The sequence below is a fragment of the Megalobrama amblycephala genome, linkage group LG2, assembly GCF_018812025.1.
Source record: "Megalobrama amblycephala isolate DHTTF-2021 linkage group LG2, ASM1881202v1, whole genome shotgun sequence".
NCBI classification, from domain to species: Eukaryota; Metazoa; Chordata; class Actinopteri; order Cypriniformes; family Xenocyprididae; genus Megalobrama; species Megalobrama amblycephala.
The window spans coordinates 2,531,438-2,664,807 of NC_063045.1; the positions used below are offsets into that span (position 1 = coordinate 2,531,438).

At 36.5% G+C, this 133,370-nt stretch overlaps 5 protein-coding genes across 6 annotated transcripts; 3 read left to right on the forward strand and 2 right to left on the reverse strand.

The window, feature by feature from the left end:
* The first annotated feature begins 5,001 nt into the window (after positions 1-5,001).
* LOC125263448 lies at positions 5,002-16,563 on the forward strand. The gene is made up of 4 exons (XM_048182434.1): positions 5,002-5,217; positions 7,403-7,673; positions 7,841-7,902; positions 15,965-16,563. The coding sequence occupies exons 1-4, from the start codon at positions 5,002-5,004 to the stop codon at positions 16,016-16,018; spliced, it is 603 nt and encodes a 200-aa protein (XP_048038391.1). The 3' UTR covers positions 16,019-16,563.
* An 8,186-nt stretch (positions 16,564-24,749) lies between these two features.
* On the reverse strand, positions 24,750-96,087 carry LOC125263165. The gene is made up of 7 exons (XM_048182083.1): positions 95,864-96,087; positions 92,033-92,206; positions 91,776-91,952; positions 91,025-91,144; positions 89,490-89,612; positions 47,925-48,248; positions 24,750-25,097 (listed from the first exon to the last, which is right to left on the reverse strand). Exons 1-7 carry the CDS (start codon positions 96,081-96,083, stop codon positions 24,769-24,771), a joined length of 1,467 nt encoding a protein of 488 aa, XP_048038040.1. The 5' UTR covers positions 96,084-96,087; the 3' UTR covers positions 24,750-24,768.
* Positions 58,274-62,362, reverse strand: LOC125263167. The gene is made up of 3 exons (XM_048182088.1): positions 62,068-62,362; positions 61,283-61,564; positions 58,274-58,680 (listed from the first exon to the last, which is right to left on the reverse strand). The coding sequence occupies exons 1-3, from the start codon at positions 62,333-62,335 to the stop codon at positions 58,532-58,534; spliced, it is 699 nt and encodes a 232-aa protein (XP_048038045.1). The 5' UTR covers positions 62,336-62,362; the 3' UTR covers positions 58,274-58,531.
* Positions 64,690-80,555, forward strand: LOC125263163. Of its 2 annotated transcripts, XM_048182081.1 has the most exons (8): positions 64,690-65,088; positions 66,712-67,020; positions 67,375-67,710; positions 69,422-69,754; positions 70,001-70,114; positions 74,265-74,579; positions 74,995-75,306; positions 79,705-80,554. In XM_048182081.1, exons 1-8 carry the CDS (start codon positions 65,043-65,045, stop codon positions 79,797-79,799), a joined length of 1,860 nt encoding a protein of 619 aa, XP_048038038.1. In that variant the 5' UTR covers positions 64,690-65,042; the 3' UTR covers positions 79,800-80,554. The 2 variants fall into 2 exon arrangements, with proteins under 2 accessions (XP_048038038.1, XP_048038039.1); XM_048182082.1 differs by lacking the exon at positions 70,001-70,114 and having other exon boundaries at positions 79,705-80,555.
* A 27,434-nt stretch (positions 96,088-123,521) lies between the features above and the next one.
* LOC125263491 (Fc receptor-like protein 5) lies at positions 123,522-129,255 on the forward strand. The gene is made up of 10 exons (XM_048182487.1): positions 123,522-123,540; positions 123,623-123,679; positions 124,136-124,459; positions 126,012-126,272; positions 126,472-126,606; positions 126,856-127,026; positions 127,119-127,400; positions 127,658-127,900; positions 127,994-128,107; positions 128,442-129,255. Exons 1-10 carry the CDS (start codon positions 123,522-123,524, stop codon positions 128,474-128,476), a joined length of 1,641 nt encoding a protein of 546 aa, XP_048038444.1. The 3' UTR covers positions 128,477-129,255.
* Positions 129,256-133,370: the final 4,115 nt, after the last annotated feature.

The window sequence follows — 133,370 nt, forward strand, 5'->3', positions numbered from 1 at the left end:
TATCGCCATAGGATTGAAGCCACAGCCTCGACACTGAAGCCACAGCCTCGTGGCACAGCATGTAACGCAGTACTCATTCCATATCTCAAGGAACCGAGGTTACATTAGTAACGAGTACGTTCCCTTTCGATACTTCACTCGTACTGCATATGGGGAACAAATTCAACCGCGCCGTGCCACGGCAGGGAATGACTGGACTTCCGACACAGCAAAAGGACTCCGTGGCGGATCCACCACGGAGGTATCACGCAGAGGTGGAAAGTCCAGGGCTCAGAAAGTAAAAGTCCTGACATATTTTTTTTCCACCCACTGAAGCGGTGTTAAAGTTAATGAGATAATTAAGTGATTCATTGAGTGATGATTGAGCATTATTGAAGACACCTGATGATAAGAAGCAGAATCACCAAAGGAGAAAATCACAATTTTTAAGCCACCATCACAGAGGTCAGGGTTTGTTTTAGTTGGGCTCTTGACCCTTGACTTTTTAACATTAGAATTTACTTGGGCAGTTTTAACTGCATAAAAACTAACCAGACAAGCAAAGTTAAAACATGATCAGGTGGTGTTGGTTATGTTTTCACATAATCATTATTTGATCTGAATCACTGAGCTCATCTAGAGCCCAATCTCTGAGTTAGATTTACATTATTGATTACAGCAGCACTGTGATTCTACAGCACAAGATCCAGTTTTTTTTTTTTCAAAATAATTCAAAGGTTTCATCAAAAGTTATTAGGAAAAAAAGCCCTCATTTAGACACACAGAGATCAAGAATCATCCTGTGAATCTCAACAGTGGTGGCCATCATAAAGCATGTTGCAGTGCATTCTGGGTGCCACCAATCAAAACTCATCCACGGCTCCCATCATGCATTGCTGCATGAATAAATTATGAGCTTAATTGTTTTAGTAATTTTCTTTATTCTCACTATTTTGTTTTTTGCTGTTTTTATGGGACTTTTTAGTAGCTTGTTTTCTAATGTTCAGAGTTGATCTGTTGATCAGAATATGTTGCTTGTCAACGTTGTTGAGATTCACAGGCTGATGTCTGTGTGTGCCTTAAAGAAACTTTCTTTTGTTTTATTCAGAACAACTTTTGTGAAACCCTTTGGATTATACTGATAAAGCTGATTTTGTGCTGTAATCAATAATGTAAATCTAACTCAGAGATTGGGCTCTAAATGAGTTCAGTGATTCAGATCAAATAATGATTATGTGAAAACATAACCAACGTTACCTGACCAGCTTTTCTCTTTGTTTGTCTGGCTGTTATAATTCAGTTAAAACTGCCCAAACAAATTCTAATATTAAAAAGTGAAAGGTCAAAAGCCCAACTAAAGCAAACCATGACCACTGTGATGGTGTCTTAAAAATTGTGATTTTCTCCTTTGGTGATTCTGCTTGTTATCATCAGGTGTCTTCAATAATGCTCAATCATCACTCAATTAATCACTTATTTATCTCATTAATGCTTCAGTGGGTGGAAAAAAAAAATATGGCAGGACTTTTACTTTCTGACCCCTGGACTTTCAACCTCTGCCGCGAACGGACCCGTATCGGAGTCCACTTGCTCGCAGTGACGGATCCGCAACGAGGGCGGATCACGGACCCGCCTTGGCTCCACGCTGCATCCGCTCCGCATCCGCGATTAAAACCTTACCTCCGCAAATTGATACAACCGTTACAGTAAAGGCACGTGTGCGTCCGCGGATCCGACATGGGTCCGCTCAGGATCCGCTGATTGACAGTAGAATTTATGGTGCCGCCCGGATGCGGACCTGATCCTCTGGGCGGCGTCAAAACGGATGTGACAGTCACGCGGGTTTGGCGACTTGAATGCGGATCCGCCTAGGAGTCCCTTGCTGTGTGGGTTGTCTTGGACACCGTAAGGGAACCAGCGGACAAGTGAGAAGGCCGGAGCCGTCAAACCCATATGTTACACTTGCAAAAGGGGAACGAACTCCCAGAGTGGCATGAGGCGGAGCTCAATAGAGGCCGCTGTATCATACCGAGAGGACCCGAGCTTGTAAGGTCGGGATATCCAAACTATTAAATCTGACAAAGGTGGAAGGCGAGGACCAGCCGGCTGCCTCACAGATGTCTTTAATAGAAACTCCACTGGACCAGGCCCAACAGGAAGCCATTCCTCTAGTAGAGTGGGCTCTAACTCCTATGGGGCAGTTCTGGCCCATAGAGGAGTAACAAAGAGTAATAGCGTCGACTATCCAACACGAGAGACGTTGCTTAGAGACCGAAGACCCTTTGGTGCGGCCGCCAAAGCAGATAAAGCGCTGATCGGATTGCCGGAAAGGCTGTGATTGCTCAACATAGGTCCTCAAGGCCCTGACAGGGCAGAGTAATTCCAGCTCTCGCTCGTCCGACGAGGGAGGGAAATGACCTGTGGTCTGAATGGAGTCGAGAGCACCTTAGGGACATAGCCATGCTTAGGTTTCAAGACGACTTTGGAGTCGTTGGGCCCGAACTCAAGGCATGCAGGGCTCACAGAGAGGGCCTGCAAGTCGCCAACATGTTTGACAGATGCTAGTGCAAGTAGCAGAGCGGTTTTAAGCGTCAGGGACCTAAGGTCAGCTGAACGCAGTGGTTCAAAGGGTGGCCCTTTGAGAGCTCTGAGGACCAAAGAGAAGTTCCATGTGGGAATGGTGAGAGGACGAGGTGGATTCAATCGCCTAGAACCTCTCAAGAAATCCACTACAAGGCTGTTTAGTCCCACTGACTGGCCAGCGATTGGAGCGTGAAATGCTGCGATGGCTGCTACGTAAACTTTGAGCGTTGAAGGGGAGCGAACCATATCTAAATGCTCTTGGAGGAAAGACAGTATCGGTGATACATCACACTCTACTGGGTCTATGTTGCGTGCAGAGCACCAGTCAACAAAGACCGACCATTTCTGGGCATAGAGACGTCTCGTGGACGGGGCTCTCGCCTGAGAGATGGTATTTAGCACATCCCCTGGGAGGTTTGCTCTTCCCATGAGAGAGGAGGTCCCGTCTCAGGGGGATCGGCCACGGGGCTTCCATGGAAAGCCTGAACAGCTCTGAGGACCAGACTTGGCTCCTTCAGAGCGGGGCCACTAGGAGGACTCTGTGCTTGTCTTCCCTGATTTGTCTGATGACCTGAGGGATCAGAGCGATCAGGGGAAATGCATAAAGGAGGGTGCTGGGCCAGGCGTGGGCCAGCGCATCTTCCTCCCTCGAAAAATAAATTGGGCAGTCAGAGTTGTCTTCTGAGGCGAAGAGGTCTACCTCTGCCCTCCTGAAGATTGTGAGAACTGTCTGGGGGTTGAGCATCCACTTGTCTGAGGGGACGTTACTCCGAGATAGCATATCTGCTCCCAAGTTCGTTCTCCCGGATATGTGAGTCGCTTTGAGCGACTGGAACCTTGGGAATGCCCACTCCAGAAGACGCTTCGCCAGAGCGCATAAGCGGCTGGACGAAAGACGACCCTGGTGATTTATATATGACACCACTGTCATGCTGTCCGACTGGACTAAGACGTGGCGTCCCGTCAGGTGTGCCTGAAACGCGTGAAGGGCTCGAATCACTGCCAGCATCTCGAGGCAGTTGATGTGCAGATGGCTTTCCTCGTAGGACCACGAGCCGAAGGCAGGTCTGCCCTCGCAAAGAGCACCCCAATCTGTGTTGGATGCATCTGTCGAGAGTACCGGCCTTCTGAACACCGCCTTTAGGGGTACTCCTTGACTGAACCATACAGGTTTCGTCCAGGGTTTCAGACCTGTCAAACAGGCCCGATTGACCCTGAGACGCAGATGGCCGTGCCGCCAGGCGTGAGGAGGGACCCGAAACTTCAAACAGTATTGCAGAGGCGGCATCCAAAGAAGCCCGAGTTGCAGAACCGGGAAGGCGGAAGCCATCAGCCCTAACATCCTCTGGAAAAGCTTCCGAGGGAGATAGGCTCTGTTCCTGACTAAGGCCGCGAGCTGCTGAATGGCCAGAGCGTGCTCTGGCGAGACTACAGCCATCATGCTGGCTGAGTCGAGAACTGCACCCAGGAATGTTATACGCTGGCTGGGGAGCAGTGAGCTCTTGGCAAAATTGACCCTGAGTCCCAGGCACTTCATGTGGCTGAGTATCAAAAGTGCAAGGAGCTAGGGACACGAATGCGAATCTCAAGAATCGCCTGTGATGGGGGGATATGAAAGTATGCATCTTTCAGGTCCAGCAAGCAAAACCAGTCCCCGGGGCAAACCTGCGCGAGGGTCTGCTTCAGCGTTAACATCTTGAACTTCCATCTCATGAGGGAGAGGTTAAAGAGTCTGAGATCTAAGATGGGTCTGAGACCGCCATCTTTCTTGGGGACCGGGAAATAATGGCTGTAGAACCCCGACTCACTCTCTGAGGGGGAGACAATTTCTATAGCTCCCTTCCCCAGCAGAGTCGCTTTGGCAGGAATTGTTGCATGGCTTGGGACGACTTCTGTGCTGCAGTGAAGCGTATGAGACGAGGTCGCTCGCTTCTGCAGAGGGATGCAGCTCAGGGCGGGAGAACAGGACAGGGGACTGCTCTCTAGTGGGAGAGGGCGTGTGGGGGCTGAGCAGGCTCGCAGGAGGAAGAAGACGGGAGGGCGTGAGCGGCGGGAACGCCTTCACTGAAGAAGGCGATCCGCGAGCACAGAGAGACAAGACTCATGTTCTCGCAGTGAGAACATGAGGTCCCGGTGAGCGCAGCCTCTGCATGGGGCTTGCCCAGGCAGCTGACGCGCTCACTGTGCCCGTCGTCATGCAGAGGGGCTCTGCATGTGCCACAAGAGTGGCACAGCATTTGCAACAATGCTGCCATGAAAATGCCGTTTGAGGGCCGAGGAAGCTCTTTTAGAGCGGTATGAACCGCTAGGAAAAGCTCTTTTAGAGCGGTGATAAACCGCGGGAAAGATGCTCTTTTAGGCGCACCGGATGGCGGCAGAAGATGAGCTGGTAGGCGGCCGGAAGCGGGAAACTCGAGACGGCGCTCAAGGAGGCAGTCGATGAGGGCATCGGCGCTTTCTTCGCCCGGCGAGCTCAACAGTCCGCTGCGGGAGCCTCTTCAACGGCGGCGAGAGCTTCTTCCAGGCAAGCTTCTTCCAGGTGGCGAAGGCTTCAGCCGGAGATCAGCGAAGAGCGATGTGAAGTCGTTGCTGAAGGAGAGAGAACTGAAATCCTATGGCAATATAATCCCCGCCCATTTCGTGCGCTTTGTCGCCGTAGGCCGCACAGCTATGCCGCGCCGTCATTGGTTCAACAACTTGTCTATGAGTGAACCATAGACGATGCAGTTACACTGCGTTACACTGCGTAAAAAGGCTTCAGTAACGGGGAAAAGCAGACCTTTCCCCATACACAGTACGAGTGAAGTATCGAAAGGGAACTTAAGTTTAGACGGAAATATTTTTTGAGTAATATAATAATAGAGAGAAGTTTAGAAAATGTGTATTTTACCTGCTTATTTTTCGCTTCACGTCCACGAACAGCAGCAATCCTAACGGTCGAGTGATTCCAGTCAGCTCCGCTGCTCCACCGTGTGCTTTGAAGAGACTGTATCCTTGCGCCGGGTGGGAATTCCTTCATTTCGATATTTAAACTCTACATTGTTGAAATGTCTGCGTATTTCAACAAAGAATGTATGATTATATTATATTACGAGCTGATATTATGAAAAGAAATTCGTTACGAAACGAAACACTGAACGCAGCAGAACTACTTTGACAAGCGGAACAGTCAGAGTAGTGATTAAGTCCAATAAAAAAACGGAAATGTTATGTTATTTCACAGTTACATGTTTTTCCACATTATTTTACAGCGGATATTTAAATTTACATTATATTTCTGTGATTTTACAGAATATTCAAAATACAGAAAAAATCTATAAAATATTAATCAACATTTTATGTAAAATTACACATTATTCTGTAAAAATACAGAACATTTCTTTAAAAAAACAGAAATTTAATGTAATACTAAAATACATGCAATTCCCTGTAAATTTTATAGTGGAAAATAAATTACAGCAAATATCAGTAAAACAACAGGCATTTAAAAAAATGCAGACCATTACCTGTAAATTTACATTTATTTTTAACAGTATACATTATAGAAGTGTACTTTTTTCACCTGGGTAGTTGTTACTTTTAAGAGACAATAACTTTCAGATTTAAAACTTTGTTAGCGCTGTTACACACTACATGAAAGGTCATTTTCAAAAATCCATAATAGGGGCACCTTAAAACATCAAGAGTCAAACTGCCCAACTAAAGCAAATACTGATCACCATAATGTGACATCAAACCAAACTATTATTTTCAATTAATCATCAACATCTAAACCTCTGTTAATCTCAATACGAGCTTTTGTACACATTTGACAGAAATAAAGTCGATTGAGTTTGTAATAGGTGAAGCTGGTAATGCTGTTTGTGGAGTTGTTTAATAACGCTGAAGCCTGACATCAAACAAATGTTTAGACGTCAACCCAAATTTAATTATCAACCAAAATTTGACATCTGAGCGATGTTGGAGTCTACTTCCAGTAAAATGTCTAGCTTGGGTGATTTCACAGTGTGGCAATAGTATATGAGCACACAGTGAGTGTGCTGTGAGGTTACACTTTCAGTCAGATCATGACCTTACATTGTGACTGACCACATGCAGGGTGAGATCACTGTGAGACAAAGTGTTGACTATGATAATACTTACAAGATTGCCATCTTGAACGGTTTAGACACATCTCATTTCAGCGAGTTGTGTCATATACGGCAGTATTCAACAGGCTTCTACTATTCATGTTTACTTATTCATGTAAGACTTAAGAACCGGGGCCAAAAGCAAACTTTTTATTCAGGTGGTCAGAGTAAGGGTGGAAAATGTATTATGAAATTATTCATGAAATAATTATGAGTTCATTCTCACAAAAAAGACTGACATCGCAATACACTTTTATATAATTGTAACCCTTATTTTCTGCTGTGAACACTCCAGTCTCTTCGGCGTGGTTAACATAAATAAAACACGGGTTACAACGATGATAGTTCACGTTTCTTTCTTTAATCAGAATAAGAAGTATCGGCATAACAGCATGAACAGCTGCCTAACTCTTCGTACAACTTGCTTCCTCCCTTCTCTTCCCAAGTGCGCTCCCTTAAAGGGGCCGAGGCACAAAATAACTTCCCAACTAATATATAAATATAATTCTGCAGAAGACACTTGAAAATAAATGAAAACATTACTAAATCAATTATTAGTGTCTTCACAACCACATCAAAATTTATTTTTCTTTATTTTCCCTTTTTTAAATAAAACCATGAATTAACAAACTAAAATAAATAATGAATTAAACTGAAACTAAAATAAAATAATGAATTTAAGGTTACATAATTGTGTTCATGTTTTATAGTGTTTTGTTAAAGAGCTACTACTTTCTCCTGCTCACACTAATAACTGTCCCTCTTCAGCTGCTACTCCAACAACAACAACAACAACAACAACAACAACAACAAAACTGCCCTCTGCTTCAAATTCTTCTTCAGATCCTACTTCATCTGATCCAGGTTCTTCAGACTCTCACATAGTGCCGATCTCAGCTGCTTCTGCTGGATTTCTGTTGATTGTGGCTGCACTTGTGATCTTCTTCATCTACAGGAAACACAGAAAAACAGACCAGCAGGGCAAGTGTTACTTACTGTTGACACATCTGTAAAAATATATTAAGTATTATAATAAATGAGTTTATACTTTAATAATACACCTCAAATAAAAAGATTTTATATAATGAAAATGAATTTAGTTATTTCATGCTATTGATTTATCTCATCTGTTATTATTGTTGAAACAGTTGAGGCCCGTGAGGAAGAGGTAACCTACGCTGACACGACATTCGTCAAAAGAAAGGCACCGGTAAGATCGTGTCACATTTTTTGTCACAATTAGGACTAAAAAGACATGGACCGAGTTGTTTTTTTGGTATGAGTGTAAATGGATATGATTCCCTATAAAACTATTAGATTTAATTATTTGGGGTTACTAAAAAAAAACAGGTGACACAAACACTATTTCTACACCAGGCACAAATGTTGTCACATCATGCCACACCACAACAGCACGAGACTGAAAACGTTTCTCAATATGCATTATTGTGTTCTTGTGAAACGTCATCAGTCGCTGTCCACGTACTGTTCAAATTCAAAGTTCACATCTGTCATGTATGTTGATTGGTTAAAGAGTATTGGACATGCGCAGGGGGATAAGTCGGGAGGGGATGCTGAAGTTCAGTTGAGTAAAGGACGTGCAAGATAAAAACAAGTGTGTGTGGAACCCCTTTATTTTCATGACATGGTGTCAGAAGCTGGTCAATAAAGTGCAGCGTGAACCTTGCCGACAAAATGGCAAAGTTTAATCCTCCGGAGCGGTTTTCTTTCGAAAATCCCTCAGAATGGCCTGAATGGAAACAGCGATTTTGTCGCTTCAGAACCGCAACAAAACTTAACAAAGACGACGGCTCGGTACAGGTCAGTTCTCTAGTCTATGCAATGGGAAGCGAGGCAGAGAAGATATTGGCTTCCTTTAGCTTTGAAAATGAGGAGGATAAAGAGAAATTCGATGTTGTACTGGCGAAATTTGAGGAGTACTTCATCCAGAAACGCAATATAATACATGAGCGCGCATGTTTTTATCAGAGAAACCAGCTACCGGGGGAGAAAGCGGAGACGTACATTCGCTCACTGTATGAACTGGCCGCGAATTGCGAGTTCAGTGACAAAAGAGATGAGCACATTCCGTGACCGGCTGGTGGTTGGTATAAGGGACAAAAGACTTTCCCAAAAATTACAACTGATGCCTACATTGACGCTGTCAGAAGCAATACAACATGTAAGGCAGTCAGAAGATATTGCTGTGCAAGTTGGTTTGCAAACACGTGAAATGAGCAGCGAGCTCGTCCAACAAGTAACACACAGAATGCCCACTAGAGGGAGGGGGAGATACACACACAGACCACGGGGTGCAGCAGCAGCACAGAGCAGCACAGCCTGCTATGGGAATGCAAGGAATTGCAGTAGATGTGGTAAGAAACCCCCACGCAAAAGACGAAATATGCCCTGCAACAAAAAGTACATGTAATAAATGTAATAAGAAAGGACATTGGCAGAGGATGTGTAAAACAAAGACAGTGAGAGAAATTACGGAAGAAATGGAAAATGCATTGTTCCTGGGTGCTGTTAATGAGGAAACAAATGAAGAACATTGGACGGTTCAAGTGAAGATTGGTCAGACACCACTTAACTTCAAAATTGACACAGGAGCTGGATGCATGTGTGATAAGTGAGGAAACATTTGAACAGCTTGTGCCAAAGAAAGAACTGTACCCAGCAGTAATTTCACTCAGCACCCCAGGGGGCAAACTCAAATGCCTAGGTCAATTTCATGCAAAAATGACATATAAAGGCAAGTGTTACTCGTATCCAGTGTATGTACTTCCAGGAAGGGAAGCAAATAACCTGCTGAGCCGAGTGGCAGCCACAGAAATGGGGCTTGTAAAGCGAGTGAATGAAATAAAAGATGTGTTTCAGCAGAGTGGGAAAGCTGAAAACAGATCCAGTGAAGATAGTCTTAAAAGAAGGAGCTGAACCCTATGCAGTGAATGTATCACGCCGTGTACCTCTTCCTCTCCTACCCAAGGTGAAAGCTGAACTGAGCCGTATGGAGAAAGAAGGCATCATTGAGAAAGTAACTGAGCCAACCGAGTGGTGCGCTGCTATGGTTCCTGTCCTCAAGCCCAATGGAGATGTTCGGATCTGCGTCGACTTGAGGAAGCTAAATAATGCAGTGAAGAGAGAGAAGTTTGTTCTTCCTACAACAGAGGAAGTCATCTCTAAACTCACAGGTGCCAAGATATTTAGCTCACTGGACGCAGCCAGTGGATTTTACCAAATCCCTCTTGAGGAAAAGAGTAGCAGACTGACTACTTTTATCACCCCTTTTGACAGATACGCCTTCAAACGTCTTCCGTTTGGGATCACAAGCGCCCCAGAAATTTTTCAAAGAAAAATGACAAATAGAAGAGACATTGCAGGGGCTTGAGGGGGTGGCAATTTATATGGATGATGTTCTGGTTTTCGGAAAAACAGAGAAAGAACATGATGAGCAACTTGGAAAAGTCATGGAATCAGCTGGACTAAAATTGAACAAACAAAAATGCAGGTTCAGACAGAATCAGATTCGTTTCTTGGGTCACATCATTGATGCACAAGGGGTGAGGCCGGACCCTGGAAAAGTCGACATCATTGCTAACTTTCCGGTACCCCAAAATGTACATGAACTCAAGCGGTTCCTAGGAATGGTGAACTACTTAGGGAAATACATCCCTAATTTAGCCACTGTCGGGCAACCTATGTATGACCTCCTGAAAACCAAAGTGGTGTGGAACTGGGGTCCAAGTCAGGAGGCAGCCTTTCAGAAAGTGAAAAATGCCTTGATGTGCGCACCTGTTCTCACTTTCTTTGATGCCAGCAGACCCACTGCAGATGCAAGCAGCTACGGGGTGGGAGGCGTCCTCCTTCAAAAAGATGATGGTGAGTGGAGGCCAGTAGCATACTGTTCAAGGCGCCTAAGTGATGCTGAAACGAGGTATGCACAAATAGAGAAGGAGTGTTTGGCGGGGGTCTGGGCCTGTGAACGCTTTGAGAAATACCTGTACGGGCTAGACAGCTTCAGATTAATCACAGACCAGAAACCCCTCGTCCCACTCATCAACAGTAAAGACCTTGATAATGTTCCTCTCAGGTGCCAGAGGCTCTTAATGAGATTAATGCGGTACAGTTGCGTTGCAGAATATGCTCCTGGGAAGACACTGGCCGTAGCTGACGCACTATCAAGGGGCCCAGACCACACAGTGGAGAGCATGGACAGCCATAATGAGATAACTGCATATATTGCTTCTGTTGTCAATAACCTCCCTGCAACCTCACAGAAAATGGAGCGGATCAGAATGAACACAGAATCGGACAGCCAGCTGCAGTCAGTCCTGTGGTTCATTAGGAATGGCTGGCCAGAGTATATGGCAAACACACCTGAGGCCATCCAAGAGTATTTTCAGGTGAGAGGGGAGCTGTCTGAGTTTCAGGGCTTAGTCGTGAGAGGCAAACGTATAGTTATTCCTACCTGTATGAGGAAGGAAATCCTGGATAGAATCCATGATGGTCATCAAGGCCTACACAGGTGCCGTGAAAGAGCTTTCCAGGCTGTATGGTGGCCTAACATCTCACAGGACATTAAACAGCACGTGCAGGAGTGCTCATACTGCGTCGAGATGAGGGCAGCACAACGAAAGGAACCGTTGATTCCAAGTGAATTACCCAGTAGGCCCTGGGAGAAAATAGCCGTGGACCTGTGTGAATACAATAAATGTCATTATCTGGTTATATCAGATTATTACTCCAGATACATGGAGATCCTGTCACTTCCGGCTCCCTCTACCAGCCAAGTGATTGGAAAACTCAAAGCCACCTTTGCCCGTTTTGGGATTGCACGTGAGGTGAGAAGTGACAATGGCCCACAGTTTTCTAGTAAAGAATTCAGAGACTTCAGCTCTGAATTTGACTTCATTCATGTTACTTCAAGCCCACACTTCCCACAAAGCAATGGCCATGCAGAGAGGGCTGTACAAGCAGCCAAAAATATCTTGAGACAGAAAGACCCTCTGTTGGCTCTCATGTCTTATAGGGCCACCCCATCAGCATCCACTGGGTTCAGCCCAGCAGAACTACTAATGGGGAGGAGGATTAGAACCACACTCCCAACACTGGAAGAGAACCTGAAACCTGCCTGGCCAGAAGATGAAAAAGTCAGAAGTGCTGATTCCTTGGCAAAAGGAAAACAAACATTCTTCTACAATCGCCGAAATGGAGTGAGGAACTTGCCTGTACTAAGTCAAGGAGATGCTGTTCGTGTCAGAGTGGACGGACAAAAGGACTGGACCAACCAAGGGACCATTCAAGGTTCCTTTTCCATGCCAAGGTCGTATGTAGTGGAAACATCGGAAGGAAAACTCATTAGAAGAAACCGTCGTCACCTTCAGAAGGAGCACACTCCTTCTGCAATACCTGAATACACAGTGGACCCTGAAGGCATGGATCTTATGGATTCCAATGGAATAAGTACACATACCCAGACACAGGACATACCCACCTTGACACAAAATACACCTACACAGAGACATACTGATCTTACAGATACCACCTCATCAGAGCAGGTACAGCAGTCACAGTCAGCCACAGTAACCCGCTCAGGCAGAGTGTGTAAGCCTGTGCAGAGACTGAATTTGTAAACGGATTGTTGCTCTTCATAGCATAAATGGGACTGTAAAATCTTGAAAAAAAAAAAGTGGTCCAAAGTGAAAGTTCAAGTTCAGTATGTACATTGTTATGTATGTCTTGAAGAGAAATGCATGTTTATGCAAGCAATTTTATTATGTATTACCTTAAAGTGTCCTATTGAGAAAGTTACGTTATAGATGTGTTTTGCAATTATTATTATTTCTCTTAGTGGAAAAGCGCAGGAAAAGTTCAGTAAAGTTTCTTTATTGTAAAAAAAAAAAAAGGGGGAGATGTCATGTATATTGATTGGTTAAAGAGTATTGGACATGCGCAGGGGGATAAGTCGGGAGGGGATGCTGAAGTTCAGTTGAGTAAAGGATGTGCAAGATAAAAACAAGTGTGTGTGGACCCCCTTTATTTTCATTAAAACATCTAGCCAAGTACAGTTCAAATCCCCGGATGTGTTCTTGATCCGCCCCTTTTATCGAGGATGCATCTAGAGGTGACATGAGACAGCCAGATATCCCAGAACGCATCGTGGACCAACCAGTGAATATCAATAGCTGAGGAGAAAGCCTGTGTAATTTAAAAATGCTGCTGGTTTTCTGTCAGGTGTGAATGTAGTTGTTTAAAGCTCAAATCTGTGGTTTATTGATAAAGATAGTGCCTCTTTGAAAATCTGATCTGACATTTTCGGAGTTGCAAGATCCGGGCGATCACCAGACGCTCAGTGCTAATGTACCCTGCTAAGGACAGCCTTACCTTGACTAATCCTTCTGATGTTTGCCACTGGCTCAGATCCCAGATAGCAAGCAATGATCAAAATAATGTTAAATCAATGTCAATGTGTCAAAGTTAAAGGGATAGTTCACCCAAAAAAGAAAATTTGATGTTTATCTGCTTACCCCCAGCGCATCCAAGATGTAGGTGACTTTGTTTCTTCAGTCGAACACAAATTATGATTTTTAACTCCAACCGCTGCCGTCTGTCAGTCGTATAATAGCAGTAGATGGGAACTTCATCTATAAGAGTAAATAAAGCTTGCTTAGACAAATCCAAATTAAACCCTGCGGCTCGCGACGACACATTGATGTCCTAAGACACGAAACGATCGGTTTGTGTGAGAAACTGAACAGTATTTATATCATTTTTTACTTCTAATACACCACTATGTCCAACTCCGTTCATGACTCCTTTAGTGATGTCTGATCGCGCTCTGACAGCGGCAGTGATGTCTGACACTCATTGAAGTATATGCGCAAGACATCACTGCCGTTGTCAGAGCGCGATCAGACATCACTAAAGGAGTCATGAACGGAGTTGGACATAGTGGTGTATTAGAAGTAAAAAATGATATAAATACTGTTCAGTTTCTCACACAAACCGATCGTTTCGTGTCTTAGGACATCAATGTGTCGTCGCGAGCCGCAGGGTTTAATTTGGATTTGTCTAAGCAAGCTTTATTTACTCTTATAGATGAAGTTCCCATCTACTGCTATTATACGACTGACAGACGGCAGCGGTTGGAGTTAAAAATCATAATTTGTGTTCGACTGAAGAAACAAAGTCACCTACATCTTGGATGCGCTGGGGGGTAAGCAGATAAACATCAAATTTTCATTTTTGGGTGAACTATCCCTTTAACCTCACTGAATCAATATCACTTTTGCACCCGCAATTAATGTTGAATAAATATTGAAATTTCAAGAAAAAATCAATGGAAATGGCATTGAATCAATGTTACTCTGTTACAAAGAGCACAAACTCACACAAAAAGCCGAGAGTCAAACTGCCCAACTAAAGGAAACACTGATCACCAAAATGATGAACATTTTCAATAAAACATCAACATCTAAACCTGTTAATTCTCAAAAAGAGCTTCTGCTGAGATCTTGAGAGATTTATTGTCTTCTTTTATCTTCAGTTGATTTCAGGCTGTGTGGCTTTAAGTCAGTTGTAGTTTCATTTTCAGAGAGTTCAAGCATGATGTTGAACCAGCATCACATTCAATGACATTACCATTGATTTTTTGATGAAATTTCAACATTTTTTCAACATTAATTGCAGGTGCAAAACTGATATTGATTCAGTGTGGTTAACATTGACACATTAACATTGATTTAACATTATTTCGATCATTGCTTGCTATCTGGGATGTTTCTATAATGGTTAAATATAATTCATCTTGTGTATATCTAAAAAGTTATATTTTGGTCTCAAAAATCTATTATTTGTTCTAATGCAAATCGTTTTGGCTGAGGACAACAAATTGAACAAAAAACTTTTCAACAAATTGTTTGCTTGTTATTATTGCTTAATGCACACTATAAGCTTCTTATACATTAAAGGGTTAGTTCACCCAAAAATGAAAATGTTTTTCCACACCCGTAAGACCTTCGTTCATCTTCAGAACACAAATTAAAATGTCTTAGTGAGGCCTCCATTGACAGAAAGTTAATTTACATTTTCAATACCCAGAAAAGACATATTTAAAACAGATCATTTAAATTCATTGGTTCAACCTTAATATTATGAAGTGATGAGAATACTTTTTGTGCTACAAAAATAAATAAATAACGACTTTATTCAACAATATCTAGTGATGGCCGATTTCAAAACGCTACTTCATGAAGCTCTACGAATCTTTTGTTTCGAATCAGTGGTTCGTAGTGTGTATCAAACTGCCAAAGTCATGTGATTCCAGTAAACAAGGCTTTGTTACATCATAAGTATTTTGAAATTTCAATGGTTCACCACTGGGGGAGTGACTTTGGCAGTTTGATGTGTTTGAAGCTGCCTTTGCACCATTTCCGATATTCGCATGTTTGTCACATTTTGCTCTAGTGGCAATCCCAGCAGTGTCTTTGATGATACGTGTGTGCCTCAAGACTGTAAACCTTAGCAAACGTGCTTATAGGTTCGTGATTCAGTTGTGGTTAGTCATGATGATCTATGACATAAAACACACCAGTTTTTTTAAACCTTTATTGTGTCTTAAAAAAGGCGGTTGCTAATAAATAAAGGGACTACTTACTTTGGTGGGGACTTTAGACGTCATCATCACAAACAGGACATTTGGACAGCATTTCTCATGAAAAAGTGGATAAGTATTTATACACAGCACAGATCATAATCAGTGAGCATGTTTTTAAATAAAGTTTGTCAACACATTTTCAAAGATGGTTTTTATGAAGCAAGTATAACGCACAATATGGTGGAATAAGTCCCGCCTTCTGAATAAAAGAGCTGATGGCAAGTTGGTAGCCAACGATTCACTGTAGCTGCTGTTAGAAGTTCGGGTAACCATAGAAACAGTCTGCGTTCTGAGACGCACACTTAGAACTGCACATGCGCATTGGCTGGTTTAGCCTGTGACATGATATCATTGATATGCCTTGCAAATGAGTGACAGAAATCCGATAGCGCAAATTACTGTACCAAATTATTCCGCCACTAATTAGCTTATCTATATCCATAAACAAGGACATTACCTACTTACTATTAAAAAAAACAAAACATTTTTCTCTTCTTTTCTACATTTAACCACAAGCTTCTTTTTTTTTCTTTTTTTTTTTTACTAAACCTGCCAATGCTTGCTATCAGTATTGTTGGCTTAATGGCAACTTCTCTTTTGTGTTTTCTTTCAGAGTGTTAAACAGGAGGAAGATGTTGTGTACGCAGGTATCGTTACCAGAAGATAATCAAATTCTGTGCTAAGTTTCCTCATTAATGATCTTCTGTTCATAGTTAACAGGTTTACATGCACACTAGAAAGCCACTAGAAGACATGACTAGTAACAATAGTTTGAAGGTTTGGCAACCATTTCAAGAACATAACACAAAACTGCAAAAACCCTATACCAATTTCTTAAGTGCATGTAAACTCTGAACAACATTTTTACCTGTTCATTTTTTTTGTATATATGTGTGTTGTGTTAGATTATTTTTGTTGAGTCATTTTTTAATGATAATGATTGCTTAATGAGTTTTTCAGTTATACTAAATGTCAAAAGGTCAAACATAATCACATGCAGAAAAAGTTTAGCATCATGGGGCACTAAAAGTAAATTGAGCTCCTGTACATCATTTGAATTCTGGCCAAAAGCGCAATGTTTCATAAGCTATGTTTCCATTTAAAGTTGTGAATTTAACTTGTGTGTAAAATTAGAATATTTCATAAAACATTTGTAAATAAATCACTGTTTCCATACCATGTGTTTAAGAGAATAAAATCCTTCCTGGGAAACTTGCGCAAAGTATCAGCTTTTGCAACTGGGGAAGCCCGTAGCTTTTTCTTACATAATAAATGACTGACTTGCACCTCAGAGCATGCAGATGAAATGCAAACAAACGCTGTCATGTGATCTTGCGTTAAGATTCCTGATGGGAACTTGGGTAAAGTTGGTTTTATATTCGCACATTCGGACATCCGTATTCAATAGCCTTGTTAATCACACTACATTGGACATTCAGTGGACATTCACAAGTAAATATGCCATTAAAACAATACTTGCCTATTTTGATCGACTGTGAAAAATGTTGTAAGTTGACATTGTTGGTTGTCAATATCATGTCGCTGCTTAAAATTCGCAAACATTAATTTATTGCACATTTATTGGAAAGTCTGAATTTATCAGAAGTCTGAATGTGTGAATATAAAACCAACTTTACCCAAGTCTGATGGAGCACAATCGTGTGAGACAGTTATGGGAGGTGACGATACCAAATCATTTTGATAATGGACATTTCAAATGATTAAAATAACATTTTAGATAGTGTGCAATGAGATCGCTACACTGGTTAGTCCAATTAAACCAATCACGTGATCTGTTGAGCAGTGTCGCTGCTAGCCATTTTGGTGCCCTAAGCATAATTCCTTTATGATGCCCCTCACCCCGACCCCGAGAAAAAAGTTTGTTTTTGCCAGTTTAACTTTTTATTACCAAACATAACTCAATACCAATAACACACAATAGCAGCATCACAGTATAAAACTTAAGAATACTAAAAAGAGAATTTTTTATTGCAATTTAGCTTGCACCGAAGTTGTAAGTTATAATAACATAGTTTGCTAATGCTAACATTAACGTCAGCAAGTTCGAGGCGCATTACGATTAGCAGCAGCACGCACATGCAGCACATTTCCCGTATTTATGAATGATTAAACATGGACTTACCTGAAAGTGATCATCTCGCAGTTTCTTCTTCTTTCGTTTCTCAGCACCCGACTCCTGCTGTCTTTTCGGAGCCATGCTCAAATCTGTCAAACTGCGTCAGGCAGGCGCCCGCGCGAACAACCGGAACGGACCATCCGGCACGGGGGCAGGGGGGTACTTTCTAGACTAGACTAGAGCAATTATTAAATATCTTTCTTGTTCCCCCTTTTTTGTTACATATACATGGCTAACATGTGCGTAATATTTCTATAGGCTAATGAAATAATACCGGCATTTAAAAAAAAAAAATTCATTAGGCTATTTTTGGTGCCCCCTCATGCGCGTGGTGGGAGCGGCGGCGCTGCTGTTGAGGCAAAGTCACATGACTTTTTTTTGACGCGCATCAAGGAATTTATTGGGTAATGGTTTTTCCATCAAAGTTTATTTGCATGACTTGAATTTAAATATATGTCCCGTTCAACTAAGCGCATACAAGTTTTTTATGCACATTTTTAGAATTTATGTGCATCTTGATGTTTCCATCCAGTGTTTTTTATGCAATTTTCCAGAATTCTAATACAAATATAGTGGTGGATACCCACACAGCAAAAGGACTCCGTATCGGATCCACCACGGAGGTATCGCGCAGAGGTGGAAAGTCCAGGGCTCAGAAAGTAAAAGTCCTGACATATTTTTTTTCCACCCACTGAAGCGCTGTTAAAGTTAATGAGATAATTAAGTGATTAATTGAGTGATGATTGAGCATTATTGAAGACACCTGATGATAACAAGCAGAATCACCAAAGGAGAAAATCACAATTTTTAAGACACCATCACAGAGGTCAGGGTTTGTTTTAGTTGGGCTCTTGACCCTTGACTTTTTAACATTAGAATTTACTTGGGCAGTTTTAACTGCATTAAAACTAACCAGACAAGCAAAGTTAAAACATGATCAGGTGGTGTTGGTTATGTTTTCACATAATCATTATTTGATCTGAATCACTGATCTCATCTAGAGCCCAATCTCTGAGTTAGATTTACATTATTGATTACAGCAACACTGTGATTCTACAGCACAAGATCCAGTTGTTGTTTTTTTTTTCCAAAATAATTCAAAGGTTTCATCAAAAGTTCTTAGGAAAAAAAAACCCCTTCTTTAGACACACAGAGATCAAGAATCATCCTGTGAATCTCAACAGTGGTGGCCATCATAAAGCATGTTGCAATGCATTCTGGGTGCCACCAATCAAAACTCATCCACGGCTCCCATCATGCATTGCTGCATGAATAAATTATGAGCTTAATTGTTTTAGTAATTTTCTTTATTCTCACTATTTTATTTTTTGCTGTTTTTATGGGACTTTTTAGTAGCTTGTTTTCTAATGTTCAGAGTTGATCTGTTTATCAGAATATGTTGCTTGTCACCGTCGTTGAGATTCACAGGCTGATACTTGATGTCTGTGTGTGCCTTAAAAAAAAATTTCTTTTGTTTTATTCAGAACAACTTTTGTGAAACCCTTTAGATTATACTGATAAAGCGGATTTTGTGCTGTAATCAATAATGTAAATCTAACTCAGAGATTGGGCTCTAAATGAGTTCAGTGATTCAGATCAAATAATGATTATGTGAAAACATAACCAACGTTACCTGACCAGCTTTTCTCTTTGCTTGTCTGGCTGTTATAATTCAGTTAAAACTGCCCAAACAAATTCTAATATTAAAAAGTGAAGGGTCAAAAGCCCAACTAAAGCAAACCATGACCACTGTGATGGTGTCTTAAAAATTGTGATTTTCTCCTTTGGTGATTCTGCTTGTTATCATCAGGTGTCTTAAATAATGCTCAATCATCACTCAATTAATCGCTTATTTATCTCATTAATGCTTCAGTGGGTGGAAAAAAAAATATGGCAGGACTTTTACTTTCTGAGCCCTGGACTTTCCACCTCTGCCGCGAACGGACCCGTATCGCAGTCCACTTGCTCGCAGTGACGGATCCGCAACGAAGGCGGATCACGGACCCGCCTTGGCTCCGCGCTGCATCCGCTCCGCATCCGCGATTAAAACCTTACCTCCGCGGCGGGTCCGTTTGGGACCCGCAAATTGATACAACCGTTACAGTAAAGGCGCGTGCGCGTCCGCTGATCCGACATGGGTCCGCTCAGGATCCGCTGATTGACAGTAGAATTTATGGTGCCGCCCGGATGCGGATCTGATCCTCTGGGCGGCGTCAAAAACGGATGTGACAGTCACGCGGGTTTGGCGACTTGAATGCGGATCCGCCTAGGAGTCCCTTGCTGTGTGGGTAGATAGCTATAGAATACATACATATATATAGTAGATATATATGTTTTACTCTCTGTTTGTTCAGGAAAACCCAGCAGACTTTAAACAGCCACTTCATTTGTTTGAGAAAATTATTCTCCTCAGTTCATTCAGATAAAATGTTATTAGTTAAAAAGGTGATGGCCATTCTCAGGGTTAAATTAAAACTTCATTATGCCCCTTTCACAAGATGTAATATAAGTCTCTGGTGTCTCCAGAATGTGTCTGTGAAGTTTCAGCTCAAAATCCCCCACAGATCATTAATTATAGCTTGTCAAATTTGCCCCTATTTGGGTGTGAGCAAAAACACAAAGTTTTTGTGTGTCCCTTTAAATGCAAATGAGCTGCTGCTCCCGGCCCCCTTTCCAGAAGAGGGCGGAGCTTTAACAGCTCAACAACAACAAAGCTGGAGAATCTCACGCAGCCAAAATGAGGATTGTCAGTAACGGTGTTCAGCCTTACATTGTTCAAACCGGAGTCGACACTGATGGAGAGACTCAGGAAGAAGTTACAACTTTTAGAATGAAACTGGACGTTTCTGAATGGTTAGTAGAATTAAAGCGTTCACCGTGCTCTCCCAGCTAATAAGGTGCAATGACCTATATTTCAAATTAAGGATACAAAGAAGGTCTGCACTCCAAAAAGACTTTAATTGAAGTAACAGGAGAAAAGTAAATAAACGTTTCAGCTCTTCGCCTTCGTCAGTGTAAAAATTTCATTCACTCTCAATAATAATATAGAAAATGCACTCTAAATCCAGTGGTTAGTGGATAAATCACACACTTCAAAGACATTTGGGACATTAATTGTTTTCAATACAAGAATCAGGCATAGAGCCCATAGAAATGGCATCTATTCCACCAATTCATTGCCAAATTTACTTAAATGAATGAACATGCATTTCCCCAGTACATTTTGTGTATTATTATTGTTTTTTGAATATTGTATAGTGTTATGCATGCCAATCACAGAACTATTAGATAACGTAGCCCAACTAGGTGGTGTTTAATATCAAAATACTCCTTTTTAATGACTCAGACTTTGGTGGACATCACCATCTCATAGAATGCACTGTTATATTTATCAGAGTATAAATGGACACAAACTGCCAGCTTACTTCCCTTATGCAAATTAGTTCAATTTCAAACAAAGGAACTTTCTCATTTTCGCTTTCTCATTCACAAAACAGTCTGGAATAAAACGATTTGCACAGACATAAATACATTTAGGTAGATTTTGGGGTGCATTGAGTCGCTCAGACTGACGCATAACCTGATATTGCTGAGTTCAACATGTTCCTGAGTCAACATTTTTGCTGATCCTGGAACAACATTCAAATCAACCAATCAGATTTGAGGGACAAGTTTACAGATTATGTCAAGTTTAGGCTTAAAATCATGAATTGGTGCTTCTACATCAGTGTTATTCATCTATCATTTCCCTCTGATTTTTGGGATAACTTATGGGTAGTGTTAGGTTTAGGGGTAGGAATAGGGTTAAGACTACATTTTCAGACTAGAATGTTGTTCCAGGATCAACAAAATATGTTGACCCAGGAACGCATCTAACTCAGCAATATCAGGACGTGCCAGACTGACAGAGAAGAAACTAGGTCACGGACTAAACCAAAAACACAATGAATGGGGGAGACACCGACCGAACATGTGACAGATACATCTTAGCAGCAGACAGATTATATTGGTGCCTGTATACAGTATTGCAAATAGAATCATACCACAGAAGGCCTCATTTTATCTGGAAAGAAATGATGTGTCATGTGTTGGGTAGAGAGATTGTGCATGAGAATACAGTCCGTGTAACGCTTCACAATTAAATTTTCAGACCAAACAATGCAAATGCAAAAATGAAAAATTGAAACCAGACATTCATTTTTCTTGTTTTCGGTTACATCATCAATGGATATTTTACAATTATCCAATTTTGGCATAAACAAGTTCACCTGCGTCAAATCATCCAATTAGCATTTTAAGTCCATCTCTCTATAGCACCGCTTTGATGAACTAATAACATATATTTTCATATCTGTCATATTTCAAATTCATCCCATGTCCAAAACTCAGGGTGTTGTCTACAACAAAAGTTATGACTGCTGCATATTTACATTGGCTATTGCACTTTTTTAATTCAATGTTCGCTGCCCAGTGCGTTGAGCAGCTTCGCTAGATTTTTATAGTTGGTCACTTCAATAAAACAGGCATTGTGCCAACGTTGTAAAATGGGGGTAATCGTGTGCAGCTGCAAAGTAAATTAATATTTCGTGAGAAAGACATAAAATGTAGAATAAACGCGTTAAGAATCCGTAGAGCTGTAGAGCGAGGGACTTTTATTCTGTTGAGCTGAACCGACGAACCACTGATGACGACATGGTTTGACATCTGGTTGACCAATCAGCGGAAAGAGGCGTTTCATTCCCGCCCACATGTAGAGATCGAATATTCAGACTGCTTATTTGTTTCCTACCCCAGAACGAAAAAAGAAAAATCAAGCCAGTTTTTTCTTTTTTCGTTTTCATTTTAAAAATGAAAAACGAAAAAAAGTGTGGTTTTCTCATTTCTCATTTTTTTTATTTAAAAGTCCCTCGCTCTACAGCTGTACTGATTCTTAACGCGTTTATTATACATTTAATCTCTTTCTCATGATGAAATATTAATTTACTTTGCAGCTGCACACAATTACTCCCATTCTACAACGTTGGCACAATGCCTGTTTTATTGAAGTGACCAACTATAAAAATCTAGCGAAGATGCTCAACGCACTGGGCAGCGAATTAAAAAGTGCAAATCATAGCTTATCGATGTAAATATGCAGCAGTCATAACTTTTGTTGTAGACAACACCCTGAGTTTTGGACACTGGATGAATTTGAAATAAGACAAATATGAAAATATTTTACATGTTATTAGTTCATCAAAGCGGTGCTATAGAGAGATGGACTTAAAATGTGAATTGGATGATTTGATGATGGAGGTGAACTTGTTTATGCCAATTTGAAATAGGCTATCACACATTTAAAAAAGTAAAATAAATAAATAAAGGGAAAAATGTTAAAACAGTGTTAAAAATAACAATTATAGTGCTCTCTTAAGAAGATATCAATTATATTTTATCAATATTAGGCTATATATCAAAACCCTGTAATAACACTAACAATACTGAGATAAAGAATGTTTTTATAGCCTATTTATTGTCATCTGTCTGTGTCAGAAATTAACTGTAGAAATCAACTAATTGATTTAATTGATTAATTGATTTCTAGGGGATTTTAGGATTTTTTTCCTAATCTTATTAAATATGTAGCCTATGCTTTTTAATGTTAAATTCTTTGTCATTTAAATTACAATAGTATGACGCTATAGGTTGTTACCAGTTAAATCAGTATCAACCAAAGGCTTGCAGAGGTGTCAATGAAGCACCACCTGAAGTTGCTTTTAGATTTATGAGTTGTTAGATTGCTCAGAGAGGGCAGTATATGTGTAGGAATTACAATTGAATACAGAAAATTTTAAATTACAAAATGAAACGATAACTGGATCATGAAATTAATGTCGCCAGTAGGTGTCAGCAAGTCATTAATGATTATTTAATGATGATTTATTTAAGCGATTCCTTCAAAACGCTGATTCATTCAAGAATATATAAACAGAGGTGGGTAATCCAGGGGTCAAAGAGTAAAAGTCCTACCATATTTTTATCTCATCCACTGAAGCATTAATGAGATAAATAAGTGATTAATTGAGTGATGATTGAGCATTATTGAAGACACCTGATGATAACAAGCAGAATCACCAAAGGAGAAAATCACAATTTTTAAGTTACCATCATCGAGGTCAGGGTTTGTTTTAGTTGAGCTCTTGACCCTTGACTTTTTAATATTAGATTTTGTTTGGGCAGTTTTAACTGCATTAAAACCAACCAGAAAAGCAAAGTTAAAAGATGATTTGAGGTGTTGGTTATGTTTTTACATAATCATTATTTGATCTGAATCACTGAACTCATCTAGAGCCCAATCTCTGAGTTAGATTTACATTATTGATTACAGCAGCACTGTGATTCTACAGCACAAGATCAGCTTTATCAATACAATTTTTTTTTTTTTTTTAGAGTTCTGATTTTAAAAAAAAGCGCTCATTTAAACACACAGACATCAAGAATCATCCTGTGAATCTCAACAGTGGCGGCCATCATAAAGCATGTTGCAGTGCATTCTGGGAGCCACCAATCAAAATTCATCCATGCCTCCCATCATGCATTGCTGCATGAATAAATTATGAGCTGAATTGTCTTGGTAATTTTCTTTATTCTCACTATTAAAATTTTGCTGTTTTTCTGTGACTTTTTAGTAGCTTGTTTTTTAATGTTCAGAGTTGATCCGTTGATCAGAATATGTTGCATGTCACCGTTGTTGAGATTCACAGGCTGATACTTGATGTCTGTGTTTGCCTAAAATACATATATTTTTTGTGATAAGGACAACTTTTTAAAAAAAAAAAGAATTATGTATTGATAAAGTTGATCTTTTGCTGTAATCAATAATGTAAATCTAACTCAGAGATTGGGCTCTAAATGAGTTCAGTGATTCAGATCAAATAATGATTATGTGAAAACATAACCAACATCACCTGGCCATCTTTTAACTTTGCTTGTCTGGTTGATTTTAATGCAGTTAAAACTACCCAAAGAAAATTTTATATTAAAAAGTCAAGGGTCAAGAGCTCAACTAAAACAAACCCTGACCTCGATGATGGTAACTTAAAAATTGTGATTTTCTCCTTTAGTGATTCTGCTTGTTATCATCAGGTGTCTTCAATAATGCTCAATCATCACTCAATTAATCACTTATTTATCTCATTAATGCTTCAGTGGGTGGAATAAAAATATGGCAGGACTTTTACTTTCTGACCCCTGGATTACCCACCTCTGATTATTAGTCTTGTTAAAATCAACAAATTAATTCAGTGAATGAATGTAAATAATATCATCACTGCTGTACCTGCACATGTGTGACAGAGGTGAGTGATGTCCAGATGTTGAGTCTGGTTGCTGATGGGATTGTTCAGCACACAGCTGTAGGTGTTTTTATCCTGATATTCCACCTCCAGAGGTAGAGAGAGACTGATGCTGAGATCAGACACACTGATGCTGGACAATAAACTGTTTCCTTTGTACCAGGAGAGAGTCACATGACTCACATTCACAGCTGAACACACCAATGAACATGATGATGATGATGATGAAGAACATTGTGAAGAGTTACTGCTGATGACAGGAACAGGCAGACGAGCTGAAAAACATGAAAAAAGATCAGAAAGTGTTTATTGCAGCATCAGTCAGTGATCTTCACTCCACTCTAGACATTTTTAAATATTATTGTTTACACACATGGACAAATATCAGAGAGAAAAATGATTCATCATGATTCATTCATTCATGAAACTCTTGATCAGTCTCTTTCTCACACTGTTGGTCAGTAGTTGATAAACTCCAGCATGTTTCATTGTGATGTTTGTGATGGTCAGAGATCCAGTTTGATGATCTGCATTCAGTGTTTCTGAATCTCCCATCATATAAAATGATTGACATTGATTTAATCTATTAAAGTGTTTTCAGCTCCAAACCTCTACTAAACATCATCCTTCATTTCAGTAAGATCAGAGTTTAGAGTGACTGAATCTCCCTCCATCACTGACACTGACTTCAGTTCATCATCAGCAAACACTCCTGAAGAACAGCCCATCCAGACTCTGAGCCGGATCCGTTTACAAACCGCCAAATCCGCGTTACTGTCACATCCATTTCACTGATCTAATACAGATCTAATCCAGGCCCGGAGATTCAGTGGGCGGGAACAACAGTCACAAACACAGATTTACTTTCCGTATTCTTCAAAAAGCTTACGCTGTGAATTTCGTTTTTTTCCATAAGTAGAATAGGGAAGGTGTAGGACATACAGCGTAAGCTTTTTGAAGAATACGGAAAGCAGAAGCACGTGCAAGGCGATCATTTGTGTATTTAAAGCATACACAGTTGTCTTTTTGTAGAAAATGACCTAAAACAAAATATTAATACTTTTAGTTTGAAACTCCCCCAAATGAATGAAACGTGTTTATCTGCAAGGTCAAAGTATTAATATGCAAATTATGCATAAAGAGATGCATATGCAGATGAGCATCAATATTATATTTCACATACACATAGTATAATATGATATACAGTATATTGATATTTCACATTCACATAGATCTCACAGAGATTTTTTTCCTGTCAAACATTAGCGTTCACTAATTCTGCACTTTATTTCACAGTAAAGCTGTTTCTCATAAAGAGTAAGTTGAACTATGGGCGTTCTTTCACCCACACACTATTCGTGGCTCAAGACATACAAACACAAACTCACATTAACCACAAACGTCCAGTTTTAAAACACTTTCTCATGCACATGTTCTCTACCCAACAGATGAAAACTACATTCACATTATATATCTGAAGATGAAGCCTTCTGTAGATTGAGCCTATAGAAACAATACTGTAAAAATACAGTAAAAACATTACAAAATTAAACATTCTTGCTAACAAGGACAGTAAATCTCTAGCATCAGTCACATGTGTGTCTCTTGAGGTCAGGGCAGTGAGGTTTACACACTCAGATCTTATAGCTTGTCTCCGTTACACGTTAAACCTGCAGCTAAATGAATACATTCTGTCTAGTGAGTTTGTAGTGAGATTAGCACATTATTGATCTGATTGACTGTGAGCTCATACAGCTTTTCTGGGGGATTGTATTGACTAGATCCTGAGCTCAATAAGGGGAACAGACACACAAGAACAGCCACTGAGTCTCAAGAGCTTCTGGAAGATGTTTGTCTTCAGCTTCTTCATTAAATCTCAGCAGATCAGGTGAAGATGGGAACTAAATATTCCTTTCACACTCATTTAAAGTTTAAAGACACGTGCTGCACCATCTTTTCTCACAACTAACTTCACTTTTCCTTCGTTATAAATCAAAGAACGACTTTAAATCTTAGATTTCAAACCCTGGAGCTCTTCATCCGACTGGTCGTGTCAAATTAGTTATATTCCTCTCACAGCAAGAACTGTCAGATCTGTCTCAGTTCATGAAACTCTTGTGTGGAGATGGTTTAGGCACTTCGGTATGTTTGAATGACATTCATTTAGTGTGAGCTTTATGAGTTTGACATAAAAATTATTACAGAATGAAAAAGTAGCGTGAATTTTCAGAGGAATTACAGCAGAAATAAGAGGCCTGTTTCATTGTCAGGCATTTGACATGAAATTACAGTGTCAGTGAGAGATGTGTCAAAGAGGTTGAAAAAAATTCCCATAACTCTTTTTTTTAATGAAGAATTATGTCAATAAATATGCAGAATCTGTAATGTAATATAATAGTGTAGTTGTGTACTCACCATAGACAGTAACATTGAATCTGTATTTATACGATGAGCTCCTGCTGCTGATCTCAGCTTCATAATCTCCAGCATGTTCAGGTCTGATGTTTGTGATGGTCAGAGATCCAGTTTTAATGTCCAGCTTCAGTCTGTCTCTGAATCTCTCAATAAAATCATCAGGGATGATGCTGGTCAATACAGTGATTCTAGCTATTAGAATCCTGTTAGTTCCGAACATCCACCTTATCTCATCACCTGTCTGTATTTCAGTATCAGTCTGTAGAGTGACTGAATCTCCCTCCATCACTGACACTGACTTCAGTTCATCAGCAAACACTCCTGAAGAACAGTTTCTCAGTGAAGAAGTAAATATATTTTTATTGATTAATGGTGGAAGTTGAAGTTCATTAGAGCGTCACTCAAATAACATGCAACTGTTAAAGCAACATAAACTTGTCCATAACTTACCAACCAGACAGAGACAGCAAAAAAATGTGTGAAACATTTTCTTCATCAATTCAGTGGTCTGAAATAGTTTCAGAAATCCTGTGAGTGTCTGCAGTAAAGATGTGTGGAGAACAAGCTGCTGACAGTGTTAACTATTTACTAACTTCCTCCAGACCAGTGGTTCTCAACCGGTGGGGCGCGAGTGGCTACTGGATGGGAGGAAAAAAACCTGAAAAAAAAATTTGCAAAATTTTTTTATCACTTAACTACTGTCATAAAAAGTTATAGTTTTGTATATACATAACTCCTGAATAAAAATTAAAATGTGTTTGGACTGATTAAAAAAAAAAAAGTTTTGAACAAATTTGATTGGTTTGTCGATAGTGAGCGCAAATGCAGGTGATAAGCGGTTTTATTAAGCGAGTCATTGAGTCGTTCATTCGCGATTCGTTCAAACGGCCGATTCATCAAGAATGAGACAGATGTTTGTGAATGGGTCATTGAATCTTTGACTCAAACGATTTGTTCAAAACACTGAATCATTCAAAACACGATTGAGTGTTGCTGTGAAATGCGCTATGTTTGTTTGGATTCATCGGATCTATTTTCGCTGCTAAAATAGACCAAAACAGTCATTATTTCGTCTAAAATGTAAGTGACTTAATATATTAACTTGTTTGTTGAACTGTCATATCAGTGTCACATTTTCAATCGTGAGGTGATGGTAAATTAAGTGATGGTCATTTGTCAGCTCTCTTGATCGTCAGGTCGTGTGATGTATGTTGCTGAACTGTATTCAAATGTTATAAATATAAAAACACCACATTTTGAAATTTAACTGCCGTATGTCAGTTTAGTTTATTTGTGTGCTGCGGATCCAGATCTTGGAAAACGGCGCTCATTTGTTTGATTTCTCCTGCGCAAGCCTCAAAAGTTTACCCACACAGCAAGGGACTCCTAGGCGGATCCGCATTCAAGTCGCCAAACCCGCTTGACTGTCACATCCGTTTTGACGCCGCCCAGAGGATCAGATCCGCATCCGGGCGGCACCATAAATTGTACTGTCAATCAGCGGATCCTGAGCGGACCCATGTCGGATCCGCGGACGCGCACGCGCCTTTACTGTAACGGTTGTATCAATTTGCGGGTCCCAAACGGACCCGCCGCGGAGGTAAGGTTTTAATCGCGGATGCGGAGCGGATGCAGCGCGGAGCCAAGGCGGGTCCGTGATCCGCCTTCGTTGCGGATCCGTCACTGCGAGCAAGTGGACTCCGATACGGGTCCGTTCGCGGCAGAGGTGGAAAGTCCAGGGCTCAGAAAGTAAAAGTCCTGCCATATTTTTTTTTCCACCCACTGAAGCATTAATGAGATAAATAAGTGATTAATTGAGTGATGATTGAGCATTATTGAAGACACCTGATGATAACAAGCAGAATCACCAAAGGAGAAAATCACAATTTTTAAGACACCATCACAGAGGTCATGGTTTGCTTTAGTTGGGCTCTTGACCCTTCACTTTTTAATATTAGAATTTGTTTGGGCAGTTTTAACTGAATTATAACAGCCAAACAAGCAAAGAGAAAAGCTGGTCAGGTAACGTTGGTTATGTTTTCACATAATCATTATTTGATCTGAATCACTGAACTCATTTAGAGCCCAATCTCTGAGTTAGATTTACATGATTGATTACAGCACAAAATCAGCTTTATCAGTATAATCCAAAGGGTTTCACAAAAGTTGTTCTGAATAAAACAAAAGAAAATTTCTTTCAGGCACACACAGACATCAAGTATCAGCCTGTGAATCTCAACAACGGTGACAAGCAACATATTCTGATAAACAGATCAACTCTGAACATTAGAAAACAAGCTACTAAAAAGTCCCATAAAAACAGCAAAAAACAAAATAGTGAGAATAAAGAAAATTACTAAAAGAATTAAGCTCATAATTTATTCATGCAGCAATGCATGATGGGAGCCGTGGATGAATTTTGATTGGTGGCACCCAGAATGCACTGCAACATGCTTTATGATGGCCACCACTGTTGAGATTCACAGGATGATTCTTGATCTCTGTGTGTCTAAATGAGGGCTTTTTTCCTAAGAACTTTTGATGAAACCTTTGAATTATTTTGAAAAAAAAAAAAAAAAAAATGGATCTTGTGCTGTAGAATCACAGTGCTGCTGTAATCAATAACGTAAATCTAACTCAGAGATTGGGCTCTAGATGAGTTCAGTGATTCAGATCAAATAATGATTATGTGAAAACATAACCAACACCTGATCATGTTTTAACTTTGCTTGTCTGGTTAGTTTTAATGCAGTTAAAACTGCCCAAGTAAATTCTAATGTTAAAAAGTCAAGGGTCAAGAGCTCAACTAAAGCAAACCATGACCTCTGTGATGGTGTCTTAAAAATTGTGATTTTCTCCTTTGGTGATTCTGCTTGTTATCATCAGGTGTCTTCAATAATGCTCAATCATCACTCAATTAATCACTTAATTATCTCATTAACTTTAACACTGCTTCAGTGGGTGGAAAAAAAATATGTCAGGACTTTTACTTTCTGAGCCCTGGACTTTCACTTTCTGAGCCCTGGACTTTCCACCTCTGCGCGATACCTCCGTGGTGGATCCGATACGGAGTCCTTTTGCTGTGTGGGTAAGGTCCTTGCACCTGACTGAGTCCGAAACTGTCGTATTCGTTTTTTCATATTCGTCATTTTGTGGATCAATTGTCAAAAACCCCTCAAAATATTTGCTACGGATGCGAAAAATGCCGAAAATCGGACCAAACGTATAAAACGTGAGGTCGTATTTACCCAGCAGGCACCGGACGTCAATATAACGTCAGATTGACGTTGGACCACTACGTCGGATAGACGTTGCATTTTGGTTGAAAATGAAAATCTGGTTGACGTCATAACCAAACGTCAGACTGACATCAATCTCCAACGTTGGTATTACATTGTCGGTGCGTTCCAAACGGGATATATCGCCCTCCGAAGGGCACTTCGGAGTGAAAATAATCATGGCCGCCATGTTGAAGCGTCGTTCCAAACCGAAGTGCTCAAAACTGGCCACTTCAAAGGGCCCTTCGGAATGAAGGATTTCGAAGGGTACAACTGATGGACACTTCGGGCCCCCATGATCCTTTGCACAGGGAAGTTGTTTGACGTCACAGAATGGGTACAGGAGGTTAGGAGTTAGATTTTGAGTATAAATATATTTTTCTATACTACTGTAATATTTAGACTTATATTTGGTACATTATTATGGTCAAAACGACATTGTACTTCAACAAAAATACTTTACAGCTCCCTTTTTCAGTCCATTCAAATGTTTAAAATACATACAATATAGGCTACATGGTGCGATAAACCTAAAATAAATAAATAAATAAACTAACATTAAACAAAGGGTGCAGCTTGCACAATCTACTCCTCTTTGATTGTCTCGTTATGATGACGCAGAAGTGCGTTCCAAAAGAAGAGTTTTGTTGACCCCTACACCCTTCATCCCTTCGAAGCTCTCACTCCGGAGGGTAAACCCTCTGAAGGGATTAGGGCATAGGGATGAGCCCTTCCGAATGGAACGCAGGGTGTATTTTGGTTGAAAATGAAAATCTGGTTGACGTCATAACCAAACGTCAGACTGACGCCAATCTCCAACGTTGGTCAGACGTTGCATTTTGGTTGAAAATTTAAATCGGGTTGATGTCAGAACCAAACGTCAGACTAACATCAATCTCCTACATCGGAGACATTGCGCTTTGATGGAAAATAAAATCAAAATTGGTATCTGTCAAAAACCAACAACAAATTGTCAAGCTGTCAAATTCCAACTTTAAAGAAAGATATGGTTAGTATGGATTTTGTTGGCATGACATTAAACCTTCAATTTTGTTGTAAAATAAAAATCAACATTCAGAGAGAAAAAAACAACAACAAAAACATACCAAGAAACTCTAACAATAAGATCAGAGAGAGATCAAGATCCAATGTGAGACTACACCAAATTATTAAATTTTAAGACATTAGCAAAAAGAATAGTTTAATTTAATTTGAAAATGGAATTTACAAATGTTTGGTGGTTTTATCAGAAAAATGACAAAGAGATAAACTGGATTATAACAAATATGATTTATTTATTTGTTTTATTATTAACATTATTGGAACAGAACATTTTCAAAATAATTTAATTTTAACACCAACCTTATTGGAAATGAATATTTTTCAAAACATTAACATCAGTTTTATTCACAGCTTTTTTTCCTGCCACCTCCACCCACCTTGTCTGGGGCATATTTTAAACAAAAGGCGATGGCCGCTGCAATATTTGCCTCCGTCTCTTTTGATGTTTTCTGGACACTCTCTGTAAGAAACAGAGGTGGACATTCCAGGGGTCAGAAAGTAAAAGTCCTGCCATATTTTATTCCACCCACTGAAGCATTAATGAGATAAATAAGTGATTAATTGAGTGATGATTGAGCATTATTGAAGACACCTGATGATAACAAGCAGAATCACCAAAGGAGAAAATCACAATTTTAAAGTTACCATCATCGAGGTCAGGGTTTGTTTTAGTTGAGCTCTTGACCCTTGCCTTTTTAGTATTAGATTTTGTTTAGGCAGTTTTAACTGCATTAAAACTAACCAGACAAGCAAAGTTAAAAGATGATCAAGTGTTGTTGGTTATGTTTTCACATAATTATTATTTGATCTGAATCACCGAACTCATTTAGAGCTCAATCTCTGAGTTAGATTTACATTATTGATTACAGCAGCACTGTGATTCTGCAGAAGATCAGCTTATACAATACAGAATTTTTTTTTTTTTTTTAAAGTTGTCCTTATCACAAAAAAAAAAAGTTCTTTTAGGCACACACAGACATCAAGTATCAGCCTGTGAATCTCAACAACGGTGACAAGCAACATATTCTGATCAACAGATCAACTCTGAACATTAGAAAACAAGCTACTAAAAAGTCACAGAAAAACAGCAAAATTTTAATAGTGAGAATAAATGAAATTACTAAGACAATTTAGCTCATAATTTATTCATACAGCAATGCATGATGGGAGCCATGGATGAATTTTGATTGGTGGCTCCCAGAATGCACTGCAACATGCTTTATGATGGCCACCACTGTTGAGATTCACAGGATGATTCTTGATGTTTGTGTGTTTAAAAAAAAAAAAAAAAAAAAAAAAGAAAGAAAAAATTGTATTGTAAAAGCTGATCTTGTGCTGTAGAATCACAGTGCTGCTAATCAATAATGTAGTGATTCAGATCAAATAATGTTTATGTAACCAACACCTGATCATCTTTTAACTTTGCTTGTCTGGTTGGTTTTAATGCAGTTAAAACTGCCCAAACAAAATCTAATACTAAAAAGTCAAGGGTCAAGAGCTCAACTAAAACAAACCCTGACCTTGATGATGGTAACTTAAAAATTGTGATTTTCTCCTTTGGTGATTCTGCTTTTTATCATCAGGTGTCTTCAATAATGCTCAATCATCACTCAATTTATCACTTAATTATCTCATTAATGCTTCAGTGGATGAGATAAAAATATGGCAGGACTTTTACTTTCTGACCCCTGGATTACCCACCTCTGATGGCAACACAGACATTTTCTCGATTTACCAAAAACTAATTTCATAAAAACTTTTTTGAGTGGTAAATATGTCATCATACCTTACCTGAGATGATGTTAACATTTTTTTTGTGGATTTGACATGGGCGGGTCCTTGTTTGTTACTGACGTTTTAGTTTGCTTTCAGCAACTACCGACAAGAGACGGCAGTGGTCAGATATCGCGTCACAGAAAAAAAATTGCATGTCATGTGACTTAACCAAAGCACATCATTGGCTAAACTAAGGTTTTCTCTTACCAACAAAAAAAAAACTAGAATGTTCTCTTAAAGAGACGGTGGCAAGGAAATGAACAAAGAGTATGTTGCCATATGGCAACACTATGCGGTAGAGGGTTAAAATGACTGTATGTGTTTAAATATTTGGATAACACAGCTCTTTATGTCCAGCCATCTAATATTGCACAGGGCAACATTAGCACTATAGACCAGACAATGTGAGAGAGATACATTTACTACCATTAAACTATGCAAATATTGATTTTCTTGAAGAAAAAAAAAAAAATTAAATTGTGGATAATGTTGCATCATGGGATTGTAGTTCATTCCATCATTATTTTTATGACAAATATATTTACCTTTTTATTTGCAGCATTTAATTGCTGCATACAGTTATGAAACAAAATAGAATAGCAGAAATAGAGACGGTTGAGGTCTGATCTTGCCTCACTGCTAGTGTTTGCAACAAAGGCTGTTACTGGAAAAGAGTCACTGTTTAAAAAAAAATGTTACGCTAAAGGAAAATATTATTACTTTTAGTTTGAAACTCCCCAAAATGGATAAAATGTGCTTATCTGGAAGGTCACAGTATTAATATGCAAATCATGGATAAAGAGATTCATATGCAGCTGAGAATCAGTATTATATTTCACATACACACAGATCTCACAGAGATTTTTTTCTTGTCAAACATTAGCGCTCACTAATTCTGTACTTTATTTCACAGTAAAGCTGTTTCTCATAAAGAGGAAGTTATGGCTCTTCATGGCTCAAGACATACAAACACAAACTCACATTAACCACAAACATCCAGTTTTAAAACACTTTCTCATGCACATGTTCTCTACCCAACAGATGAAACTACATTCACATTATATATCTGAAGATGAAGCCTTCTGTAGATTGAGACTATAGAAACAATACTGTAAAAATACAGTAAAAACATCACAAAATTAAACATTCTTGCTAACAAGGACAGTAAATCTCTAGCATCAGTCACATGTGTGTCTCTTGAGGTCAGGGCAGTGAGGTTTACACACTCAGATCTTATAGCTTGTCTCCGTTACACGTTAAACCTGCAGCTAAATGAATACATTCTGTCTAGTGAGTTTGTAGTGAGATTAGCACATTATTGATCTGATTGACTGTGAGCTCATACAGCTTTTCTGGGATTGTATTGACTAGATCCTGAGCTCAATAAGGGGAACAGACACACAAGAACAGCCACTGAGTCTCAAGAGCTTCTGGAAGATGTTTGTCTTCAGCTTCTTCATTAAATCTCAGCAGATCAGGTGAAGATGGGAACTAAATATTCCTTTCACACTCATTTAAAGTTTAAAGACACGTGCTGCACCATCTTTTCTCAGAACTAACTTCACTTTTCCTTCGTTACAAATCAAAGAGTGACTTTAAATCTTAGATTTCAAACCCTGGAGCTCTTCATCTGACTGGTCGTGTCAAATTAGTTATATTCCTCTCACAGCAAGAACTGTCAGATCTGTGTCAGTTCATGAAACTCTTGTGTGGAGATGGTTTAGACACTTCAGTATGCTTGAATGACATTCATTTAGAGTGAGCTTTATGAGTTTGATATAAAAATTATAACAGAATGAAAAAGTAGCATGAATTTTCAGAGGAATTACATTAGAAATAAGAGGCCTGTTTCACTGTCAGGCATTTGACATGAAATTACAGTGTCAGTGAGAGATGTGTCAAAGAGGTTGAAAAAAATTCCCATAACTCTTTTTTTAATGAAGAATTATGTCAATAAATATCAGAATCTGTAATGTAATATAATAGTTGTGTACTCACCATAGACAGTAACATTGAATCTGCATTTATACGATGAGCTCTTACGGCTGATCTCAACTTCATAATCTCCAGCATGTTCAGTTGTGATGTTTGTGATGGTCAGAGATCCAGTCTTCTTGTCCAGCTTCAGTCTGTCTCTGAATCTCTCATCAGGTTCATCATGGATGATGCTGGTCAATACAGTGATTTTAGCTATTAGACTCCTCTTAGTTCCGAACATCCACTTTATCAGATCTTCTGTCTGTATTTCAGTATTAGTCTGTAGAGTGACTGAATCTCCCTCCATCACTGACACTGACTTCAGTTCATCAGCAAACACTCCTGAAGAACAAACAGTTTCTCAGTGAACAAGTAAATATATTTTTATTGATTAATGGTGGAAGTTGAAGTTCATTAGAGCGTCACTCAAATAACATGCAACTGTTAAAACAACATAAACTTGTCCATAACTTACCAACCAGACAGAGACAGCAAAAAATAAATGTGTGAAACATTTTCTTCAGCAGTTCAGTGATCTGAAATAGTTTCAGTGTGAAATCCTGTGAGTGTCTGCAGTAGAGATGTGTGGAGAACAAGCTGCTGACAGTGTTAACTATTTACTAACTTCCTCCAGACTGAATTAGACCACGCCCCCGTCTCCAACCACACCCTCTCTCCAAAACCCCGCCCACAATGTTGTGTTTTGTGCATCACAGGTGGAGTTTATGAAAAACTTGTTTTGCGTAATGTCAGATCTTTTAAAATTATTTTTAGCAGTTGCTTTATTATTGTGAAAGATCTATCTATAAAGAGTTTAATTTGCCTAAATAATACTCAAATAAAATCTTCATATTCCTGAAGTGTCTGAATTCACTCGTTTTCATTTCCTCTTTCAAGTGAACTATATTAGGGCAGTAATGTCGAGAATTACAAATTCAGGGTTTTCAAACAAAGCAACTTTCTTACCAGTTTACAAGACAGAAATAAAAAAATAAACAAATAAAAAAAATTAATTGCTTTTATGCAGTCATTTGCCTGTTATTAAAACAAACATGTTAATCTGCTTTATCAATACAGAAATATTTCTGAAAACACCTGCGATTGCTGATAAAGAAGCAGCTCTATACTCAGGGTCAAGAACTACATCAAACACCAACCTCCATGATGGTGACCTCAAACTAAACATCTAAACTTCTGTACATTTCCTACAATATTGAATTTTAGATCAAAATTAAGTTGAAAGAACGTTTGAGGAACATCATACCTTATAAAAACGTTCCTCTAACATCAAGAAAACTATGTTCTTAATGTTCCCAGAACAACACTGAATATTTAGAGAATGGTCTTATAACAAAATTAGCTGGGAGAGATGACTATTTTGCAATTATTTCGTTATTTTAATAATCAAGGATAAAAACAATCAAATGTTGAGATAGAACTACTTTAAAGCTTTACTAAATAAAACAGGTGAAAACAATATAACTCACCATAGACAGTGAGAGTGAAACTCACACTGTTGGTCAGTAGTTCATAATCTCCAGTATGTTCAGTTCTGATGTTTGTGATGGTCAGAGATCCAGTTTGATCGTCCAGCTTCAGTCTGTTTTCAGTGTTTTCAGTTCCAAACCTCCACAGAATCAGATCATCATCCATCATTTCAGTAAGATCAGAGTTTAGTGTGACTGAATCTCCCTCCATCACTGACACTGACTTCAGTTCATCATCACCAAACACTCCTGGAAAACATAAAAGACTAAATACCTGGTTTGTTCACAAACAGGTGAACCATTTTCAGATAAGAGCGCTTGAAATATGTGAACACTTCAGTGACTGACAGATCATGAACTAACAGGACAGTGTTAAACTGATTTTAAGATGCATCTGAAACCTCCACCATCGGAAACAGCAGATTTCACTTTGACTCAAACTGAGCTGCTCAAGTAATGATTCACATTCATGTTTCACTCTGAAAGCACTTTGGTATTATAGTTAAAGATGAATTTAAACTACTTGCTCTGAAATTACTGTTTTTAAGATCACGCATTATTTATTAAGACCATTAAATCCACAGCCAGTGAAGGATGAAAACCTTGTTTTGTCATTTCTCTTCTGCGTTAAAAGAAACAAAATACATCATATTTACAGAAAGATCCACAGTCTTTACACACACTTTATTTTATTTATTTATTTTACTGCTTAATTCGGCTTAATGTAGAGTTTACTGTGATTCATGGAGACAGGAGAGATTGTGAATCTTTATGGAGAAAATGATCAAGACAAATATTCCCAAAACAGAAATGACTGTTTACACCGAATATCATATTTATTCTTCTGCATGAGAAAAACTGTTATAATAAAAAAAGACTTTAGATTTCCTGTGGCATGCTGTTGCTGGTGTTTATTTGTTTGTTTTACTGAATTGTGTTTAGTGTATTTCTATTTAATTCAACTATTAAAATTCATGGATCTATAATGTAATAATATTTGTACATTTAAAGCATCTTCATTCATCCTCATAACCATCAGACCAACTTATCAGTATCATTCCATCTGAATTTATATTTATTGTTATACAACCTTCAATTAAAAATATAGGCTTATGATTTATTGATGTATATCAGTTGGTCCTGCTCAGTTCTCATTTTACATTTGATGGTGTTTTATTGGCAAATATTTTTCTTCATTTGTGTTTCTGAAGCATTTGCAGTAAATTAAATGAAATATTGATGAATATTCTAGATTTTGGCCACCAGATGGACCCAAAGTACACAATCACTTCTGAGAAAAAAACATCTGAAAATGCATGAATGTAAATCATATTATAGATTAAAACTATATTATAACAACTATAACAATATTCATGATATCTGATCTGTTTTTTATTCAATGCCACAAGAAAACATAATCACATTATTTACATTACTGTCAGAAAGAGAAAACATTACATAAAGCACATCAAACACACATTTCTATCATTCTATCTAAATCTTTCCAAAATATTCTTGAACAGATACAGTGATAAACATACACAATAGTTCAGATTTCACAGGTTATTAAATGATGACTTTAAATCTTTCTAAAACATGCTAAACTGTATTATGTCAGTTCAGTAGGTAATATTTAGTTCAATTCTACAGTGATTTATTGATGTGACAAATATTTTTACATTTGTATTTGTGGCGTTGCTGCATACAATTATGAAACAAAATTAAAAAGGTAAAATAACAAATTAAGAAAAAATGAAAACTGTAATTAACAATGAAATGTAAAACAGATTGCATTAAAGAATAAAATGAATTGTTTTGGCCACCAGATGGCCTCAATACACCAATTCTGAAGAAAGAAAAGGTAAACACAACTTCGTTTTGCATCACTAAACAATTAAAGCACACATATTTTCATCTTTACGATTAAAACTCTTATATATGTCACAATATTTATGACATCAGTTCTGTTTCCTCCATTTAACTTCTCGTAGATCTGACGTCATTGACCAGAAGAACAGCAGCAGCCGCAGCAGCCACGCCCATCAGAGCAGTGACGACCAATCGGAGCACAGCTTCAGCAGAATCACAACAATGGGCGTGTGCTTCTGAAAAACAAAGATAAAACAGAACTGAGATTTTCAACAAGCTGATTTTAGTCTCTGTCAGGAACTCAGATATCTGCAAAACTCAAATCTGTTTAAAATGACATGAGTGAAATAAAGCTGTGAGCAGCGATACGGAAGAGCAAAAACTGACAATCTCTGGATCAGGTGCTTCTCACTCATCTTGTTGCGCCTCTGGGAAGACGTGTTCACACAGATTTCAAAGTTAAAGTGATAATTATCAAAAAAAATAACGTTCATTGTGTAAGGTCTTTATACACAAATTATATTACATTTCTTCAATAGATCCTCCTAAAATGTACACATTGCACCTTTAAAAAAAAAAAAAAGCCACTTCTGTCAGGACCACTATCGTCAAATATGATTGATAATGCATAGAGTTTGTATTGGGGTATGGTTCTGTTCTGGGCAAGAACTCCCTGCGCATCCATGTAGCCTAGCATGGATAAGAGCGGGGAGAGCAGCAATAAACCCTCTACAGTAAACAGAACAAAACATTTGCAGATATCATTAATATCAATAATTTAACATACACATATTTCAAGAATTAGTCTGATTCAGGAGAATAATAAGGCCAATCCTGACTGAAGAGAGGAGGAGCTGGGGATGGAGGAGGGTAATTTGCTCCTGAGAAATGCGATAGCTGCTGATAATACTGAGGAGCTTATATATAGATGCTGTGATAGGCGTCGTATTCCTATAGGTAGATGTGAGTCACCTGGGAGTCAGCTGACGCGAGCTTGACTGACGTGACCTGCCAGAACTGACGCTAACGCTGGATTATTACAACTGAGATATCTGCACATGCCTGACAGAGGTCAGTGATGTTAACATGTTCACCTTTTGACAATCCTGATGATGATGATGATGATGATGGTGAAAATGATGTTGAGTCTAGGCTGGTGACAGGAAGAGTTGTAGTTGGAGCAGCTGAAAAACATGAGAAAAAATGTTTAATGCAATGTCAGTAACAGTCATTCAATGCTGACAGTCCTGATCTTCTTGGAGCCATTGTCTAAATGTTAAAGTGTATTTTGGGATTTCACAATGGGACACTGAGTGTGTGGAAAGACATTTATTCACTCACATAGCCTATAGTCTACTTATTACAGGTGACTTTGGGCTTGTCTTTTTAAGAGGTCAGTTAGAAATTTGGGCAGTTTTGTTATGGAGAATCAATTAGCAGTGTGAAACTTTGAATCTATTGAACCAATTGATTCAGTGTTTCCAAGCGCTTGAAGAATGTGAAGAATGGCTGTGTCCTCAATTCAAGCTTAATGGAGCTGTATGTATATAAGTTGTTTTTGACCGTCCTAAAGCCAGCGGTGGATGAATCACACAAATCAAGTACTGGAGTTGCTGAACTGATAAAAAAAACATCACATTGTTAAATGCATAATATTTTAAAATGAACACTATGCAAACATACTAATTTGATATCATTTGAAATGGCGGGGAAGAATGCAAGTGCAATAATCTGCTATTTTAATGTTGTGTTTGTTTTTTACTTAAAATCACCATTGAGATGTTCATATGGAAAAGCACCACAGCTTACACTTATTGAGCAGATTTAGACTTAAAGTCGTGACCTAAATATGATTTTCATTTACAATAATCTATCCTAAAATTCATCATTTGTTTTTGAGAATTCAACTTCATGAAATGCTTTACAGACGTGGGTTCAGGTTCAGGAAGTGACTTTTCATACATGTTTAAATATTTGGATAACACAACTCTTTATGTCCAGCCATCTAATATTGCGCAGGACAATATTAGCACTATAGTCCAGACAATGTGGGAGAGATACATTTACTACCATATACAAATATTGATTTTCTTAAAAAAAAGAGAAAAAAAAGAAAAAAAAAAATCTAATTGTGGCTAATGTTGCATCATGGGATTGTAGTTAATTCCATCATTAATATTTATGCCAGATATATTTACCTTTTTATTTGCAGCATTTAAAGGTGCCCTTGATTCAAAAATTGAATTTACCTCGGCATAGTTAAATAACAAGAGTTCAGTACATGGAAATGACATACAGTGAGTCTCAAACTCCATTGTTTCCTCCTTCTTTTATAAATCTCATTTGTTTAAAAGACTTCCGGAAAACACTCGGATTTCAACATAACATCGACTGTTACGTAACAGTCGGGGGCTCCACCCCAATATTTGCATAATGCCAGTGTTCAAATGCATTACACAAGGACAGCCAGTAATGTCTGGATCTGCACAGATGAATCATCAGACTAGGTAAGCAAGAACAACAGCGAAAAATGACAGATGGAGCAATAATAACTGACATGATCCATGATATCATGATATTTTTAGTTATATTTGTAAATTGACTTTCTAAATGTTTCGTTAGCATGTTGCTAATGTAGGCTACTGTTGGTTAAAGTTACACCGTTTATTACTGTATTCACGGAGACAAGAGCGTCGCTATTTTCATTTTTAAACACTTGCAGTCTGTATAATTCATAAACACAACTTCATTCTTTATAAATCTCTCCAACAGTGTAGCATTAGCCGTTAGCCACGGAGGACAGCCTCAAACTCACTCAAAATAAAACGTTGACATCCAAATATATACTTTACTCACATAATTCGAAGCATGCATGCAGCATGCATGACGAACATCTTGTAAAGATCCATTTGAGGGTTATATTAGTTGTGTGAACTTTGTAAATGCGCTGTAATATAGTCAACAACTCATGTGGCAGGGAACACGCTCGCTCTTAAAGGGGCGGCGTCAGTGTAAATCAGTGCATAGTTAATGATGCCCCAAAATAGGCAGTTAAAAAAATTATAAAAAAAAAAACTATGGGGTATTTTGAGCTGAAACTTCACAGACACATTCAGGAGACACCTTAGACTTATATTACATCTTTTAAAAACATGTTTAATTTAATTGCCGCATACAGTTATGAAACAAAATAGAAAAGCAACATCACATAAATCAGTTTAAAAAATGAAAGCATAATTAACAAAGAAATGTAAAATGGAATAATAAAATTATACAATAAAGGGATAGTTCACCCAAAAATGAAAATTCTGTATATCATTTACTCAATCTCAAGTTGTTCAAAATCTGTATAATTTTCTTTGTTCTGTTGAACACAAAGGAAGATATTTTGAAGAATGTGTTAAACCAGGGGTCTCAAACTCAAATTGGCGGGGGGCCATTTCTGTGATTGACACCTCATAGGAGGGCCATATTAACATTCAAGCGCAAGAAAGCGCAACATTTCAGAAAATTTACTTTCCTTTGCATTATTTCTCATTTACTTTCATTAGGCCAACTAAAATGTTTTTATACCTATACTATAAATATTTTATTTACCATACTAAATGTAAACAGCAGTGTCTCTCTCATTGTTACAGAGTGTAATATAATTATATAATACTATTACTAATATAATACTACTAATATAGCCTACTAATATAATATTATTAATTGCAATAGTCTGGTGCAACTTCTCACATCCAACAAGGTGCATGGAATAAAAAAATGTGTAATTTAGGAACAAAACCAGCAAAACTTGTGGCGTGGAGGGGTCAGAAATAAAAAAAAAAACTGGAGCTATATATATATATCAACTTTATTTTGCCAAAAAATAAAAAGCTCTCATACATACATTATTAGATTTTAACATCTAGTGGAAGTATTTTCCCTTACTTTATGTTAGCTTAAATAACATTAAAATCTTGCACTGAACAACACTGTACTGAACAAATACAATCCCTGAATGCATTTGCACACGCTTCTGTTTCTTGACAGACACCTGCAGCGCTTCTGCTCACACAGCTGAGACACATTTGTCCAAGATGCCGTTTGAACATCGTAACGTTTAATGGTTGCATCGGACGCGTTTCGGTGGTTTTAAATCGACGCTCGTGACTTAAAGTCAAGAGCTTTTACTGTGATTTAGGCAAGCGCGCTCATAATAGAAGCGACGCGGTTGAGAGCGCGGCTCATGGTTGCATAGCAACGACAGACGCCACTGGAGCAAAAGCGCATTGGAAAGAAGAAGAATGAGAATGTAATTTGTTTTTTGAAAGAATACAACAGTTTATTCCCTATATTGATAGTGAATTTAAAAAAGTGTGTGATGAAGATTTGCAGATAGAGGAATTAGATTTAGCTGTGAAAAATCTCAAATTAAATAAATCACCTGGTCCTGATGGGCTAACTTCAAACTTTTATAGATGTTTTTGGAAGGATTTAAAAGAATTATTGTTTAAAGCTTTTCTACAATCTATTGAAGAAGGTACATTAAGCTCTACACAGAGACAAGGGCTGATTACGTTACTACCCAAACCCGATAAAGACTCTGTGTCCGATAACCTTGTTAAATACCGATTATAAAATTTTTGCACACATCTTTGCCAACAGACTTAAAAAAGGTATAAATAAGGTTATTAATGAATCTCAATCAGGTTTCTTGGAGGGTCGCTCCATTCATAATAATATAAGATTCATTATGGATTTGTTGGAATATAGTGAATGGATAGAAGATGATGGTTTTATTTTATTTTTAGACTTCAAAAAAGCATTTGATATGTTAGAGCACTCCTTTTTATTTCAGGCTCTCCAGTCTTTTGGTTTTGGAGACAGATTTGTAAACATTATAAAGATGATTTACAAGGATATAAACAGTTCAATATCTCTTCCGTTTGGTACATCTAAAAGATTTACGATTGGCCGTGGTGTAAGACAGGGGTGCCCCCTCTCCCCTCTTTTGTTTATTATTGCAACAGATCTGTTGGCTCGTTTATTTAATCATGATTCAAGTGTTAAAAAGTTGAAGGTGTTTAACATGGCTGTTGGTATTAGCCAGTTAGCGGATGATACCACTCTTTTTTTACAGGACGCAGATCAAATTTCTCTCTTTATTTCCTTAGTTGATTTTTTTTTCTAAAGCATCTGGTCTCCATTTAAATATGTCCAAATGTGAGCTTATGCCCATTCATAATTGTGATCACACATCATTATATAACATTCCTGTTAAAAATTCCACTAAGTATCTAGGTATTATCATTACGAGAAATTCTGAGAGATGCATGGAATTTAATTATTTAGAAAAATTAAAAAAGGCCAAAATAATTTTAAATAGTTGGTTACAAAGAGACCTTTCTATTTTTGGTAGAGTATTGTTGTCTAAAGCAGAGTTTCTGTCAAGGATCATCTACCCCACAATTGCTTTAGCCCCTTCTTCATATGTTTCTAAACTAATTAATCGCTCATTGTATAATTTTATCTGGAAGAATAAGACTCATTTCATTAAGAGAAATGATATAGTCAAACCCTATGACCTGGGTGGTTTAAACATAATTGATTTTGAACAGATGAATGGCATGTTGAAGTTAAAATGGTTACAAGCTTTTTTATACAATTCTGAGAGCTTTTGGTTTAAAATTCCTGCATCATTACTTAAGAAATTTGGTGGCATTGAATTCTTACTTAAATGTGATTTCGATATTTCTAAACTTCCGATTAAATTATCCGCATTTAATCAACAAATTTTGCAATATTGGAAACTAGCACACACCCATAACTTTACACCACATAATTCATTGATATGGAATAATAAGTATATTCTACATAGAAAGAAATCACTCTTTTATGAAGTTTGGTTTGGTAGAAATATTTGGTTTATAAAGGATCTCTTTGACGATGATGGAGAAGTGCTAGATTACAATGCTTTTACTATTAAACATGGGTTCGCATGCCATCCAAATGCTTAAACATATTAGAACCTCCTATTTAAAATTTCCAGTTCACCCCAAAATTAAAGAAACTCACTTTAAAATCTTATATGATATTTATCCCTCTGGAGTGTTTCTAAAGATTAGATTTAACATTGAAATGATATTATGTAAATTTTGTAATTCTTCTCCAGATAATACAGAACATATTTTTTTTGCTTGCAAATATTCTAGGGTCTTCCGGGGAAAAGTGCAATTGTGGTTAAAAAAGGGTAATGTGGTTGATTTGAACTTGTCCTTTATAGATATTAAATATGGAAACTATGAAGAAGATGGTAAAAAAGGTTTTTTGATTAATACCTTACTTTTATTAGCAAAAAATTTTATTCACAAATGTGAGACAATTTTGATAGATTTATTGGAAAAATATAATTTGTCATGATGTTATTATTTTATCCCTTGTATTTAATTTTTATATATTAATATAGATGGACTTAATTGGAAGTGAATATTTTTTATTTTTTTTTGCCTTTATATATTAGGTTGTCTAAGCCCCTCTTAACATTGATACTTTGAATGTAAACTGTATGCCACTTTGTTTTGTAAATTTGTAATTTTTGTTAATATTTCAATAAAAAAAAAAAAAAAAAAAAAAGAAGAAGAATGCGGCGCGGGCGCTTATGTGACGCGATATGTGAATGCCCCCATAGAACGGCGACTTTTTCTTTGCATATCAGTCATAATGTCCCGCGGGCCGGCAGTTTGAGACCACTGCCATAAGTGATAACAAAATAAAACAAAAGTTTTAGAATAACTCGCGGGCCGCACTAACACTAAACTTTGATGTCAGGTGGGGGGCCACAAAATATCATCCCGCGGGCCGCGAGTTTGAGACCCCTGTGTTAAACTGAACAGTTCTGGGGCACCACTGACTTCCATAGTATTTATTTTTTTACTATATGGAAGTGATGCCCCAAAGCAGCCTGGTTACAAACTTTCATCAAAATATCTTCCTTTGTGTTAAACAGAACAAAGAAAATTATACAGATTTTGAACAACTTGAGGGAGAGTAAATGACAGAATTTTCATTCTTCCCTTTAAAGAATATTTATGGTTTTCGCCACCAGATGGCCCCAAAACACCAGATGAATCTAATGAACCTTTTCTGATCCAGTTCAAAGGAGAGCATTGGTAAGCAAAGCTTTGTTTCAACATCACTATTTTTATATTACATTTATGCATTCAGCAGATGCTTCTGTCCAAAGTTACATTCATCAAAGAGCCAATAATTGTTGTAGTACACAATCCCAGTGGATTAGACAACTACTGGAGATAAGAGAAGAGAAGACTGGACAAGGCTGTGTCCTGTGCTCTTTTTGATCTTTCTCCAGGAGCTCCTCACTGCAGAACACTGGAGATCCAGGGGGCGGAGTCGGGTAGGTTTAGGGATATATAAAGTGGGAGGAGTTTAATTTTGTGTCCTGCAGTGAGGGCCATCTCTCTTTTTCAGTGTTTTATTTCAGGGTGTTTGATCTCATGTTCTGTCTTAGCAGGAAAACCAGTCTTACATTAACATACTCATATTTTCATTGTTTAATCGAATCTAAAGTGTAATTAAAAGGAAATATATTTTGCAAACATCTCCTCACTTTTGGTCAATATACTGTATCAGTCACTGACTCAAAGAATCGTCCTAATCTGGACAGCAGCCTTAAAAAAAACTGTAATTTTACTATTTTGCAAAAAGCATCTCTTTCCATTAAGGACAATGCAAAAGTAGTAAAGTCTGTGGAGGCTTTTAATAGTGTACGATAAACATGTTTTTCACTGTTTGCTGAAAGGAGTGTTAATGCTGAGCATCAGTCACATGACACGAGGGAGGTTGAGGTCTGATCTCGCCTCACTGATAGTGTTTGTTACTGGAAAAGAGTCAATGTTTAAAAAAACGTTAGTCTAAAAGAAAATATTAATACTTTTAGTTTGAAACTCCCCAAAATGGATGAAATGTGCTGATCTGAAGGTCACAGTATTAATATGCAAATCATGGATATATAAAGAGATTCATATGCAGCTGAGCATCAGTATTATATTTCACATACACATAATATGATATACAGTATGTTAATATTTCACATTCACACAGATTTTACAGAGATTTTTTTCTTGTCAAACATTAGCGTTCACTAATTCTGCACTTTATTTCACAGTAAAACTGTTTCTCATAAAGAGTAAGTTAAACTATGGGCGTTCTTTCACCCACACACTATTCACAGCTCAAAACATACAAACACAAACTCACATTAACCACAAACGTCCAGAGATAAACACATTCTCGTGCACATGTTCTCTACCCAACAGATGAAACTACATTCACATTATATATCTGAAGATGAAGCCTTCTGTAGATTGAGCCTATAGAAACAATACTGTAAAAATACAGTAAAAACATCACAAAATTAAACATTCTTGCTAACAAGGACAGTAAATCTCTAGCATCAGTCACATGTGTGTCTCTTGAGGTCAGGGCAGTGAGGTTTACACACTCAGATCTTATAGCTTGTCTCCGTTACACGTTAAACCTGCAGCTAAATGAATACATTCTGTCTAGTGAGTTTGTAGTGAGATTAGCACATTATTGATCTGATTGACTGTGAGCTCATACAGCTTTTCTGGGATTGTATTGACTAGATCCTGAGCTCAATAAGGGGAACAGACACACAAGAACAGCCACTGAGTCTCAAGAGCTTCTGGAAGACGTTTGTCTTCAGCTTCTTCATTAAATCTCAGCAGATCAGGTGAAGATGGGAACTAAATATTCCTTTCACACTCATTTAAAGTTTAAAGACACGTGCTGCACCATCTTTTCTCACAACTAACTTCACTTTTCCTTCGTTACAAATCAAAGAACGACTTTAAATCTCAGATTTCAAACCCTGGAGCTCTTCATCCGACTGGTCGTGTCAAATTAGTTATATTCCTCTCACAGCAAGAACTGTCAGATCTGTCTCAGTTCATGAAACTCTTGTGTGGAGATGGTTTAGGCACTTCGGTATGTTTGAATGACATTCATTTAGAGTGAGCTTTATGAGTTTGACATAAAAATTATAACAGAATGAAAAAGTAGTGTGAATTTTCAGAGGAATTACACCAGAAATAAGAGGCCTGTTTCACTGTTTGAAAGAGGTTGAAAAAAACTCTTAATTTTGCAGTATTAAGAAGAATTATGTCAATAAATATGCAGAATCTGTAATGTAATATAATAGTTGTGTACTCACCATAGACAGTAACATTGAATCTGTATTTAGGTGATAAGCTCCTGAGGCTGATCTCAACTTCATAATCTCCAGTATGTTCAGTTGTGATGTTTGTGATGGTCAGAGATCCAGTCTTCTTGTCCAGCTTCAGTCTGTCTCTGAATCTCTCATCAAGATGATCAAAAATATTAATGGTCACTCCATCAGTTTCAGCTAAAAGATTCCTGTTAGTTCCAAATGTCCATGTTATCTCATCACCTGTCTGTATTTCAGTAAGATCAGTCTGTAGAGTGACTGAATCTCCCTCCATCACTGACACTGACTTCAGTTCATCAGCAAACACTCCTGAAGAACAAACACACACAGTCTCTCAGTCACACATATTAATAGTTTTAAAATGATTACAAACTCTGGGCAAAATCCTCAGTGTTAAATTAACACTGAATCAGTGTTGAAGTTAAGTAGATAATTAAGTAATTAATTAAGTGCTGATTAGTCATTATTCTGCTGTTCACAAGCAGAATCACTGAAGGACAGAGGAACACAAGAACTACAAATGACTTCAGTCACAGGCTTAAAGCCGGGAGCACACTGTGTGATTTATAATAGCATATTTATAACTGCAGTCAAGCCCTTTACGGGTTCACTTAGTGCTGCCAGCGCAGGACCTCTGAGAATTTGCTCACTGTAAAAACGTTGGTCCTTTAACACTGGCTCTGCATGTGCAGCCCTCACTTATCCTCCAGGAAGCCTTAGCGCTGTTTTATTGAAAATAATAAAGTTTGAAGTCACCGTTATGGAGGTAATCACTTGCTTTAGTAGGTCTTGACCCTTGACCTCTGAACTTTAATGTTTCTCTGGCTGCTGTAACTGTGTTTTTCTGAAGTACATTTGTTATAGCAAAAGTTGTGAGAAAAAAAACTGATCAAATAGTGATGATTATTGATGTTTCACTGCATTTCACTCAGAATCATCATATATATATATATAATTAATAATAACCAGCAACCAGAAGCTGTTCTGTTTGAGTCTGAGGCTGTTTTCACATCTGGCTCATTTGAAGCGTTTGTTTCAGAATCAGGAGTGTTTTCTCTGTTAATTCAGTTCATTTAGGCACATATGAACACTGAAATCACGCTCGGATCCTCACTAACATCACTCTGAGATCATCTAGTCTTGGCCTGTGGTCTCCGTCCGCTTAAACAAACTCTGGAGCGATTCACTTGTGTTGAGAAAGCAATCCAAAATAACAGACCAATGAATCAGGCTTCATCACAATGAATGATGGGTAATTACACACACAGTGTTTGTTTTGCTAATGCTTCTCAAAATGAATGGGTTTATCTGGAGCAAAGATAAAGAGAAATGACTAACTGAAATTTGGTCAAAGATTTTTCAGAACAACTGTGCAAAACACACACACAGCAGCACGCTGACCAATGAGAAGACAGTTTACTCGCACGTGACTCGTATGAATTTTGGTTCATAATGTGAAAGTGAAATGAACCAAGAAGAAACTGCAACATTGTAAAATTGTGACATTGTAATTTTAATCCCTGTTTCAGAACAAATGATCCACAGGAGTGAAAATGCCTTCAGTCATTGTAAGTGATGCTTCAGTATAGAAAACTTTTATGTGGAGATGATTCATCTTATTTTTGCACTTGGCTTTATGTGTTTTGAGATATAATGTTACATATAATTTTACAGTATTATGAATAATTATGACAATAAATGACTTACCAACCAGACAGCAACAGCAAAAAATAAATGCGTGAAACATTTTCTTCATCAATTCAGTGATCTGAAATAGTTTCAGTCTGAAATCCTGCGAGTGTCTGCAGTAAAGATGTGTGGAGAACAAGCTGCTGACAGTGTTAACTATTTACTAACTTCCTCCAGACTGAATTAGACCACGCCCCCGTCTCCAACCACACCCTCTCTCCAAAACCCCGCCCCCAATTGTGTTTGTATGTTTGTGCATCACAGGTGGAGTTTATGAAAAAAAAGTGATGTCAGATCTTTTAAAGATGATTTTTAGCAGTTGCTTTATTATTGTGAAAGATTGATCTTCTGAGAGTTGAATTTGAAATAATTCGTCTTGCTTATGCTTAAATAATACTCAAATAAAATCTTCATATTTATGCTATAGTTGGACTAACTTAAAATCAACCAACTAGCTTATTTTATATTCTAGTTTGTAATGGAAATTTTGTACTTCCCACTTCTGAAGTCGTTATTCAAGATTTCAAGTCATCTCACTCAAGTTTAGACTTGAGGGGGCGTTCATGTGCAATTTTTACCTAGGAGACTGGTATTTGACTGCTTTCTTCGTTCAGTAAGATATTTGTTGTTCTGTACACTGTAATCTGTGCCTTAAAGTACAATTAAAATTGCTTATTTTGATATTTTAAAGCAATGTAAGATCATATGTTGTTATATATAACTTATTGATCATATAATTTTTTATAGAGTACAATTAAAACAAAGTAAAGTGAAAATGTGCAAAGCAATGAAACATAAATTCAGAAACTGTGTAACTGGCAAAGAAATATAAAATGGATGCTGATGAAATTAAATATTAATGAATATTCTAGATTTTGGCCACCAGATGGACCCAAAGTACACAGAAAAAGCATCTGAAAATGCTTTAATGTAAATCACTAGATTAAAACTCACAATATTTATGATATCTGATCTGTTTTTTATTTTATTATTATTTTTTATTCAATGCCACAAGATAACATAATCACATTATTTACATTAGTTGTCAGAAAGAGAAAAATACACACATTTCTTTCATAAACCCAAGTTTTCTAATTTCTAAATCTTTCCAAAACAGTCTTGAGCAGATACAGTGAAAAACAGATACACAATAGTTCAGATTTCACAGGTATATTAAATGTTGACTTTCTAAAACATGCTTCACTGATAAATTCAGTGTTTTCTGCTCTGATTCTGTTATTCAGAAGAACAGCAGCTGGTTATCGCTCTGTTTCAGGATGTAGATGTGATTTTGCAGGACAATGTGCATGTGATATATTTGCTACTATTATACTATATAAATATTAACTTTCTTGAAGACAAATATCAAAGCATCATGGCAAATGTTGCATCATGGGATTGTAGTTCATTCCAACATAAAAGATGTCAGCAGTCTTAAACCGGGATTTTTCCCCCTTGTTTTCATAAACAAATTTTTTTTTCTTGAGATCAAACTTTGTACTGCTGTGTGATTATTATTTGAGATATTATTGAAATCCTTATGGAAAAAAATAGTAAAAATACATCCAAACAACCCATTCAATTAAAATATAGGCATATGAATCATAGATGTATATCAGTTTATAAAGGTAATATTCAGTTCAATTCTACAGTGATTTATTGGTGACAATTTTTTTTACATTTACTATATTTGTGGGGTTACTGCATACAATTATGAAACAAAATGAAAATAGCAACATAACATAAATTAAGAAAAAAGTGGAAACAGTGTGATTAAAGAAATGTGAAATGTACTGCATTAAAGAATAATATGAAATATTTTAAAAATATGCATAGTTTTGACCAGCAGCTTTATTAAACAATTAAAGCACACATATTTTCATCTTTACGATTAAAACTCTTATATATGTCACAATATTTATGACATCTGTTCTGTTTCCTCCTTTTTCCCTCTTGTCGATCTGACGTCATTGACCAGAAGAACAGCAGCAGCTGCAGCAGCCACGCCCATCAGAGCAGTGACGACCAATCAGAGCACAGCTTCAACAGAATCACAATAATGCACGTGGACTTCTGAAAAAACAAAGATAAAACAGAATTGAGATTTTCAACAAACTGACTTTAATCTGCCATGACCTCAAAAAGATCACCTGTTGTGCTCCACACAAGAAAAAAACATGAGTATGAGTATGATGAGGATGACAGAAGCTCATTCATCATTTCAGGCATCTTAAGTTATCAGTCTCATTAAAATCAACAAATGAATTCAGTGAATATTATCAGCACTGCTGTACCTGCACATGTGTGACAGAGGTGAGTGATGTCCAGATGTTGAGTCTGGTTGCTGATGGGATTGTTCAGCACACAGCTGTAGGTGTTTTTATCCTGATATTCCACCTCCAGAGGTAGAGAGAGACTGATGCTGAGATCAGACACACTGATGCTGGACAATAAACTGTTTCCTTTGTACCAGGAGAGAGTCACATGACTCACATTCACAGCTGAACACACCAATGAACAATTTGATGATGATGATGATGATGATGAAGATGATGAAGAACATTGTGAACAGTCTCTGCTGATGACAGGAACAGGCAGACGAGCTGAAATACATGAAATAAAGATATAAAGTGTTTATTGCAGCATCAGTGAGTTAGTGAGTGTCTCGTCTCATTCTGACAGTCCTGATCTTCACTTCTGTCTCTACATTTACAAAAGAATCATATTTATCATGAACTTGTCATTTATACGAGTAGCAGAGACAACTGTTGCAATGATTTAGTCATTTTAATAATCAAGGATCAAATTAATCAAAATGTTGAGATAGATCTACTTTAAAGCTTTACTAAATAAAACAGGTGAAACCAATATATAACTCACCATAGACAGTGAGAGTGAAACTCTGTTGTGATGTTCATGATGGTCAGAGATCCAGTTTGATGATCCAGTTTCAGTCTGTCTCTGAATCTCCCATCAAGAACATCATCATATACAGTCATGCTGTCGGCCAGTACACTGATTTCATCTATTAAAGTGTTTTTAAACCTCCACAGCATCAGATATTCATCATCTGTTTCAGTAAGATCAGAGTTTAGAGTGACTGAATCTCCCTCCATCACTGACACTGACTTCACTTCATCTGTATCAGCAAACACTCCTGGAAAACATAAAAGACTAAATACCTTGTTTGTAGCTGTAAAGGTGAACTGAAGAAGAAACAGAACAGCAGCAGACACAAAGGAAGATGAGGACAGACACGAATGGACAGAGACGTTCATTTACACTTGAGCAGACTCATTTGAAGAGACGCCACAAGCAGAACAAAACAAACAGGTGAATCATTTTCAAAAATAAAGCGCTTGAAATATGTGAACACTTCAGTGACCAACAGATCATGAACTAACAGGACAGTGTTAAACTGTGATTTTAAGTTACATCTGAAACCTCCACCACCGAAAACAGCAGATTTCGTTTTGACTCAAACTGAGCTGCTCAAGTAATGACTCACTCTCTAAGGCGCCTTGTCTGGTTTTCCTCATATTTATGATATACATTTAGATGTTAGTTAAAGATTTAAACTACTTGCTCTGAAACTTACTGTTTTTAACCTCATTTATTAAGACCATTTCCCAGATAGCAAGCAATGATCGAAACAATGTTAAAGGTGCCCTAGAACTTTTTAAAAAAAGATGTAATATAAGTCTAAGGTGTCCCCTGAATGTGTCTGTGAAGTTTCAGCTCAAAATACCCCATAGATTTTTTTTAATAATTTTTTTAACTGCCTATTTTGGGCCATCATTATAAATGAGCCGATTCAGGGCTACTGGCCCTTTAAATTCTCTTGCTCCACGCCCACCGAGCTCGCGCTTGCCTTAAACGGTGCCTAAACAAAGTTTACACAGCTAATATAACCCTCAAAATGGATCTTTACAAAGTGTTCGTCATGCATACTGCATGCATGCGTCGGATTATGTGAGTATTGTATACTGTTATATTGTTTACTTCTGATTTTGAATGAGTTTGATAGTGCTCCGTGGCTAACGGCTAATGCTACACTGTTGGAGAGATTTATGAAGAATGAAGTTGTGTTTATGCATTATACAGACTGCAAGTGTTTAAAAATGAAAATAGCGACGGCTCTTGTCTCCGTGAATACAGTAAGAGACGATGGCAACTTTAACCACATTTAACAGTACATTAGCAACATGCTAACGAAACTTTTAGAAAGACAGTTTACAAATATCACTACAAATATCATGATATCATGGATCATGTCAGTTATTATTGCTCCATCTGCCATTTTTCGCTATTGTTCTTGCTTGCTTACCTAGTCTGATGATTCAGCTGTGCACAGATCCAGACGTTAATACTGGCTGCCCTTGTCTAATGCCTTTCATAATGTTTGGAAACGTGGGCTGGCATATGCAAATATTGGGGGCGTACACCCCGACTGTTACGTAACAGTCAGTGTTATGTTGAGATTCGCCTGTTCTTCGGAGGTCTTTTAAACAAATGAGATTTATATAAGAAGGAGGAAACAATGGAGTTTGAGACTCACTGTATGTCATTTCCATGTACTGAACTCTTGTTATTTAACTATGCCAAGATAAATTCAATTTTTAATTCTAGGGCACCTTTAAATCAATGTTAATGTGTCAGCGTTAACTGCATTGAATCAGTATTACTTTTGCACCCTCAATTAATGTTGGTTTGGGCCACTGCACCTTAAAACGTCTGTGCACGGCCCTGTTCAACATCATGCTTGAACTCTCCGAAAATAAAACACAACTACAACTGACTTAAAGGCAGTAACTGTGTAGCATATTTTGCCATAATTTTAGTTTTTGGGCAGATGCTTCTGCCAGTCATTGACTGTTAATGGTAAATGTTTGGCACTCTGTTCTGCCATGCATTTCACTGTTTTTTTTTTTGTTTGTTTTTTTACAGTGTTGTTTTTTAATAATTTCTCCAACTAAACTAAGAGACTAAGAAAGACTTAGAGAACCTATAAAGAACTATACAAAGGTTTAATCTTTCTTTCTTAATCTTTTCTTCATGGCAGTGGTGTTATAAAGCACCTCAACCACCCCAAAGAACATTTTTTTGTGTGTGTTTAAGTGCAAGTGGTTGGACTTTTATTTTGGACAATAGATGGCGCTCAATGCTGTGGTGTGCACTGTTTGTCTGAAGAAATGCTGAACTGCATGAAATAAAGGTTTGTCTGGTTAACATGACTAGTTAGTTCCTGCTGTTGAATGTTGTAACTGAACCATTATGTGAACAAAAGCAAGGTGTTCACCCAGTAACAGATTTTTGGAGGCTCTTAAATTTTTTTACTTTGTATGCTGGAAGAAGTTTCAATATGGAGTGATCAGTCACATGACATTATAACTAATATACCCACAACAAAACTCATCAATAACAAAACATCAGTCTTTACACCTTTATTAAATGTGTAGTGACTGCATTTAGCCTTTGGATGGCAGCACTACACTGAAGAAAATAGTTTGCTAACAGCTTTGCTACTGTCACCATTATGTTATGTTCAGTTCATTCTTTTCATGGACTTTTAGTTTCCTTTGTTTCCTTTCTTCTATTTTTCCACCAGCCGTTTGTCACCATGGACATCAACAATACACCTGCCTGTAATCAGTTCATCACCTTGTCTATTTAAGTTCCTCTTTAGTTCTCGTTCATTTGTCTGGTGTTCATAGAAACTGTTTTGTGGTGTTTGTGCGTTCTTGGGATCATTTGAGTTCTTTAATAAACCTTGTTTTATTTGATCCTTTTGGTATATACTGTCTGTAACTCCCCAAAACTGATGGAAACAAAATAAATGAACAAGCATCAGAAATCTGCATGATACCTTTACAAAAGTAAATTACAGTCTAATGAACCTTAAAGCTACTCCCAGATGTTGACTGACCAAAACAGGGTATGTGCTTCAAAAATAACAGCACAGGATGTGGGGACTAAGTGTGAAAATCAAGAACGTCTCCTCTTACTGACTCAGTATTTCCTGCAGAATCACAGCATGATTATATCCACTCATAGATATAATGAGCTGCGTATCTATTAATCAATTAATATTTCACAGACACAAAGTATATGGTGTTTTCATATTTCTCATTCACACGGTATGATCTCACAATTTGATTTGAGATAATTTTTATTTTTGTCAAACATCAATATTGGATTCAATACTTTATTTTACAGAACTGTTAGGTGTAAAGAGGAATTCAAACTCTGAGAATAATATTAGCAGGACATAAAAACAAACACATTGTTACACATCAAGACATGCACTTACTGACACACCTGAACAAACGTCCAGACAAATATTCATGCACAAGCTGTTTGTCCACCAACAGATCAAACCACATTTCTTTCCAGAACTAAAGACACGAGACCACAGCAGGTTTCAGTTTGACTCTCAAACAGAGCAGTTTGACATTCAATTCACTGCAAATAACCTCAGTACATTTAGTGTCCGACGACAATGTTGTTAAAACAATCCCTGTTCACCCATTTTTAAAAAATGATACAGTTATCGTCTCTTTGTAATGCCTGCTGCGATTTTGGCAATCCTGTAAGATCATTAAGTATAGAAGAATTAAACGTCATCAGCGTGCGCTAGTGGTAAATGAATAAAGCAAGATGAATCACACTTTGGTAAGTGTGGTTTTTATGTGCACTGATAAAAAGAGGATGAACGAAAGACACATAGCAACAAAAACAATGTCAGATGATCATGCTAAATTTCTGATGCTGTCAGAAAATGATCACAGGCTATCTTTGGTCGCAAGACCATGACAACAGCCATCTTTGAACCTGTACATCTTTGAACCATCACTGTACAAAGTAGGACAACCGTTTAGGAGCCATGACCACAGAATTCGCCACAATTGGTCATCTTTTGTCTGGAACAGCATAAAATCGTACAGTATGTACAGGGAATATACTACAAAGAAACATGAATTTGTGAAAACGGTGACATCATGCACATGTGTATTGGCATGTGTATTATGTGTGTGTTGGGGGTAACGCATTACTGATGGTTATTGTAGTAAAAACAGTGAAATGCAATCTCAGAATACTAACAATACTAATATATAGAAGGAGCACACAGTGTCATTCACACACACACTAAACACCATCATGGTAACATGCACGAAATTTTAAAAATGCAATAAACATTAATTTAACAACATTAGATGTAACATAAAACCCTAATGTACATAACTGATTAGAAAAAAATGAGAAAAACTAAGAAGAAACAGTTATTTCAACAAAAATATATCAAATGTGAAGTGTCACGCAGGGAATTGTGGGAATGTCAATTTACGGTTTTTCACTGTAAATTTTACAATGAATTGTTATTTTTCACTTTCAAAAACTGTGAATTTAACGGTATTTTACCGTAAAATTACATTAAATGTACCGTTAGATCTATTACAGTTATTCACCGTATATAGTACGGAAACTTTCTGTAAACCAATTAACAGTTTTTCACCGCAGCATTTTTACAGTCTTTTACTGTTAAAATCACGGTAATTTTTTACAGTGTACTTCACGTATTTAATCTCACTTTATTACCCAATGTCTTTGCTGCTGACCTTCAATGATCCAATTCAATAATACTAAGCAAAAAACATCACATGTTGAGATCAGCCTGAAGCTTATTCATTTCACTTTTGATGTGAAATGGCCTTTAAATTAGCCAAAATTATATAATTTTTTTTGTTGATGTTATTAAAAAAACAAACAAGCAAGCTCAGCCCAGGTGAGAAAAACGCAAAAGTAATGTAACACATTACTTTTCATTAAAAGTAACCAAGTAATGCAACACAATATCGCAATGCATTACTTTTAAAAGTAACTTTCCTCAACACTGATTACGTGTTCAGTCTATAGGTGCGTAGTGTAGTGACAATCGCCATCTACTGGCCTGGCAGTTTACACTGTTTTTAGTCGTTTTCACAGATCTGTGTGATCATTTTGACCAAAGCCACTAGAAAGCAAGCATGGAAACTTAGCCGAAAAAAATGTCATGTCTGCTAAAGCTGGGGTTATAGGGAAGGAGACGAGATGATTTTTCTTTTTTTAATGGATGTCAATGGAGGAGAGGCTTCACTATGCAGAATAAACCACTTTTGTGAGGAAATAGCTTATCATTTAATGAATCAACAGGACATTGGCTAATCTTCAGCTAATTTTAAAGTCATATTAGATTGGTTTACACAATCAAAAAAATACAAAAATAAAAATAATAATAATTTTTTTTAGTACATTGTTGTTGTGTAAATGTACCCTGAGTTGTCTGTGGGTGCTTTTATGGTGGATCTGGAGATCATTTGGGGTGTTCATACATATTATATCAGCCCAAGACCAAGGAACTAGGTGCAAATTCATACTCCACCTCATCTTATTCTTTAAATTTCTGAAAGAGAACACAAACACACATCACACAAGATACAAGGACAAAATTTTAATGAAAAAAGTAATAGATATGCTCCACTGGCTATGATTCAAAGTGACAATTTTCAAAGTGTTTTTTTTTTTTTTTTACTGATCACCTCTGTTGCAATAATTATATTATTGCAATGCAATATATATGTTTCCATATTCAAATGTAATTTAATGCATATCATGAGAAGCAAACATCATAGCAACATGTGTGAATGCAACCATATTAATGACTCAAAACAGGATTGATTAGCTAACAAAGTCATTTCAAGCTCCAGACCAATGTTTCATGTGTTAACTTGTATAATAAATATTGGAGTCCCTGTCACTCTGTCTAGATTTAATTTGTGATAATGTCTGGCTGACTGTATATTATCCCTTACTCATTGACATATTATTTTGTTAATATCACCCTGGTGTCTGGCATGAGAATATGGTTAATCAGTGTGAGGGTTTGATCTTCTCTGCTGTTCATCTTTTCTGGGTCTGATGTCATAAACCAGCACAGCAACAGCAGCCACGCCCACCAGAGCAGAGAGAGCCAATCGGATCACAGCTTCAGTAGAACCACAACAATGGATACATTCTGAAGGAAGGTAAGAACAACACAGAGATGGAATTTTACATTTTAATAAACACTCAAACATACTTTGTCACTGTCAACAACAGATGTGAGCGGCGCAACTCAACTCGACTAAAGACAACAGATCCCATTATAATCATGCCATCTACAACTGCATTCACACTGCAAGCGACATCCAGCAACAAAGCAACACAATTCATTTTCATTAATTACCAATGGAGAGCTGGTGATTTCTGGAGACAGTAACCATTGGTGACAGGTAGTTGTGTCCAGCTACACAATAAAGTTGAAAAGCGTCTCAGTCTGCGGTGGACATCCTAAACTGACAAACATCCAAGTGTGATGTCAGAAACTATGCCCATGTCCAAATACGTCAAACCAGTTCAGCGGAAACTCCCAGGAGGCTGGTCCCAGTATAGGTCATAAACTCACATGTAATCTAATGGGACGTGAGACACACTAAGTAATCAAATAAACTGCACTAACCGATTCTGAGGGAGTGTGGGTGGGACCTTGATACCACGGCTCCATTTCACGCTTGATGGCTTCACTTTTGGAAGAGAGTGAAGTGCGTCGACCATCTTTTTTTACAGTCTGTTTTTTAGCAGTAAGAAAACTAGGCCCACTAGTGACCTCACCATCAGCCACTGGTGACATGCAGAGACAAAGTCCCTGGCAGTGTGAACGCAGCATACACAGGATGAGGCGCGATCTGATGTGACACGACAGACATCAGTAAACTGATGGCTCGTTCTATTTCTGACATACTCCAAGCGTTCACAGTGTTTCTGACACAAAGGACAAATGCATATGCAACAGTTGCATCCAGTGCAGACAGCCTCAGTCCGCCTTTCCACAGCACATGACTTTTGGACATGAGTGTCGGTATTTGCCCACTAGTGCGAGTCATACAGAACTTTCATTATGATCGTGGGAGAGAAGCTAATTCTCTCTGTCTCGGTGTACCTTAAGCCAGGCATACACTGTGCGATTATTAGCAATGTTTTTGTTAAATACCAACTCTCACTGTGCATCCATGTATACTGCATGCGATGTAAAGCCAAAGCTCATGATTTTTGTGCTCACACACTATACGGCCTGGTCATTGAGCTGCGACTTGACTGCTCACACTATATGTGTGAAATAAACAGTGGATTACATCACATCTGGTCAGTGCATCGCACACGGTGAGGTCGCTCAAGTTAAAAACAATTTTTTTAATGCATCCAAAAATTCCCCATCCGTAGGATCAGTAGCATACCTGCCAATAATTTGAGAGAAAATACAGTGCCAGACAACATAAAAAATATAAATATTAATTTAATAATTGATTACTTATCAATAACCATGTATTTTAAAAAGTTTTTAAATGTATCAAGTGTTTCTGATGAAGTTAAACAAAAAGTATTCATTGGCACACTGATCTGAAAGAAATAGGCCTACATTGGATTACATCACATCTGGTCAGCGTCGACAGCGTGCCGCAAATATAGGCCCTTGTTTATATTTTTACATGTTTTAATTAGACATTAGTATAATTAAAAGGAATAATAGTTAACAGTCTATTATTGGCCTGTTTTGGCCTGGAACAAACAAAACAAGCCCAGAAAATTGATAAAAAGAACACATCATAGACACTTGATATTTAATATTATTAGATGATTAGTTAATTGCATTTGATATTTTCAATAAATCATCTGAAATGTGTTTGTAAAAGGTGTTTTTATGCATGTTTTTTTTGTATTTACACTGTTCTGACCAACAGGGGTCACCAGCGTGTGGAGAATTGAACGCTTTGAAACAGTAAATAATTTTTCAAAGCAATTTGTTAACTTTTTAACTTCACTTTGAAAAGCTTACTTTCTCTCATCACTACCTAACTTTCCGCATAGCAAATAAATGACTTCCGGTCCAATGGCTGTCATTTGGCCCTGTCCCAAATGGCACCCTAAACACTCACGGCCTTCCTAGTCCGCACTTTCATGATGTAACGTCGCTTTGACTGTCGGGAAGAAGTCTGCCGCGGAGTTCGCACCAGTGCGGGCTCTGCAAAAGTGCGCATATCGGCCGCAAAGGGGTGCTCACGAGCACCCTCCTGAAGCCTAAAGTTGACAAATGGGACACCCTACGGTCTCGTGGACTTAACAGACATGCGCACATGGCAGCCATTGTAAGTCCACAAGACCGAAAGTGCATAGAAATGTGCCATTTGGGACTGGGCCTTTGTCATGTGCAGTGGAAAGGCGGCTATGAATGAATGACTTCCGGTCCAATGGCCATAGTCATGTGCAGTAGTAGAAAGGCGGTTTCAAATTGTTGCAGCGCGACATGACAAATGGTACTCACTGCAGAGTCAAATGACGTCTAATGGGGTGGAAGAATAGAGTTGTAGGGTTAAGGTGTGTTTGGATATTCTGGCTCCACCGATTAGGCCCAAATTACATTTGCTCCTCCTCACTGGATGTCTAGCGAGGAGGACCTAGACGTAAGCTCCACCCATTTGCTCTGCAGTGAGAACAAATGTACATAACGTAGCTGAAGATGATCAACAAAGCGCAGCTCAATCAATGATTACAATAATCAATCAACTTCTGATGTAGCCTACCTGAGCATGGCTGACAGAAATCAGTGTTGTTGAGATGTGTAGTCAAGTTGGTGAATGAATAAGCCACCACACAGCTGTACGAATCATCCAGACACTCAATCTCCAGAGGTAGAGAGAGACTGATGCTGAGATCAGACTCACTGATGCTGGACAATAAACTGTTTCCTTTGTACCAGGAGAGAGTCACATGACTCACATTCACAGCTGAACACACCAATGAACATGATGATGATGATGATGATGATGAAGAGTTATTGCTGATGACAGGGACAGGTAGACGAGCTGAAAAACACAAGAGAATAACAATAATAAATGATAACCTGCAAATGTTATCTTAAAGAGCCTTCCTGATGTGACCCATAAAATGAGTTTTGGTGGTATAAATCAATGTAATCAGGTAGAATCAGTGTTGTTAAATAGTATTTTAGATATTAATAAAACATTTTTTTTCAGTGTATGAGGTCATTATACTGAAAATTTCACCTGCTGTAGGTGAGTCTAATAGTAGTTAAAAGTTTAATAGTAAAACAAACTTGGCTTGCTGTCCGCAGAGGAAGCTTGAACCCGAAGCTTGGCTCGAGCTCCGAGTAAAAAATAAATCACACTTATGTAGCACAAAACAGGCCTAAGAAGACCTAAACTTAAAAGCTGACTTTAACAATCCACTGATGCACATATTCAAATGAATGCAAATATAAAGCAAAGACGCATAAAATTATTTTGCAGTATTACTGTAAAACTATTTTGACAAATAATGTGCCAAAAACACTAATATTAATACTAACCATAGACAGCAACACTGAATCTGTATATGATCTTTGCCCTGATTTGATATTCTCCAGAGTCTGTGTTTCTGATGTTCATGATGGTCAGAGATCCAGTCTGATGATCCAGCTTCAGTCTGTCTCTGAATCTCTCATCTTGTGTGGAGAAGATTCCAGTCCCTCTGTTGATTGTAGCTATAAGAGAGTTTTTGGATCCAAACCGCCATTGTATCACATCATCTGTCTGTAGTTCAGTATCAGAGTTTAGAGTGACTGAATCTCCCTCCATCACTGACACTGACTTCACTGGATCACCAAACACTCCTGAAGAACAGAGTCCGTTTCTCAGTCACACACTGAAGTTCTTAATGAAGAAAAGTTTAAAATTCAAAACCGATCACACTTGATTAAATCGTCATGCTTTTGAGCTTGAGCTCAACTTGTAACGGTTGCAACGGTTTACACACTCTTAGAAGAAAAGGTTCTATATAGAACCAAAAAAGGTTCTAGGCGCTTCATATATGGAACCCCTAAAAGGTTCTATATAGAACCCCAAAGAACCTTTTTTTCTAAGAGTGCATTCAGCAGCATATTCTGCATATTCATACAGCTTGAGTAAGTAGAACATCATATTCATACTACAGTGAGTGTTTAATCTGAGATCACAAACCTGAATCCAGACTAGATTTCACAGTGATATAAATTTGCTAATTAAAACCATAAAAACATGTTCTAACTTACCAGCCAAACACCAAAAGCAAAAACAGCAAAAAACAAATGAGTGAAACATTTCCTGCAATTAAGATGTCTCACTCAAGATGTTTGCAAAGATTATCTGAAAATGTTGTAATTTGAAGGAAAATCTTGTAGAGATACACAGGAGTAATACTATTTCAGAATAGACCGAGTGCGAGTCTGAGAGTGTGTGTGTTTGCGTGTGTGTGAAAGAGCGAGAGAGAGAGAGAAGGGTGGGGTTCTCAAAGAGTCTGTGTGGATAATGATGTTGTAGACATAAAATTTTGGACTGGATTGCAGAAGGGGAGAGAGAAGGGGGGGTTCTCAAAGAGTCTGTGTGGATAATGATGTTGTAGACATAAAATTTTGGACTGGATTGCATAATATTGAGTATAGTAACATATGGTGCTGCTAAAATCTGATTTATTAACATATTTCAAACATATTTAACAGTAACACTGGGACATTTCAGTCATGTGACTTCTAGTCATATCTACCTTTTTCATTTAATACACTTATTTTCACCATCTAATCTGCATCCAAAACTGACCACCCTAATCCAAACACTTCATTGAAATTACCGCATCTACAGCTGTTACATACAGTAAAACATGGTGAAAGCTGGTAAAAACAATACACAAATATAGGCCTACTATAGATTTAGTATATTCATACTCTGGATAGTCTATTATCATTGTGTTTTTAATAGTTTCATATCATGGTTTAGGAAGTCTATCTGCACGCATGCCACATCCATCAAATAACAGCTCAAACCACATCTCTGCACAGATGTCAATGACGGAGACCACAGCAGATTTCACAAACTGAGCTGGTCACAGTAACAGTCATTCTGCTCTCTGCAGGAGAAAAGCTGTGATGACATGCTGAATTTAACATTTTTTTATGTTCACTTTCAAATAGGCAATCATTCATCTGTTATTAAAACAGACATGTTGATCTGCTTTATCAAAAATGTTTTCTGAAAACACCTGCAGTTGCTGATAAAGAAGCAACTCTACAATAGTCAAGGGACAAGATATCAACTAAAGGAACATTTTCAATAAGACATCAACATCTAAACCTCTGTTAATTCTCAGTAAGATCTTCTGTAGACGTGTGACAGAAATAAAGTCAGTCTGGTTAGTAATAAGTGAAGCTGGTAATGCTGTTTGTGGAGTTGTTTAATCAGATCTTCAGCGATTTAATGTCTTTTATCTTCAGTTCATCTAAGGCTGTGGCTGAAGAAAGTTGTAGTTTGTGTTCTTATTTCTCTTTCTTTCAGTGTTTGTTCACAGCAGGTGTTTGAATGATTGAAAGAAAGTTTCAGGAACATCAAACTAACCTTAAAATAACATTCTACTAACATTAAGGAAACTGGACAATTTTTATGCTCTTGGAATGTTACAAATCAACGTTCCTACAATGTGGATTTTTTAGATCAAAATTAAGTTGAAAGAACATTTGAGGAACATTAACTGTAACGTCAAGAAAACTTAGGCTAATGTTTTTTTTATGTTCCCAGAACCAACACTGAATATTTAGAGGGCGTTGTGTGATTGTGTGTTTCTCCTGCAGTAGAAATCGCGTTCCGGGGGGGAGAAATGAGAACGCGAGAGCACCGCGATGCGACCGCAAAGGGCACTTTCACTTTCGAGATCAAAGGGGCAGGCTCAAGCCCCCCAGCTCCCCCTGTGCAACGCCACTGGCTGGGGGTTATGTCATTAAAGTGCGGACTGCGGAGTCGGACTCGTAAAAAGAACTCGAGTGTTTAGCGTGCCATTTGAGACAGAGCCTTTCTATCATTTTTGCCTATGAATGACGACTGAGCAAGCCAGAGTAGGCATGGGGCGGAGTGACAGGTGTAGCCCCGCCCAGTTATGCAGGCTGCAGACAGGTGTACTTGCCCTGACTGGCCCTCGCATGTCACGTGTTGTTTTTATGATAGTTTCAATGATACTTGGGATTGGGAATATCCACTGGCACTGATCCTGGAGCCGCCCCTGACTGTACCTATAAATCGAGTGTCACGGAGAATTCGGCCCTTTTTTGCTTTTAATGACAGATAACAGATATTGGCTAATCAAATAAATTCATCAACAGTCGGCATTGAGTTTTCTGTCGATCTTCAGTCGAGTTTTCAGTGATTTGTCTATCAATCACCTCGGGAATAACTGACAACGACACAGCGGCGCAGATTACAAATAATAGCCTATCATCTTCATGTGTTCGTATATTGATATTTTACTGACATCCACAGCAATATGAAGAAGATGTTATTGTTCTTTGTGTTCTATATTGTCTTTGACGGTAAGATTATGTTTATTTACTTAACAGTTTAGTATTAACTTACTTTGTAAAATCCCAGTTTATTTTCATATTGTTATTCACACAGTTTCCTAATAAATGAACTATATTTTAGTAGCATTTAAGGCACGAACAGTTTCCTGACCTTGATAGCTACATTTACTCCCCATTTAAAGGGCACGATGTTAATGTTTGTTAAGATGGGGTCAAAGTTTATTTCTTAAGTGTTTTAGTAAAAGTAGGGAAGATTGTGGATGGTTGTTTGAAACACATTTGTGGTAATGTCTGTGTATTTTGAGAATGGTAAAACTTTACAAAAAGGTTTCATTTGTAACATAAATTAACTACTTTAGTTGTTGTTGTACATGAACTAATTAATGCACAATACTTCTACAGCATTCATTAATCTTAGTTAATGTTAATTAATCATTTACCAATACATTATTCAAATCAAAAGTTGTATTAACATTTGTTAATGCACTGTGAACATGAACAAACTATTGAATTACTGTATTTTTATTAACTAACATAATTGTTCATTGTGAGTTTGTTAGTTAATACATGATATATTGTTTCCCTATATGTCTGACAGAAAACTTAATTCGATCTACTCATGGAAATACTTATCAGAAACTGTCAATTAATGCCATGAACAAAGAGTAAATGTAAATAGGGAAAGTAATGCAACAACCCTTGTCATCTGCTAACATTTATTTTTCCTTATATTTAATATTTCATGTTTTTTGAAAGATTCTGCACCATGTGCAGATTGACAAGCTTTTATTACAACAAATACATGTTACTTTGTCCTGCTGTGCTGACACAGTTATGGTATTCATGAGTTCTGTATTTTTTGAGACTTCGGTAAAGCTGGTTTTATATTCGCACATTCGGACTTCTGATAAATTCAGACTTTCCAATAAATGTGCAATAAATTAATGTTTGCGAATTTTAAGCAGCGACATGATATTGACAACCAACGATTGTCAACTTACAACATTTTTCACAGTCGATCAAAATAGGCAAGTATTGTTTTAATGGCATATTTACTTGTGAATGTCCACTGAATGTCCAATGTAGTGTGATTAACAAGGCTATTGAATACGGATGTCCGAATGTGCGAATATAAAACCAACTCTTACCCGTTTTGTTAACCTATTATTAAATTAAATCTATAATTTGTATTTCAATTTAATGTAAACTATGAAATTAGTTTTTTAGGCAAGACTAATTTACATCAAGTCTGTATGCTGACAGATTACATTTAATTATTTAGCAGATGCTTTTATCCAAATGACGAGAACAATAGAAGCAATCAAACCAAAAATAACCAGTCCCAGTCCCAGTTAGTCTAGCACAGTACATGTTGCAAACATTTTTAAATTAAAAATAGCATAGAAATAGAATAGTAAGTGTTAGTATTAATAGGTCAAGTGTTGACGAAAAAGCTCGATTTGAGTTGGTCAGGTCATTCTACCAGCAGGAAACAGTCAAAGGCCCGTAAAAGTGATTTTGTGCCTCTTTGGGATGATGACACCACAAGAACACAAGCTTCTGGATTGCACATAAGTCTGTTTATAATTGGATCTATTTTTGTCTGCCTAATTGTTCATTTTTTATCTGCAGGTGTGTTTGGTGAGCCAGTGTCAGTGGTGGAGGGAGATTCGGTCACTTTACACACGGATCTCACTGAAATAGAGAAAGATGATGTGTTAGAGTGGAGGTTTGGAGCTAGAGGCGCCCTCATAGCTCAGATCAACAGAGGAGCCGATAAGAGCTATATATATGATGAAGCTCTTAATCAAAGATTCAGAGGCCGGCTGAAACTGGACAATCAAACTGGAGATCTCACTATCAGAAACATCAGAACTGAACACTCTGGACCTTATGAAGCAACCAGCGGACATACTCTAAACAAGATATTCAATGTCAGTGGTGAGTATCAGTTTGTAAATGTTGTAATTAGTGCCTGCTCTAGTTCTCATATGCCTGGAAATGGACATACATATAGCAGATGTGATTATTTAGTCATAGAATCATAACTTCGCTAACCAACTTCGCCTCATTGACAAGCGCAAGTCATACAAGAGTGAGGAATTATTTTATGAACACATTTGCTTTTAGAAGTTTTTTGTTTTTGCTTTCCATCCATCAGTTCTCCAGATTACTTATCCTCTGGATGGTCAAAAGTGTTGCTGCTTTATCCAGGAGATCTTCAAGAGCTGAAATGTGCTTTTGGACCAGTGATGATCTGAACAGTTGCAGTAACTATTTCTGTTTCTTTTCCAGCTCTGCCTGTTGATCCAGTGAAGTCAGTGTCAGTAATGGTGGGAGATCCAGTCACTCTAAACACCGATCTTACTGAAATACAGACAGATGATGTGATACGGTGGAGGTTTGAACATCAACACCCTCCTGTAGCTGAAATCAATAGAAAGGCTAGAAAAGTCTCTAAACATGATGGTGCTGATGGGAGATTCAGAGACAGACTGCATCTGGACTATTTGACTGGATCTCTGACCATCAGGAACATCAGAACCGAACACTCTGGATTTTATGAAGTCGACATCAGTACCGGCAGCAGCAATCACACCATACACAAGTCATTCAATGTGACTGTCAGCGGTGAGTAGCTTGTGTCTTTTAGTCCCGGTTTCACAGACAGGGCTTAGATTAAGTTTAAGGTTAAGCCTTAGTTTAATTAGGGCATTGACTTTGTTTCTTCAGTAGAACACAAATGTTGATTTTTAACAGGGCGGGGCTTGATTTTGTCTGTGGGGAATTGATTGGATGCTTGTGGTTTGCTATTGGTGGATCTCATGTGAGTGACAGGTTGCACCGCCTTCATCATCAGAGAATAGAAGAGATTCAGTTCACATTTATACTGTATGTATAGCGCTTTTCACAATACATATAGTTTCAAAGCAGCTTTACAGAAAATGCATGTCAACATTAAGAGATGTCACTGCAAGAGGGAAGGGAAGATATTCTGATTCAAGATTAGAGGCACATGAATTTAAAACAAATGATGTGGACGGATAAATAATTTAGAATAGATATAGCAATATTCCATTAAAAAAACAAAACAAGAATTGTCAGTTTTGATTTCCTAATGACTTTAATTTTGAGGCCACGCCTCCCTCTGTCAAAGAAAGTCTTCCTGTTCAAGAGATATGTTGATGTGTGCGTGTGGAAACACGTATTGTTACAGTTTGTTTCATCACTTTACCAGAGACTGGTTGTAAATTTTATTTTTCCCCTTCATTTTCATAGTGTAAAAATATCAATCATGCATAAAAATTGAAAAATTTACGTGAGAAGTAAAACTTTAAAAAATGTGAATAAAATATTCAAATTGTTTTCAGAAAATACATTATGAATATATGTTTTGGCTATTCTCATGCCAGTAAACAAAAAAAGTTAATGGTGCATATTAATTTTTATTCCAATAAATGTGCTTTTTTAAAATTGAAAGACAATTTTGCTGTCAAGGATGGAAATGATATGGGAAAAGACTTCATAATCTGATCTGTTAGCAGTCTTACTCTACCAGTCAAAAGTTTGGAAACATTACTATTTTTAATGTTTTTGAACGAAGTCTCTTATGCTCATTAAGGCTGCATTTATTTCATAATAAATACAGAAAAAACAATAATAAAGGATCACGTGACCCTGAAGACGGGAGTAATGATGCTGACAATTCAGCTTTGCATCACAGAAATAAATTATATTTTAAAGTATATTAAACTAGAAAACCATAATTTTAAATTGTAATATTTCACAATATTGTTTTTTCTGTATTTATTATGAAATAAATGCAGCCTTAATTAGCATAAGAGACTTTGTTCAAAAACATTAAAAATAGTAGTTTCTAAATTTTTGACTGGTAATGTATATCGTTAATATTATGTGTTAATATGAATCAGTCTGGATTTCGGATCTGAATTTTTAACTTCATACATGAAGATGAGATTTTTCAATTTTAAATTTAATGATTTTTTATTATTATTATTAAATGAAAAATGGAGTATTGAATCAAACTGTTCTGTTCATTTCTTGGCCAGTGAATTCACAAATTCACACATTTCATTATAGGATTCCATGTAGAATTCTGCATGTATTTACACCAAGTTTGTTTTTATTTAATCCTAATTAGGTTTGTGGGATATGAAGTATGCCCCTTCAGTGCCCATTTTGTGTCAACATAACATTTATACATCAGACCACACAGTCACTTGATCTTATGATGAAATCTCTTTTCGTTTTTAACTGCAATATTTGTTTAATCTTCCTGTATGCATTTAATTCTTTTTTCTTTATGTGCTTGTTGTTACAGGTGAAATGAGGACGGAGTCCGTGATGGAGGGAGATTCTGTCATTCTACAGACTGGTCTTACTGAAATACAGACAGATGATGAGATAATGTGGATGTTTGGAGACACTATCCTAGCTGGAATCTATAAAAACCAGTCCTCACTGGCCCAACAGTTCTATGATGTTGATGATGAAAGATTCAGAGACAGACTGCAGCTTAATAACCAGACTGGATCTCTGACCATCACCAAATGCAAAACCTCAGACTCTGGACTCTATGAACTGCAGATCAACAGCAACAGACACCTGAGAGTCAATGTTACTGTCAGTAGTAAGTCGATCAAGTCGGTGAAAGGTAATCAGAGCTCTATAAACAATCCTAAAGTTAAATGAACAATTTAACATGTCAGAGCCCATGACATCTGAGTAAAAGCTTTAATACCGCTGACATGTTTCAAAATATTAGATGTTAATTATTCATCTTAAACAGAATCAGATTCATATTTACCTTGTTATAGCCAAATGCAATTTTTCCAAAGTGTTTTAGTCAGACTCATTCACTCACACTAATGACTGTCTCTCTTTATCATTACACTACCAGGTCTGTCTTCAGATGAAATAGCAGGGATTGTTGTTGTTGTTGTTGTTGTTGGTGTCCTGCTGGCGATTGTAGCTGTTGGGTTTTGCTATCACCACAAGATCCCTAAACTGAAACGTAAAGTACACCATATTATGGTTAATACATACTATAAGGGAAAAACAATTAGCTTTGTTAGACTACATTAGAGTTTGTTCAAATTCAGGTGGCCAGTTGCATAAACTGCTTGAATTAGTCTTAAAGTTAGTCATCTCATTTTTTTTCTTTAAGACTGGTCATAACTTTTCTAAGTTAGTTACATAAAAAAGGCTGATCAGTCTAATTTGAATCCAAAAAACGAACTAGTTGGTCAAACTAGTTTTCAGGACAGTCTTAACTTGGCAGCTAATGCAACTGGGTCGGGTTGCACCAGTAAGTTCTTACTTAAATTGGAAAGTAAAGTCCACACTAGAGGACTAGACTACTAGCTAGTTTGTAACGAACTCTGTACTTTATTTGGTTGTACCATTGGTCCTTAAGGCAGAACAGAGCTAGTAGGTCATAAGCTTTTCTTAGAGTAATATAATACGAATGTTGTTTACCTTCAATCAGGGTTCCTTAAAAAGTCTTAAATTAGATTTTTAAAATTTAAGGCCATAAAAAGTTATTTTTTTTTTTACTTATGAGAGGTCTTAAATTTTAGATGACACTTTGACTTCGACACATCTAAATCATGCAGTTATATGCCCTCAAAATTCAAGATACACAGGCATTTTTGCCCTGATGAGTTTTATTAAATCATATGATATGATGTAGTTTATATTACTATATCACACGAGCAAGAGTGCCGTTTTCCCAAAATTAGCATTATTGCAAATGTGATATTTATTTTAATGTATTTTAGACACAATATTGTCTGTTTTTTCTTTATTTTGCCAACGAAAATTCCAAAATGAACATCAGAACAGAGTCTCCGTACAACAGACAGAAATGATTTTTTATACTGAATGAATCAGTCGTTTGAACAAATCGGTTAAATGAATGACTTACTTGTTAAGACAGTGACTTGCTGCCACCTACTGGCAGTTTAGTTTCATATTCAAAGTACATTTTAATTAAAAAGTTAAAATTAGAAATAATTTCAAATTAAAAATTGAATTAAATTTATATAGACAATTGTAAAAGCTGTGTAAATATATTAATGCCACTTCTCATGCCGCTTTTGTGTCACCTCTGCATTACAAATATGGATTATGTTGATAATGATTTCATTTGATTGGTAACAGCCCTTTACTGTGCTATTACTCTAATTGAATTTGATTTGAATGTTAGAATTTGACATAAAAGGTGATGCATACATCTAATAAGTTCAGAAAAATGCCCATATGTAGGTAAAATACCCCTGGAAATAAATTTAAGGTGGCAAATATTGCCCCTTAAAAAAAATGTTAATTTCTGTTACTGCTGTGCACTGACCACCGCATAATATGAATACTATGAATGTCTTCGTGAGTCAGCTGTCCACAACAGGCCTAATTATTGTTATCACCAACTTTGAAACTTTTAAAACAAATTTTAAAATATTGAGATAAAAATTTTGTCAATATTGCGGACCCCTAATGTATAGTATTCATTTTTATTTCTTCAGGTCTTAAAAAGCCTTAAATTTGACTTTAAAAAATGTGCAACAACCCTGTCAATAATCCAATATCAGCCTTGAAATACGTGAGCAGAAGTTGAAATGCTATGAGTTTCAGTTTATTCTAATTTCTTTCCCTCACATAACTAACGGTAAAAATGATACTACTTAATCATGAATAACATATCATTCATGTAAATATCATTCATAAACTGTATTTGAAACAAAATTAATAAGGATCAGTAAACAAATACTGATACAAAAAATAAGAAATTACTTTTATTGATTATGACTGAATTTATTTGATATGCACAGCATGGACTGTTGCACACAGAGGATGTTAGGACGGGTTTGTGTTAAAGAGACACTAACAAATTTATTTATTTTTTATATATATATCTCTCTCTTAAAATGTAAGTGAGTGTAAATGTCAGTTTTATAAAGATTGAAGTCTGTCAGGTAAAAAAAAAAAAAGAGCTTGCTGGTACAGTTCATTCAGTTTGCACTTTTATTCCAAACATTACTCTTGATTGGAAGCTTCTGTAAATATTTTGTTTAAATATCTACAAACCTGATTCCAAAAAAAGTTGGGACACTGTACAAATTGTGAATAAAAAAGGAATGCAATAATTTACAAATCTCATAAACTTATATTTTATTCACAATAGAATATAGATAACATATCAAATGTTGAAAGTGAGACATTTTTGAAATGTCATGCCAAATATTGGCTCATTTTGGATTTCATGAGAGCTACACATTCCAAAAAAGTTGGGACAGGTAGCAATAAGAGGCTGGAAAAGTTAAATGTACAAATAAGGAACAGCTGGAGGACCAATTTGCAACTTATTAGGTCAATTGGCAACATGATTGGGTATAAAAAGAGCCTCTCAGAGTGGCAGTGTCTCTCAGAAGTCAAGATGGGCAGAGGATCACCAATTCCCCCAATGCTGCGGCGGAAAATAGTGGAGCAATATCAGAAAAGAGTTTCTCAGAGAAAAAATTGCAAAGAGTTTGAAGTTATCATTATCTACAGTGCATAATATCATTCAGAGAATCTGGAACAATCTCTGTGCGTACGGGTCAAGGCCAGAAAACCATACTGGATGCTCGTGATCTTCGGGCCCTTAGACGGCACTGCATCACATACAGGAATGCTACTGTAATGGAAATCACAACATGGGCTCAGGAATACTTCCAGAAAACATTGTCGGTGAACACAATCCACCGTGCCATTCGCTGTTGCCGGCTAAAACTCTATAGGTCAAAAAAGAAGCCATATCTAAACATGATCCAGAAGCGCAGGCGTTTTCTCTGGGCCAAGGCTCATTTAAAATGGACTGTGGCAAAGTGGAAAACTGTTCTGTGGTCAGACGAATCAATATTTGAAGTTCTTTTTGGAAAACTGGGACGCCATGTCATCTGGACTAAAGAGGACAAGGACAACCCAAGTTGTTATCAGCGCTCAGTTCAGAAGCTTGCATCTCTGATGGTATGGCGTTGCATGAGTGTGTGTGGCATGGGCAGCTTACACATCTGGAAAGGCACCATCAATGCTGAAAGGTATATCCAAGTTCTAGAACAACATATGCTCCCATCCAGACGTCGTCTCTTTCAGGGAAGACCTTGCATTTTCCAACATGACAATGCCAGACCACATACTGCATCAATTACAACATCATGGCTGCGCAGAAGAAGGATCCGGGTACTGAAATGGCCAGCCTGCAGTCCAGATCTTTCACCCATAGAAAACATTTGGCGCATCATAAAGAGGAAGATGCGACAAAGAAGACCTAAGACAGCTGACCAACTAGAAGCCTGTATGAGACAAGAATGGGACAACATTCCTATTCCTAAACTTGAGCAACTTGTCTCCTCAGTCCCCAGACGTGCCACACAGTGGTAAACATGGCCTTGTCCCAACTTTTTTGGGATGTGTTGATGCTATGATGTTGATGAACTTATTTTTCCCTTAAAATTATAAATTTTCTCAGTTTAAACATTTGATATGTCATCTATGTTGTATTCTGAATAAAATATTGAAATTTGAAACTTCCACATCATTGCATTCTGTTTTTATTCACAATTTGTACAGTGTCCCAACTTTTTTGGAATCGGTTTGTACATTTTAACTAAGATTAATGGTGCAACTCAAAAATATTTAGTAGTGTGCAAGTCATAACTTGGTGCCTCTTTACGTCAAAATTATGCTAAGTAGTAACTTGCACACAGCTTGTGCAACCGATCCCTGGCCCCACGTTTCAAATCGTTTTATCAAACTGTGTGTGTGTTTGTACTGTATGACTGTCATAGTCTTCTGGGGCACAATAGTTTTCCTGGCCTGTTGAAGCTGGTAACATGGTCTTAGCTGGTCTCCCAGCCTGGTCTGTGGGCTGGTTTTAGAGACATTTTGGGCTGCTCAGGCTAGAAGACCAGCTTTAACAAGCTTAGGCCATCTTAAAGCAGCTCAGGCTGGTTTCTCTTGTGGTGTGAGTATGAGTGGGGTTTAACTGTTTAGACGGTTTAATGATCAGGCACTGAGTAGGTGAGAGATTTGGAGCGAAATGACCAGTGCTGATTTCATTCATTTCTGCTGTTTTTGGTTTTCTTGTTCTAATTTCTGTGTTTCTCTGTTTCTGTGTGCTGCAGATACAGATGCAGTGACGCCACTATCATTGACTAAAGGAGAGGATGTCACCCTAAACACTGATGCTGAACTACAGACAGATGATCAGATTCTGTGGATGTTTGAAGATGAAAACTCTCCTATAGCTGAAATCAAAAGAGGAGATAACTTTATATATGATGTTCCTGATGGGAGATTCAGAGAAAGACTGATGCTGGACAAGAAGACTGGATCTCTGACCATCACAAACATCACAACTGAACATGCTGGAGTTTATGAACTAAAGATCAGAAGAAGTGGAAAAACCTCATCTAAGAGATTCATTGTTTCTGTCTTTGGTGAGTAACTCCAATCTTTAAAATATAAAGTCTACAGTTGATCAAAATTAGACCTGTAGACTGGTACAAACGAAAGTCAAATGTAGAACAAATGACAGCAATGTAAATTCAATAAAAAAAATATTTATCTGATCATAAGTTAGACGTTTACAATCTGGTTTAGTGGTTTAGTGAATTAATGCACCATATGTTACAGTAACTAATCATACATGAATCAGATACAATGATGGTCCAAAACACAGATCACAACAAACATGGGAATTGAGCCATTTGACCTGTAAAATAGAATTATAGCTACATTTACAGTTATAAAATGAGAGAATGAGTTCATGTTGCTTTAGCTGCTTTTTACTATGGTTTGTTTTCTTGTTCTAAATTATCTACTATATTTTCTGTTTCTGTGCTGCTGTGACAGATGAGGTAAAACTAGTGATGGAGGGAGAACCCGTCACACTCAACACTGATACTAGACTACAGACAGATGATGTGATCCTGTGGATGTTTGGAGACAAAGACACTGTCATAGCTAAAACCAAAGGAGGGACCAAAAGGACGACTACAGATCATGGTCCTGATGGGAGATTCAGAGGCAGACTGAAGCTGGATCATCAGACTGGATCTCTGACCATCACAAACACCAGAACCACAGACTCTGGAGAATATCAACTACAGAACAACAGAAGTGGAGAAACCTCATTCAAGTTATTCAATGTTTCTGTCTCTGGTGGTGAGTAACTCAAATATTCCAGTGTAATAATGACCATATTTTAGATCAAGATGGTCAGTCATTTAGGGCCTGTTTACACCTGGCCACTTCATGCATTTTCTCGGATGGGATAGCTATCCGATCGTGAAAAGACCAGGTGTAAATGCCCTCCGAAACGCATTCGAGACAAAAAAAATCAGATTAAATTCCGATCGCTCAAACCACTTCAGGAGGTGGTCTGGGACGCTAAATGAAGTCTGAATGCATCTGGTTGTTAAAACCACATATGTAAATTTAACTTCTCCCAAAAATGCTAAAAAATAAACGTGTGAGAGCGTGCTAGGCTAAATAACATGTTATATCCAGATATGACAGTGCAAACTGCTGCATATGAAACTGAAAGCAAGTCACAGACGCTCAACACACAATCATCTTCATTAAAAGTAATGAGACTAAATGATCCTGTTGCCACGCTCTCTCCTATAGAGGGTATGCACGTGACGTCGCCGTCGACCGTTATGACTGCGGTTACGCCCACTAAGTGGCACAAAGACTGAGCGGCAGCATTGGGTTTCAGTGTGAATGCGGTGAAAAACGCACAAAACACATCTAAAACAGGAAAGAGCTTTGTGACTGACTGTACAAATAGCTTTGACACAAAACCTGAGGTATATATTTAAAGACTGCCGAAAGCTACAGAAAAAAGAAGTAAATGGATCACTGCAATTCACAGAAACAGCTTGACTCCAGGCAGAGAAACGTTTTACAGTTATCATTTTGTGTCAAATTGTTGGATTTTGAGGTAAAATCATACCGTATATATATTATATTGTTATATATTGTGTTGACAACTGATCAATTAAATATTTACCATCTTATATTCTGCATAATTGGGTGTTTTTAAATAAACACTGACAAAAACTATACAAGTTTTAGGGCTGGAGAATATGACTATATATTTAACATCGATATAAGTGATTACTCGGATTTAAACCTACTAGGGGTGTGAGGAGACAGGTATCTCACGAGACGAGACGAGACTCGAGATTGAGTTCACGAGACGAGACAAGATGGCGAAATACTTGACTAGCAAAAATATTCTGCAGGTGTATTTGAAATGTTTTAACTAATCATCTTGTAATCAATGTCATTTCAGTTCTACTTTCTGAGTATGAATTATCATATGCTGTAAAAGACAACAATACTCAAGTACTGTAAAAGGTTTTTGCCACAAACTGACTGACTTCTCTTCTGTATGATTTCAGTCTCTTCAGACCTTACTGTACATGATGGTAACATTTTACAATAAGGTCTCATTTATTAGCATTAATGTATTAACCAACATCAACTTACAATAAGCAATATATTTGCTACAGTATTTATTAATCTTTGTTTATGTTAGTTAATAAAATAATCATTCATTGTTAGTTTGTGATAGTTCACAGTGCATAAACTAATGTTAACAAATGAAACCTTATTGTTTGAGCTTAATAAGATTAAGAGAAAACTCTTATTCATTTTCATGGTGACACTTTACATTAAGTGCAACCATAATCGCACTCTCTCAATATTCAAAGATCAAATAAGACCAAATTTTTCTTTGATACAGAGCTAAGAGATGGTTACAACTACACTGCCCAGCCTAAAATAGCTTTCATATTGAGAGATATCTGTATTCATCAGGGAGCCGCTTTCAAATGCGGGGTATTGAAATCACGTTTGAATGCGCGCGCGCGTTTACTTTCACTTTCACGATCGCGCGTAACTCTGTAAATATGGAGCGGCAGCGACCGTTATCCAACTGAATTAAAAGTTTTTTATTTAAATACAAAGGAAAACGACAGTGGAGGCGTAATGTAAACGTAGTGGTGGCATATTCTTTCCTAATCATCCTAACACTCTGTCTGTCATGGCAACATCACGAGACTACTTTTCGCCTCGACGAGAAATCTCGTCACAGTTTAGTCTCGCGAGATCTTGTGACACGAGCTCCCGTCACACCCCTAAAACCTACCTATATTGTAGTTATATAAAATATTCACAGGCAGATTTGCTTTATGTATTTATCCGGTGTCAAAATCAAGCACATATAAATGTCAGGAAACACAACTCCTGGCTGCATGTCAATATCAATGGATTAGGTTTATTTGACAAGTTATAAGGAACACTTTCAAGTCCAACCTTTAGTATGAAGCACAGACTGAAGCTCAGGCTCTACTCTCCAGCACAATGGTGACCCACAAAACTCAGCAGAAACCCTTTAAATCACAACAGGACATTAAACATTAACAGATCTCTCATGATCAATAATCAACATATGAATCTCAACAATGGTGACAATCAAAAAGCTTTTTTGTGACTTTAGTAGCTGGTTTTGTGATGTTCAGAGTTTGATTGTCACCATTGTTGAGATTCATACGCTGATTCTTGATGTCTGTGTGAGTCTACTCAAACCTGTAAAAATGTTTTCTGCGTAAGGACTTTATATATAGATATATATATATATATATTTTTTTTTTTTTTTTTTTTTTTTTAGAGTATTACAACACTATTGGAATTTGAGAAATTAACAATTAACATTAAACAGTTTAATCAGAGACTCTGGTATCAGTGAATCAGGCCACTAAACATCTAAACCTGTTAATTCTCAACAAGATCTTTAGTATGATCTTTAGTGTGAAAGAAATGTAGTGTGTAGTTAATTCAGTATATAATGTAAAATAACATTGTTTTTTCTGTAAAAAGAGTAATGAATATTTCTGTTCACACTTTTTAAAAATAGGGTGCTATCATTTAAAATTTTTGTTTGGCAGCTGTAGCTGAGAGTCATTGAGAGGTTTTTTTTTTTTTTTATGTTTGTTTTTTTCCCTACGGTGTGGATAAGGCTCAGGTGTGGCTCAGTTTTAGAGTTTCTGGTTTACTTGAGGCTGGGAATCGGTACCAACACAAACCTATTCAGGTCCAGTGCAGGGCCAGTTGTGTTCAGAGGTGGGTAATCCAGGGGTCAGAAAGTAAAAGTCCTGCCATATTTTTCATTCCATCCACTGAAGCATTAATGAGATAAATAAGTGATTAATTGAGTGATGATTGAGCATTATTGAAGACACCTGATGATAACAAGCAGAATCACCAAAGGAGAAAATCACAATTTTTAAGTTACCATCGTGGAGGTCAGGGTTTGTTTTAGTTGAGCTCTTGACCCTTGACTTTTTAATATTTTAGATTTTTTTGGTTGCTATAGTTGAGTTATAACATCCAGACAAACAAAGAGAAAAGATGATCAGGTGGTGTTGGTTATGTTTTCACATAATCATTATTTGATCTGAATCACTGAACTCATTTAGAGCCCAATCTCTGAATTAGGGTGTACTTACACTAGGCACAGTTGCCTTGAACTGAGCCTGAGCGCGATTGTCCCCCTCCCTACTACGTTCCGGGCCGTAGCACGCTTACGTCATATACGATGCAACTTTTTGAATGGAAGAAAATAGGAAGAACGCACTTTTGCTAAGATACTGCCTAACATATATTATCATTTATGCCATGCATTGATTTTCCCTTGCACGTATCAGAGGGTTATTACAAAGGCAGCTGCTGACGTTAATGAAGGAATTTGCAGTTTTACTCACTTGAGAAGCAGACCCGTTATAAACCCAAATACACTCAAATTAATTACATGAATTGATAAGCGTACTATCAGAATAGTAATAAAGATGTTTGCCGTCATAATGATGACAGTAGCGCACACAACAGTAGTAGCTGTTCTGTGCTCTGCCAAGGTTAGTGCTCACACTACATGCGAACCGTGCTCTGGCCCACCTCTTCCTTTTTTATGTCATTATTTTCCTCATATTCTTCATTGTTGCAGCTCCTCTCTCCCCAGTTTGTCAGTAACACTCTGTTTAGTTCCTGTCTCTATGAAGCTCCTCCTTCTGAAAAGCAAAATGTGCTCTGATTGGTCAAGCGCTTTAGGCGTGTTTGGGAAATGTCCTGCCCCTTACCATAACCACTAGCTTCAACACACTACTAACAAACTCAACCAGGCCTCGCTTCTTTATTCTGTGTATGAATTATTTAACTGAGGAATATTGTGACGTGTTCGTTCCTGGAAGAAAACTCAAGACTATAATGGAGGCATTTCAGGGAGTTCAGAAACTGACACTGATATAGAGAAGAACTCCCTCTGGAGGGATTTTGTGCTTTGGAACTTTGCAGAAGTTTTTTTTCAGACAGCATCATTACACACTAAAGACAAATGAGGATGCAAAAATGCAGAATACGTTTTCTTTAAACGCATTGACTTCAGATGGTTTAGATATTATATTAATTATATATTTGTGCTACACATTTCATTGGTCAGCCTCCATACAAAAGCAAAGATTTGCATTAATATCATCTGTCTCATGTGTTTTCTTTCAGATTCCACTGCACTCGGAAGTATGTCAGAGGAAAGTCCTTTTTTGCATCCCAGGCTTTGCCGTCAAAGATCTATCAGCAACGAAAGCTACAGTTAAAACTTCGGTCTTAGTGTAATATTGTCATTAGTTCCAGTGTTTTGGATAAACCTGAGGATGGTGTTAACTGAGGATATGTTATGGATAACTTCACCTGACTTTCCAGCAGATGTTAGGCTGGGACATATTCGGAGTGTTCAATATTCTACTGAGCATGGATTTAAAAACTAATGTCTCATTATTTTGGTATGAATATTAAACATGACATGGCAGTTTCTATTCCTGCATATTTGATGGCATTTAAAGAAAGTTTATCATGTCGCGCTCACAAACATGTTAACATGAGACATTTGTTTTAATTGATGTTTAAACTTGTCAGCACATTTAAGTACATTTTTAAGTATTTTTGCAACACTAGTGTATCATTGAAAGGCTGTAGTGTACTGTCATGTGACAACATATTTTGGTTTATTTGTCAGAAAGCAAGCATGGATTGTAAAGTCTTTTTGACTTTTTTATGAGCAAGTCTTGTTAATTGACATGTTACTGTATATTGTTTGTAATAAAGTTAAGTTTTCTGTGAATTTCATCATTTTTTTACATTTAACTTTTTTTTTTTTAAATTTTGTTCATTTTAAACATAGGGATATGTTGGTTTGAGTCTATTCATAAGTGATATTACTCTGATTTTTAAAAAATTACTGCATACCCTGTTCATTTCTTCAATAAATTTACTTTGAGTTCTTTCCATCATCCATTGTCTGAGTCTGTTACAGTCAGCTGAACCCCTAAAATATTTACTTGGATCCCCCCTGAAAGTTTTGGGGTTATATTTTAATAAACACAATTGCATTTTCATGGTACACTGATGTTGATTAATGGTCATGTGATGTGCAAGATTTATTTATTTTTTTCCAAATTTGATTTTTTTTCAATTGGCCTTATTGAATTTCGCTTAATTTAATTTTATTTTTGTCTTATAACATTGGCTCAATCAGAAATTATATGGTGAGCCAATGGGAAAAAAATTAGTTTTACCAAGTCCTCTTGTCTGTCCAATTATTTGTTAGAAGAAATGTTAAGTTGTTGTAGCAATTTTTTATTTCTCACTGTCCCAAAAGAAAAATAAATGATAATAATGGTAAAACATTAAACAAAATACAGAAAACAGACAAACAGTTCATTTGACATTTTATTTACAAATCAACCCCAACATTTGGTGAAAATATGCCATCTTACCCCCTTTTAATATTTGACATTTTGTGCTATAACAACTAAATGAGCAAATGTTTCTATTTATTTCCTATAATAACACATTGGCTGATCATCATCCAGCACATGCTAAACTTATATTTAAATATTTTAGTTTAAAAGTAAACCCAGATTGTTCTTAAGGGGGGCATCCCAGCTAACAGAATTGTGTTATAAGAATGTTCTCTAAATATTCAGTGTTGATTCTGGGAACATTAAAAACATCCAGTTTTTCTTGACGTTAGAGGAACGTTTTTATAAGGTATAATGTTCCTCAAACGTTCTTTCAACTTAATTTTGATTTAAAATTCAACATTGTAGGAACGTTGATTTGTAACATTCCAAGAACATAAATGGTTCAGTTTCCTTAATGTTAGTAGAATGTTATTTAAAGGTTAGTTTGATGTTCCTGAAACATTCTTTCAATCATTCAAACACCTGCTGTGAACAAACACTGAAAGAAAGAGAAATAAGAACGCAAACTACAACTTTCTTCAGCCACAGCCTTAGATGAACTGAAGATAAAAGACATTAAATATCTGAAGATCTGATTCAACATCTCTACAAACAGCATTACCAGCTTCACTTATTACTAACCAGACTGACTTTATTTCTGTTAGACGTCTACAGAAGATCTTATTGAGAATTAACAGAGGTTTAGATGATGAAGTGTTATTGAAAATGTTTAGTTTGAGGTCACCATCATGTAGATCAGTGTTTGCTTTAGTTGAGCTCTTGACCCTTGACTATTGTTGAGTTGCTTCTTTATCAGCAATTGTAGGTGTTTTTTTTCAAAAATATTTCTGCATTGATAAAGCAGATCAACATGTCTGTTTTAATTACAGAATATGATTGCAAGTGGCTTAAACAACTGCTTTTTTGTTGATTTGCTTATTTTTGGAATTGAAATAAGAATGTTCTTAAAACAAAATTCTGTTATCTGGGATGTTCCCCCATGCTATATTATTATTTATACTGGATGAAGGAGAATCTTGGAAAGATAAATTCCTGTGTTGAACACTACATGGCGCTCAAGTAGTGTGCATACTGCTTCCTCTAGTGATCAAATGCTATAGCTATTTTAACTTGCAAAGACCACCTTCCAACCAAAGGGGGTTCATTGCCACATACTATGCATAGCAAATATAGCAAATCGCAGTGGATAAACTTATGCTTGCACTTCACTGAAACCTCAGACTGCCTTGGCAGGTTACAGTTACAGGTGCAGATCTTCACCAGTTCCTCAGAAATCTGTGTCTGGAGTTTGACACCATCAGGATCCCTCAAGGGATTCTTTATACAGCTCACTCTGACAACTTTTAGGTTTCAGCTGTCTTTAGCTGTTCAACTGCTGACCAGAAATGCTGATTGTTTGATGGCATAATGAAAATATTTTTCATTTGACATTCTGAATTAATTGAGTTGAATAATAATGTGAATGTTTTATATTTGTATCTTTCATATGGAAAAAAATACTATGGAAGTCAATGGGACTCATCAACAGTTTGGTTACTGACATTCTTCAAAATATCTTCTACTGTGTTCAGCACAAGAAAGAAATTCATACAAGTATGAAACAACTTGAGGATGAGTAAATGATGACAGAATTTTCATTTTTAGAACTGAATATATTCAGAACACTACCATACACTGAATTTAAGGTATCTAATCAAACTTTAAATTTTTTCATAAAGTTAGATTTAAATGTGGAAGTTCAGTGGTGTGTCATTTAATTTAACCCTTATTTACCCTTATATGGATGGCTGGATGATTCAGCTGCAGGCGCCTTCTTCTGGTCAGAAACGGGAATTAATCTGGTTTGTGCAACTCTTACAGTGCATTATGGGTATTTTCTCTCTGTTGAGTGCATATTTTGGACACTTAAGTCTAATGTGAGTGTGGCTTAAAAGTATAAACACATGATATTATCCACAAATAACAGGTGATCACTTCATCAGACACATACTCAAAAACGTGAAAAATAATTCAAATCATTTGACAATTAGGGTGTTCAGGATGTGCACACCACATCCACAATTAGCATGACCTTGTTATCCATGATACTGTAATTATACAATTGTTTCAGGTAAAAAGCATGTCTTTTAATTGACATCCATTCAAAATTAATTAAGTTTTCTGGTGGCTCTTAAAACATTTTTCTTGCTGGAAGAAGTTATATAATAATTTAAGCATAATATAGAAAAATTGTAATGTGTAATATGTAATATAGAGGGATCAGTCACATGACATTTTGACTCGGGTGGTTGACGGCTGTCATGCATGTTTCTGAACTAGAGTTGATACTCCTAATGAACTTCTGCTAATTCATGCTAGTGCTGAAAATAACTACTGAAACTAACACAGTTTATCTGCAGGATCACTGCATATGTATGTGTATTAATATTCAAGTACACGTGTTATGTTCATATTTTACAGTAATATTTACAGTAATATCACGTGATGATGCTCAATTTAAAAGATAATGATTCCTATTAAAGTGACAAAATTGATTCAGTCCAGATTATTGAGTGATTTTTGTTTACTTTTGTTGTTTGATTAACATGAAAGGGATATGGAAGCCCATTTCTGCCACATTAAAAATAAAAAATGCTTTAGTAAATCATAATTGTGACATACTAAGTTGTAATTATGAGATGAAAAGTCAAAATGATGACATAATTATGACATAATTAAGTCATAATGTTATAATTTTCAGATGAAAAATTGAAACTATGACAAAAAGTCAAAATTATGACATACTAAGTCGGCATAAGTCAAAATGATGACATTATTTCGACTTAGTATGTCATAATTTTGAATTTTTACATCATTTTTTCTTTTAAATCATAATTTTTGACTTTTTAATTAACAAATTAGTCAATTTAAGTCCTAATTCTGACTTATGTCAGTGTCATCATTTTCTCTTTTTTGTCATGATAATCATTTGCTAAAACATAAAAATGTTTGTTTAAGAACCAGCCTGCATCTCAATGTGTATACTTTACATCCTAAATAGTATGTGACAATAGTAATATTCAGTACTATTTAGGGCAGATATAGTATGTAGATTGGGATGCAGGGCTAGTCATCAGCTGCTGTCACACTATTGCACAGATCCGATATATTTATTTATATGCATTTGGTTTTCTCCCATTTTTTACTCAAAAATAACCAACTGTGTTATGTTAATACTCACCATGACAGGTATTTTGACATATTTTGTCTCCATCTCATTGCACAAGTGGAATAAACCTCAAAAGAGAAGTAAATTTGATACTTGCACGTAAACTCTATAGCCTACTTTCTACACTGTAAAAAAAAGAGAAAACTTAAAAGTTTAAAGGGATAGTTCACCCAAAAATGAAAATTTGATGTTTATCTGCTTACTCCCAGCGCATCCAAGATGTAGGTGACTTTGTTTCTTCAGTAGAACACAAATGATGATTTTTAACTCCAACCGTTGCCGTCTGTCAGTCTTATAATGCGTGTCAAAGGGAACACAATCTATAAGAGTAAAAGAAAAACATGCACAGACAAATCCAAATTAAACCCTGCGGCTCGTGACGACACATTGATGTTCTAAGATCGGTTTGTGTGAGAAATATCATTTAAAGCCCTTTGAAGCTGCACTGAAACTGTAATTTTGACCTTCAACCATCTGGAGGCCATTGAAGTCCATTATAAGGAGAATAATCCTGGAATGTTTTCATCAAAAATTAATTTCTTTACGACCGAAGAAAGAAAGACTTGAACATCTTGGATGACATGGGGGTGAGTAAATTATCAGGGAAATTTTATTTGAAAGTGAACTAATTCTTTAAACTAGCCAGAGCGTGTACACACCTCACACACCGGATACTCAAAGCAGTTGGACATAGTGGTGTATTAGAGGTAAAAAATGATATAAATACTGTTCAGTTTCTCACACAAACCGATCGTTTCGTGTCTTAGAACATCAATGTGTCGTCATGAGCCGCAGGGTTTAATTTGGATTTGTCTGTGCATGTTTTTCTTTTACTCTTATAGATTGTGTTCCCTTTGACACGCATTATAAGACTGACAGACGGCAACGGTTGGAGTTAAAAATCATCATTTGTGTTCTACTGAAGAAACAAAGTCACCTACATCTTGGATGCGCTGGGAGTAAGCAGATAAACATCAAATTTTCATTTTTGGGTGAACTATCCCTTTAAACTTTTAAGTTTTCTCAACTTTTCTTTTTTTACAGTGTATGCATGTTCTTTGGGTGTGTGTGTGTGTGTGTGTGTGTGTGTGTGTGAATGTAAAGCCTCCTGTCAGCATACCGAATTTACTTCTCTTTGGTGGTTTATATGCTTTAATAGCAGCTCTTAATGTCAAGCACTTCCCAATTGCATCCATGTTTCTTTGTTGCTCTAACATGTCAATAACTTTCAGCCATAGTGTGCTGTGCAGATACATGTACATTGTGTGATATATAGCAAAATCTCCAATAACTGACACTTTATGTTTTCTTCACAATATACATTATCATACCGCACAGCCCTATTCTGCTTTATTGAAGAAAAAAGTTGATTCTAAGTTTACACAATTGTGACATATCTTGCATTGCAACTTTTTCATTTGAAGTTTCTTAGCTTTTTTGTTGATGGAAATGGTCTAGTACAGTTTTATATATATATATATATATATATATATATATATATATATATATATAATATATACATATATATACATATATATACATATACATATATTGTTTGCTACCATTTTTGCATGATTTGAATTTATGTTTAAGTGATTATGAGCAGATGTAGAGCTGAATTGAGTGCACTGGACTGACCCGCCTTCAGGTTTGAACATTTATCTTGTGTTCATGGTCTTTTCTGTCAGAATTACTGTCATCTCGTGTTGCCAGTAATTGCATTGAATTGTAATTATTTTGTTATTTTTATCACTAAGAGCTCCAGTGGACTTCTTGTTTTTATGTTAACCATCTGTGCTGCAGAATATTTTCTCAGTACTATAACTTCATCTTTTTGCTATAGTTTCCGTACTGATGACGCAATAGATCTTTGGTTCCCCTAAAATTCCTCAGAATAACTCAGATTTAATTCCAAAAATAAGCCTGTATATCACTTTGTAATATGTAACATTTATATATACAGCAAAAACTCCAGTGTTAAATTAACTCTCCTGGGAGTATATGTGAGACCACACTCACGAGTGTTAAAGTGTTGAAATAAGAGCAGTGTTAGTTTATGAGATATTAGGTTACTAATTGAGTGACGATTGACCGTTATTGAATGATAGAGAAAAGGAGAAAATCACTATTTTAGTCACCTTTATAGAGATCAGTGTTTGCTTTAGTTGGACTTTGACCCTTGACCCCGTTTTTAATATTAGATTTTGTTTGGGCTGCTGTAACTGAGTTGTAAGCAAAGAGAAAAGATGATCAGGTGTTGGTTATGTTTTCACATAATCATTATTTGACCTGAATCACTGAACTCATTTAGACCCCAATCTCTGAGTTAGATTTACATTATTGATTACAGCAGAACTGTGATTCTACAGCACAAGATCAGCTTTTTCAATATAATCTGATGGATTTCACAAAAGTTCTGATTTGAAAAAATCTTTCTTTTAGGCTTGATGATGAAGATGATGAAGAACATTGTGAACAGTCTCTGCTGATGACAGGAACAGGCAGACGAGCTGAAATACATGAAATAAAGATATAAAGTGTTTATTGCAGCATCAGTGAGTTAGTGAGTGTCTCGTCTCATTCTGACAGTCCTGATCTTCACTTCTGTCTCTACATTTACAAAAGAATCATATTTATCATGAACTTGTCATTTAGACGAGTAGCAGAGACGACTATGTTGAAAGGATTTAGTAATTTTAATATTCAAGGATCAAAATAATCAAAATTTTGAGATAGATCTACTTCAAAGCTTTACTAAATAAAACAGGTGAAACCAATATATAACTCACCATAGACAGTGAGATTGAAACTCTTTCTCACACTGTTGGTCTGTAGTTCATAATCTCCAGCATGTTCAGTTCTGGTGTTTGTGATGGTCAGAGATCCAGTTTGATTGTCCAGCTTCAGTCTGTCTCTGAATCTCCCATCAAGAACATCATCATATACAGTGAAGCTGTACTCCAGCACATCTATTTCAGCTATTAAAGTCTCCCTCCATCACTGACACTGACTTCAGTTCATCTGTATCAGCAAACACTCCTAGAAAACATAAAAGACTAAATACCTTGTTTGTAGCTGTAAAGGTGAAGTGAGGAAGAAACAGAACAGCAGCAGACACAAAGGAAGATGAGGACAGACACGAATGGACAGAGACGTTCATTTACACTTGAGCAGACTCATTTGAAGAGCGCTGTGTGAACTAATGTTTTACTCACCAACCAGACGCCACAAGAACAAAACAAACAGGTGAACCATTTTCAGATAATAGCACTTGAAATATGTGAACACTTCAGTGACCGACAGATCATGAACTAACAGGACAGTGTTAAACTGATTTTAAGATGCATCTGAAACCTCCACCATCGGAAACAGCAGATTTCACTTTGACTCTCAAACTGAGCTGCTCAAGTAATGACTCACATTCATGTTTCACTCGGAAAGCATTTTGGTTATTATTATAGTTAAAGATGAATTTAAACTAATTGCTCTGAAATTACTGTTTTTAAGATCACGCATCGTTTATTAAGATCATTAAATCCACAGTCAGTGAAGGATGAAAACATTGTTTTGTCATTTCTCTTCTGCATTACATCATATTTACAGAAAGATCCACAGTCTTTACACACTCTGTTACACACACTTTATTTTATTTATTTATTTTACTTCTTAATAAGGCTTAGTGTAGAGTTTGTGTTGTGATTCATGGAGGCAGGAGAGATTGTGAATCTTTATGGAGAAAATGAACAAGACAAAATCTCCCAGAACAGAAATGACTGATTACACTGAATATCATATTTATTCTTCTGCATGAGAAAAACTGTTATAATAAAAAAAGACTTTAGATTTCCTGTGGCATGTTGTTGCTGGTGTTTATTTGTTTGTTTTACTGAATTGTGTTTAATGTATTTCTAAATTCATGGAGCTATAATGTAATAATATTTGTACATTTAAAGCATCTTCATTCATCATCATAACCATCAGACCAACTTATCAGTATCATTCCATCTGAATTTATATTTATTGTTATACAACCTTCAATTAAAAATATAGGCTTATGATTTATTGATGTATATCAGTTGGTCCTGCTCAGTTCTCATTTTACATTTGATGGTGTTTTATTGGCAAATATTTTTCTTCATTTGTGTTTCTGAAGCATTTGCAGCAAATTAAATGAAATATTGATGAATATTCTGGGTTTTGGCCACCAGATGGACCCAAAGTACACAATCACTTCTGAGAAAAAAAAACATCTGAAAATGCATGAATGTAAATCATATTATAGATTAAAACTATATTATAACAACTATAACAATATTTATGATATCTGATCTGTTTTTTTATTCAATGCCACAAGAAAACATAATCACATTATTTACATTACTGTCAGAAAGAGAAAAAATTACATAAAGCACATCAAACACACATTTCTATCATACACACCAGTTTTCTAATTTCTAAATCTTTCCAAAATAGTCTTGAGCAGATACAGTGATAAACATACATAATATAAATATAAACATATAAACATGCTTAACTGATAAATTCAGTGTTTTCTGCTCTGATTCTGTTATTCAGAAGAACAGCAGCTGGTTATCGCTCTGTTTCAGGATGTAGATGTGATTTTGCAGGACAATGTGGGACACGTGTGAGAGAGATACTTTACTACTATTATACTGTAATATACTAATATTATACTGTATTATACTATTATATGTAAATATTGATTTTCTTGTAGAAAAAATATATGTATCATGCATGTTGCATCATGGGATTGTAGTTTATTCCATCATAAAAGACAACAAGCAATCTCAAACTTGATCTCAAAATCTTAAATCTTTTTCCTTACTTTCATAATTTTTTTACATTTTACACTGTTTTAATAACTGTCTAATGCTGTAAATGTGTTTTTATTCAACCGTCCTTCAATCTGATTCTGAATTCATAGTTTATTCTTATTATGATTAAAATATAGGCTCATATATGATTCATAGATTATATCAGTTCAGTAGGTAATATTTAGTTCAATTCTACAGTGATTTATTGATGTGACAAATATTTTTACATTTGTATTTGTGGCGTTGCTGCATACAATTATGACACAAAATTGAAAAATTAAAATAACAAATTAAGAAAAAATGAAAACTGTAATTAACAATGAAATGTAAAATTAAAGAATAAAATGAATTGTTAAAGAATATTTATAATTTTGGCCACCAGATATCACTGAACAATTTTTTTTTTTTTTTATCTTTACAAATAAAACTCTTATATATGTCCCAATATTTATGACATCTGTTCTGTTTCCTCCTTTTTACCTCTCGTAGATCTGACGTCATTGACCAGAAGAACAGCAGCAGCCGCAGCAGCCACGCCCATCAGAGCAGTGACGACCAATCGGAGCACAGCTTCAGCAGAATCACAACAATGGCCATGTAATTCTGAAAAACCAAAGATAAAACAGAATTGAGATTTTCTGCAAGCTGATTTTAGTCTTTGTCAGGAACTCAGATATCTGCAAATCTGTTTAAAATGACATGAGTGAAATAAAGCTGCAAGCAGCGATACGGAAGAGCAAAAAATGACAGAGAATACAAATTTTGGATACAATGTTTTCAAAAGTCAAAAGTGTTTTTGCAAAACTCCTTATATCTCTAGAACACTAGGTGGCGCTGTGTTCAAACTTCCCAGGTACCTTCAGGACATGCTGATGATGATATCTACAAAATTGGGTGCTGATATGTGAAATCATTGAAATTATATTGCAATTTATGCAAAATTCAAAATGGCGGACACATGGTTAATCCGATCCTGACAAAATTGGTATCCACAGATTCGGCATGACACAAGGAATTCATAGATTAGACAAATTTTGAAGGAGGAGTAGCAAAAAAAACTGAATACTGTATTTTTCAAAATGGCCACTACTGTAATGTGTGGTATCTTAATGTAATATGATGAATATGACGAGCATATTTCATTTTTTGTAGGACAAAGGGTTCAAAAGATATAACCTTTAGAAATCTGAATTTTTGAACTGGTGGTGGCGCTATAGAGTTGCTTCTAGAGACACCAAAATTGGTCCAATTACCATTCATGACCATCTCTACAATTGTGCCAAATTTTCTCATGTTCTGTTCTGTTAATAGGGCTGCCATAGACTCCCATTCGGGAGGAATAATAATAAGAAGAAAACTAACGGATACAATAGAGCAGGGCTGGGCAAACTCGGTCCTGGAGGGCCGCCGTCCCTGCAGAGTTTAGCTGCAACCCTGATAAAACTCACCTGCATGTAATCCTGAAGACCTTGATTAGCTGGTTCAGGTGTGTTTGATTAGGGTTGGAGCAAAACTCTGCAGGGACAGCGGCCCTCCAGGACCGAGTTTGCCCAGCCCTGCAATAGAGGATACAGCCCCTTCGGAGCTTGTGCTCTAATTAGCTTCATTTTTAGATGAGTATTTTTTAAATGCATTTCTGTCATTAAAGGGGCAGTGTGTACATTTTAGTGGCATCTAGTGATGAGGTTCCAAATTGCAATATAGAGAAGCTACGGTGGCCAACACAGGACAAAGATGTCATTGTCTGAGACCGAAGAGAGAAGCTAGTCGAGCAAATGCACTCTGTAGAGAGGTTTGTCCATTTAGGGCTACTGTAGAAACATGGCTGCGCAAAATAACGACTTAACATGTTTGGGGACCGCGTGTATGAGATAGAAATGACTCATTCTAAGGTTATAAAAACATAACATTCATTTTGTAATGTCTTGCATTTCTTGCAATAGATCCTCCTAAAATGTACATATTGCACTTTGAAATCAGCAAAAAAAAAAAAGCCACTATCACAACTGAGGTACCTGCACATGTCTGACAGAGGTCAGTGATGTTAACATGTTCACATTTTGACAATCCTGATGATGATGATGATGATGATGAGAAAGATGAGTCTCTGCTGGTGACAGGAAAATTTGTAGCAGCTGGAAAACATGAGAAAAAAAATGCAAAAAATGTTTAATGCAATGTCAATTACAGTCATTCAATGCTGACAGTCCTGATCTTCTTGGAGACATTGTCTAAATGTTAAAGTGTATTGTGGGATTTCACAATGGGACACTGAGTGTGTGGAAAGACATATACCCAGCTTACAGAACCCTCTCTAAATATTCAGTGTTGGTTCTGGGAACATTAAAAAATGTCCAGTTTTCTTGATGTTAGAGGAACGTTTTTATAAGGTATAATGTTCCTCAAATGTTCTTTCAACTTAATTTTGATTTAAAATTCCACATTCTAGGAACGTTGATTTGTAACATTCCAAGAACATGAAAATGTTCAGTTTCCTTAATGTTAGTAGAATGTTATTTAAAGGTTAGTTTGATGTTCCTGAAACATTCTTTCAATCATTCAAACACCTGCTGTGAACAAACACTGAAAGAAAGAGAAATAAGAACACAAACTACAACTTTCTTCATCCACAGCCTTAGATGAACTGAAGATAAAAGACATTAAATCTCTGAAGATCTTATAAAAACATTGTCCAGTTAAATCAGAATTCAATAAAATCAAAATGGTCTATAATAAAAATCAACAATATAAATAAATAAATAATACCAGTGCATTGCCGTATGCCTCTCCATTCAGTCTGGGAGTCACAGATGATTTCTACAGGCCGCTCTGGTTCAAACCCAGGACGACATTTATATCGTATCCTTGAATTAATGTTGTAGTTTGGCCTGTGATGTCCCACAATCTCTGCATTTGGGATTATTGGTGCTGCACACATTTTCCCTGTAAAACAAAAATATCAGTCATATTAATTTGAATTCATATTATATGCACAGATTGTAAGATTTACTATCAGCACATACCAGCACACAGTGGTTTTGGAGTCCATCCGTCTCGTGTGCATGTGGCCACTGCACTCTTATATTCATACCCCTCCAAGCAATAGTAAACTTTTTTTACTCCCAATTTCACATCTCCCCTGAAGTAAGTGCGTGGGCTATACACATGCTGGTCACGTGGAACTTCACATCTAATATCTGAAACAAGATTCATAATATTTTAATAACACAGTAAGTTCAGCTCCTAATGTAGAAGTGTTTCTCTACAATCTTACCCTCACAAACAGGCTCATGATCCCACTCCCCGTTCTCTTGATATGTTAATAATCTGATGATTTCTTTTGTACAAAGGATCTAGTATCTTTCAGCGCAGGTGATCTCCACACTTTCTCGCACGGGACTAATATTATCACTGAACCTCAGTGTTTGGCAAAATGAGGAAGGTCATTTGCGGGGGAATTTTTACGTAATAAATTACAGAAATGGCCGATTCGCATGGGATTATGATCACAGATAACCTCCGCAATTGCTACAACCCTTACGAAAAACTAGTATACTTCAAGTTCATTTGATCAAGTATACTAAAGTAATGTTCAAGTATATTTTTTAAGTATACTTTATGTAGTAAGTATAATATCAATGTACTAGTAGTAAACTTGTAAGTGTACTATTTTAATACCGCTTGGGACTAAATTGGCCCAATTGAAGTATACGTTTAAGTGTACTATAAGTGTAACAGTAGTAAACTTTAACTAGTTCACAGCTACATTTCTCATTTGTACTGCATCTGTACTAAAAGTGAACTTATACTAGTATACTAGTAGTTTACTATTTTAATACTAGTAGTAGCTACATTTTTAGTATCCGAAAGTACACTTTGAAATATACTCTCAGTAAACTGCTAGTTTAGTGCAAGTATACTTTTAAGTTTTCTTTAAGTGAACATGACATCACACTTATAGTTTACTTTTTATATATTATTTTTGCACTTTAAGCATACTTCTATTAGGTATTATTTTTTATACTTGAAATACCTTGAACTGTACTTTAACTCTTTCCATTTTAAAAACATTTTATTCTAGCTTCATGAATCCTTTTTATCAACACTTAAATATAAGTACGTTTAATTTTTTTTTATTTTTAATTTTTTATTTAAAGTAGATCGAGTCCATAAACAAGTCCACGTATAGGCCAAATATACTTAGACTTTTGTCAAGTATACTTTAGTGCAATTTTGAGTATATATCTCAGAAGTACATAAAGTATATTTCTGAGAAGTATATAAAGAGTAGACTGAAAGTATACTTTCTTATTTTTGGTTTAAAAGAAGTATACTAATTGAATAAACTTCTTTTTCGTAAGGGAAATGACTGGGCAGAACTGATGAAATGGCGGTTTCTTTCAGTTTTTCCGCTCCCCTTGGCCTAAAACTCCTGAAAGATTTACCGTCATGATATTCTCCTTGTATTTACGATTTATTTGCAGCCTTCAGTATTGCTTCTGGGAACATTAAAAACGTCCAGTTTTCTTGCCGTTAGAGGAACATTTTTAAGGTATGATGTTAAACATTCTTTCAAATTAATTTTTCTTTAAAATTCAACATTGTAGGAACGTTGATTTGTAACATTCCAAGAACATAAAAATGTCCAGTTTCCTTAATGTTAGTAGAATGTTATTTAAAGGTTAGTTTGATGTTCCTGAAACATTCTTTCAATCATTCAAACACCTGCTGTGAACAAACACTGAAAGAAAGAGAAATAAGAACACAAACTACAACTTTCTTCAGCCACAGTCTTAGATGAACTGAAGATAAAAGACATTAAATCTCTGAAGATCTGATTCAACAACTCCACAAACAGCATTACCAGCTTCACTTATTACTAACCAGACTGACTTTGTTTCTGTCACACGTCTACAGAAGCTCTTATTGAGAATTAACAGAGGTTTAGATGTTTGAGGTCGCCATCATGGAGATCAGTGTTTGCTTTAGTTGAGCTCTTGAGTCCTGAGTATCATAGAGTTGCTCCTTTGTCAGCAATCACATGTTTTCAGAAAACATTTCTACATTGATTTCTGATCAATATGTCATAACAGACAAATAACTGCATTAAAGTGGTTTAAATGACTGTATGTGTTTAAATATTTGGATAACACAGCGCTTTATGTCCAGCCATCTAATATTGCACAGGGCAACATTAGCACTATAGACCAGACAATGTGAGAGAGATACATTTACTACCATTAAACTATGCAAATATTGATTTTCTTGAAGAAAAAAAATATATAAATTGTGGATAATGTTGCATCATGGGATTGTAGTTCACTCCATCATTAATATTTTTATGACAAATATATTTACCTTTTTATTGGCAGCATTTAATTGCTGCATACAGTTACGAAACAAAATAGAATAGCAGAAATAGAGACGGTTGAGGTCTGATCTTGCCTCACTGCTAGTGTTTGCAACAAAGGCTGTTACTGGAAAAGAGTCACTGTTTAAAAAAATGTTACGCTAAAGGAAAATATTATTACTTTTAGTTTGAAACTCCCCAAAATGGATGAAACGTGCTGATCTGAAGGTCACAGTATTAATATGCAAATCATGCATAAAGAGATTCATATGCAGCTGAGCATCAATATTATATTTCACATACACATAGTATAATATGATATACAGTATATTAATATTTCACATTCACACAGATCTCACAGAGATTTTTTTCTTGTCAAACATTAGCATTCACTAATTCTGTACTTTATTTTACAGTAAAGCTGTTCCTCAAAGAGGAAGTTAAATTTCACCCACTCTTCATGGCTCAAGACATGCAATCACAGACTCACATTAACCACAAACGTCCAGAGATAAACACATTCTCATGCACATGTTCTCTACCCAACAGATGAAACTACATTCACATTATATATCTGAAGATGAAGCTCTGTAGATTGAGCCTATAGAAACAATACTGTAAAAATACAGTAAAAACTCACAAAATTAAACATTCTTGCTAACAAGGACAGTAAATCTTAGCACATCACATGTGTGTCTCTTGAGGTCAGGGCAGTGAGGTTTACACACTCAGATCTTATAGCTTGTCTCCGTTAACGTTAAACCTGAGCTAAATAATACATTCTGTCTAGTGAGTTTGTAGTTAGATTAGCACATTATTGATCTGATTGACTGTGAGTTCATACAGCTTTTCTGGGATTGTATTGACTAGATCCTGAGCTCAATAAGGGGAACAGACACACAAGAACAGCCACTGAGTCTCAAGAGCTTCTGGAAGATGTTTGTCTTCAGCTTCTTCATTAAATCTCAGCAGATCAGGTGAAGATGGGAACTAAATATTCCTTTCACACCCATTTAAAGTTTAAAGACACGTGCTGCACCATCTTTTCTCACAACTAACTTCACTTTTCCTTCGTTATAAATCAAAGAGTGACTTTAAATCTTAGATTTCAAACCCTGGAGCTCTTCATCTGACTGGTCGTGTCAAATTAGTTATATTCCTCTCACAGCAAGAACTGTCAGATCTGTGTCAGTTCATGAAACTCTTGTGTGGAGATGGTTTAGGCACTTCGATATGCTTGAATGACATTCATTTAGAGTGAGCTTTATGAGTTTGATATAAAAATTATAACAGAATGAAAAAGTAGCATGAATTTTCAGAGGAATTACATTAGAAATAAGAGGCCTGTTTCACTGTCAGGCATTTGACATGAAATTACAGTGTCAGTGAGAGAGGTGTCAAAGAGGTAACTGAACTAAAAATTCCCATAACTCTTTTTTTAATGAAGAATTATGTCAATAAATATCAGAATCTGTAATGTAATATAATAGTTGTGTGTACTCACCATAGACAGTAACATTGAATCTGCATTTATACGATGAGCTCTTACGGCTGATCTCAACTTCATAATCTCCAGCATGTTCAGGTCTGATGTTTGTGATGGTCAGAGATCCAGTCTTCTTGTCCAGCTTCAGTCTGTCTCTGAATCTCTCATCAGGTTCATCATGGATGATGATGGTCAATACAGAGATTTTAGCTATTAGACTCCTCTTAGTTCCGAACATCCACTTTATCCCAGATCTTCTGTCTGTATTTCAGTATTAGTCTGTAGAGTGACTGAATCTCCCTCCATCACTGACACTGACTTCAGTTCATCAGCAAACACTCCTGAAGAACAAACAGTTTCTCAGTGAACAAGTAAATATATTTTTATTGATTAATGGTGGAAGTTGAAGTTCATTAGAGCGTCACTCAAATAACATGCAACTGTTAAAACAACATAAAGTTGTCCATAACTTACCAACCAGACAGCAACAGCAAAAAATAAATGTGTGAAACATTTTCTTCAGCAGTTCAGTGATCTGAAATAGTTTCAGTGTGAAATCCTGTGAGTGGTACAGTAGAGATGTGTCGAGAACAAGCTGCTCACAGTGTTAACTATTTACTAACTTCCTCCAGACTGAATCAGACCACACCCCCGTCTCCAACCACACCCTCTCTCCAAAACCCCGCCCCCAATGTTGTGTTTTGTGCATCACAGGTGGAGTTTATGAAAAACTTGTTTTGCGTAATGTCAGATCTTTTAAAATTATTTTTAGCAGTTGCTTTATTATTGTTAAAGATCTATCTATAAAGAGATTAATGTGCCTAAATAATACTCAAATAAAATCTTCATATTCCTGAAGTGTCTGAATTCACTCGTTTTCATTTCCTCTTTCAAGTGAACTATATTAGGGCAGTAATGTCGAGAATTACAAATTCAGGGTTTTCAAACAAAGCAACTTTCTTACCAGTTTACAAGACAGAAATAAAAAAATAAACAAATAAAAAAAAATTAATTGCTTTTATGCAGTCATTTGCCTGTTATTAAAACAAACATGTTAATCTGCTTTATCAATACAGAAATATTTTCTGAAAACACCTGCGATTGCTGATAAAGAAGCAGCTCTATACTCAGGGGTCAAGAACTACATCAAACACCAACCTCCATGATGGTGACCTCAAACTAAACATCTAAACTTCTGTACATTTCCTACAATATTGAATTTTAGATCAAAATTAAGTTGAAAGAACGTTTGAGGAACATCATACCTTATAAAAACATTCCTCTAACATCAAGAAAACTGGATGTTCTCAATGTTCCCAGAACAACACTGAATATTTAGAGAACAGTCTTATAACAAAATTAGCTGGGAGAGACGACTATTTTGCAATTATTTCGTTATTTTAATAATCAAGGATAAAAACAATCAAATGTTGAGATAGAACTACTTTAAAGTTTTACTAAATAAAACAGGTGAAAACAATATAACTCACCATAGACAGTGAGAGTGAAACTCACACTGTTGGTCAGTAGTTCATAATCTCCAGTATGTTCAGTTCTGATGTTTGTGATGGTCAGAGATCCAGTTTGATCGTCCAGCTTCAGTCTGTTTTCAGTGTTTTCAGTTCCAAACCTCCACAGAATCAGATCATCATCCATCATTTCAGTAAGATCAGAGTTTAGTGTGACTGAATCTTCCTCCATCACTGACACTGACTTCAGTTCATCATCACCAAACACTCCTGGAAAACATAAAAGACTAAATACCTGGGGCCGTATTCACAAAACATTTTATCTTACCACTAAGAGTTCTCCTAAATAGCAGTAAAAGTTCTTAGCTAAGAGTTTTCTCTTAAAACCTATTCACAAAGCTGCTGAGACCAACTTTTACTAAGGAATAGACTGAAGTCTTAAGCTAAGAGTAAGGGAGGGGTTGACCTCGTTGGTATGGAGTAAACACACAGTGATTGGCTGATGGGGGAGGAGTCAGCGATTTAATCATAGAAATATTGTAGAATGAGGTGTCATGTTTCCATATTAAAATAAAGGTTTAAAAATACAAATGTTGCCCTATTCAAAATAAAATGTTGCCATATTGTTGCCATAAAGGTTTTAAAATATAGGCTAAGTGTCACTAATTAAACTAGTATATATATATAATGAATGTAATGAAAGTGCTGCAGTTCAAGGTTCCTTATATGACTTTAGGGGACATTCCATTTTGGTTATTTTATGGTCAAAAAAAGAACGTTACAAAGAGAATATTTGGGACATTAACAGAACGTTCCCACACGGTCCTCTGTTGATCATTTAATAACGTTCCATTTTGGTTATTTTATGGTCATGCATGAATGTTACAAAGAGGACATTTGGGAAGTTAACAGAACGTTGATTCATCAGTCATGTTAAAAATCTTGTTCACATTATGTAGAAACTGCCTTAAATTTCTCACACATTTTTTACTCAAAGTTGCAACAATGGACCATACATTTATTTGTATTTATTAAACTGGAGATACTGTTGAAAATAATAAAGTTTGATGTCACCATCATGGTGGAAAGTGTTTGCTTTAGTTGGGCTCTTGACCTTGACTTTTAACATTAGTGTTTCTCTGGCTGTCATAACTCAGTGTTTGTAAGGCACAGCTGTTATGGTGGAAAAAACCAAAAGAAATACTGGGATTGATCTGTTGGATCTGTACCACTGATTCTTGATGTCTCCGTGTGTCTATATAGTCCAAAATGTTTTTTGACTAACATGTTAGAAATATGATTTCAACAGTACTCTGTCTCTTGCTATAGTTTTATTGGTTATTAAAAAAATACTTATTTGTTTTTAATGACAAACCACACTTTTGATTAAGTATAAACCTCAGGACTAAATCTGTGGGTATTCAATGATATCATTAGGAAATATGCAATAGATCAATCCCAGAATTTCTTTTGGCTTTTTTCACCATAACAGCTGTGTCTTACAAACACTGAGTTATGACAGCCAGAGAAACACTAATGTTAAAAGTCAAGGTCAAGAGCCCAACTAAAGCAAACACTTTCCACCATGATGGTGACATCAAACTTTATTATTTTCAACAGTATCTCCAGTTTAATAAATACAAATAAATGTATGGTCCATTGTTGCAACTTTGAGTAAAAAATGCTTGAGAAATTTAAGGCAGTTTCTACATAATGTGAACAAGATTTTTAACATGACTGAACTAAGTACTCAATTTGTAAAATTGAATTACCAATCCTCAAGATTTCTAAGTACTCTGTACTGTGTGGTAGCTAAACCCAACAGTTTAATTAAGCTTTCTAAGTAAACTCAACTAATTACATTTTACAGTGAATCCTCAAGATTTCTAAGTACTCTGTACTGTGTGGTAGCTAGTTTTATCAATTCAAAATGATGAGTTAACTTACTTGCTAAATTTAAGGCAATCGGTTTCCTTAAGTTTTTTATGTAAACCCAACAGTTTAATTAAGCTTTCTAAGTAAACTCAACTAATTACATTTTACAGTGTAACGTTCTTTTTTGACCATAGAATAACCAAAAGAGAACGTCCCCCTAAAGTCATATAAGGAACCTTGAACTGCAGCACTTTCATTACCAAAAGAAGACGTTTAAGGAACGTCCCGAATGTTCTGTAAAGGTTCAGAATTTTCATCACCTTTTGAGAACTTTTAGGGAACGTTGCGCAAGGTCCTGAGAACGTTGCCTTCTATGTGGGAGGTTGTCCTGCTAAAAATTTTACGTTCCCAGAACATTCTCAGAACGTCCACTGGTATTAAGAACATTGTCTAGTAACGTTCCCAGAACGTTTAGAGATGGTCACGATGTGGAGTTCTTTTAAGGTTTGGGGAACGTTATTTGGTGGATCTTCAGGGAACATTCAGGATGTTCTGGGAATGTTTAGGGGACTATCACTATAGGACGTTCTGTTAACTTCCCAAATGTCCTCTTTGTAACGTTCTTGCGCGACCATAAAATAACCAAAATAGAACGTTCCCCTAAACTCATATCAAGAACGTTATTAGATGACCATGTAGCAATGTTCAGTTTAATGTCCTAAATATCCTCATTGTAACATTCTTATGTGACCATAAAATAAACCAAATTGGAACGTCCCCCTAAAATCATATAATGAACCTTGAACTGCAGCTCTTTCATAACCAAAAGAGGACGTTTTATGTCCCAAATGTTCTGTAAAATTTGGTTTGTAATAAGTGAAGATGCAGAGATCTAGAGAGATCAGGGGCCGTATTCACAAAACATCTTAAGGCTAAAAGTAGCTCCTAAATTGCCGATTTAGGAGAAACTCTTAAAAATAATGGGCGTGTCAGTCCTAATTTTAGGAGTCCTAAATTTTTGCTCTAAGAGTATTTCACAAAGCATTTTAGCGCTAAAACTAGCTCCTAAATCTGTGAAACGTTAGGAGTAGCCAAGAGGACTCCTAAGTCACTAAGACCAAATCACAATCAGTCCTAATCCACACAAAGACACTGAAAACCATTGAGGGAATAGAGGATAGAGCCTTAGGTGCTGAACATTTTCTTCATAAATGCAATAAAATGCAATGCAATAAAAAAAAAAAATAATTTATAGATTTGAATCAATGATGAGATGCCAAAAATTAATCTTTAACAAATAAATAAATAAATAAATATTGTCTGATTACCTGTGGCAGTGGTTTACATGGGTTCACACTTACAAATAATTGAATAGAGTAAAAAAAAAAAAAATAAATATATATATATATATATATATATATATATATATATATATATATTCTCATCTGTGTATATATTCCTCTTCTCATGCTGATTAGAAAGACCGTTTGAATGTGTTTCTCCCAAACTTTGTTTATAAAACATAATTTGTCGGTTGAATTCTGCATCCAAGAGGTGGACAATTAACTGGATAGTTTAATTAGTGACACTTAGCCTACATTTTAAAACCTTTATGGCAAAAATAAGTCTGACTGTGGGAACATTTTTATTAAAAAAACATTTATTTGAATAGGGCAACATTTGTATTTTTAAACCTTTATTTTAATATGGAAACATGACACGTCATTCTACAATATTTCTATGATTAAATCGCTGACTCCTCCACCATCAGCCAATCACTGTGTGTTTACTCCATAGCAACGAGGTCAACCCCGCCCTTACTCTTAGCTTAAGACTTCAGTCTATTCCTTAGTAAAAGTTGGTCTCAGCAGCTTTGTGAATAGGTTTTAAGAGAAAACTCTTAGCTAAGAACTTTTACTGCTATTTAGGAGAACTCTTAGTGGTAAGATAAAATGTTTTGTGAATACAGCCCCTGTTATTGTTTAATGTTGTTTGTGTTATCTGAGTTTTATGTGTCACCATTGTGCTGAAGGGTAGCTCCTGAGCTTCAGTCAGTGATGATCCAGAAACACTGATGTTCTGCTGCATGTTGTTTTATTTAAAGACAGTAACTGTGTAGTTACTGATGCAGTGATACAGCAGTTACATTTAGCTCGTGTGTGTTTTTGTCAGCTAATGATTTAATGCAAGAGATTTGCATTTTAAAGAAAAGGTTTCAAAATATTAATTATGAAAATACCTGTATAGAGCTTTAAGTGAAAATAGTTTTTGTTTGAACAGCCACTTTTATTAGTCAAGTTTTTGAAAAGGGCAGCGGGGACGTTCTGAGAACATTTCCAAATAAAGTATGGTTCCGTAAACGTTCAGAGAATGTCTTGAATGTTCCCTGAAGGTCCACCAAATAATGTCCCCCAAAACTTAAAAGAACTCCACATCGTGACCATCTGTGAACATAATGGGAACGTTACTCAACACCAGTGGGGACGTCCTGAGAATGTTCTGGGAACGTAAAATTTCTAGCGGGGTAGTGATTTAGGAGTCCTCTTGACTACTCCTAACGTTTCACAGACTTAGGAGCTAGTTTTAGCGCTAAAATGCTTTGTGAAATACTCTTAGAGCAAAAATTTAGGACTCCTAAAATTAGGACTGACACGCCCATTATTTTTAAGAGTTTCTCCTAAATTGGCAAGTTAGGAGCTACTTTTAGCCTTAAGATGTTTTGTGAATACGGCCCCAGATTAAAAAATCTTTCTTTTAGGCCTGATGATGAAGATGATGAAGAATATTGTGAACAGTCTCTGCTGATGACAGGATCAGACAGACGAGCTGAAATACATGAAATAAAGATATAAAATGTTTATTGCAGCATCAGTGAGTTAGTGAGTGTCTCGTCTCATTCTGACAGTCCTGGATTCTCATTTATAAAACTTGGTGTAGATTTCATCGTAAAAGTGTGCATACGCCCAAAAGCTATGGAATTACATTTGTGCCACAATTCTGCGCACGCAAGATCATATTTTGAGCGCACAAAAGGGCATTTCGCACGCGCGTGAACTGAGTTTTGTGGAGAAATGTTCGTCTCGCAAATAAAAATATTTTTTGAGCGAATGAAAATCAATTTTGCATTTAAAATAAATTTATTTGGATGTGCGCAGATGTTCTCTTTCGTGTGTGCAACGTTTCACTTGCTTGCTCTCCTCATACCCACACTGAGCACTCTCAATCGCCGATGGCTCGCGTGCTCAACACAACAGAGCGTTACAATGTGCCACAATTCCAGCCAATCAGAGATGAGGCTGCTAAATTCTGATTGGCTGGCTTGACAACCAATCACAAGACTCCCTGCTTTACGACAGAGGAAGAGGAAAAATACATGGTGGAAGAGGCTTTTGTTCAATGGCTTGAACACTACCAAAGTCCCTTTAGGTCTAAAGTCTTTGATACTATTTATTTTCAAGTTCAAATGTCTACTACTCGAAGTAGATTATTTATTTATTTATTTTAATCAAAATCATATCGTATTATTACATAAAGGCATGTCCCAGTGTTTCCTACACCTCAGTTAAATGGTAAGTCATTTCTTACTGAACTGCAGTTTATGTAATTAGATGGACAGACTTTTTTGCCCGTTTAATTAATTAAGAGTGTAAGCAAGGTACAGTACTTGCCTCTGGATATTTAAAAATAAAACATATCAAATAAATGCAGAAATGCAATGTAATAACAGTAAAGTAACTATCAAAATACTTCACACTATTTAGGATGGATAGTATGCACATTGGGATGCAGGCTTGATCTCCCTGTGCCAAAAAAACAAACAAACAAAAAAAAAATCTAATTATGTGGGTAACAATGACATATATGCAAATATAACAGTATAAATCTTGGGTGTGTGACCCACAAACTTACTATTATATGTGCATATATGTCATTGTTACCCACATAATTAGATTTTTTTTTTTTTTTTTTGGCACATGGAGAACAAGACTAGACTTTAGACCTAAAGGGACTTTGATAGTGTTCAAGCCATTGAACAAAAGCCTCTTCCACCATGTATTTTTCCTCTTCCTCTGTCGGTAAAGCAGGGAGTCTTGTGATTGGTTATCAAGCCAGCCAATCAGAATTTAGCAGCCTCATCTCTGATTGGCTGGAATTGTGGCACATTGTAACGCTCTGTTGTGTTGAGCACGCGAGCCATCGGCGATTGAGAGCGCTCTATGGCGGCATTTTAATGCCATTAATGACCGAGCGCACAATTGATGCTTGCGCGCGCAGTAAATCAATTCCGCGAGAGGATAACAGATCTGCACGCGAGGAAACGGGAGCCCGCAAGCTCATTTTAAACCCGCGCGCGCGCATGACATTTCCTCTGCGCGCAGATCAAGCCCTCGCGTGCTCGGACAAGATTCGCAGCACGCGCATCATCATTCCCCACACTCGCGCTCAATCTTCTATTTCGCTCGCGCGAACACTTTTGATTTTTGTCAGTCGTGGGGCGGGACTTTACTTATTTCAGTGTAACCTCAAATGTCATTGGTCAATTCAGTTTTTCCAGAAGTCTGTTTTTGATTGGACGTCTGTTGTAAAATGATTAGACATGGCTTGGACCAGATGAAAAAAATACTATAGTAATTTATAGTAAATACTATAGTGTTTTTGAACCATAGTATAGTATAGTACTTTTATTTGCTGTGGTAATTCTATAGTTGTTGAGGGTAATATAAACAAATTACCCAAATACTATAGTTTTCTACAACTATAGGGTATATTACTACAATATACACTAGAGTTTACTGTAGTAAAAACTAAAGTAGCCTATACAAAGGTTTTTTAGCAGAAATATGTTATGTATCTAATTGTTCTCCCTGTAAATTCATATGCAATCATAAACATTTCTTTTTATTCTGAACTCAGGGATAGGGTTATGCAAGTTCACCATTGCATTATTATGAAATCTCAGGAATTCAGGTCGAAATAATATTCACTTCAGCTATAATTTCTCAAAACACACACACACACACACACACACACACACACACACACACACACACACACACACACACACATTATCAGCAATATAAAAAGGCATTTTGGGTATTTGAGTGTCATTTATGTTGTGTACTGAAACAGACACTAAGCTGCCAAATCCCAAAAAGATGATTTTGTTACAGTGTTATGAATTGGTCTTACTAGTGTTCACTGGGCAGGAAAGTAACCTGTATTTGCAGCTTTTGTGCCTCATCTGAGGCCAAAGTTTCATTTTGACAGAAGTGAATACGTTTTTGACTGAAATATTTGATTTTGACCTGGAAGTTTGAGGTTTGTACAAGTTGGTGTGTAGTTACGAGATTGTGTTTATGGTTGTGAGAAAATGGTGAATTGTTTCACGAATTGTGTGTTTTATAATATGGATAACGTTACCTGCTTACCTTTTGTTTTGTGTTTGACTTGAAATGATATATTCACAGTTGGCATGGTATCGTTTGCAGGGAAGAGGAGCTATTTAATCACATTGCATGATCATTTGATGTTTTCTCTGAAGTTTTGTAGTATTGCACTGTTTATCTGCCGTGAAAACAAAGTCACAATCAATTTGTTAATAGGTAGATAAAGTGGAATGTGATGACTGTCGTTTTGAAATCAGTTGATTTATTTTATTTTATTTTAAACATTTATTTCTACATTTCTTTATTTTCACATTTATGTATTTCTACATTTATTTGTCCGTAGGGTAATGAGGAGGGCGTGGTTTAGCTCAGACATAACAATCGAGCTCAGAGTAGGTGTGGGCGAAGCGTTGAGGCCACAGTGACACCTTGTGGCGTGTGTCTGAAACACAAGAAGTGACAGTCACAGCTTCACTAATGGGTTCTCTTGGTGTGGTCTTATTATTAATCACACGTCTTGGGTTAAGTTATCAAATGGAAATATTCAGAATGAGATCAATCAAAATGTGTCCATGGAAACTGATCTGGTGAAACACACGCCATGCATTAAACATACACAGAGGCATCATGCTCTTTCAAACAGCACCTGTCACGTGCCCTCATATTTTGGAGCTAACTGCATTTTAATGTAACGTCCAAAAACAGTACTGACAACAACAGAAACAAACTTATTTTCTATTAGCCTTTAGCCTACCGTAAACTGATGTCCTGGGGCAACCTTATTAAACGTATGACTGCCATGTTAATTCCAGTCGATAAATTAGATGATATGGCTGTAGGGCAGTTACCAGTAAAATCCAATCAGAGCTTCATCAGAGCCAAAATACAGAAGAGACACCGAATTTACTCAGCAGTTAGCCTACAAGTGCATAAAAATGTCATGAGAGAAATGTTTAACATGACAGAAATATGACATGATATGTTTAATATGAAACTAAAACACAGCAGGTTATTGGTAACTGCCCTACAGTCTTATCATCTAACTGAAAAATACTATAGTAAATACTATAGTGTTTTTGAACCATGGTAAATTGCAGTATACTGTATATTTTATAGTATTTACAACACTTTGTTAATGAATGCTACAACATACTGTAGTATAACTATACTGAACTGATAAACACTGTAGTATACTTTAATTTTTACTACAGTAAACTGTAGTGTATTGTAGTATAATATTGTAGTATAATAAAACTTAGTACAGTATTGGGTAAAGTAATTTGTTTATATTACTATAGTTGTTATATTATCACAGCAACTATAGAATTACCACAACAAATGAATTCAAGTACTTTACTATAGTATGGTTCAAAAACACTGTAGTATTTCCTATTAATTACTATAGTATTTTTTCACCTGGGTTGGAATTAATGTGGCATTCATACATTTAATAAGGTTGCCCCAGGACATCAGTTTACGGGGGTCGGCTAAAGGCTACAACTGCTTAATAATAGAAAATAAGTTTCACTTGCTCCGTTTCCATGGACACATTCTGATTGATCTCATTCTGGATATTTCCAGTTGATAACTTAAACTAAGACGTGTGTATGGCGGCATTTTAATGCCATTAATGACCGAGCGCACAATTGATGCTTGCGCGTGCAGTAAATCACTTCCGCGAGAGGAAAACAGATCTGCACGCGAGGAAACGGGAGCCCGCAAGCTCATTTTAAACCCGCGCGCGCGCATGACATCTTCCTCTGCGCGCAGATCAAGCCCTCGCGTGCTCGGACAAGATTTGCAGCACGCGCGTCATCATTCCCCACACTCGCGCTCAATCTTCTATTTCGCTCGCGCGAACACTTTTGATTTTTGTCAGTCGTGGGGCGGGACTTTACTTATTTCAGTGTAACCTCAAATGTCATTGGTCAATTCAGTTTTTCCAGAAGTCTGTTTTGATTGGACGCCTGTTGTAAAATGATTAGACATGGCTTGGACCAGATGAAAAAAATACTATAGTAATTTATAGTAAATACTATAGTGTTTTTGAACCATAGTATAGTATAGTACTTTTATTTGCTGTGGTAATTCTATAGTTGTTGAGGGTAATATAAACAAATTACCCAAATACTATAGTTTTCTACAACTATAGGGTATATTACTACAATATACACTAGAGTTTACTGTAGTAAAAACTAAAGTAGCCTATACAGTATTTATTACAGTTTATCAGTTCATCATAGTTAATACACTGTATACTGAAGCATTCATTAACAAAGTGTTGTAAATAGTATAATGTATACAGTATACTACACTTTACTATAGTATGGTCCAAAACACTATAGTATTTACTAGTATTATGCAAGTGAGTTAAACTTTATTTATTGACTGATTGATTGCATTATTATTATTATTATATGTCCTTATTAGATACTATATTAACTTGATTTATTATTTTTATGGAGCTGTAGCTGCTGGGGAAAAATGAGAACACATAGTAGTTCACCGCTACATTATCATTATACTTCCACTAAACAGTATCTGCTTACCCATGATAGTATACAAAAACAACAACAAAAAAACGAAATATGTCTTAGATATAAAGATTTCTAAATTGGGTTTCGGGGGGTATGATCATTCATACTGTGTACTGTATCTTAACTTTAACTGCAACCTTTCAACAGAGTGAAATGCTGAAACCATTTTATACTGTATTTAATGGAAAATATATTAACCTGATAATATATTAAACTGACAAAGAATGATAACAAAAAGCTTACACAACAACTCTTGCTGATATGAACAAGTGATGTATCTTTCATCCAAAGCCACATGAAGCAATTCTGGATTTAGAATCATAGTTACAACTATTTAATTGACACTTTTGACATTTCTGTAGTTCTCAGAACTGATATAATTTTGGCTGGGTAAACAGATACTGTTTAGTGGAAGTATAGTGGTAATGTAGCGGTGAACTACAGCAAATATAATATGTGTTCTCTTATTTCCCCAGCAGCTACAGCTCCATAAAAATAATAATAAATCAAGTTAATGTATATGGTAGGCCATATTATAATAATAATGCAATCAATCAGTTAATAAATAAAGTTTAACTCACTTGCATCTGGTCCATTGATGAAGCCATGTCTAATCGTTTTACAACAGACGTCCAATCAAAACAGACTTCTGGAAAAACTGAATTGACCAATGACATTTGAGCTTACACTGAAATAAGTAAAGTCCCGCCCCACGACTGACAAAAATCAAAAGTGTTCGCGCGAGCGAAATAGAAGATTGAGCGCGAGTGTGGGGAATGATGACGCGCGTGCTGCGAATATTGTCCGAGCACGCGAGGGCTTGATCTGCGCGCAGATGAGATGTCATGCGCGCGCGCGGGTTTAAAATGAGCTTGCAGGCTCCCGTTTCCTCGCGTGCAGATCTGTTATCCTCTCGCGGAAGTGATTTACTGCGCGCGCAAGCATCACTTGTGCGCTCGGTCATTAATGGCATTAAAATGCCGCCATACGTGTGATTAATAATAAGACCACGCCAAGAGAACCCATTAGTGAAGCTGCGACTGTCACTTCTTGTGTTTCGGACACACACCACAAGGTGTCACTGTGGCCTCAACGCTTCGTCCTCGCCTACTCTGAGCTCGATTGTTATGTCTGAGCTAAACCACGCCCTCCTCATTTCCCGACAGACAAAGAAATGTAGGAATGAATAAATAAGAAATGAATACATAAATAAAAGTCTAAATGTATAAATAAAAGAAAAAAAGAAAGAAATGTGGGAAAAAATTAAAATATACATAAATAAGGAAATAAATGTATTATAATTATAATGTATTATAATAAAACATTTTTATTATTTATTTATTTATTTATTTATTTATTTATTTATTATTATTATTATTATTATTTTTGCTTTTTTCTGAGATGAGAAACTTTTTATTTCATAACAACTTACTAAAACTAAACACCAAAACTCTGACATATAGCCTGACAACATCTTACCTGACTGCAGATACTGTTTCCCATGCCTTTGACAAAATTCCTGTCGGCTCACAATAAATTCTGAGGTAGGCATCATCCGTATCCTTCATTTCACGATGCGACCCACCAGTTGAGAAACACTGACATACACAACTGCCGATCACAACTTGTAATAACTGCTTTAATAAGATGATTGTTTCTGCATAAATGAATACGATGTTAGCTAACTACATGGTTTGTATTATCTGTACATTTTTGACATATGGAGATTAGCTACTTAGACTCAGTCACGTCTAATGACAAATTTCTCTTATTGTAATGTAGAAACATGCATTCTCCATAAAGCTGCCTTGAAACGATATGCATTATGAAAATTACTATACAGATTGTGGTGGTGTGGCCAAGAACAAGCTGGACAGGAAGTAGGCAAAACGAGCAGAGTTTATTTGTTTCAACAAAAAGAATAAACTTAACAGGGAAGTTGAAAATCATTTCCAACGTATATATGAAGAATAATAAAATAAAATAACAAAAAATAAACAAGTAAAGTAAAGTAACTCTCCCCTGTTAACAAAATAACAAAAATATAACATGCCCATGATGTTACTGTGGCTAGACAACCCTAACTAACTTCTGTTCATCTCGTCATTGCTACTGTATAAATACCCCTTTAGCACATACCAACCCAAGTAAAGGTAAATATCAAATAATAACTTTACCAAATAAACTCAAACAAAATAACAAAAATACCTAACATAATACAATCATTTACCTAAAATACTCGAAAAGAAAATACTCAACCCAACAAAAAGATTGAATGACATAAAATAACAAAACACCAAAGATCCCCTCTAACTCAAAACATGATGGTACAGTCCAGCTTCCTCTGGCACAGCACAAATTAGGAGATTCGAAGCACCGCCTCTCCCTTTGTCTGCTTCCACATGGAAAACGGCCGTCACTCCATGGACTCCGAGCAATCTAGGACTCAGGTAAAGTTAATCAGCAAAGAATATAAGAAGTGTGCACCCTTCTGTACATTCAAGATCTTAATAAACTGTTAACTTGTTAAACTTTTGTTTTTCTTGTAAAAAGGGGATTCAAATAAAAGTAGCAAACCATATTAAATTAAACTAAATTAAACATTAAATCAAGCACAATGGTAAGGCTAAACATGTGAGGTGGGCTACGCACCCTGTCACACAGATACATTAATTGAATTTGCAGCATGAGTTAGTTTTTATATATAACAGAGACCAGCTAATAGTCACTGTGTGAGTAAACCTCACTCTGATCTCAAGAGATGCTCTAGCTACTGATGCAAACTTTAGCCTCCTTGTTAAAGTAGGAGGACCTGGGTGAGGGGTAACACATATACACACACACAATATAATATAATAATATAATACAATATAATATGGAAAAGGAACTGGCCCCCTAGATGTATCCACAACATTGAATCTGGCCCCCTTTTAAAAAAGTTTGGACACACTTTAAGCCCGAAGTGTCATTCTGCATGAAGCAAATAAAACAAGATCTGAAAACTTCTGATGTGACTTTCTCTTCACACCAGTTTATCTTTCTATAGCACTTCCTCTTTCACTTTCAGTCTCTCAGTTAAAAGAGTCTCTACAATACATCTTGTCCATCGATGATAATCACTTGCTTCACAAAGATTATATTTTATACATTAAAGAAAGCAGATTATAATCTCACACAGATATTTTCTGCATCATGTTTCAGTTTGCTTGCCTTGATGTCTCTTCAGTTTTTACAGTGTCAGTTTTTGAAGTGAGAGGGTCTCGAGTTCAAAATAATGAATAAAAAACATGTTCCAGTCAACATTATTTGTTAAATTTATTTCTAAAAGAGTTTGAAAACAATAAATTACAAGGACAGTATAAACACATTAAGAGACAACCATTAAAGATTAGTTATTATTCATTAATTACTCACTCTCATGTCATTGCAAACCTGTAGACCTCGTCTAACCACCATGGGCCGCAGGGCCTTTAGTCGTGCTTCTCCTCACCTTTGGAATTCTCTCCCAGTCAACATCCGTGATTCAGACTTGTTATCTCAATTTAAAGTTAAACTTAAGTCCCATTTATTCAGAATAGCTTATCCTTCATGACTATTGTGTGCACTCAAGTCTAGCACTTTTGTTTTTTGTTATTCTTATAGCTGTCATGTTTCTAATTGGTTGCTTTCTTCTTATTTATGGTTTATTGGCATTGTTATTTACTGTTATTATTTTAATATTGTTCTTGTTACTATTTCTTCTTGATGTATGGTGACCTTGAGTGATCTGAAAGGTGCCTAAAATAAAATGTATTATTATTATTATTATTATTATTATTATTATTATTATTAACAGATTCTTTTTAATAATTGTACAGATTGCCCAGTGAAAAGGATAGACAGATAGAGCTAATGTGTCTGCAAGTGCTTTTAAAAAGGAACTGATGAGGGTCAGTCAGATCAGATGTGAAGAAAATGTTGAAAGCTAGTGGTGACATTTTTGAGGCCTCAGACTGTGAAAACTTTTGTTTTGTCTGTATGAAGTCATTTGGTAACTCAAAGCCAAAGGAAGTTTGAGTAAAATGTGTCATGAAGAGTTTCTGGGCCACCAAGCCTGAACTCCAGGGTTAAAAACATTCATTTGGTAAATACACCATATCTTTTAACATTACTTCTACATTGTCTGACTTCAGTCTAAAATAGTGAAGGGCGGTTGATCTGGTATTATTCTGTCATGTGGCATCTTCTGCTCTACAGCCTTTGCTCTGTTTTTTCTACGTCACTCGTCTGGAGAGAAACTTCCTCACCATGCAGTTTGCAGAAGGAAGCCAGAATTTTTTCTGCAGCTTTGAAAGCATATTTCCTTCCACAATGTAAAATTCTCTCCTACAATCTAAAACATGAACTGAATTGTTTTGTTCAAAAGAAATAATGGTAAATTAAATACAGGACATTTTAAATACTAGCTAGTTTTACACAAATTTAGACAGATTTACAAGCGGATGAGAGATCATGAATGATAAATCGCTTTCTGCAATGAACGTGCATGCGTGTATTTTCAAGTTACAAACACCTGCAAACCTAACATAGGTGAAAGAGTCTGATGTGTACGAACTAAATTGTTGTAGGATGGTCTGGGGACGACGCATTCTGGTGCACTCTGACAAGAAAAAGAAAAAAAGAAAAATTAAATGTGCTTCAAATAAAAAAAAAAAAAAAAAAAAAAAAAAAAACATTCATTCATTTCACAATTGGGTTCAATTTTGTTTCAGAAGCTTGTGATTTGATTACCTTCTGAAGGGAAACAAAATACAAACTTTCTAAACAAATTATATTCTTATTATAGTCTTTTAATTTAACTCAGCTTGTGGGTAGTCCCACACATGTTTGTGGTCATATTTTAGACTTGGTTTTATCATATGGCTTTTTCATAAGTCTGTGATGCTGTTTTCTCTGATCATTTACCTGTTTTATTTGAGATATGTATTACCTGGGCAGTCGTGGCCTAATGGATAGAGAGTCGGACTTGTAACCCAAAGGTCATGGGTTCGAGTCTCAGGTCCGGCAGGGATTGTCGGTGAGGGGAGTGAATGTCCAGCGCTCTCCCCATCCTCAATACCACGACTGAGGTGAGACCCTTGCTCAATGTGAAGAAAGCGATTTATCATTCATGATCTCTCATCCGCTTGTAAATTTGTGTAAAACTAGCTAGTATTTAAAATGTCCTGTATTTAATTTACCATTATTTCTTTTGAACAAAACAATTCAGTTCATGTTTTAGATTGTAGGAGAGAATTTTACAATGTGGAAGGAAATATGCTTTCAAAGCTGTGAAAAAAATTCTGGCTTCCTTCTGCAAACTGCATGGTGAGGAAGTTTCTCTCCAGAAGTTTCTCTCCCCAACTGCTCCCCGGGCGCTGCAGCAATGGCTGCCCACTGCTCCGGGTGTGTGTTCACGGTGTGTGTGTTTACTGCTGTGTGTGTGCGCACTTGGATGGGTTAAAAATTCAGAGTATGGGTCACCATACTTGGCCACATGTCACTTCACTTTCACTTTCACTTACCTGTGATCCCAAAGTGACTGCTCCAACCCGTCACCATCGAACGATTAATTCTTCAACCATTCAATCATTTTCAGAGGCATTTAATGCTATTGACGATGACTATTTTTATTGTCTTAACTGATGATCTGACTTCATTGTTCTCTTCAACTTGTCTTAATATCTTGGATACTGTGGTTCGAGTAAAGCCTAGAACTCAACCATGGCTGAATGCTGCTACTCAAACTGTAAGGCTTGAGTGTAGAAGGGCAGAAACGCCGCTGGAAGAAGGATAAATTGCAGATTTCCTTTGATATTTTAAAGGAGAATTTGCTTAAATATCAAAAAACTGTTAGATCTGAGAAATCAAAGTATCTTTCTAGCGTCATCTGTAATAACTCCCATACGCCAGCTGTGCTATTTAGTACTATTAACGTGGTTTTAAACACTCCCCAGGCAACCTGTTTAGAGCCTTCAGCCGAGATGTGTGAGAATTTTTTGACTTTTTCATTGACAAGATTGAGGCTGTCAGAGCTAATATTTTGCTCCCTTCGACTTCTTCATCCATTTCCACTGAGTGCTCTGCTGTTTTTGATCAGTTTGAGTTGGTGTCTCTTGACTCACTGAAAGAGACCTTTGTTAAAATGAACTCATCCTCATGTGGTATGGATGTTGTTCCTCTCCGTCTTCTTAAAGATTCATTTGAAACCATTGGTCCTAAAATTCTCACAATTATTAATAGCAGCCTGGCTTTGGGAGTTGTCTTCTAAGTCTTTTAAACACGCAGCTGTGGAACCAGTAATCAAGAAATCTAATTTGGATCCCTCAGTTTTTGCTCGTTATAGACCTCTCTCAAAACTCCCATTTCTATCCAAACTATTGGAGAAGGTTGTATTTGGACAATTGAATTCATTTTTAGATTTACATGGTATTCATCAGGTGTTTCAGTCTGGTTTTAAAGCACTACACAGTACAGAAACTGCACTGTTGAAGGTTTTTAATGACTTACTACTTGTCACTGACTCTGGTGATGGCGCTGTCTTAATTTTACTAGACCTTTCGGCTGCATTTGATACAGTAGACCATAATATCTTGATTTCATGGCTAGAGCAATGTGTTGTTATTAAGGGTACTGCATTGGATTGGTTTAAATCCTATTTGGCTGAAAGAACTTTTTCAGTTCATCTTGGAGACTATAGCTGTGTCCGAAACCGCTCCCTATCCACTATATAATCCACTATATCGGGCGTCGGCCATTTTGTAGTGGTGTCCGAATTCAGAGTGAACGACTTCATTCCCTACATTCGTTCACTACTTTATACCCACAATTCTCTCTGATTTCGAGTGTATATTCGATGTACACTTGCTGAAGCACTATTTCCCAAAATCCAATGCGGAGAGGGCTGAGAGCGCGTGTGAAAGAGCGGAAATGCGAGCGAGTGTGATTCAGAGATTACTTTACAACTTGCTTTAACATTAATTTAATTCTATTTTTTATTTTTTTTTTTTAACCTTTTAAATTAATCATTACTTGAATAAAACCTACTAAAATATTGGGAGACATTATTACATAGGCCTAGATGAATTTTAGAAATATAGGCTATTCATTGTTACTAATGTGTTAATTGTAATTTAGTGGATGATTTATTTTATTGTGCTGTTTGTATTATTGAATATGTTTTCTTTTTTTGTATCTGCAGCACTTTGATTAACACTTGTTGTTTTAAAAAGTGCTTTATAAATAAACTTTGACTTGAGATCAAACTACACCTTTTACCTCTAACTCCTGTTGTAATCTGTCTATACTGACTGTGTCTACCCACCCCTGTCCATCTCCAAACGCACTTGGCTCGTATCTTCCACTGATGCGGGTCATCTCATCTCCTGCATTTGTTTTGTCTGTCTGTCATGCGTCTCCTGGCAATGAGGCGCATGTTTCTGTTTGTGTTCGGAAAGATTTTAAAGTCTGGTAGTGTGTGATCCTCAGTCATGTAGGATGTATCCAGTCATGTATCCTCAGTCATGTACTGTATGATGCCCAGCTTTTCTCTGTGAATATTTACAAAGTCTGCAAGTGTAATGCCTGTTGTTTAAAAATCTGTTCAGATTTTAAAAGTCATGTAGTGTATTCCAGCCTTATGTGGGACACTCCGAATGTGACCTTTGAATGCGTCCTCCTTTCCCAGGAATTCGGAGGATGCATGAGGTGTATCCTTCGCTGCTGCAGATAGCCCACAACTCTTTGCGTCACTGTTAACAACCATCATTTATTTGAAAATTTTATAAATGGTGGCGTCTGCAGATGTACAGTACAGCTAAGATGTGATGTTTAAGTAGTTTCAAGCTTGTTTTTGTTTTAAACTTTGTTCTTAATATCCTAGCTCCTCCTTTGTCTCTGCAACAGATATCTACATACACCACAGCTCCTCAAGCATTAACCAAAAGTGAATACATTTTCTTTTCAAATTTATAAATAATTTTCCTTCATTTAACTGTTGTGAGAGCGCAACGACGCTGCCGTGAATGTGATGGCATAGTAACGTGATATTTCCTGTTTCCTTTCCTGCCCGTGTGTCCCACGAAGGACGTCTCGTTTAATTCTGGTTATAGGTGCTAAAGAGGATCTTTTCGTCGACTGAGAAACCAAAGACTGTTACTGAGTTTTTGAAATGAGCGCATGCGTAAGAACAACCCCCTCCTTCGAAGGAACGCCTCCCAAAACTCGTAAACACTCGTATTGGAACATGAGTGTTTACCATTGGCATTCGCTGTGTCGTGTTAGTGGATTCATTATGTCGGACTCACCGCAGGTAACTCATAATCTGCAGTTGTAACTCCTGTCTCCTGACAAAAACATTGCATGCAGCGCCTGTGTAGTGTGGAAAGTTACTGGAGAGCGCAGCCGCGCTCGTCTCTCACAAGGAACGCCACGGCAGTGATTGACAAGCCAGAGGGCCAATCGTTTACGCGATGATTGTGTAAACGATGGGCTAATGTTTTTAAGGCCCTACCTCGTGCACAGATGATGTATATTAATATTATTCCTTTCAGTGCACCTAATAAATAGTCTTTTATCAGTTAGTAAAGACAGTTTCAAGTAATATTGCAAAAATGTGTAAAACAAAACATCCTCTTTAGCACCTTTAAGGACACTCCGTATACCGTCCTCTGGAGCATCATCCTTCAGAATTAAACTAAATGAGACACAGCTACGGTTTGTTATACAGCTTTGTTGTTGTTGACAACAGCAGGCCCGGATTGGCGAATTCCCGGTGTTCTCAAAATTGAAGATGTTTTTGAAAAACACAATTAATTGCAAGGTACAGTGCACTATTGCAGACTTATAAACTGAGATTTTAATTACATTATTTTCATGAATTAAAGTGGGCCGGTCTAAAGCATGAAACTCCAGGACTGAAAATGAGTCCCACTCCGGCCCTGGACAACAGTCATTATCAGAAAATATCAAACCTCGGAATGTTTAAGTCAATAGAAAACTGTACGGAGAAAAGAAGAAAAAGTGGGAGAAAAAATGTTGGTCCTCGTCACAATCGAAGTTGCCCATCCCTGCTCTAGACCAATCAGGAAATCATAACAGTATGAATATTAAACTGTTCACAAGTACAATCTTCACACTCTTATTGTCAGAGGACCTGATAATATAAATAGAGTTGAGCTCATAGTTGTGGTTTGGTTTGTTCTCTTTCAGCTCAGTGGCATTAACCAGTGTGGAGGAACAGCAGTCCTTCACCAGTTTCTGCTTCTTCACTTATCAATACAGCTAATACCATCATTACAATAAATATCCATTCAAGGTATTGTTTCCTTTTCCTTGTTTATTAAACACACAAACTTATTTCTTCTCATAATGGCAAACTGATGCTGTTCAGTTTGATACTGAATGAAGTCCTGACAACATTTCAGCGTAAACATGTGTGACATTTTCTGAAAACATGTTACAAGATGATCAACAACATTATCAGAAGGTTTTCTGTAACACACGAGGTTAATTTGTATGTCTTTAATCTGTTCATTATGTTCCTAAAGATCTGACTGTAGGTATCAGGAAGTCTTGAGGCTTTAACTCAGTCTGTGTCTTTAACCGTCTGTCATTATTCAGTCAAGTATGGAGCTCAGTCCAACTTCCTCTTGTGCTCTGTGAGTATTATTTCCTCCGCATGTGTTTCATGTCCATTGCTCTTATATTATGAATAGGATCGAGTGATTTCGTGTTTTGGGAATTTCTTTTCATGCTGCTCTCAGAGTTTCAGATCCAGCTCTAGTTGTGAAAGACGAGCTTGAGAGTTTAAGTGTGCAGTTAGAGCTGTTTGTGAAAGAGAAATGAACTCTTTGGGGCGGTTTCCCGGACAGGGTTTAATTTAAGCCAGGATAGGCCTTAATCTGAATAGTTAATCGTGTCTTAAAAAATGGCTTTCTGAAACACAGATTAAGTACAGATTACTAAAACCTGGACTATGGAGTCCTGAATTAAAATAAACCAGATTAATTTAAAACCAACTGTGCTAATCTGAATTAGTATGAGAGAGGTTGCCTTAGAAAACATGGAATGAACCAAGAAAAGCTTCAAAATTGCATGGAACTGAGAAGCAAATCCAAGGAAAACAATGGCAGCAGAAGAAGACTGCAATAATAATAATAATAACAAAACTTTACTAAACAAGAGACAGTTCTTTTAAAGCAAGAAAAATTCATCAACTGTAGGGGAAAAAAAGTTAAATGCCTGGAAATCTGTTTGTAATGAATTATATTTAAATAGATGAATTATATATATAATAATCCTATGATTATTAATGCTTTTGTTTTGTCCTTTACATAACAACAAACTAAACATAACTATTTACACATGTGATAATCGGTGTCGGCAGTCTAAGCGGTTTGGTTTGATAGAAATTGATTTGGTAGAAATGGTCTAGTTTGATCCAAAGCACTACTAAAGTGGTTGCTTCATTATATAAAATAGACAGTTCTTGTTAGCAGGTCCTCAACCCAAGCAAAAGCTACACTTCACCACAATGGTAATCTCCAAAAAACACAAACATAACAAAAACTTTTACATAATAGAGCATTTAACAGTAAGAAGTCTCTCCATATTCTCATCTTTCTTAAAAAATGCATAAAATTAACACTTTTTCAACATTTAACTCTCCCACTTCAGCCCGGTGCAAAGCATGATGGGAAGTGAAAGTCCTCTTTAATTGGGTTACTTGACTGAAACCGTTATTTCAAAATTAATACTTGAAAGTGAGTTACTAGTAACTCATTTCAAGTCAATTTAACATGAAGCAATCACATTTTAACCAGAAACAATGGTGTTAAATCAAAATAAATTGTTTAAATAAAGTGAAGCATATATATAATTTTATATATATATATATATATATATAAAACAGAGAAAGCAGATTTGTGTTAATCTGGTTTAAAAGGCCATTTTATTCCTGGACTAGGTTTAATCTCTGTTCAGGAAACATTTGTGTTTGGGTCAGTCTGTTTTGTGCTTTTTAATAGTGTTTGTTGAATCAGTTCTGTTGGATTGTTTTGTAGTTTGCTGTTCGTGATGCCTTCAGTAGATGTTCACTAGTTAGTCTTCAGTAGATGTTCACTAGTTAGTCTTCAGTAAAGTTCACTAGTTAGTCTTCAGAAGATGTTCACTAGTTAGTCTTCAGTAGATGTTCACTAGTTAGTCTTCAGTAAAGTTCACTAGTTAGTCTTCAGTAGATGTTCACTAGTTAGTCTTCAGAAGATGTTCACTAGTTAGTCTTCAGAAGATGTTCACTAGTTAGTCTTCAGTAAAGTTCACTAGTTAGTCTTCAGAAGATGTTCACTAGTTAGTCTTCAGTAGATGTTCACTAGTTAGTCTTCAGTAGATGTTCACTAGTTAGTCTTCAGTAGATGTTCACTAGTTAGTCTTCAGTAGATGTTCACTAGTTAGTCTTCAGAAGATGTTCACTAGTTAGTCTTCAGTAGAAGTTCACTAGTTAGTCTTCAGTAGATGTTCACTAGTTAGTCTTCAGAAGATGTTCACTAGTTAGTCTTCAGAAGATGTTCACTAGTTAGTCTTCAGTAGAAGTTCACTAGTTAGTCTTCAGTAGATGTTCACTAGTTAGTCTTCAGAAGATGTTCACTAGTTAGTCTTCAGAAGATGTTCACTAGTTAGTCTTCAGTAAAGTTCACTAGTTAGTCTTCAGTAGATGTTCACTAGTTAGTCTTCAGTAGATGTTCACTAGTTAGTCTTCAGTAGAAGTTCACTAGTTAGTCTTCAGTAGATGTTCACTAGTTAGTCTTCAGAAGATGTTCACTAGTTAGTCTTCAGTAGATGTTCACTAGTTAGTCTTCAGAAGATGTTCACTAGTTAGTCTTCAGAAGATGTTCACTAGTTAGTCTTCAGTAAAGTTCACTAGTTAGTCTTCAGTAGATGTTCACTAGTTAGTCTTCAGTAGATGTTCACTGGTTAGTCTTCAGAAGATGTTCACTAGTTAGTCTTCAGTAGATGTTCACTAGTTAGTCTTCAGTAGATGTTCACTGGTTAGTCTTCAGTAAAGTTCACTAGTTAGTCTTCAGTAGATGTTCACTAGTTAGTCTTCAGTAGATGTTCACTAGTTAGTCTTCAGTAGATGTTCACTAGTTAGTCTTCAGTAGATGTTCACTAGTTAGTCTTCAGTAGATGTTCACTAGTTAGTCTTCAGAAGATGTTCACTAGTTAGTCTTCAGTAAAGTTCACTAGTTAGTTTTCAGAAGATGTTCACTAGTTAGCAGAGGTGTAAAAAGTACTCAAAAATGTTACTCAAGTGAAAGTACAAGTACTGAGTGAAAATTTTACTCAATTAAAAGTAAAAGTATCTGGGCAGAATCATACTTGAGTAAAAGTAAAAAAGTACTACATTAAAATTGTACTTGAGTATTAAAAAAGTAACAGCAAGAATGAAAACTACAGATTCTTGTTTAAAGATGCCATCGAATGAAAAATTGAATTTATATTGGCATAGTTGAATAACAAGAGTTCAGTACATGGAAATGACATACAGTGAGTCTCAAACTCCATTGTTTCCTCCTTCTTATATAAATCTCATTTGTTTAAACGACCTCTGGAAAACAGGCAAATCTCAACATAACACAGAGTGTTACGTAACAGTCAGGATCATTAATATGTACGCTCCCAATATTTGCATATGCCAGCCCATGTTCAAGCCATTAGACAAAGGCAAAACGTCTGGATGTGCAGAGCTGAATCATCAGACTAGGTAAGCAAGCAAGGACAATAGCGAAAAATGGCAGATGGAGCAATAATAACTGACATGATCCATGATATCATGATATTTTTAGTGATATTTGTAAATTGTCTTTCTAAATGTTTCATTAGCATGTTGCTAATGTACTGTTAAATGTGGTTAAAGTTACCATCGTTTCTTACTGTATTCACGGAGACAAGAGCCGTCGTTATTTTCATTTTTAAACACTTGCAGTCTGTATAATTCATAAACACAACTTCATTCTTTATGAATCTCTCCAACAGTGTAGCATTAGCCGTTAGCCACGGAGCACTATCAAACTCATTCAGAATCAAATGCAAACATCCAAATAAATACTTTACTCACAGGAATCGATGTATGCATGATGAACACTTTGTAAAGATCCATTTTGAGGGTTATATTAGCTGTGTGAACTTTGTGTTTGCTGTTTAAGGCAGTTGAGAGCTCGCGGGAGCGGAGATTTAAAGGGGACGCACGCTTAATCGGTGCATATGTAATAATGGCTCAAAATAGGCAGTTAAAAAAATTAATTAAAAAAAAATCTATGGTGTATTTTGAACTGAAACTTCACAGACACGTTCAGGGGACACCTTAGACTTATATTACATCTTTTGAAAAGGGGTTCTAGGGCACCTTTAAGCTTTTAATCTCTAAAAACATGAAGTGAATGAACCACATACAAAGTTTTATCCTCCTTTAGAACTGTTTGATTAATTGTATGATTAATGCCAGTATGCAACATGCTACTCAAAGTTGCAAAACCTCGGATTTAACTTAAGCAGAAGCTGATTTTCAAAATTGTGAGTGTCAAGCCTAGCTCTTTTGGGCCTAAAAATCAATCCTGCAGTGCCTGAAACACTGGTGTCTGAAACACAGGCCAGATATCCATCCAGCTCTTTGCTGGCTTCATGTGTTGTCTGTTTCAAAGAAGCGAAAAAATCTTCTGTTGGCCACGGGTGCTCTTGATTCTGTGGCTGATTTTTGACTTCCTCCATTTTCTTCCACTGACTGTTATAATTTCCAGGTCAACAAAGAGTATAGAACCCAAGAGGCGACACTCTGATACTTTTTAGGCAACAGTCACTAGATGGCGCTCCGGTAGCGCGGCCGCCATTATGGGGTAAAAAATACTAACTGGAGCATTAAATCCTTCACATCTTACGCACCGAAAATCTGCGAATTTCACTGCCAAATCAGAAGCGCAGTAGAACAGTTTTTTAAATTAAGTCACCAGTAAATTGTATGATCCTACAGTAAATGTTGTATTGTCTTATATATGCTTTATTTTACCAGCTGTGGAATCCAACCATTCAACCATCTGAGGTAACGTAGTTAGCCTACTTTGAGTATTTCCATTTTATGAAACTTTACACATTTATTAATAGTAAATTAATAATTAATACATTTAAGATCATCATATTTACAGCGATCAGTATATTTCAGACCTAGTGGAGTATTAGTAATAATATCTAGGTCTGAATTGAAATAAGCTATATTGCACATTTTAATGGATCACGCTACAAACATAATGATCTTATAATACATGATGCATTGCTGTGTCCGTTATCGCATAATTCCCACTTTTGGACACTTTTGCTTCAATGGACATTAGACAACACTGCAAAATCAAGCTGTTATATTCATATATTTATTGTCCAATATTCTCAATTTTTCTGATGCATGTCATATTTTAATTTCATATGTCGGTATTAATTCAGTGTTTATAAGTCTAATACTAATACTAGATCTTTTAAAGAATTTTAACCCAAACTGACTGAGAGCAAAAAGGTTTTGTGAATTTTTTTTTTTTTTAACAAAGCAGCTGATATTGCCATAGAAACTAGTGGACTGCCAAGTCGCCTTCACCCCAAAATGGTGGAAGCGCAGGGCCGCTGCTGGCGCAGGTGTTGCAATGGAACATTCTGTTGAGTGTCGCTTCTTGTTAGTGAGGTCAATATTCTTTGAGGTCAAGGTGCTGTGCATTGTGGTAATCTGATGCAACATAACGTCACTTCCAAAGGACCAATGAACATGTCTGACCAATTTCATGGAATGTGAAAATGAATCTCATTGAATAAATAACCTTTAAATTAAACTGGTCATCAGCGCAATTCAATTGGTTTGGTAATAGCAAAGGAAAATAGAATGAAGTGATCTCCAAAAAATAAGTATTTTTTGACTGTAAATAAAATTGTAAGGAGTAAAAAGTACTCTTTTTTTCTCAAAAAATGTAATCAAGTAAAAGTAAAAGTATTGATTTTTAAATGTACTCAAGTAAAGTAAAAATCCCCAAAAATAATACTTAAGTACAGTAATCAAGTAAAATTACTCAAGTACTTTACACCTCTGCTAGTTAGTCTTCAGTAGAAGTTCACTAGTTAGTAAGAGTTTATCTTGAATCAGACTTTAGATCAGACTGTTGGCTTCAAGTTTCCTGATCAAGTTTCTCTCTGCTGTAATGATGAAATCTATGAAATATCAAACAGATGTTTTAGTGTTTATCTGGACATATATGCAGTCTTTAACACAAAATATCTTAATATGAGTTAATTGATATTACTGTCACTGTTTTCAGACTCTAGAAGTGTTTTACAGAAACATTCATCCAGACAAATCAGTGAAACATTTAAAGAGAAAGTTACAGTGACGGCAGGGGTCATGTCAGATTCATGTAGTTTTGTTGTGTTAATATCATGTTGTGGCCTCGACAAAACTAAGTAAACCGAACATGTCCCCTCCCAGTCACCGAAGAAATTAAACATTTCTCTGTTGTGATGCTAAAAAACATGTGAGAGTGAAATGATGGTGTTTCACAAGCAAAGAAAGAACATGCATTTATAAAATGTATAATACAGAGTTGATCAGCTCCATGTTTAATAATTGTTAGATTTTCCTGTATTTGGCTGAGCTGTTGTTTGGGAGGCTCATTTATTCTCTAATACATAAAGTAAGTAAGCTTGAGCAGAGATCTTGTGAGGAGAAGAATTTACTGAAGGTAGCAGTTTATCACAGATCTTCATCAATGATGTTAGTCTGTCGATCTTCAGAGAATCTGAACCCACATTTCTGTCTGTAGGACAGACCTTTACACCTAAAGCTAATTTACAAACAGAAGACATCAGAGAAATACAGAGAAACACAGCCGGATCCTCACGGGAAGAACTTTGAAAATAAGATCCCACAGAAATAAAGAATCAGGATAACCAATGGATGATCTTTCCTTGAGACATTTAATCTTTCATGAGTTTTTTACTTTGTGTTTTCAGTGCTGATTTCAAACATCCACTCTGGACACACTGAAGGTGAGTGAATTTGATTCATAAACTTCATCACAAATGGGTGATTCTGTTACAAACCAGGAGCCGGATTCATGAAACATTCTTAAGAATAAAATTATTCTTCACTGCTATTTTCTTCTTGCTTTATTACTTAAGAAAAACCACACAGACAGTTCTGAGGTGTGACAAAAACACCAAAAACATTCACTGATTTCTTCAGAAATATTGCACGGCTAAATTTTATAAAGAATACAGAAAAACAAACTATCTTTTGACATTTACTTTGTTTTGAAAATTAGTGATTCTACAGACACCACAAAAACTTTGAACAGATTTAATAAAAATGAGTTTCTGGACCTGCAGTAACAAAGTCCTCTAAACTACAACAACAGTTTGAAACACTTTGTTATCTGATACTGTGTGTCTCTTTGACTGCTGGTGTAGATGAAGGTGGTGTGAAACCCTGCTTTGAGCTCAGTACTTCTAACCTAAAGGATGAGGGTTTGAATGAACCCGTCATGTACTGCTCTGAGACACAAAGCCTGAGGATCCAAACACAGTATTTAAGAAAAAAAACAGATAAACAATGTTGCACTCAGAAATGCAGTGATGACACGTACAAGACTTCACAGAGAATGACTGAGAAAACCAGGATTATATACACAGAGTTAACAAGATTAATGAGACACAGCTGAATGTAACGGTTGTTTGGGAAATGTAGTCCATGATAGAGGGGCAATGGTCTGGGGTGGAGTGACCTCTGGTGGCTATCAAGGGCACTCCAGCTGGTGATCATGACTGAACCTCACATAGGCTGATCTTTGAACAGTTGTTGTCCTTCAACTCTTTGTATTGCGCTGACTGAATGTTCACCTTGTTTGTTTCTTGTTTCCAGCAGCTCTGTTACATTGTCTGTGAAATATAAGTGCACTAATAATTTACCAGAGAGAGAATGAGATCTGCTGAAAAACTTTCACATCTCATGCTTCACTGACTTTATATTGACAGATCCTCCCAAAACAACTCTGACTGTTGAGCCACAGAGTTCAGTGTTCACTGGAGACTCAGTTACTCTCAGATGTGTCATATATGATGAAGGAGTCACTAGCTGGAGGTACAACTGGTATAAAGGACGTTCATTCAGGGTTTCCACTGAACTACAGGGACTCACATTCAGGTCTGTTTCTAAGTTTGACGCTGGTAAATACTCCTGTTATGGATCAGAGAAAGTAGGATCACGCAGATCACACTACAGTAATGAAGTTACACTGACAGTATCAGGTGAGTTTGATCATCTCTTCATAAACACACACAAGTTTATCATGTTATTAATAAGTGATTTGCTTCTTCACATTAAGATACTTTTTTTAAACCAAAATTGTCTCTCATGATTTTTAATGCAAGTCTCAAATTTGGCTGTACTTTTGGATTTTTCACATTCATTACCAAATAACACCCTAAAAGTAGTTATTATGTGTCTTGATGATGATTTTTCGTATTGAATATTTTTTTATTATTATTTGTTTTGCATTTCAACAGTAACAGACATTACAGGCAAACAAAAGTGAAACTAAAAGTTGTTACAGACTGAGATATAATTAATAATAATACATGATACAACAGATAAACAAAAAGCAAAAGCAAGACAGATTTTAAAAATATTTTAAAAAAATAAATAAATACATACACTGTAGGGAGTTGAACAAAATAATTTGTGCTCTGCATTTCATTGTATTTATTTATTTATAAATCACTTTCCAGGTTACTCTGTAGCTCCAAAGTGCTGTACATTGTAAGCAAAATCAATAATTAAAATACAATAAATCAAACAAACAACATAACAAAAACATATCCTCATCAATAATAAATACTCCTGTGTGAAGTTAAAATGTATGTTAATATGTATATATAAATACACAGAAAATTAATGAATATATTTAAGAGAAATGTTATTTATGTACAAACGATTTCTATTTATATATAAATTATATAAATAAATACATATACTTACATATTTCTCAAATATATACATGGATCTGTTTGTATTTATATATACATAATAATTACACACACACCCACATATATTAGGCAAACTCAAACTTTTATTTTGTATGCGATTAATCGTTTAAAACCTAATTCTTATCCATCATGTGCAACAAATATACGGAGCCCCGGACATGACATGCAGGAAAAAAATTGTAGACTAAATCATGTGCACGATTTACTAATTCATTCCCTCAATTTACTAAAACATGCACACGATTTAGTAAATTGAGGGAACAAAATAGTAAATTGTGCGCATGATTAAATTTTTTTCTTGCATGTCATGTGCGGGGCTCCGTACAAATACCTCTTTGTCACCAATCCTCCAAAAACAAAGAGTTTCTTTAAATTCTTACTGAATATAGATTTGTCTGTCCATTTATGTGAGCAGATGCCAGTGGTGACAGCACCACCTACTGGTCAGAAACAATACCAGTTTATCCTACACTATCATCTACTGTAGATCATTATAAATGTTCATGTAAACTGCAGCAGCTGCACAACACTTTGTTGAACGGTGTGTCTCTGTGACTGCTGGTGTAGATGTTGGTGCTGTGACACTGTGGGTCGAGCTCTAGATTATTAACACAGAGATTGTGGGTTTGAACCTTTTTGTCTTTTATGTTTTTGCATTGTCCATTATGTTGGTCTTTTTGACCCTGTAATGTTTCTTACATTGTCTATGAAATCAAAAAAAACATTAATAATTTACCAGTGAGTGAATAAGATCATCTGTTGAAAACATTTCAGAACTCATGCTCCCAAATTCCCAACAATTTTATATTGACAGATTTTCCCAAACCAACTCTGACTGTTGAGCCACAGAGTTCAGTGTTCACTGGAGACTCAGTTACTCTCAGATGTGAGGTGTATCCGTCACGGGATGAATGGGAGTTTCTCTGGAGTAAAACCTCAAACTCTGAATCCACTGAAGCTGCAACTAAAACAATCAATCCTGTGAAAGTCTCTGATGGAGGAGAGTACAGGTGCAGAGCACGAAGACGAGGATATTACACAGATTACAGTGAACCAGTAACAGTGACGATACATGGCAAGTGTTTCTCTAATGATCAGCTCTGAGAACTTAGTGAAAATGATTCATTAGACACTGAATGAACAGCTACACTTCAGTTTAACTTGATTTAGTGTTTTATAAGTAACTGTTCATTCAATAAAAACAGCACATTTTATTGTTTATCATGTTATTATCAAGTTTATCATGTTATTAATGAGTGATTTCTCAATGTCAGATCCCAGAGCAGTTTTAAGTGTTTCTCCTCAGAAGTGGTTGACTGAAGGAGATCCAGTGACTCTGATCTGTGAGGTTAAAGGCTCCTCTACAGGCTGGACATTCAGCTGGTTCACTGAAACTAAAGTCTCATCAGGTCAGTTATAATGTGCTTCATCAGGATTAACTGGTTTATTGAAGTGAAATATATCATTTAATACCCAATCCTCCATTACAGTCACTCCTCTGTAACAACATAAGAGCCATTGATCAAACCCTGATTTAAACAACCTGAACATATTGAGTTTATTCAGGTTCAAGTTTTGATACAAATGTAATTTATAAGGGCCAGATCCAATAGAAGTTGTTCCTTAAAGTGTTAACTTCACATTATCTTATTTTACAGACTTCAGAGATCGTTATAAGCTGCTCTCAGACAGCAGCAGAGGATCTGGAGGAAAATACACTGTCAGTTCTGCTACTGTAAATCACACTGGAGTTTATGTGTGTGGAGCAAAGAGAGAAAAAACAGCCAATAAAACATTTTACAGCAACACACAACTACTGTGGGTCACTGGTGAGCTCATGCAGAACTTAAACGATGGGTTTGTCTTTAATAAAGGAAGTTAAATATGTAATATTTATAAATTATAGCTGTAATGTTGTCAGGTGTTTCTCCTCGAGTGTCTCTGATCATCAGTCCCAGCAGATCTCAACACTTCACATTTGTCTCTCTCTCTCTGAGCTGTGAGGACCAGAGTAACTCTGATGGATGGACAGTCAGAAGATACACAGACAGTCTTGGGCTGAAAGATTGTTCATCATCACACTGGGGATCACAAACAGGATCTACATGTAAAATCAGCTCCACCATCCCATCAGACACTGGAGTGTACTGGTGTCAGTCTGAATCTGGAGAGAAATCTCATCCTGTTAATATCACTGTACACTGTGAGTCTGTGTTTCTGTATTTGTTCATTTCACTGACAGTTTACAGTCAATGCATGAAGAAAGTTAACAAGAGCAGGAAGCATTAGATACAGTCGTGACTTTGGCCAGTAAAAACCAGCCAGACCATCATAGACTAAATACACTAAAACACTCAGAAACCAGTGGGCAGTGGAAAATATAAACATCTATTTTTATTTTGTCTTGTTTTTATGATGTTACTGTTTTGTTCATGTTGCATGTTTCCTGTGTTTCCGTAGCTGGTGTGATTCTGGAGAGTCCTGTTCATCCTGTGACTGAAGGAGATACTCTGACTCTACACTGTTTAGATGAGTTTTCAACCCCATCAATCCTCAGAGCTGATTTCTATAAAGATGAATCACTCATCCAGAGTCAAACTACAGAGATGATCATCTCTACTGTCTCAAAGTCACATGAGGGTTTCTACTACTGCAAACACAGAGAGAGAGGAGAGTCTCTCAAGAGCTGGATCTCAGTCAGAGGTGAGAGTCAATGAAACTGTGAGTGATTTATGTCTTCATATGCCCTCGTTCAGATATAGTTCATGATAAAGTGCTTGTGTTTCTCTTTTTCAGCGTCTCATTCAGACTCTCAGATCTCTGTCCTCAACATACTCAGTTCTGCACTGGCAGCTTGTCCATATCTGCTCATGACAGTCGTGCTGATTTACAAATGCTGCAGAATGAGAGGTAAAACACCCCCGTGATTTATTACAAGTCATTATTATCACTATATTTAATTGACCAACAAACCAGTCAAAATATTATGTGATATCACATTCGGGTTTGTTCTTTGTAAAGCTGTTTCAAAAACAGTTTTGTAAAATTGATTTACAAATACAAAATTGAATTTGTCACTTGTGTGAACTATCCCCTGCAAATACACACATTCCCTCACTGACACACACAAATTTAAGTTAAGTTCATATTGCTAAAAGATGATTGTAGTTCATAAAAGCAATAAATGCTGAGAAAAAACAAATATACCCATGAGTAAATGATTGTTATTGTGTGTATTTAACAGTTACGTCTGCTGAAGAGGAAGAAACTTCAATCTGATTAATTTGTTGTGACGGTCAGAAAACTTCAACATCTTCCTAAAATCTGTCAATATCTCATTCACAAGCTCAGCAGATCATTATTACTGTAAAGTCACGTTCAGGGAGAGACAACTTCATTTAAATGCAGGAATGAATCCTCTTTATTCCTGTTGTGTGTGAATGACATACAGGAGTCACTCCTGATTCACCATGACTGACCTTTTGTCAAGTTACGGTTGTTAAAGTCAACATGAACCAACTTTCCCAACCCACTTAACTTCCATTGATTCCATTCCCATTTGATTGTATCCATCAGGAATTGATTACATTGTAAAAGGTTACACTTTGGAATAGTTGAGAAAGGGTAAATTTGTTTTTTTTCTGTTTTTGACCAATGAAATATTATTGGTAATATGGACCAGACCATCACTGAGCTTTATAGCATCACAAGTACATCTTTAAATGTATGTTTTGCTTCATTTAAAATAAAATGCCTCTCTTCAGCCTGAAAACACAGTGACTGTCCATTTATTAAGTTTGGAAAGTCATACATTACTATTTATCAGCATATTTCAGTGGCTTTTCAGTATTTATTTAAGTGAAAGTTTAAAATGTCTATTTTGTTCTGCTTTATGTAAAACAGTTCAATCCTTTTCAATGTAAGGCTTGTGTGATGTTTGCATGTTTGTAATATTTAAGTATATTCCTTATTTTAGAGTAAGTCTCCTGACTTGTATTACTGCAATATTTCATATTTTAACTATGAATATTTTTTAAATAAAGAAACAGAAGACACTTTTTAAAAATATTCTGATGTTGATGCTTTGTATTTCAGATGCACTGCATTCAAAATATCACAAACACTTCTCAAAAGAAAACACCTTTGCCATAATATTATATTTTTGGATCTATCATATACACACAGTTATTCAAAACCTAAAGCTCTTCTTTCATGAGCTCCTATACATTTCTGTACAAGACTGAAAGTAATTGCCAGAGATGTTGAAAAATTCATGGTAAACACAAAAACAAGATTGAAACCAAACTATTTATTTATTTTTTACTGTAAGCATTTGTGGTTGTGAATACAGTATCACACAGTATGAAAGAAAAGAAATACATCAATCAAGTGTAGTTGGACAGAAACAATGACTGTGTTTGAAAAGGGAAATCAAGATACTTCCTGTTAGATTTTTGTGTTACAGAGAGACTTGTGTGTTGTTTTGCAAAAATGGTTTTATGAAATTGAAATTGTCAAAGACCAATAATTAGTGTATGGTTTTGCAGATTTGGGGTGTGCTTCTGGTATTTGAGTGTCAGCTTTCAGAAATTGTGTGACAAGTGAGGATTTAGTGTAGCAGTTGAAAAAAGACTATAATTACAGTACACAGTCACAGTACTTTATATGAGGAAAAAAAATCACTATTCTGTGTCCAGTAAACTGTACCCTCAAATTCATGGCTGTCAAATGTATTTGTAGCTTATACATGTGCTGTATTTTTGAGAGAGTCTTTTGTCAGAAGACCAAGAAACTGCTGTAGTACTGTGTACTGTAATGAAGGTGCGGGATGGCAAATTTATTTCTTTATTCATGTATGACTGTAATTGACAGTATACTGTAATGTGTTGCATACACAGTTCATATTTAGTTCTTTGCTTCTTGAACTTTTCTTCTCTTGTAAGATCAACTACTTCATTTAAGATCACTTTACAGTAGTGAAAAGAAAATATTTTTTCCTAAAGCTCATTGTTGCATTTTACTCTATCTGCACTCTTTCATTTATGTTGTGTACTGTAACAGACACTAAGCTGCCAAATCCCAATAAGATGATTTTGTTACAGTGTTATGAATTGGTCTTACTAGTGTTCACTGGGCAGGAAAGTAGTCCGAGTATTTGCAGGTTTTGTGCGTCATCTGAGGCCAAAGTTTCATTTTGACAGAAGTGAATAAGTTTTTGACTGAAATATTTGATTTTGACCTGGAAGTTCGAGGTTTGTACAAGTTGGTGTGTAGTTACGAGATTGTGTTTATGGTTGTGAGAAAATGGTGAAATGTTTCATGAATTGTGTGTTTTATAATATGGATAACGTTACCTGCTTACCTTTTGTTTTGTGTTTGACTTGAAATGATATATTCACAGTTGGCATGGTATCGTTTGCAGGGAAGAGGAGCTATTTAATCACATTGCATGATCTTTTGATGTTTTCTCTGAAGTTTTGTAGTATTGCACTGTTTATCTGCCGTGAAAACAGAGTCACACACGGGGCGCTCGCTGCTGCTTCAATTTGTTAATAGGTAGATAAAGTGGAATGTGATGACTGTCGTTTAGAAATCAGATGTTTTTATTTTATTTTATTTTAAACATTTCTTTCTACATTTCTTTATTTTCACATTTATGTATTTCTACATTTCTTTGTCCGTAGGGTAATGAGGAGGGCGTGGTTTAGCTCAGACATAACAATCGAGCTCAGAGTAGGTGTGGGCGAAGCGTTGAGGCCACAGTGACACCTTGTGGTGTGTGTCTGAAACACAAGAAGTGACAGTCACAGCTTCACTAATGGGTTCTCTTCTTGGCGTGGTCTTATTATTAATCACACGTCTTAGGTTATCAACTGGAAATATCCAGAATTAGATCAGTCAAAATGTGCCCATGGAAACTGATCTGGTGAAACACACACGCCATGCATTAAACATACACAGATGCAGCATCATGCTCTTTCAAACAGCACCTGTCACGTGCCCTCATATTTTGGAGCTAACTGCATTTTAATGTAACGTCCAAAAACAGTACTGACAACAACAGAAACAAACTTATTTTCTATTAAGCGGTTGTAGCCTTTAGCCTACCATGATGTCCTGGGGCAACCTTATTAAACGTATGACTGCCATGTTAATTCCAATCAATAAATTAGATCAGTGGTTCCCAAACTTTTTAGCTTGGAGTACCCCCTGAAGGGATTCCCATCCTTCTGCGTACCCCCTCTCTTCCACTTCGACTGCAGTCACCACTGCTTTACCATTAAGGGACAATATTTGCCCCCTAAATTGATTTTCCAGTGCATTTTTTACCTTTATGAATAATAAATATGCAATGATGGTAAAACTAAGTAAAACTTTTAAATATTAAACTGAAACCGCCAGTAGGTGGCAGCAAGTCACTGTTTTTGTGAGTCATCGAGTCATTCATTCAGTAAGGGAACAAGTGGCTGTGAATGAATCATTGACTCTCACGATTCGTTCAAAGCCGCAGAATTGTTCGCGAAACAGATGTGTGTTGTAGTTCTGCTGTGGTTTTCGTTAGAACTATTATTTAATTTCAAAATAGAGTAAATACTGACAGTACTGTGTTTAAAATGTACATTTTATTTTTTGACCTGTTGTATAATAATGTCACTTTTTGTGGATATTTGGGAACAATTGCATTCTTGCTCGTTATCATCATTACATACAAGAACTCACACATGGCATGTTTTTATATCGGATAAAGTTTGAGTCTTAAATCTAAATTAATCCATTATCTATGTCTATATTTGTTCTTCATGCGAGTAAGTGCTAAATCCCCACTTTTACAAAGGTGCATTGTCGAGAACGACAGTAATTAGCTCGATTTAAGGCAGCAGAATCTGCACGCGATCTATCATATGCATGTTGCTTGTGTGGATCATTTTTGACTGCAAATGATGAGGCAATTTGATTGAAAGTACTGGATTTACGACATTTTGGCAGTTAGAAATACATACTCGATTTTAATATTAAGTTAGAATTAAATGCTATTCGCGTAGGCCTACCTAGGCGTAGGCGTAGACCTGTCGTCATTGGCTCACAATGAATTCTGAGGTAGGCATCATCTGTATCCTTCATTTCACGATGCGACCCACCAGTTGAGAAACACTGACATACACAACTGCCGATCACAACTTGTAATAACTGCTTTAATAAGATGATTGTTTCTGCATAAATGAATATGATGTTAGCTAACTACATGGTTTGTATTATCTGTACATTTTTGACATATGGAGATTAGCTACTTAGACTCAGTCACCTCTAATAACAAATTTCTCTTATTGTAATGTAGAAACATGCATTCTCCATAAAGCTGCCTTGAAACGATATGCATTGTGAAAAGTGCTATACAGATTGTGGTGGTGTGGCCAAGAACAAGCTGGACAGGAAGTAGGCAAAACGAGCAGTTTATTTGAAAAAGAATAAACTTAACAGGGAAGTTGAAAATCATTTCCAAAGTATATATGAAGAATAATAAAATAAAATAACAAAAAATAAACAAGCAAAGTAACTCTCCCGTTAACAAAAACCACTGAGATCAACTGGCCACGATGTTACTGTGACTAGACAACCCTAACTAACTTCTGCTCATCTCGTCATTGCTATAAATACCCCTTTAGCACATACCAACCCAAGTAAAGGTAAATATCAAATACTAACTTTACCAAATAAACAAAAATCACAGAATGTATGCCTTCATACCTAACATAATACAATCATTTACCTAAAATACTTGAAAAGAAAATACTCAACCCAACAAAAAGATTGAATGACATAACAAAATAACATAACACCAGAGATCCCCTGAAGCTAATAACCACTTGCCCCAGTTTATGGACCTTAATCTTAAATTAATGTGCATGTAAACATGGTCGGTGTTGCACAAACCTCTAAAAACATTTTTATATACAGAGATTAAATAAACTCAAGGACTGACAGCAGACTCAAAGATTAACATACCTTTGAAAAACTGAAACAAAAACTAATATACATTTTCACGACTCCAAAACTAAAATACAAATTAATTTTAGGTTTTGATACATGAAACTTGAAACTTTTAGAACTCGCATGCATTCTCTATTATTTCTCTATAGCAAAAACACTAGACTGCAAGACTGTGCTGAAAAAT

Coding starts and splice junctions, on each gene's coding strand:
- LOC125263491 (XM_048182487.1), top strand. Junction 123,680..124,135: donor TTCTAACCTAAAGGATGAGG/GTTTGAATGAAC, acceptor AGAGAGAATGAG/ATCTGCTGAAAAACTTTCAC. Junction 128,108..128,441: donor CAAATGCTGCAGAATGAGAG/GTAAAACACCCC, acceptor TGTATTTAACAG/TTACGTCTGCTGAAGAGGAA.
- LOC125263448 (XM_048182434.1), top strand. CDS start 5,002: ATGAGGGCATCGGCGCTTTCTTCGCCCGGCGAGCTCAACAGTCCGCTG. Junction 5,218..7,402: donor ATTTCGTGCGCTTTGTCGCC/GTAGGCCGCACA, acceptor CATGTTTTATAG/TGTTTTGTTAAAGAGCTACT. Junction 7,903..15,964: donor TCGTCAAAAGAAAGGCACCG/GTAAGATCGTGT, acceptor GTTTTCTTTCAG/AGTGTTAAACAGGAGGAAGA.
- LOC125263163 (XM_048182081.1), top strand. CDS start 65,043: ATGAAGAAGATGTTATTGTTCTTTGTGTTCTATATTGTCTTTGACG. Junction 69,755..70,000: donor GTCGATCAAGTCGGTGAAAG/GTAATCAGAGCT, acceptor TTACACTACCAG/GTCTGTCTTCAGATGAAATA. Junction 74,580..74,994: donor ATTCATTGTTTCTGTCTTTG/GTGAGTAACTCC, acceptor CTGCTGTGACAG/ATGAGGTAAAACTAGTGATG.
- LOC125263165 (XM_048182083.1), bottom strand. CDS start 96,083: ATGTTCGGAACTAAGAGGAGTCTAATAGCTAAAATCTCTGTATTGACC. Junction 91,145..91,775: donor AGGCATACGGCAATGCACTG/GTATTATTTATT, acceptor CATGTTTTCCAG/CTGCTACAAATTTTCCTGTC. Junction 25,098..47,924: donor ATTCAATGTTACTGTCTATG/GTGAGTACACAA, acceptor CATGTTTTTCAG/CTCGTCTGCCTGTTCCTGTC.
- LOC125263167 (XM_048182088.1), bottom strand. CDS start 62,335: ATGGAGGGAGATTCAGTCACTCTAAACTCTGATACTGAACTACAGACA. Junction 61,565..62,067: donor ATTCAGTGTTGCTGTCTATG/GTTAGTATTAAT, acceptor TGTGTTTTTCAG/CTCGTCTACCTGTCCCTGTC. Junction 58,681..61,282: donor TTTCTGTCAGCCATGCTCAG/GTAGGCTACATC, acceptor ACCTTCCTTCAG/AATGTATCCATTGTTGTGGT.